We start from the raw sequence: 132,445 nt of genomic DNA on the forward strand, positions 1-132,445 counted from the left end.
GAGTGAAGAGGAAGTAGCTGAGAGCTGATTTCCCAGCATTTAGTTGACCACACCCCTCTTGCCAGAGGAGAAAAAAGAATAGAATGTTTGGGACACAGCTGTCATTGTTAGTATTCTGTGAGACCTTGATCCCAAAGTGGGGGACCCTCTCATGCATTACAGTCACTTTCATGTGTTTTTATTCTTCTTTAATCTGAAAGTTCCTCAGTCTTTCTTTATATTTCATAAGCTTGAGTAGAGGTAATTTATTTTGGAGCATCCCTCAATTTGAGTTTATTGATGTTTCCTGGTAACAAGATTCAAGTTTTGCATTTTAAGAAGGAATATTTCATAACTGACACTATGTTTCTTTAATGTATCACATTAGGAAATGCCTGGTGTCAGTTTGTGCCATAATTGCTCATTTTAACTGATCCTTTGGATAAAGTGGTGTTTGCTAGGTTTCTTTACCATGAAGTTACAATTTTATCATTCATTATTTAATAAGTATCTTGGAGGGAGATACTTTGAAACAATTTAAATTTCCTGCTGCACATCAAACTTTCACCAACTAATTTTAGCATACACTGATGCTTCTTGCCTGAGTCAATCAGTACTGTGGTAATTGCAAAGTGAGAAGTTGGCTTTTGACTTATTGTTAATTTTGCAGTGTTGGGAATGAAACCCAGAGCCTGTGCATCTCGGCAGGCAATATACCACTGAGCTACATCTGTAGCCATGCAAAAATGAGAATTTGGAAGTATATTATTACATTATTACAAGGGAATGGACATGTTTAAGTTCTGAATTGAGACTATTTCAGAAACTTAAAAATCAGACTTTAATTATCTACAAATGAGCAGGTAGATTATAGGATTTGCTTTAGATTTTATGCCTAAGAACAGGATTGATTGGAGAAAAGACAGTTGTTTTTCCAATGATAACTTATGAGTTCTAACTATTCAGTAGTCTATAGCTAATATGATATAATAATAGCACCTATCCCAGAGGTTGAGGAGGAAAGTGAGGTAATTCAAGTAAAATGCTAAACATACATTAACTAATTCTCAGTGATGTAGCTAACTACTACTGCTACTATAACAGAGTCAAAAAAATTACCAGCATGAATAAAAGTAAGGGGAGGGGCCTGAGGTTGTAGTTTAGTGGTAGAGCGCTTGCCTAGCATATGTTAGGCACTGGGTTCAATCCTCAGCACCATATAAATAAATAAGTAAGTTATAAAAAATTTTTAAAAAGGGGCTGGGGTTGTAGCTCAGTGATGGAGTGCTGCCTAGCATGCATGAGGCACTGGGTTCGATCCTCAGCACCACATAAAAATAAATGAATAAAATAAAGGTATTGTGTTTATATACAACTAAAAATATTTTTTAAAAAAAATTTAAAAAAGTAAGGGGAGGTATCCCTTAACAATAATAGAATATATGTTTAAAAGCAATTAGAGATTTTAGTTGACTCTAATTTAACAAAACCTATAATATGAATGGTTCTGAAAAGAGAAATGATATTTAGATAAAATCTTGCTTTCAAATCTGGTTGTCTTTTACTTTTAGCAGGAATAAAGACAACTGGAGTGTGTTGAAAAGGCAGTGATCAATTGGGGAGTAGACCAAAAAAATACCCTGCAAAGGGAAAATTAGGATTATTTCTTTGTGTGTTAATTACAAAAAATAGCTGCAAATTTTTTTTCCATGCTGGTGGTTGAATCTAGGACCTCACAGGTGCTTGACAAGTTCTATACCACTAATTTATATCCCCAGTTCCTAGCCACAATTTTTTTTTCTATCTCAGAATGCCTTGCTCTTTGCCTTGTGACTCTGCTGCTCCTCCCAAGAGTTACAGTCTATTTTTCTACCCTCTTTAATCCATTCAAGTCTGTCTGTGGTTTTGACTAATAGACTGTGGCAGTGCTGTCACTGTGGGAGTTATTATTCTGGGTCTTAGAAATCATTGTATCACCTTCTCTTTCCTTCTATCCTGACACTATTGGTAAGAAAGTCCGACTCCTTGGGGATGAGAAACCATGTGGAAAGGGATATCAAAATGACAACCAATATCCACCAGACATGTGAGTGAGGCCATCTTAGACAACTCAGACCCCTTCCATCCCAGTTCAGGGGCCAGATGATTGCAGCTGCAGAGAAGATTCCAAGGGAGAACAGCAGAAAAACCATATAGCTGAGCCTAACCCGAAGTGTTCCAAACTCAACCCTTGGAACTGATAGACCTTGGAAAAAGTCAGACACAGAAGGATTATGAAGAGTGAATGTACCTGAGGGTACAGCCTAAAAGATGGGATTCAGGGCTAAGAGGTGGATGGAATAGGATGTAAGATTTCTTTTCAGTATGTGAAATAGCTTTAAATGGATTTTTCTAAAGATGAAATAAACTTCATTTGAAAGTAGTGAGCTTATAATTTACTGCAGGAGTTCTCCCAGCCTTTGTTTGTTTGTTGTAATAGACTGAATAACCTTTACGTATCAGGGATGATGTAGAATGTCTGGATTAAAGTCTTGGACAGGTTCCTCCACATTTACAATTTTGGGATCCTGAGAGAACTTTTCTGTATATATTTTTTCTGGAAGTACTGAAAATGTTTTCCTTTTCTTTTCACTAGAGTAACAATTTTAACAGTTTTCTCCAAAGTTTACAACAACAAAGATGATTCATTGCAAACATCTGTGTAAGCTATTACCTCTTGCCTTTTGTCCTTTTAGTTAATAAAATTGCAGAGTTTGAACTCTTAAACAACTTCCTCCTCTCCTTCTCCTTCTTCTCTTCTTTTTGGTGCTACTGGGGATTTAACCTGGTGAGACTTTACCAATGAGCTACATTCCCAGGTACCCTCTCCCCCATAAAAAGGATCTTATTTTGGTTTCGCCTCACATTTGGATATTTAAACTATTTAAAACCTGGCATTGTGCCTCATTGGTACACTAGAAATGTCATGAGGTAGAACAGTCTGTGTTTAGACTTGGCCTTAGGCTATAGCTCTTCTCTGGAAGCTATGTCAGGGTTCATTTAGTTGCAAGAAATCAAAGCTATCATCATATTTGTTCCTCTTTTGGTAGTCCATAGTCAAGCCCTTCCTTCCTGGGGAATCCTTCATTAGATGGCAGCTTTGGGGGAAGACTGTCCAGGGTACCCCCTTCCCAGAAGGGAGTTCCTTCCTGCCTGCCATTTGCAGTCAGGGTACTAGCAGGTGATTGAGACTTGACCATTTAACCTCTTCTACCTGGAGTGTTAAGTCTGGAGCAAATGAGGAGCTAATTAAGATTCATAAATACTTCTGCTGAGGTTAGTGGTGATCCATAGCAGTGGTGGAGGTATCCTGGCCAAATTATCCTTGTTAAAAGATATTTGGGGGCTAGGGGGTATAGCTCAGGGGTAAAGTGATTACTTACTATGCAGGAAGCCCTGGTTTGATCCCCAGCATCACAAAAAATCACAATAAAAAAGACAGTTGGACCAGTGGATTTTCTAGAGATGCCTCAATTCCAACTTATCTTTAGTTTTTTAGCCATTCATAGAAACCCCTGATGTTCTCCTTCTCCCTCCCTCCCTCCCTCTATCCATTCCCTTCCTTTCTTTCCTTTCTCCCTCCCTCCCTCCCTCCCTCCCTTCCTTCCTTCCTTCTTTTCTTTTCTTAAGATAATTAGAGTCAGTTTCTGTTGGTTGCAATTAAGGACTCCTACTGATTCCTTCAATCAAGGTGGCTTTAGGCAATACAAATTGATTGTAGGGATGCAGAGCTCTCTCAGGAAGTAGATCTTCCCTGACCACCAGGTCACCAGGTATAACACCCTCCACCCCTGCTTTGCCAGTCTTTGTCCTCTTACCTTACTGTTTTTTTTTTTTTTTTCCTCAGAAGATTTATCATGTTTTGACATAGCATCCATTTGTTATCTCCCTTTAATGGACCATCAACTCCATGAGAGCAGGAACTTTTGATGGCTTATTGCTTTTTTTGTTTTTTAGCACCAGCCTTGTTGAATGAAGAAATGAATCCAAAGGAAGAAACAAAACAAAAGCTCACGAAGGACTGGAAAGCCATCAGGACGTGGGGTAAACTTCTCTCCCAAGGGTCTCTTTCTAGGGCTACATGTTTGTTCATCTCTTCTTTTCTCATCTGCTTTTTTACTCCTATTTACAGACTAGGATGGAGAGGGAGAGATAGAAAGAAATAAATACTTTAAACCAGAGGCTTCCTAACATGGTAACTCCTTAGAATCATAGCAGGATCATTTTTCAAACTTTGATAACTGGACCTTGCTCAAGACTTCCTGAATCAAAATTACCATGAATAAGACTCTGGAATTTCTAGTCTTGAAATCCATATTTAGCTAGCTAGGCACTGAATTGTATATGTTTCTAAGAACTTCTGCTTTAAGCAAATTAAACTTTTCCCAAAATATTGCATGGGGTTGACTTTGTCAACAGATGTTCTTTGAGACCATGGGCATGTGAGCCAGCTCTGGTGTAGGGAGACTGTAGGGAGGAAAAATGAAGTCCTGGATTTTGTGTAGCTGATATCCTGTGGTTGATCTCATACACAGGAAAAGGGAGAGAAATGCCCTGTTTTTATCAATGTGATTTCACAAATGTCTAGAAAACATATTGTAGTGTTATTGAAAGAGAAGAATACTAGACGAGATGTCAAAATGTCTAGTTTCTACTCTTGCTACCTCATGCTATCTTTTTGGCAGGTCATCTTGAAAAACCAGCCTCTGCCTCAGAGCAAAGCCTGTCCAAGGGACATGACCTTTGTCCTTGGAAAGACCCACAGAGCACTCCTAGGCACATTCCCACCCTGCTAAGTGGTTTATCTACAAATAATAGGAAAGATCTGCTGAGCCAGGTGTCCCTGACTCAGTCAGGCTAGTGGAGACCCATAGTAACCCCCTAGCAGCCACCAATCAGCATGAGACAGGGGAAATACCTGGGATGCCAGATGACCCTCCCAGTAATTTATGGTGGTTGATAACGTGTTGGGAAACCATGTAGTGTTCAGCACGAACATCCCTCTTGGCTTAAACCAATTAGTTCAAATGAATCCCCCTCTTGTACTGACCAATCACCCCTACCCAACTTGTTCCCGCCAGTGAATGTGCTAATCATGTTTTAGAGTTGTTATTTGATTTTCCTGTGGTGTGTGATGATTTGCTAAGAGATGCTATGATGTATGTGGGGTCCCTGCCTTCTCCAAAGAATGTATAAAACTGCTGCAAACCCTGGGCTCAGGGCCTTTCAGCATCACCAGTTGCTGTGCATACACGGAGGACCGAGCTAGCTCGCAATAAACACCTCTTTGCTGCTTACATTGATCTTGGGTCTCTGGTGGTATTTTGGGGGTCCTGAATTCGAGCATAACAATCTGACTATTCTGAGCCTTAGTTTCCTTGACAAAAGCCATGATAATAGATTTTTTTCCTGTTTATTTCCCAGGGTATTTTAACAATTAGATGAGAAATACTGTTATGCTCGAATTCAGGACCCCCAAAGACCACCAGAGACCCAAGATTGATGTAAGCAGCAAAGAGGTGTTTATTGCGAGCTAGCTTGGTCATTCGCGCGCGCGCGCGCGCGCGCGCGCACACACACACACACACACACACACACAGCAACTGGTGACGCTGAGAGGCCCCGAGCCCAGGGTTTGTAGCAGTTTTATACATTCTTTGGAGAGGGCAGGGACTTCCCATATATCATAGCAAATCATCACACACCACGGGAAAATCAAATAACAACTCTAAAACATGATTAGCACATTCACTGGGGGGAACAAGTTGGGTAGGGGTGATTGGTCAGTACAAGAGGGGGATTCATTTGAACTGATTGGTTTAAGCCAAGAGGAGTGTACGTGCTAAACTACATGGTTTTCCAACATGTTATCAACCACCATAAACTACTGGGAGGGTCATCTGGCATCCCAGGTATTTCCCTGTCTCATGCTGATTGGTGGCTGCTAGGGGGCTGCTATGGATCCCCACCTAGCCTGACTGAGTCAGGGACACCTGGCACTGCAGATCTCTCCTGTTATTTGTAGATAAACAACTTAGCAGGGTGGGAATGTGCTTAGGAGTGCTCTGTGGGTTTTTCCAAGGACAAAGGCCATGTCCCTTCCTTGGACAGGCTTTGCTCTGAGATAGAGGCTGGTTTTTCAATACAAAAATGTTTTGAAAATTATACAAATGTCAGCCACAATGTTGTTTCTATAGATCCTATAGTTTCTATAAGTTGTATAGATTTTTTTTTTCTTTTTGGGTACTGGGGATTGAACTCAGGGACACTCAACCACTGAGCCACAATCCCAGTGCCGTTTGTATTTTATTTAGAGATAGGGTCTCATGGAATTGCTTAATACCTCACCATTGCTGAGGCTGGCTATGAACTCAGGATCCTCCTGTATCAGCCTCCTAAACTGCTGGGATTACAGGTGTGATTATGAGTTCCCAGTAATCATATTAACAGAAGATTGGTTTCCAAATTTAACAATGTCCTTTTATGATTAAACATCATCTAGCTACCACCTGGTCTTACATTACAAACATTATATAACCTTGAATTTCTACAATACTTTTCACTACCATATCATTGAGTAACATCTTATATTGCTCTTTCATTGATTTCTTTGTTGGGCTTGTTTTCTTAACCTTCTTGTAAAACCACAAAGTGTGGGTCTTTTGTTCTTGCCATGTGTTCTCCAAGGCACCAGGCATAAACCTGGGCTGTTGGTGTTCTAGAAATATTTGATGAACTGATTCAATAGAGGAAATTATTTGTATGATAACTGAGAATGTGTGTTCTATTTGTTATCATCAGCCAAATGAGGAAACTGTGTAGTTAACTGCCTGATTTTTTTTTTTTTTTAAACTTCTTTTCCTCCCTCTCATTTTTTTTTTTTTTTTTTTTTTGTGGAATCAGAGAGATGGCTGACAGGATGTGGGTGGGAATAGATGAATCTGACAAGGACTAGAGTTTTAATGTTGCATCTATCTGTTCTGCTAAAGGACTATCTATTCTGCTAAAGGATTGATCTGAGTTGTGTGTAATGGGGAATGTATTAGGATGCGTGAATTTTGTAGAACACATTTAAGTGGAACAGATGTCATACAAAACTCTTGGGATTATAAGAATTAAATGTAATAAAGTTATAATGCTTAGATAAAAATATTAATACAATTCAGCACCATATTACATTTCTTTCTGTAAATTCTCAGTGTCATCTATCTTGATTGATTAGATCTCATAATCTATTTGAGAAAGTGTAAGTAGAGAGATACTTATGTTAGCTGCTTTGTATTGCTGTGACCAAAATACCTGATAAAAACAAGTTAAAGGAGTTTAACAAGTTTATTTGGGGCTTATGGTTTCAGAGGTCTTAGTCCATAATTTGTTGACTCCATTGCTCTGGGTGAGAGGTGAGGGAGAATATAATGGTGGAAGGGCATGGTGGAGGAAAGGTGCTCAGCTCAAGGCAGCTAGGAAGCAAAGAAAAGAAAGGGAAAGGGGCTGGAGACAAGATAAACCCTTCAGGACATGTTCCTAGTGACTTACTTCCTCCAACTAGTTTCCATCTCCAAGTTGTAGTTCATTCAGCTATCATATATTAATCCTTCAAATGAATTAATCCACTGATGATTTGCCGGGGCCGGGTTTTGTTCACGACTAAAACACTCAGAGGTCACTCCAGGGGAACTGGGCTAACTGGGCTGTGTGAAATAACCACACACAAGAGACAGAAATACCTTTTTCTTTGGGGTTGCTGTCTGTGATGGCTTCTCTGACCTTTGAGGTCTGCAGGAAGAGAGAGAGAGAGAGAGAGAGAGAGAGAGAGAGAGAGAGAGAGAGAGAGAGAGAGAGAGAGAGAGAGAGAGGAGAGAGAGAGAGACTGCCTGTGCTTACCCCTTTTATTGAGGAGAAGCTATTCAAATGAGGCAAGGGGTCAGGTTTCAGGGGGCAGAGTCTAGCTTCAGGATGTCTGCTGTCAGCAGGTTGACTGACATATAGGTAGGCCACACCCAAGGGCACAGTAAGATAAGGGGACACACAAATGGCATTTCCATGGAACATTCTATCCCAAACAGAGCAAGAGGGAATATTACAAAGAAATAGGTGAGCATAGCTCCATCCATGGGGCTCTAGGAAGACATGCCCATGCACGAAGATATGGTCCCTCGAACCCAAGAAGGGTGGGGCAGTCTGCCAAGCGTCTCAGTCACGTGCAAGGTTGGTCTTCCATAATGAGGTCCAAACCCCCATGATCCAATCATTTCCTAAGAGCCCCACCTCTGAACCTTGCTGCATTGGGGATCAAGGTTTCATCACATGAGCTTTTAGGGGACATTCCAGATCCAAACTATAACAAAACCTATAATTTTATAATAAATAAACTGAAACATAACCAGGTAAAATGATTTAATCATTGGGATTTATTAAATAAAATTATTAAAAATTGAATCCATTTTAGAAATTTTCATTATGGTTAGCAGGTTACTTTCATATTCCAAGGTCCCAAAGAAGAGGGAAAAGGCAAGCCCTGTCCTTACCTAGCCTGTTGGACTCTTCCAGATCAAACATTTGGGACCATCATACTGAAAAAAAGAGGTGTCCATGGAGGTCAGGCACCCCTACAGCCGAATGGAAGTTGCTTCCTGGTTTAGGCCTTACCAACAATGGCCTCCATCAGGGTTACTTCACTTCTGACTTGTCTCTCTCTCCTACCATTGTACTCCCTGTAAGCGCATGGCGACCAAATGATGGAGGCAGGAAAGGGGAAGCAAACTTTGGATCAGCAAGCTTTCCTTTATTCTTCAGCGAAGTCAATCAATCAGGCACAGGAGGGCTCATTTTCAGGTATGGGAAATAGACTCCCGGGTTTACAGAAGGAATTTGGGTTAAGTTTACAGTGAGGGTGACTTAATCACTGGGGATGGCGGACATGCAGTTTGGACAGACAGGGACCTGGTTGTGCAGGTTAAAATTTTAACTCAGGAAGGCAGTTGTAAAAAGTTTTAAACTTGTTGTCACTGGGAAAAGCCCACAACTAGGTGTTCACTGCTTATCTCTGAGACCCATTGTTATCTAGAGATTCACTATTTGCTTTTCTCCTTCCAGAACTCATCCGCAATGGGAAAGGGTAAAAGTCCAGGGCCTAGTGTTTCAGTATTTGCCTCCTTCCCTCAGGACCCATTGTGGGTGGGAAGGGGTAAATGTTTGCATTTGGTGGAGCTGCTGGGGATGAACCCAGGAAGGGATGAAAGTTTGTTTTTTTCCTCAGGGCCCATTGTTAATGTTTGGCTAATTTCCCTCCCTCCTCCTGAGCCACACTGTCCCTCCATTTTTTCTTGGGAAGCTATTTTTTTTTTAAGAATTTTAATATTTATTTTTTAGTTTTTCAGCGGACACAATGTCTTTGTTTGTATGTGGTGCTGAGGATCGAACCCGGGCAGCACACATGCCAGGCAAGCATGCTACCTCTTGAGCCACATCCCCAGCCCCCACTGGGAAGCTATTTTGTAGGAGTATTATTTTCCATAACCCTTGACTCCCCATTTCAAACTCAGAAAAGAGTCAAATCTGCTCACAGGAAAGAATCACCGTTTCATTATATATTTAGTGCAGGATTCTTTTCATGGTTTTAGGAAATCTGAGATATTTCAGGCCTGAGCATTATGCTCTGCCTCAGAAATAAGAATGGAACTAGAAACTCCAATTCTACTTCCTTATACCTATTCAGGTTAACTCTTTTCCTCAGAGAGTACACGGTTAAACTTGGGAACGACTATTTCTCTTGTTTGAATATTACTAGTCTTGTCTTTTTAAAGATATCTTTCTTTTTTTTAATAAAGATTTTTTTAAAGATGGACACAATATCTTTATTTATTTTATTTTGTTTTTTATGTGGTGCTGAGGATCGAACCCAGTGCCTCACCCATGCTAGGCAAACACTCTACCACTGAGCCACAACCCTAACCCCCAGCCTTATCTTTTAGGAAGAGATTACCTTCTCCTGTATTATGTTGCTTAGGAAGGTGGCAATTTCCTAGCAGGAGTCTGGTCCTAGTTGGCTGTGGGTTTTCTCTTTGTTTCCAGAAAGCAATACTTTCAACTCTTATTAAATTCATTTGAGCAGCTAATTACATTTTTTAAAAATTCTAGGTCTTTCTTTGACAGATGAGTGGGAGGAGTTTGGCAATGCATCTCCCTATTAAGAAAATGGTTTCTAAGTTGGAAAGTGCTATAAAAGATAGAGCAATTATTATTATTTTTTAAATCTCTTGAGACTTCTAAATTGGTTTACTCTTTATCTACTAAGATGTATGTGACAGGAAGTCTTGAACTGAACCCTTAAAATTGAGGGAAACTCTGTCAGAGAGTTAAATAACACTAAATAGATATAGTGACCAGAAATTCGTGTACTGTGGTCCAGAGATAGATTCATTCACTCACCATGTATTTATCAAGTGCTCTTGCCAGTGTCTGGAAACAGTGGATAGGAAGGCGTTTATGATCTAACATAGAAAATTGGTTTAATATACATAAATATGAAGTAATCAAATACAGAACCACCTCCCATCTTAACACTTCATGACTTCTCAAATTAAGTTCTTTAATTTGTTCTTTAAGGCCCTCCAAGCTCGTGTTTCTCCTACCTTTTTAGTTTTCTCATATAACTCTATAGCAGCATTGTCCAACAGAAATATAAAACAAGCTGGATGTACTAGCACAGGCCTATAATCCTAGGATCTTGGAAGGCTGGGCAGGATGATCACAAGCCTAGGCAATTTAGTGAGCCTTTGTTTCAAAATAAAATAAAAAAGTCTTTGTAATGGAGCATGTCCTGTAATCCCAATGGTTCAGGAGGTTGAGGTAGAAGGATCAACTAGTTCAAAGTCAGTTTAGGCAATTTATCAAAGCACTTAGCAACCCTGTCTCTAAAATATGGGGGGGGGGGTCGGGAAGTGTGGGTAGGAGGGTGTGGTGCTGAGGATGTGGCTCAGTGGCTAAACACCCTGGGTTCAATTCCCAGTACCAAAAAAAAAAAAGTCTGGGAGTGTACCTTGATGGTACTTGCCTACCATGTTCAAGGTTCTGGGTTCAATCCTCATTACCCACCTCCTTTTATATACATATGTATATATATCAATCCACAAATCTGATATTATTTTTGCTTACTATATTTTAAAAAGTAAAAAAATTATGTAAATTAATTTTTAAATTTTTATACTGGAAATTGAATCCAGGGGAGCTTACCACTGAGCCTTATATATCCCCAGCCCTTTTTATTTTTTAATTTGAGACAGGGTCTTGCTAAGTTACTTAGGGCCTTGCTAAATTGCTGAGGCTGGCCTTGAACTTGGGATCCTCCTGTCTTAGCTTCTTGAGTCACTGGAATTATAGGCCTGTGCCATTGCACCTGGCAGATAAATTACTTTTAACAATGTATTTTATTTAACTAATACATAAAAATTGTATCATTTAACATATATATATATATCCAATATTTTAAAACCCTAAGAAAGTCTGGCTGGGCACAAAATAACAGCGCCACCACAAAAGCCTTGTAGATTCAAACAGCAATTCTTTATTCCCGAACTCTCACCGGCACTCTACACGCACGTTCTGGGGAAAATACACACCTCCACTGGGCTCTGCATCCCAAAATACTCTCTGAATCCCGGGAGAACTCAACAGAACTCAAGGAGCAGGCACCTGAGGCAGCAGGATACGCGTGCCTATTCCCAGCAGGATCCACCTTAAACCTGGAACTGCCCTAAACCCAGATTCACCCTAATCCCTGAGCAAGGTCACTTTACATGCAATGTCACTGCAAATGACCTGGGTCCAAGGCAAGCCCATTTCCACAATGGAAAGTCCTCCCTCTAAGCAACATTGGGTAGGCTGACAAGAAAATTGCCATGCGTCATTCCTACTTGGCTATGGCTCTCAGCACTTTTTCATACTAAATATTCAATATTTGGTGTGTATGTTGAGTTTATAGTACAATTCAAGTCACATTAGCTACACTGAAGTTCTCAAGAGTCACATGTGGTTAGTGCTACTGCCCCATTCAGATGCAAGTATTTTTTCTCTACATGTAGCAGATACCACATTCTACTGAGGCTGTTTGTATATTTATTATCTCCATATCCTCTACCATACAGGTTTATCTCATGATTTACCTACTTTAGTGTCTTTAATGTGATAAAATGATAATAATCACACCTCCTGAGGACTTGTCCAAGCTCTGTGAACCACTGGTGTTTACTGCTGAACTACATCCCCAAGCCTTTTTTTTTTTTTAAATTTTGAGACAGGATCTTGTTAAGTTGCCTAGGCTGTCCTTGAACTTGTGATCCTCCTGCCTTAGCCTCTTTTTCTTTAATATTTATTTTTTAGTTTTAGGTGGACAAATATCTTTATTTTATTTTTCTGAAGTGCTGAGGATCGAACCCAGTGCTTCATGCATGCTAGGCAAACACCCTACCACTGAGCCACAACCTCCGCCCAGCGCCCAGCCTTTATTTATTTATTTATTTTTAAATTTTTTTTGTGTGTGTTAGCACAAACACATTTATTTACTAACCAAAGGGATGATCTTAGTTAAACCAACACTTTGAAATAGTTGCATGTAAAATGTTTGTGATAGATAATTAAACACAGTAATGAAAAAAAAAAGGCAGTCTGGAGATTGGCTCATTGAACTGAGCTTCTTCATTCTTTCAGCTAATTCCTGTCCAAAGTGATAATGGAATTTTTATTCTACTTTGTCATAGACTCGAGTACAGGTAACATTATTCATGACACACTCCACCACTAACCACTAACTTCCCATCTTTCAATTTTCTTGTTATTGTGCTTTCCTTCCCATCCCATTCCTGATGCTGAACCAATGCATCATCAACAAAGCTGCAGACCATCTGAGTTTTTCTGCCATCAGCTGTAGTTTCTTCAAACTTCTCTCCCAGGGTACAAGAAAACTGTGTTGTTTTCAAAGTGCTTTCAGTTTTTATGTTGAGCTTCTGGCCGTCAAGGGTGATGATACAATCTGATTTGGCCATTGCACCCATTTTCCTCATAGTCAGTCCCACTCCTAGTTCTTTCATGTAGTCATCAAAGCCTTTGCTGTCCACCAGGCGCCATCTTCCTTCCAGCTGCTGAACAGTGGCCATGGTGGGCGCGGGCGGGCTGGTGTACCCGGCGAGGGGAGCTGCTGGGAGGCGGATAGCGTGCTCTATTTATTTATTTTTAAACTGGGTGGAATATGAACCATTTTTAAAAGTATTTATTTATTTTTATATGGTACTATGGATAGAACCCAGTGCCTTACACATGCTGGGGAAGTACTCTGCCACTGAGTGATAGCTCTAGCTTTGCCTCAACCTCTTGAGTCCCTGGAATTATAGGTGTGTACCACCACACCCAGCTGCTCTTTTATTTTTAAATTGGCAAACATGTGGAAAATGTATAAACAATAAATATACTATAGTCTAACAAATTATACAGTTTACAACTGTGTAACTACCACCTATACCAAGAAATAGAGAGTTGTAGACTATCTGCCGGTCTCTTCCCAATCTCAACTCCCTCCCCTTAGGGCTTCCAGAGGTAGTCATTACTTACCCTTTTATGGTAACCAATTCCTTGCTTTTTTAAATATTTTAACACATAAGTATGCATTCTTTTTTTTTCTTTTTTGAAAATTATAAAATGGAATTACACAGTATATATTATCTGGTATATAATTTTTTTAACATTATGTTTTCAGAATTCATCTATATGTAGTTTGTTCCTTTTCCTAAATTGCTCTATTAATTTGCTCTTCCTGTAGCAAAGTATGAGAATTCCCAATGTTTTCTGCTCCTGGTCAACATTTGCAATTGTTAGCCATTTTTATTTTGGCCATTCTGGTGGGTGATGTAGCATTCTCTCATTATGGTTTAAATTTTCCTGTTTTTAGATGAAGTTGACTTTGTTTTGTGTGTGTTTACTGATTATTTGGATTTATTCCTTAGTGAAGAGTCTGTTGAAATATTTTTCTTATAATTGCATTTCTTTATATATTCTGAATAAAAGTTCTTTCTTGGTTATACATATTGTAAACTTATTCAACTCTGAGGCTTGGCTTTTTACTCTTTTAATGGTGTAATTTAATTTGATGAAAGCAAGTCTTTTATTTTATTTCAATTTAGTTGTCAATGGACCTTTACTTTATTTATTGATATGTGGTGCTGAGAATCAAACCCGGTGCCTCACACATGCTAAGCAAGTGCTCTGCCATTGAGCCACCACCCCAGCTCTGAAAGCAAGTCTTAGTGTAAGCAAATTTATTCATTTTTTTTCTATCACAGTGCTTTTTGAATTAGCTTAAAAAAACTGTCCCCTACTTTTGAAGTTATAGATACATGCTTCCATGTTATCTTTAAAAACAATAAAAACAACAATCAATAAAAAAATGAAAATTAAAAAAAATAAAAACAATTAAAACTTTATTGTTTTTGCCTTCCAAATTTATGTCTACTATCTACCTGGAATTGATTTTTGTGTATAATGAAGAGTCCAATTTCATTTCTTTCCCATGTAGAACTATTTTTCTCAGAACAATTAGTTATTGAAAACTGTCCTTTAGGTATTGCTCTCCATTGCCACCAAGACAACATAAATCAATTCCTATTTATGGGTGAGACTTTCATGGCTCTTTATTCTGTCCCATTGGTATGTTCTGTTCCACTGATATATATATATATTTCAATGTAGTATATCTCAATATATCAAGCCTATGGAGTTGCTGGGATTACAGCTGAGTGCCATAGTGCCCAGACTCTGACAGGAAATTTTAAATTACTTTGCCAAGTTTTTCTGTCTCATACACAGACAAATCTATTGATACAGCCTGGACTAACCCTGAATATATAGATACAATTGGAGAGACTTTGACATCTTTAAGTATTGAATTTTCCAACCTATGAACATGGTACAGCTCTGATTTATTTAGGTCTTCTTCAGTGCCTTTCACTGTTTTCTTCATACAGATTTTGTATCTTATTCAAACGTCCTTGATATTTGTTGGAGTTACTCTAAATGATATTATTTTTTCCCTGGCATACAGAAATAATATTGATTTTTAAAAAAGTCTGATTTTGTGTGATATTCAACTAAGGCCATGTTCTTGCTAGGCTAAAGCTTTACCACTGACCCCAAGACCCCAATTTTAAAAATCTATTAATTTTGTTAAACTCTTATTAATCATAATAAAATTTTGTTTTGAGGGGTTGGGGTGGGTGGAAGAATTCAATCCAGGGTGTTTTTATCACTGAGCTACACCTCCAGTTCTTTTTATTTTTTGAGACAGGGCCTCGCTAAATTGCTGATGCTGCTCTGGAATTTTAACAATCCTCCTGCTTCAGCCTCCTGAGTCGCTGGGATTACAGGTTTGTAATCTGTAATTAATTGTACTAATTTATCTGATATTCTTTTTGGCTTGTCATATACATAATTCTATCCGTCAAAAGAGTAATTTTGTTTCCTCCTATTTGATCTTTAGTCCTCTTATTTTTCTTGCGAGGCTAAAGACCTTCGGTAGCGATAATGGGCACACTGGCACACTTTAAACACTAGTAAGCCTCAAGTCAACAGCTTCTCGAGGGAGGGTTGGTGGGCTAACGGAAGGTCTGGAGACGGGGGCGCCCTCCTTTCTGCGCCTGCAGCGGGTTGGGGCGCCCATATGCCTCTCGCAAGCTCCTTTTCCAATCCCAAGAAGCCAGCCGCACCTCTCTGGTTGCCGCGCAACCGCGTCACCCTGACCCGGAGCAGCTGCAGGGCTGCTAGGAGCACGTGCCATAGTCCCTAGGGCAGGGACTACGTTCCCCATAATGCCGCGCGTAAGGGGCGGCGGGCCCGGGGAGTCGGGGAAGGATCGGGCTGGGAGGCGGAGCGGAAGCGGAGTGCGAGGGGCGAGAGGAGTACTATCTGCTCACGCCGGGAGCCCACCTCGTCCTGACTCCAAACCCCGGCCTTTCTCCATCCCGACGTGGAGGCTGTTCCTCCACTGCGGGACGCAGCTGACGCCCGCTAATCGGCTTTGGCTGCGCCCCTCCGGCTCGGGAGCCCAGTGGCGGCGGTGACCGTGACGAGAAGCCCACGAGCAAGGTAATGAGGAGGGGCGACACAGAAGCGCGGGGAGGTGGCGGCTCCGCGGACCCGCCCGGGCCGCCCCTCCCCCGCCGCGCCCCCGGCAGGGATCCCGCCCCCCGGGGCCTCTGCCGCCGCTACGGCTTCGGGACGGGCCGGCAGCCCCTGCCGCGGCCGGGAAGGCTCTTTGTCCCTTTCTTCCTTCGGCCGCGACCCTGCCCCCGGGATGTCACCGCCGCGACCCCGTGGGCCCGGGGCGGAGGAGCGAGCGTGGCTCTGGCTGCGTGAGCGGAGCGGGGCGGGCTCAGTCCCGAGCTGCAGCGATGGGGAGCCCGGCGGCCGCCGCTCTCACTTCTTGTTCTGTTTTTGACAGCTCAGTTCTGTTCTACTTTGGGAAAGAGAGAGGAAGTCAGATGCCCTTTTTAAACTCGCTCTTCAAAACTCATCTCCTGGGTTACTGGTAAGGATGAACTTAAACGGCTGTGATATTGTGGAGCGTGACGCGAGAGCCTAGACCAGGGTTCGAACCCTGATTGTCTCGCTCTGACTTTGTGATCTTGGTTCATTAGAAGGTTCTAAGCCTGAGTTTTCTCACCTAGCAGTCGGAGATAATATTAGGATAGGATATGCCTATTATGCCAATAGTTCTTCATTTGATGAAAAGAGCCTTTGAATGCGATACTTGAAATAGCTACGACTGAAGTGGCCTATGGACTTGTGAGTTTTGTGCTTTATTTTGTTTAATCATTAGCATCCTGGATTGTGTTTTTCACTTTATTTTTTGTTCACCTTAAACCTAAGCAAAAAAAAAAAAAATCCTTGGAAATATGCCGTCTTCTTAATTTCCGTTGTTTTAAAATGGCTGAGAATGTTCTTAGGAAATTGATGACTCTGCTTTTCTGGGGATCAGCTGTAGAGATTCTGTACAAGGACTTATTCACCTCCTCATCCTCCCCAGCTGCGTCCTGTGGGGATCCTTAGAGGAGGTTAAATGTCTGTTTTGTCAGAGTCAGCATCTAGGTGTTCTGCAAACCTGCGGGGGGGGGGGGTGCCCATAGGGGACTTTGCCAGTTTTACCCTCTTGTCAACTTTTTTGTACCTTCCTCTACACTTTCTCACTGGGTTCGTAATTTTAGCTCCCTTTGGAATTGTATTTCTAAGCTGTAGTTTTTGTTCTTAAGACACAATGAATGTGATATATTTGATAAGCAATGACTTGGAAAATTTCATGTTAGTCCCACTTCAGTTTTGATTGTTCTTGCACTCTTTTCGACTTAATTTCTACTGAAATTGATGGTGAGTTTTTCAAGGAAATACTTGTGGTCCTTAAATTGAATCTTATTTTTCATTTAAATGCCTGCTATGTATTACTCTGAGTTCAGACACTATTTTGCAATATGTGAGATAACGTGTCTTGAGTAAATGCTGTTTTTACATATAGAATTGTAAGGGGTTGGGGAAAGGCAGTGGTCTAGATGAATTGTCTGTAAGTCTTTAGTGACAGGTGATTTAAAAAATATTTTTAATTATCAGTGGACCTTTATTTTATTTATTTGCGGTGCTGAGAATTGAACCCAGTGCCTCACACATGCTCTACCACTGAGCCACAACACCAGCCCTATGAGAGGTTTTTTTTTTTTAAAGCAATTTATATGAGAGGAGAGAAATTTAATGAAGGTGTTTTATACAGGTAACTAGAGCGTCAGAGTAAGTAAGTGGAAAACTTATTTAAACTGTGGAAGAAGGCATATGGACATAAAGATTTCTGGTTCATTTTAATGTTTGTCAAAAATACTCATTTTGAGGAAAATGTTTCTGTATTGGTGTTATTTAGTGCAGTGTAGGATGGAGAGTACAGACAGAAATAGGAGACCTTGGTTCTTGTCATAGCTCTGTCTCTATCTTTGTAACTGTAGGAAACTGTGTGGTCCTCCATTCTTTATCTCTAATATACTGAATTGATGTGATTTCAAAGACTTATAGCTTAGGTTTTCATTGCTAAGGGTTTTTAAAGGTTCTTTTTAACATGAAAAAAATTGATATAGCTGGCATAGTCTGAAATCTCAGCTATTTGGGAGGCTGAGGCGGGAGGATCACAATTCAAGGTCAAGGCTAGCCCCTGAATTTTAGGAAGACTATGTCTCTAAATAAAAAGGGCTGGGGATGGGATGTGGCTCAGTAGCAGAGTGCCCCCAAGGTTAATCTCCAGTTAAAAAAAAAAAATGCCAGAAATCAGAATCTACCAGTCAGCTCCTCCCTCTCTCTCATGAGCTGCATGTTTTTCTCTGTATCCCCATACCCACCCCCAGTACTGGATATTGAACCTAGAGAAGCTCTACCACTGAGCTACATCCCAAGTCCTTTTCATTTTTTAATTTTGAAACAGGGTCTCTCTAAATTAACAAGGCTAGCCTCTAATTTGTAGCCTCCTGCCGCAACCTCCCAATAACTGGGATTACATGATGTATTTTAGATGAGACCTTTACCATATTACAGAATTAAGTAGTTTTCCTTTTGTTATAAAATTTTCTATTTCTATTCCTGTATTGCTTTACCCTTTTTCCTCTATTTTTCTAATTTTCAGTACTATTGTCTTCTCCCTTTCCCAAAGATGCCATCTAAAGGTGATCTGATATCTTCATATTTGTATTTCTGTATCTTAGCAGGAATAGTGCAGTTTCTCTAAAGGCAGTGCGTTTTTATTTTTTGTTGTTTTTTTTTTTTTTTTGGTAGTTGTGTTTGGAGAGCATGCCTTTATTTTATTTTATTTATTTATTTATTTATTTTTAAAGAGAGAGTGAGAGAGAGGGAGAGAGAGAATTTTAATATTTATTTTTTAGTTATCGGCGGACACAACATCTTTGTTTGTATGTGGTGCTGAGGACACAACATCTTTGTTTGTATGTGGTGCTGAGGATGGAACCCAGCCGCACGCATGCCAGGTGAGCGTGCTACCGCTTGAGCCACATCCCCAGCCCGCCTTTATTTTATTTATTTTTATGTGATGCTAAGAATCGAACCCAGTGCCTCACACGTGCTAGGCAAGCGCTCTGCCACTGAGCTACAGCCCCAGCTCCAAGGCAGTGCATTTTGTTATTTATTTTTACTTCTTATTTTTGGGGATTGAAACAAGTAACTGAACCCTCAGGCCCAAGGCAGTGCATTTTTAAATCTTAGACTTAATCATGGAGTGCATGGCCCTGTCTGTACATCGTTAAAATATTTTCCCCTAGGTATTAGCTCCAGGCAATATTTTGTAGAGAAACTATTTCAGGAATGGACTTTTCCCCAGAAATGACATTCTAGGGTCAGGTCTGCTGAGGGATCATTTCTGAGTCTTTTTTGGAAAGATCTATCTGCACCTCTGAGCTCTGTTGAACATACAATGTCTTTTTGTAATAAACATATGCTTCTCTGGCTGTAAATTCCTTTGAAGATTAATAAGCAGTGATTCTCATAGCACCTTTGACTGAGTGAAAGCTGCTCTGCTCAATGGTTGCTGCTATTGTTGTTAATAGTTACTTTTAGCTATAAGTCATAACACTACAAAAATTAGAGCACTGAATAAGTGCAAAGATGGGATTTGAATGAGAGTTTTTAAGGTAGGATTAACCATCTGTTAATGTTTTTAATGTCATTGCAATGTTTGCATAAAAATGCATGGAAGTACTTCATGACAAGCAGTGTGAAATGAAGTGTTTTGAAAAGCTTTTTAACTGCAATTCACAGCAAGAGATCTTTTAAATTCAATACTTCATAAGTTTATAACTGTGCACATGTGTATCTGGGTATGTAAAAATAAATTTTTAGAAAAATTTTACAAAAATTGTAGTAGTGTGTACAGTGTACTCTGGTGGTTTCTATTTTATAACTTTAAAAAAAATTTTTAAAGTGCTAGTTGCAAATTGTTAAGGTGATTTTTGTTCCCTCCTTTTGAAAAACAATGGAGTAGGCCTGGAGATGTAGCTCAGTGATGTACCAGAGACCCTGGGTTTGATCCCTACCATCAAAAAAAAAAAAAAAAAAAGAAAAGAAAAAAGAGGGCTAGGGTTGTGGCTCAGCAGTAGAATGCTCGATTAGCACGTGCAGGGACCCAGGATTTGATAATCAGCACCACATAGAAATAAATAAGTAAAAGGTATTGTGTCCAACTACAACTAAAAAATAAAATATTAAAAAAAAGGAAAGAAACATTGGGGTCCTGGGTTTAGAGTTTGGATGCCTAATCTCTCCTCTTTTTTTTTTGGCATTGGATAATTATTAATCCTTTTTTTATTTCACTTTCCTTATATTTTTAAAAAATATTTATTTCTTAGTTGTAATTGGACACAATACCCTTATTTTATTTATCTTTTATGTGATGCTGAGGATCGAATCCAGGGCCTCGCACATGCCAAGTGAGTGCTCTATCACTGCTCCACAACCCTAGCCTACTTTCCTTATCTTTATAAGGAAGGTTTTCTGGTTTAAGTATTTGATGATTCTTTGTCTTTACTTTTCTCTACCAGTGGAGTTGGACTAATGTATTTATCTTTAGGTTTCTGGCCAGACAGAAGCCACTGAAAAATTGCCTAAATGTCTGGTTGTTTACATGGTGTACTATTTGGCAAGTGGCATAATAGAACTCTGAATACTATTTTTCCTCAAAAATCTTGTAAATTGGAGTGGAAACATTGGGGCTTGTAATAAACATGAAAATATAACACTTTTATGTTAACAAAGAATATTTTAGAGTTTGAGAAACTGTCCTTAAAATGCTTAGTATGTTAACATGCCCACAGATTGCTGCTCAGGCTTCGTTCCATGTCTCACCTTGCCACCACTGCCTCTTTCAATTAATTAAAACACCAAGAAGAATCTGTTTTTCTTTTTTTTTTTCTCTCTCTCTCTTTTTAGCTGTAGATAGACCTTTATTTATTTATATGTGGTACTGAGAATTGACCCAGTGCCTCACACATGCTAGGCAAGCACTCTGCCACTGAGCCACAATCCCAGCCTAAGAATCTGTTTGTTTGTTTGTTTGTTTGTTTGTTTTTTAATGTAAAGGCCACCACATCAGATCATTACTGTTCCTTGTATATTACCAGACAGTGAAACTGCTAGTCTCATAAGAAAGGGAAACTCAAGGCTTTATTTGCTTGTGGTTTCCTTCTGTTCACTTTGGATGATTTCTCTAGACCAGACTATTCCAGGCTAGGGATTGGGAGTTCTTTGATTCTTATTTGTTTGTACCAAAGACGATAGGAATAAGGAATTTAATGCCTGCTCCCAAGATTCTGGTCAGAAAAGGTTTTAGTTGGAAGGAAATTGGAACCACATTTTGTACTGCCTCAGATCAAATATTATATGCTTAGAAGGCCTTTCTTGACCCCATACCTTATATAGACTTCCCCAGACTCATCAGCTAGTTTAAAGTTTCTTCACAACAATTTATTATAAGTTCAAATTAGCTTGTTTCTTTTTACTTATTAGTTGTCCCACTCCTACTAAAGCTCAGTATCTAGGAGAATGGAGTTCTACCTTATTTCACCTTTTCACTTATCCAGTTCCCAGCACATAGTAGGTACTTTAATAAGTATTTTGAATAAATGGATAAACAAATGAATGAATAAAACAAGTTCTTTTATGGTTTAAACAAAACTCTTGTGTAGTGAGGCCTAGGCCGTTATGCATTTTCCTCCAAAGTCTTTTTTATGGAAATAAAAAGAATAGTGTGTTTTTACTGATCCTGGTGAAGTTCTCTATCTCTAGAAGATTTTTTATTTATTTTTGTGTTACTTTATACTTTTTCAATTCTAGTTTTTTTGCCTGTGTGAAAAATAATATAAAACTTACTTCTAAATCCTTTTGTAGGTACTTTGTAATACATTGATTTATGTGAATAAAATGTATTTGAAACTTTAATGGCTAACTTTTGGGTAAATTAATGAATAGTCTAAGTTATACATCTTCAGGATTTTAGGATCACTGCCCTAAACTGCCTTTATTATTTTTTAGTTCTGGTCTTTTAAAGCAAAAAAGAACAAAGCTTCATTTAGTATTGCAATTCATTCAGTTTTTAAACACAGCCTTGCTAGCAGATGTAAAGGAGTCAGTGTGGTGAAGAATTGAGACAGTGAGTTAAACCTATGTTCTGGACCTGTATACTTTCTGTCACTGGGTTAGTCAGCTTTTTGTTGCTGGTCAAAATACTCAACAGGAACAACTTAGAGGAGGGCAAGTTTGTTTTGGCTCACAGTTCCAGAGGTTTGGTTCATGGTTGGCTGAGTCCATTGCTGTGGGCCCAAGGTGAGGCAGAACATCATGGTGGAAGGATGTGGTGGAGGAGCACTGCTCCATACATGGCAGCCTAGAAGCCGAGAGCCATTGAACCAGGGGGAAGGACCACAGGAGAGATGAACCTTTTCAGGCCATGTTCCCAATGACCCTCCTCTTACAGCCATGCCCCACCTACTTACAATAACCACCCAGTTATTCTGCTTCAACTAGGATGGACTGATTAGGTTAGAGCTCTCAATCCAGGTATTTCACTTCCAGACATTTCTGCATTAGCACAGAAACTTTTGGGGGACACCTCATATCCAAATCATATTAGCTGCTAACTGGTTATTTCATTTTAGGCAAGATACTTCACATATTTGTACTTCACTTTCTTCACCTGATATTTGAGGGGATTACATTGATTTCCTCTTGGATACTTCCAGCTCAGAAATGGATAATTGAAGATACTTTAATTTTACCTCCAAATTTTCGTCCTTTGTTGCTGTGTTCCCAAAAGAAATTGCAGTGAGGTCACATTGCTACTTGGGTTAAACTCAGGGACATATTTTAAATAAAGTAAGGTGTTTTTTAGTGATTACTGATAATTCATTAGGCTCTCTGGGAGATGTGGCAGCAGTCTAAGGCCTTTTTTTTTCTTTCTTTCTCAGAATTGAACCCAGGACCTTGTGCATGCCATGCAAGACATCTACCACTGAGCTACACCCTCAGACTTTCACCCGTCCCCCCCCATCCCAATTTTGAATCAGGTCTCAGTAAATTGCTGAGACTGGCCTAGAATTTGTAATCTTTATGCCTCAACTCCTCCAGTAGCTGGGATTATAGATGTGTGCCACTGTACTTACTTTAAGGCATGTAATTCTCTTAAGGAGGTGGGATTTAATCAAGGAGAAAAAGGCTGAGGCACATGAATAGCAATATGATGTATAAAATTGATGAGCACAAAATGTGGGTTAGAAGAAAGTTAGTGTGGGCCAAAATAAAGATTTGAGGTTTTAAAATCCTATAGCAGAGTTGAGCATGGTGGCACATTCCTGTAATCCCAGGTTTTGGGAGCCTGAGGCAGGAGGATCTTGAGTTCAAAGCCAGCCTCAGCAATGACAAGGTACTAAGCAACTTAGTGAGACCCTGTCTCTAAATAAAATACAAAATAGGGCTGGGGATGTGGCTCAGTGGTTGAGTGCCCCTGAGTTCCATTCCAGGAACCCCTCCCTGCTCTCCCCCCCCAAAAAAAAATTCTTTAGCAGAGGCTCTATTGAAGCAAGTACTTTCATATAGTCTTTTTGGGCTGTTTGAAAGATGAACTGTTCTGATCAACAATATGCTATTATGTCATGTTTTAGGACTAGATAATTCTTTAGTAACTTAATGAAGCATTTCTGTCATCCACAAATTATGAGTAGAAACAGCCCATGAATGCTAATCAGGAATGTTAAAAGCTTTTCCTATATTTCCTCAAGTTGCTCAGGTGATCAAGAATTAGCATTGTTGCATAAGTGTCTGATGCTAATAATAAGGGTTAATATTTATCGAGTAATGAGATATCATTTAATCTTTATCAACATTAGGTAGGCACTATTGTCCTTATTACAGAAGTGAGGAAATCAGGGCTTTGGGATATAAAGTATAGGGCAAAAGTTCAGTGGTAGACTGCTTGCCTGGCATGTATGAAGCCATGGGTTTCATCCCCAGCACTGAAAAAAGAACTTAAAGATAGAATATGAAATTTCATATGAAGAATATTTAAAAAGGACCTTGTGGCAGGAGGTGGAACAGAAATGAGAATGCTGTTTCTAAAGAGCTGACATTTGAGTCAAGTATTAAAGAATGAAAAGGAACAAACCACAGGAAGAGCATTCTAATCTGGGGAATGGCAATTGTAGATAGCCAAGGGTCTGAGAGAATTTAGTGCTTGTCTCCTATGGCAACAGCACAGTGAAGGAAGTGGTACAAGATTGAGACAGAGAGAAATGGGTGGAAGTTAGGTTATAGGACCTTGTGGACCTTTCTGTGGAGTCTGAATGTTATATTAGGATCAGTGGTAAACTATTGAAGGTTTTTTTTTTTTTTTTTTTTTTTTTTTTTTAGAGAGAGAATTTTTAATATTTATTTTTCAGTTTTTGTATGTGGTGCTGAGAATCGAACCCGGGCTGTACGCATGCCAGGCGAGTGCGCTACCACTTGAGCCACATCCCCAGCCCCCTTGAAGGGTTTTTAAACAGGGGAATGATACATTTGTGTGTGCGTGTGTGTGTGTGTGTGTGTGTGTGTGTGTGCACGCGCGCAGTAAAAAATATATAACAAAAATTTACCATTTGAACCATTTATAAATGACACAGTCACAGTGATGTTACTAATGCTCATTGTTGTGCAACCATCACTACCATCCATTTCTAGAACATTTTCATCTTCCCAAATTGAAATTGTACCTATTAAATCATAATTCTCCCTTCTGTTTCATTGGCCCCTGACAACTACCATTCTACTTTCTGTCTTTATAAATTTGCTCTTCTAGATCTTTTATATGAATAGAATAATAAAATAGCTGTCCTTTTGTGTCTGGCTTATTTAACTTTGCATAATATCTTTAAGGTTCAGTCATGTTGTAGCATGGTTCAGAGCATCTTTTCTTTTTATGGTTGAATAATATTCCATTGTGTATCTATGCCACATTTTGTTTATCCATTTATCTATGATGAATATTTGGGTTGTTTCCACCTTTTGGCTATCATGAGTAGTGCGGCAGAGAGCATTGATGTACAAATATCACTTTAGTCCCTCTTTTCAGTTCTTATGTATATGTACATTTTTTTTTTTTTAAGTACTGGGGATTAAACCCAGGGGTTGTCTACCACTGAGCCATACCCTCAGCTACCCCTACCCCACCCCCTTTTTTTCTTTTTCAGATTTTGAGACAAGTTCTTACTAAGTTGTTCAGGCTGCCTTCAAACTTGTATTCCTCCTGCCTCAGCTTTCTAAATAGATGGAATTAAAGGGGTATGCCACCCACCATTCCCATCTAGACACTTCATTTTCCTTTTACCTTTTTTTTGTATAAGTTTAATTTTATTTTTTTTAAGAGAGAGAGAGAGAGAGAATTTTTTTTTAATTTTAATTTTAATTTTTATTTTTTTAAAGAGAGAGTGAGAGAGGAGAGAGAGAGAGAGAGAATTTTTAATATTTATTTTTTAGTTCTCTGCAGACACAACATCTTTGTTGGTATGTGGTGCTGAGGATCGAACCCGGGCCGCACGCATGCCAGGCGAGCGCGCTACCGCTTGAGCCACATCCCCAGCCCGAGAGAGAGAATTTTAATATTTATTTTTTAGGTTTTTTTTTGGCGGAAACAACATTTGTTTGTTTGTGGTGCTGAGGATCGAACCTGGGCCGCACACATGCCAGGCAAGGTGCTACCACTTGAGCCACATCCCCAGCCCAAAGTTTAATTTTAAATGTGTTTCTTCTCCTTAATCTTTCTTCCTTTGTGCCATATTGACTTCATACCTTTTATAATTCCTGCAATTAGAAATCCTAAAAATATTCAGCAGTTTATCTTAGGTCAAAATAATAATGATGGTAAAAGTGATGATTTTATCTTACTTTAAAAGGTCTCTTGGGCTAGGATTGTGGCATAGTGGTAGAACACTCAGCACAGGCAGGACCTAGGTTCGATCCTCAGCACCAAGCACCACATAAAAATAAAGGCATTGTGTTGTGTCCATCTACACCAAAAAAAAAAAAAAAGAGCTCTCTAGTTGCCTGGGCGAATTTGATGTGTTTTTGTTGTTGTTTTGTTTTTTTGTTTTTAAGTCATCAGTAAAAAATTGATACAGAGGCCTACAAGTTAAAGTTAAAAAGTTTTTAGATTGTAGACCATTTTGGTGGAGGAGGGCTCTATTACAAAGAGTATGCTAGTTGCTAGCCTAAGCCCCCAGTAACAGTGTTGCCCTTTCAGATTTTAATTAGTGGTTCTTTCATGATCTAGTGGTTGTCAGGGGGTAGGATCAGTACTTAAAACATGAAGAAAAGTGGTGAGATTCAGAGTGCAATTTCCTCTGTCATTTGCAATTTTGAAAATTGCACAGAAAGAAGAGATTGCATCTTCCCCTTTCTTTATTTTTCTTTCCTGAAGATTAAAGCTAAGACTATTTCCCTTTTTAATCACTAATGTAAAAGTACACTAGTAAATTATGTTCAGTCACTAAAGATTTTAAACTTCTTGCCTCCTCCTCTCCTACTGTGTGAAACCATAGACATAGTTCTCAGAGAACAGAACAGTGTATTCATATTGATTCTGGGAATTAAAGTAGTACCAATGGCAATTACTCTCTTTTCTTTACTTGCATGCTTATCTCATCCACCTTGAAAGTAATAACTTGGGTTCCAGAAAAGATCACCTCTTTTCTATCTCACCACTTTAAAAGGTTGTTGTGGGTAGGTCCGAGTAACAGGATTCCTGTGTCACACTGTTGAACTGAATTATAGATTTGAATTTAGACACCCTTCCTGCAGCTGTCATTGTTGCTTTATAAGAAGTTTGAGTTTTGGACAGTGGTTCTCTAACTTTGCTGCATAGACTCCAGTGTTCTTTAAAAAACTCTGATGCCTGGCTTCCATCTCCAGGTAGATTAATTTAGTTGGTACTGTGTGGGACTTCGCACTAGGATTTAAAACACACACACACACAAACAAACAAACAAAAAAACACAACTCTAGGTGATTTTAATATGAAGCATTCCCTTGGAAGAGACAGAAATGTATCCTTTTAGAAATCTTACTGGGGGCTGGGGATGTGGCTCAAGTGGTAGCGCGCTCGCCTGGCATGCGTGCTGCCTGGGTTCAATTCTCAGCACCACATACAAACAAAGATGTTGTGTCCGCCGATAACTAAAAAATAAATATTAAAATTCTTTCTCTCTCTCCCTCTCTTACTCTCTCTTAAAAAAAAAAAAAAAGAGGGCTGGGGATGTGGCTCAAGTGGTAGCGCGCTCGCCTGGCATGCGTGCGGCCCGGGTTCGATCCTCAGCACCACATACCAACAAAGATGTTGTGTCCGCCGAGAACTAAAAAATAAACATTAAAAATTCTCTCTCTCTCTCTCTCCTCTCTCACTCTCTCTTAAAAAAAAAAAAAAAAAAGAAATCTTACCTCTGTTAGTTTGATAAAATAGTTTTCAGGCAGCCTTGGGTTGCTTTAGGGAATGCATAGGGTCCTTTGAGCTGCTCAGCTCTTTGTCAGGTATAAATGGGCTCCCAGCCACCTTTTTATTTTTAGCCCCATTTTTGTGGTGAGGATAGAACCCACCACTCCCATATGATAAGCAAGGCTCTACCCCTGAGCTACAGCCCTAGCTCTCAGGCCATCTTTTCACTTGGAGACAGCTCCATGATATTCTGTCTTCCTTGGTAGTCTTTTTGGAATTCCCTAATGTGAGTGAGATTAAGTGCTCCCAACTTCTCAGATCTTTGCTAGTCCCAAAGACAAAACCTTTTCTTTTTTTTTTTTTTTTTAAAGAGAGAGTGAGAGAAGGGAGAGAGAGAGAGAGAGAGAGAGAGAATTTTTAATGTTTTATTTTTTAGTTCTCGTCGGACACAACATCTTTGTTGGTATGTGGTGCTGAGGATCGAACCCGGGCCGCACGCATGCCAGACGAGCGCGCTACCGCTTGAGCCACATCCCCAGCCCCAAGACAAAACCTTTTCATGTTTAATATTTTACTTTTCACTGTAAAAATTATATAATAAACATTAGCAAGTTGCAAAACATTAAATTCCTTACCATGATAGTCCCTGTAAAAATTCCTGACTTTCCCTGAGATGAGCATCTGCACTGCTTTCATTTTGTTCAGGGCAGTGCTGAGCATTCACAGTCCATACAGAGTCCAGGCTGCTAAAGCCTTTCAATCATGAAAGCCTCATTTCTAAGTGTGATTGTACAGTGATATAGAGCAATAAGGATCTCTTTATCTAAAGTATGCAACTGAGATCTTTGGCCCCTTCTATTGAGAATCAGTAAGTTCAAACTAGTTCCCAGAGACTTGTTCCTTGGGACTTATTCTTTTGTGGTCATAAGTTCATCAGTTGTTCCTCTGCCCTGTCTAGTACCTATGTTTGTTGTTGGTTCTACTATTTACTCTTTAAGACAGTACACAGTGGTTAGAAGCTTGACATTCTTAAGTTTGTTCCCACTTGGAAAGTTTTACCTATTATAGGTGAGGCTCCCTGGGTTTGACTATCCTTTTCCCTACTGCATCTCCAAACGTGGCTTACCGAATCTCCTTTTATCTTCCCAATGCTATTGTAGTCTTGGTATTTTCTACTTTAATGAGTCTTTGGAAAACCTATGAGTTCTAATGGGGCTAGACTTTCTATAAAGGAAAGAACAAACTCTGAATGGATATATAGATTCTAAACTTTTGGACCTTTAGTTTTTACCAAGTTAAGGCAACTAAAGTCAGTTATCCCCGACAAAAATCTTAGGCAGGTTAATCTCTGTAAGCCTTAATTTGATCATCTTTAAGGGGAGAATAATAATACATACTTCAAGATATATAGGAGGGATATATTGAAGGAAGAATAATGTTAATATGTAAAACATTTATTTAATTTTGCTAATAAAACAGTTTAATAATCCAATGTTGATTTAATAGTATTATTTTTATAAGATATAAAGGAATTTATTCTGTGCATGGTAGCTAAAGAAATAAGTAGAAGAAACTTTGAAAAGGACTTAATTCCTAATTTTTAATGTAGTTTTTATTTGACTACAGCAATTATTATTATACTAATGGTATATCATGTTGTAGTGAGGTTTGGCAGGATGGTATACTTCAACAAAAAACAGATGGCTGTTGTTCAAACCTTGGAGCCCCAGAGTTTAGTAAAGATATATCAGAGACTATCTGGGGGGTGGCCTGGTGGACTGAGTGGGAGTTTTCTGAGCAGGACAGGTGAATCATCAGGGCAGAGAATTCCCATCTTATACATGCTTTAGCACACATCTAATAGTGAAGTTCTTATTGTTTTTAGGCTGGAAATTGAACCCAGGGTTACTCTACCACTAAGCCACATCCCTAGCCCTTTAAATTTTTATTTTTATTTTTATTTATTTTTTTAATTTTGAGACAGGGTCTTGCTAAGTTGCCAGGTAACTCTGAGTTACCTAGGTTGGCCTCCAATTTGTAATCTTCCTGCCTTATATATTCAAATTGATGGGATTATAGTGTGCCACTGTGCCCAACTGAGAAGTTTTGACTGTGTGTGTGTATGTATATACATATATATATATATATTTTGATATTTTGTATACATTTTAAAATACCTTATTTTTAAAAAGTTTGAAATCATGTGCTCTAGGAAGCAAATTTCCAGAGTAGAACTGTAGTATCCCTGATCTCCAGTCTATGTGCTGCTCAGTAAATATTTTCTGAATGAAAGTGATGGAATACTCTGTAAAGTTACCTTTATAATGCATAGTGTTCATTTTTAGTCTTATCCTCAAACTAGGTTTTATTCAATTATGTGATCATTCCCTAGTAAGCAGATTAAAATTGGGATGTTTTGTTACAGGAAGTTAAAAAGTTTTTAAAGATTATTTTTAGTTAGCTGTGAAATATCCTTGTGAAATGCACTCCAGCCATTTGGTGTAATCAAATCTTTTCTTCACTGGACACTTTGGTGATACATATATGTCATTATTCTCCAGGTCTTTCTAGATTTAATGATGGTTACAATCTTTCTCTAAAAAAAAAAAAAAAAAAAAAAGTTGAAGTATAGTACATAGCGTGTAGATCAATTGCCTGGGTTCAATTTCTAGCAACACACACAATATACACACATACGCACACACAGTTGATATATAATATTCTAATTTTTTCCTTAAATTATACAAATACATACATAAATGCATACCTTTGTCATTTAAATTGTGGAATTGTAAGGGCGCAGCCGGAGGATCTCAAGTTCAAGGCCAGGCTGGGAAATTAGCAAAACCCTTAAAAAGGACTGTGGATGTAGCTTAGTGGTAGAGTGCTTACCTAGTATGTGCAAGGCCCTGGGTTCAATCTCCAGTACTGCACCATAAATAAAATATAAAATAAATTGTAAGCCAGGAAATATGGGAAAATATTCTAACTTGTTTTAGCATTTGCCACACCTTTTTTTTGGGGGGGGGTACTGGGGGTTGAACTCAGGGGCACTCAACCACTAAGCCACATCCTCAGCCCTATTTTGTATTTTATTTAGAGACAGGGTCACACTGAGTTGCTTAGCGCCTTGCTTTTGCTGAGGCTGGCTTTGAACTCGTGATTCTCCTTCCTCAGACTCCCTCAGCTGGGATTATAGGCGTGTGCCACCGTGCCTGGCCTGTCATACTTTTATAAGATATAAACTAAGAAATCATAACTTATTTTTCATCTTAGGTTGGATACTTCCTAGGGTTATCTCCTTCCCATTAGTTATATCTGCTAGTGACATTTTTAAATGTTAGCACACTTATGGAAATTCTTGTTAGACAGGCATTTTGATTTTAAATTTCTTTTATCTTATTTCTAATTTTTATTTGGCATTTACTTGTGTTTTTTTTTTAAATTTATTACTTTTAAAAATAACGAGAAATAGCCTTTAGGTATTAGTTTTTGAACAGATTTAGATCTCTTATAAGTCTTACTGTATGTCCTTGGTTTTAGTTAGAAATGAGAAGAAACCATTCAAAGATTTTTTGTAATCATTGGTTGCATTTTTTCGGATATTTTCAATGAATTGATATTTATTTTTATTTAAATTTTGATAAGATATAAAATGAGACTGATGAAAGACCACAAATCTTACTTAGTAGGGAGAAAGTTGTCAAGGAAAAAGATATTCTTCCAGATCAAAACTAGAGCATCTCTTTATCATTGTTTATTTTGTTGCTGATACAGACTAAGACTAATTGTCTTTTTTTCTTCTCAGTTTTACAGAGTTAATATAAGAGTGGAGGCAACTTTGCTGAAGATGAAGATTATACCATATTAGAAGAGTTTTTTTCTTTCAAAAGTCTTGATTGTTTGGAGGCTTATCTCCAGTTACTGCTTTTAAATCAAGTCTGTTTGCTTCATCAGAAATGTTTTTTACAATCTCAAGAAAAAATATGTCTCAGAAATTGAGTTTACTGTTGCTTGTATTTGGACTCATTTGGGGATTGATGTTATTACATTATACTTTTCAACAACCAAGACATCAAAGCAGTGTCAAGTTACGTGAACAAATACTAGATTTAAGCAAAAGATACGTTAAAGCTCTAGCAGAGGAAAATAAGAACACAGTGGATGTTGAGAATGGTGCTTCTATGGCAGGATATGGTAAGATAACCACAGAATATTTCTGGTTTTCTCTATCCCCATTTAAAGATAGTCATGGAAATAGAACTTATTATTTCATGTATAAGTCTTTTTAAAAAAATTTATTTATTTATTTATTTATTTATTTATTTATTTATTTATTTATGTATGTATTTTTATATGGTGCTGAGGATCAAACCCAGTGCCTCGCATGGTAGGCAAGCACTCTACTACTGAGCCCCAGCTCCTGTCCCCATGTATAAGTCCTTACAAAGTAACTGTTTTTTGACTGTTTATTAAAATTGTTTTCAGATGTACTGAAAAGTAGAGATATATTCACCCAGATTTGATAGTTATTAACAGTTTGCAACATTTGTTTTGAAAAATATTAAAAGTACATTATAGGGCTGGGCCATAGCTTAGTAGTTGAACACTTGCCTTGCATGTGTGAGGGTCTGGGTTCAGTCCTTAGCACCACATAAAAATATACAAAAAATACATTATAGAAATTGTGACATTTAACCACTAGGTTTGTACCTCTTTAAAAATATATATGTGGGGCTGGGGATGTGGCTCAAGCGGTAGCGTGCTTGCCTGGCATGCGTGCGGCCCAGGTACGATCCTCAGCACCACATACCAACAAACATGTTGTGTCCGCCGAAAACTAAAAAATAAATATTAAAATTCTCTCTCTCTCTCTCTCTCTCTCTCTCTCTCTCTCTCTCCTCTCTCACTCTCTCAAAAAAAATATATATATGTGTAAAAATGTTTGTTTGTATATGTAAATGTATATATTATTTATTTTTTGCCATACTTGAGATCGAACCCAAGGACTCTATACCACTGAACTACATCCCTAGCCATTTTTTTATATTGAGACAGGGATTCATCAGGTTGTACAGGTTGGCCCAGAACTTGTGATACTGCTAGCTCAGGATCCCGAGTAACTGGGATTATAGGTGTGTGCCACCCCCAGGTTTTATTTATGTGTGTGTGACATACATATATATATGTATTTTTAAAATCACCTATTTAAATTATTTTGAATGTCCCAATTTTTATATAAATCATCAGTTGTGTAGAGTTTAAAGTTTATTCATCCCTAAGACACAGGATTTACATTGTTTATTGCCTGGGTTTGTTGTTTACTATCCTGGATTTGTGCTATATTTAAAGCTCCTTATGCATGCCATGTTCTCTTTCTATGGGGTCAGGGGTGCTAGTGGGGAGGAGAAGAAAGAGAAGAATAGAGAGCAAACAGAATGGTTCTGATACACTATGTATGTACATGAGTTTGTGGACATTTTCAGTGTTTAATTATAAGTTACACTGGCATGTATTTCAAGAATCAAAATGTGAAAAAAAAAAAGAATCAAAATGTGTTGATTCTTATAATGAAAAAGGGCAGTTTTTCCCATTCTCAGCAGTCCTCAGATTTCCTCTTCCTTGAAGCCACCCATTAAATTTTTTTTCATTTATTTGGGGACCACCTCTATATCCAAATAACATGATGTATGAACCACTTCTTGATTTTTTCAGTTATAGGCATTGTTAACTTTCTACCATATAGGGTGAAGATTTAGCTTTCTTTTTCATCCCAAAATACATTCTACCCATCCCAAGGTTGCCTTCCCTGACACATGTCTTTTTCCTCCTGATATTTTACCTTCATAATTTTGGTTAGAATAATACTCACTGTTTGCACTATGACTATTAGTGATATTCATTACTGAGCCATGTGGTAGATTATCATATGTTTCCTTTCATGTAAAACTTAATTTTCTTCCTAGAAGTAATAATTACAGGTTTTTGTTTCTTTGCCTATTTTTATATTCCATCTCCCCGGAGTTACTTAAATCTCTTCCTGATGTATTCTGACTCATTAGGTATTCCATTACTTTCTTTATTTTGAAGGAATCTTTCCTGGCCAGGTATGGTGATACATACCTGTAGTCCCAGGTACTCAGGAGGCAGACAGAGCAGGATTGCAGATTTGAGGCCAGTTTGGTAACTGAGACCCTGTCTCAGAATAAAAAAAAAAGGGTTGGGGATATAATTCAGTGGCATTGTAGCCCCTAATTCAATCTCCAATACTGCCAAAACAAGAGAAGTCTTTCCTGGAGTTTTCTGATCAGCTCAGCTCTGGTCTGAACTGCTTGCTCTCTAGGCTTGAAGCATGAATTGTTCTAAGATCTCACTTGGTCATCATTCTGTATATTCTCTTTACTCCTCTCTTAATGTTGTATCCCCTATTTTCTAGAATTCTATAGGGTCTTCCTGATTTTAGGTTATCCCCTTTCTTGAGAAAGGTACAAGGGAGATAAAGTTTTGAGTTCCTTGTATATCTGGGAAGGTCTTTCCCCCCTGCAACCTTCATGCTTAATTGAAAATTTGGCTGGGTATAGAATACTAGGCTGAAAATAATTTTCCTTAAGATTATAAAGACTATTCTGTTTTGTGTTTTTCCATCCCATCTTCCATTTTTAAGAATTGAATCCTGTTCTTATTCTTCAGCCTTTATATATGACTTATTTTTTGAAGCTTACATTTTTAAAAAATATTTTTAATTGTAGATGGATGAAATACCTTTATTTTGTTTATTTTTTTTGTGATGCTGAGGATTGAGCCCAGTGCTTCACATGTGCTAGGCAAGCACTCTACCAATGAGCTACAACTCCAGCCCTGTAGCTTACTTTTTTGAAAGTAAGGTTTTTGTTGCATACTGTTCTGAAATTTCTCAATTATCTGTCTGGATGTGGGTATCTTTGTATATATCTTGGGACCTCAGTTTATATTTTAAAATCTGCAATTTATGTCATTTAATTCCAAGATATTTCTTAAATTATTTATTTGATTTAAAAAAAATATTCTAGAATTCTGTTATTTAGCATTTGGGCTCCCTGAACTTGTCCTCTAATTTTCCGTTTTTATTTTTGGTGCTGTACTTGGAATTTAACCCAGGGATGCTCTAGAACTGAGCTCTATCATCCAAGCCCCTTTTAATTTCTATTTTACTTTATTGTTTTGAAGGTGACTAGGATTGAACCCAGGGCCTTACACATGCTAGATAAATGTTCTGCCATTGAGTTACATCCCCAGCACCTTTATTCTTTTTCTTCTATTTATCCGTTTGCTTTATTTATTTTTATGTGTTTTTTTCGCACCTGAGATTGAACCCAGGGGTGTTTAGCCACTGGTGACATCCCCATCCCTTTTTTATATTTTATTTAGAGACGGGGTCTTTCGAGTTGCTGAGGTTGGCTTTGAATTGGTGGTCCTCCTGCCTCAGCCTCCCAAGCTCTGGGATTACAGACATGCATGACTGCGCAGCCCTTTTGCTTTATTTTTGAGAGATTTATTTTCTAGATCTTCATGGAGCTTTATTTTCAATTTCTAAGAGCTCTTTTTTTTTTTTCCCCCTCTCTGAGATTATTAGTGGCAGCTTTTCTGGAGTGCTTTTGTGTTTCTTCCAAATGTCTGATGATCCCTTTGACAATAATTAATCCTTTAAGTCCCAAGTGTTCAATTCTGTTAGTGTTTCAGCAAAATTGACACAGGTGCATTAACATAGGTTATAAGTCATAATCTAGAGTTTATATTTTATGTTAATGTTATAATTTTTAATAATAAAATTATATGGTTGTGTAGTGTTTACATATTTTTTGAGGTTTAAAATTTTTTTTATTTGTTATAATTAGTTATACCATTGTATATATTTATTTAGTAAGGTTTTGCAGTTTTTTTTTTTTTGTGTGTGTGTGTGTGTGTGTGCATGTGTGTGTGTGTGTTGCTGGGAATTGAACCTAGGGCTTCCTGCATGCTAGGCAAGCACTCTACCACTGAGTTACATCCCCAGCCCTATTTAAATTTTTATAGGTGTTCCATTTCTGGGACAATGGGACAAAATCGATTAAGAATGGGATATTAAAAAGTTGATGGAAATACTGAATTGTTGGGTGGTATTCACTTTAAGATAATCTGGAGGGAATATTTCTTTAGTTATAGCTTTAATATTTTTTTTTTAAATATTTATTTATTAGTTATTGGCGGACACAACATCTTTGTTTGTATGTGGTGCTGGAGGATCGAACCCGGGCCGCACGCATGCCAGGCGAGCTCGCTACCGCTTGAGCCACATCCCCAGCCCCAAGTTATAGCTTTAATATTTAAATGACTTCTGATACCAACTACCTGGAGTTAGCCAAATTTCACAGGTTAAGGGCACAGTCCTCTATATAACTGCCCTCACTTTAGAAACCAGCCACAAGGCTGAATATCCCCAAGTCACCCTTACTCCTGACCATCTCACTACAAATTCAGGCTTTACGGTTCCCTCATGTTTGATAGTTTGAAAGAACCACTCACAGAACTCAATTAAGTTACTGTGCTGCTTATAACAGTGTTATTATGCAAAAGGATACAAACCAAACCAGCCAAAGGGAGATACACATGGGACAAGGTTTGGGAGGACTCCAGATACAGTTTCTATTGACTTATCTTCATGGAGTCAGTACACATAACCCACCTGGCACATCAAGGCATATTAGGGTGTAATAACATGCATACTATTATTCAAATATGGTGGCGCACATCTGTAATCCCAGGCCCCTGAAAAACTGAGGCAGGAGGATTGCAAGTTCTAGGCCAGTCTTGGCAACTTAAGTGAGACCCTGTCTCAAAAAATAGAGGGCTGGGATATAGTTCACTGGTGGAATGTTCCTGTGTCAGTCTCCATCCTGGAAAAATTGCAGAAATATTACTGACTAGGGAAGCTTGCTCAAACTTACAGGTGCAAGGTTTTTATTGGGGTTTTGTTGTATAGGTATGATTGATTGAATCATTGGTCACGTGGGTGAATTCAGTCTCTAACATTTCTTCGTTCCTGGAGGTCATCTGAAATCCCCAATCCTTTAATCACAACCTTGATTTTTCTTGGATGGTCAGCCACCATCCTGAGTTATCTTATTAGATAATTATTATCTTATTTGTAGATATTAATACAGAAGATCTAGGGCCTATTTTGAGTCATCTCCTCAATGTAAACTAACAGAATGTGTCCCAGCGGCCTACCTTGACTAACAAAGACGTTCATCATTTAGGAAATTGCAAGTACTTGATGGCTACCTCCCAGGAACCAGAGACAAAGACAAACTAAATTCTTTATTATATAATACTGTAGTCCACCCTTTTCCATGGTTTCACTCTATATAGTTTTAGTTACATGTGGACACAGTTCAAAAATATTAAATGGAAAATTTCAGAAATACATCTTAAGTTTTAAGTTGCATATCATTCTGAGTAGCATGATGAAATCTCATGCCATCCCATTCCATTCCTCCCAGGATGTGAATCATCCTTTTGTCCAGTGTATCTACTTTGTGTATACTACCTTCCTGTTAGTGTAGCCATCTTGGTTATCATTTCAACTGTTGCATTAACACTGTGCTGCTTCTGTTCAAGTAATCTTTATCCTACTTTTTGTGGTTTTTTTTGCTGTGTGAATGTGCCATGCTGGGGATGAAACCCAGGACTTGTATTTCCTAGGCAAGTGCTCTGCCACTGCGCTACATCCCCAGACCCTTATTGGCCTCCTTATTCTTTTTTGTTAATGACTTCAAAGTACAAGATTAGTGATGATGGCAATTCAGATTTGCCAAAGAGAAGCCATAAAGTGCTTCCTTTTAGTGAAAAGGTGAAAGATACAGATTTAAGAAAAAAAAAATGGTATGCTGAGATTGCTAAGATATATGGTAAGTCATTAAACTTTTGCTGTGCTTAATTTTTAAATTAAACTTTATTGTATGTATAGGAAAATGCATCATATATCTAGTGTTCAGTAGTATCTGTGGTTTTTCAGGTATCCACTGGGGATTTTGGGATGTATTCCCTGAGAATAAGAGTGGGGCTATGTAAATTTTTTAAAATTTGGGATTATATCTAATACAAGTATATTTTAGTCCTTCCTATTCAGCTAATCAGAAATCCTAGAAAAGTACTCTCATCTCTTGTTGGGGAATATAGGCCTATAAGTGCTCTAGGATCTGAGTGGAGAAAAAAAGGCAGAATGAAGAAGGTTGGTTCAGCACTCACTATGTAGCTGTCCATTTACTCCCCCAGTTTTCACTTGGCACCCAGTGAAACTCAACTGCCTCACCCAATGTGAAAATACATCTCACATCTTCTTCACTGGGGTAGGTTTTGGAGTAATGTAGAAAATTTAGGAACATCAAATTGCTTCATAAACAGATTTTCACACAGTCCTTGCATAAAATTCCTGGGCATTTTGGGGATGGGATTCTGTGGGGAAAATTGGATTGCTTCTTGGCTTTTCCTACTTCTTGTTTTAAATTCATCCATTTTAGGTAAGCAGTTTAGTATGTGAATGAGGTATTGGGAATTAGCATAGGTTAAATGCCTTGTGTTTAGTGTATCATCTTTACCTGGAAATGTACTGGACATTCTCTATATTTACTTCTTTCCTTTATGATGATTTTCTTGATGTAACGAGTGTTGGTTTTGTGTATGCTTTTGAGAATCAAATTTAAGGCTGGCTCATTGGTAAAGTGCTTGCCTAGCATTTGTGAGGTTCTAGGTTCAATCCTCAGTACCACAGGCAAAGAAAGAAAGGAAGGAAGGAGGGAAGGAAGAAGGAAATGAAGGAATGTAGGTAGGTCTTGTGTCCATCTATAACTAAAAATATATTTTAAAAAATCAAATTTAGGTGATTAGAGATGAAGATGGGTGTAAACTGAGATGGAGGTCCTTGTCACATATATAGATACAGACATTATATTGTGTTGCATTCTGTTTAGTTCAAGGAAATGGTTAGAAACAATGAAGAAGCAGATTCTTACAGGAGAAATATTTGAAAGACAATTCCTTCTATTTGAGCACAATAATAGTGATATTTTAAAAACCAGCCATCTGTAGCTGGGGGAGGTAGAAAAAGCCTATAATCTCAGTGACTCAGGAGGCTGAGGAGGAGGATAGCAAGTTCAAGGCCAGCCTCAGCAACTTAGAGAGACTCTCAGCAATTTATTGAGACCTTGTCTCAAAAATAAAACAACCCTGGGTTCAATCCTCAGAATCACACACATGCAAAAAAGCAAAAACAAAACCAAATCTTCCTCCCACAAACCAACTATCTATGCTGTGCAATCCAGCCACTTATAATGGCTAGATACCTTTATGGAGAAAAAAAATAAATTACCAAAAAGCAAAGAGATAGGACCACTGCTCGGATTTTTTTTTGTTTGTTTTATTGAGTGCTAAAAATTTTCTCATCCCCTTCTACTATTATATACCACTACTCTCCTGCTCCTTTCTGATATCTATTATTTATTCATTTTTTAAAATTTATGGTAAAATACTTAAAACATTTGTCATTTAATTTGTGTGTGTGTGTGTGTGTGTGTGTACATGTGTATGTATATGGTTATAGGGATTGAACCCAGAATGCTCTACCACTAAACTGTATTCCCAGCCCTTATTATTTTTAATTTTGAGACAGGGTCTCACTAAGTTGCTGAGGATGACCTCGAACTAGTGATCCTCCTCCTTCAGCCTCCTGAGCACTTGGGATTATAGGTATGCAACACTGAGCCTGGTGACATTGAACCATTTTTAAGTTCATTGGAATTAATTATATTCACAATGTTATGCAGCCATCACGATGCTATTCTAAAATTTGCACTACTCCAAACAAGGAACTCTAATTATTATTAAGCAATAATTTTTTTTTTTTTTTTTGGCATCCCTGGATGGACCCAAACAGTAAAAAGTTTTATCCCCTCCCTTCCTCTGGCCCTTGATAATCTGTATTTTCTAACTCTCTGGAATTGCCTGTTTTGAATATACCATATAAGTGGAATCATAAAATATTTGACCTTTTGTGTCTGGCTAATTTCACTTTGCATAACATCTCCTAGGTTTATTCATGTTGTAACATAGATCAGAACATCATTTTTTTATGACTGAATAATATTCCTTTGTGTTTATTTTTGCACCAGGGATTGCATTCAGGGGCACTCAACCACTGAGCCACATCCCCAGCCTTATTTTGATTTTTATTTAGAGACAGGGTCTTACTACTGAGTTGCTTGGCACCTCATTTTTGCTGAGGCTGGTTTTAAACTGGCAATCCTCATGCCTCAGCCTCCCTAGCCACAGGGATTACAGGTGTGTGCCATTGTTCTAGTTAATTTACCACATTTTGTTTATCCATTCATCTGTTGTTGGACCTTGAGTTGTTTCTACCTTTTGGCTATGGTGAATAAAGCCGCAATGAACATTGGTATACAACATTTCTTTTGAGTCCTTGCTTTCGATTTATGGGGATTTCTACCTAGGAGTGGAATTCCTGGGTCATGTGCTAATTTTTTATTTTTAACTTTTCGAGTAACTGATAAACTGTACCCACAGTTTATATTCCCACTAATAATATGTGAGAATTACAATTTCCCTGCATCCTCCTTCTTCATTGATGAGATCCATCCTAGTAGAAGTGGTATCTCATTGTGGTTTTGATTTGCATTTTCCTAATAGGTGTTGGGTGTCTTGTCTTATCTTGTTAACCATCCATATCTTCTTTGGAGAAATGTCTGTTCAGTCTCTTGTTCATTTTGTTTGTTTGTTTGTTTTTTTGAAAGTATAATTTTACTTCATTTTTTTCTCCCAGAGGATAGTTTTTCTTCAGTTCTTGAAGACTCAGCTTCTTACATGGGCTTTGTTGGCGGTTGTGGGGCAATACCTGTAGGTCTATATCTGGGTGAGGTGTTCTATCCTTCTGGGCTTCATGAGATCCATGATTCTTGACCACCTGGCTACAAGTGGCACAACTCAGCACTGCTCACGTAGTAATATAGCTTCACGTGCAGTTTGGGAAGCATATAGGCATTGAGGACACTGAAGGCATGTCCTGATATCTGCAACATATGCTATGTTTCAAACTTCTTAATGGCTTTTGTTCTTGGACACAGAATCTAGTGCAGTTCATGCTACTGAATTGTCTATACTTGGCTGTGGCATTTTTTGACACAACCTTGTTCCTTTTGGCTTTTGGTCATCTTGCAAGTGACAACCCAAGACCTTTGCTCATATTTTAAATTGGGTTATCTTTTGTTCTTAAGTTGCAGAATATATTTATATATTCTGGATAGTAGATCTTTTTAAAAATATCTTTGTTTTACTTTTATTTATTTTATGTGGTGCTGAGGATCAAACCCAGTGCCCCACGCATGCAAGGCAAGCACTCAACAATTAAGCTATAACCTCAGCCCTGGATAGTAGATCTTTATCAGATATATGGTTTACAGATATTTTCTCCCATTCTGTTCATTGTCTTTTTGCTTTCTTTTTTTCTTTTTTTAATTTTTTTTTTAGAGAGAGAGAGAGAGAAAATTTTTAAAAATATTTATTTTTTTGGCGTATACAATATCTTTGTTTTGTTTGTGATGCTGAGGATCCAACCCTGGCCGCATGCATGCCAGGCGAGTGCACTACCGCTTGAGCTACATTCCCAGCCCGTCTTTTTGCTTTCTTGATAATGCCCTTTGATGTCCCAAAGTTTTAGATTTTGATGAAATCTGGTTTATAGTTTTAAGTCTTTATGAAATCTGATTTATCTCTTTTTTTCATTTGTGGCTTTTTGTTTGTTTGTTTCAGTACTGGAGGTGAACCCAGGGCCTTAGCATATGCTAGGCAAGCACTCTACTACTGAGCTATATCCCCAGCCTTTGGCTCAGGCGTTTTCTCTCTTTGTAACAGAGCCATCTGCAAATATCTGCTCTATTACCCTAGAAAAGTGAGAGATACCCTCATAGTTACACCTTGGACACTCCTTTTGGAAACTCTGTATGTGATGCTGTGGATTAAAATAATCAGGCTTTCTCTAGGAGTGGTATGAATGCATTCTTTCAGTATATTTCTCTCATATCTCTAATAACTGTTCACCCTTTCTCTTAAACTATAAAAACACAAATATCAGGTACTGTATCAATGTTTAATATGGTTTATTCTGATTTTTCCTCCTAGCGGATCTGAAAAGAACAATTGCCGTCCTTTTGGATGATATTTTGCAACGCTTAGTGAAGCTGGAAAACAAAGTCGACTACATGGTTGTGAATGGCTCTGCCACCAACACAACCAATGGTACTAGTGGGAATTTGGTGCCCGTAACCACAAATAAAAGGATAAACGCATCAGGCAGCATTAGATAGCAGTTGAAGATCACCCTGTTGTGCTACGTCCACCGTGGATTATATCCTATTGCAGAAAACCTTTTGAATTGCTGGCTAGGACAAAAGAATCCTTTTAAAAAGCTCCATGTGTTTTCAAGGAGTGTGCTGGATTCATGGAACTCTTAATTCTGTATATAAAAATTTAAAATGTTATTAGTTTGTTATCAGACAAGTCTCTTCATTGCTGTAATATATCCTTAAAGGGAATTTGATAACATGGTTAATGTAGTATTAAGCAGGTAGGTGATCTTGTATAAATCTTTTGAGTTTGAGGTGAAGCTGAAGCAAAAACACTAAAGACATATTTGTTTGTATAAAATATTTATTTACGTATGTAACTTGTTTTTTTCAGACAAGTGGAGAATATTGTTATTGATTCATTCTGTCACTTGTTCTCAGTAGATGTAACTGTTTGACTAAGGCTATTAGAAAACATGTTTTACTTCCAGGACTATATTTTGTTACTAAGATATGAGCAGAGAAAGGAAGTATAATGTTGAAATGTTTTGAAATCATGACCCAAAGAATGTCTTCATTTGCACTATCCTTCAAAATAACTGAAGGTTAATTATTGTATATTTTTAAAAATTACATTTGTAAGAGTATAATATTGAAATGGGTAGCAGTCACTGTCCATAAGCTATTCTTAACATTGAGGGCAACTTAATAACAACATTAAAATAGTATTCTTTAATCACATACTTAAAATTTTCTTATATATATTCTAAAGAGTAAGAGATATTTTTATGATGAAATTAAAAGTAACTAAAGTATTCATGATTTTTCACATACATGAGTGTTGCTTTAAAAGTTCAATCCCTTAGCTGGGTGCAGTGTCCCATGACTGCAGTCCCAGCTGCTTAGGAGGCTGAGGCTGGAGGATCAAGAGTACAAGGCTGGCCTGGGCAACATAGTAAGAACCTGTCTAAACAAACAACAAATGAAACAAACAGCATTTGACCCCTTGAGTATTTATATGACCAGGATGCATATTATTTCCATGTTTGGGTGAGTTTGCTTTTGTTATGTTGGTGGGGAGGAAGATACTCTTGAGGACTTTAATCAGATATGTATAATGAAGGTGTTTGTGCTACATAACACTGCTTAGAAAATGTTAATATTACTTGATGTTATATAAGAGTATCATGCTTTATGAAACCTTTTTGATTAGGTTTTCATTTAATATAAGACCACTTAAAATAATTAAGAACAGTTAAGATATATTTAAATTATAAAATTGGCTATCCTTTCAGATACTGAATACAGCACAAGAAATACCAATCTAGGGTAATTTTAGTGTAGAAAGAAGTACACCTTTATTTAAATTTCCCTTGTAGCAAATCTAATTGCTATATGGTACCCTATATGTCATAGTATTTATTACTCTAAATACCTGCTGAAGTGCAGCTAGCTTCTAGATTGAATTTAGTTTTAGGTATTGTATTCATTATAATATGCTACCACAAATAGTAGCAATAATTATAATATTTTTGTTTGAATATGTGTGAGAAGATATTATTTCATGAAAGATGATTTCCATATTGTCTTTTCTGAACCTTTATGTGAAGAAACTAATTATATACAATTGCCAGGTGAAGTGTGGAATAATTGGTCTCTCTGATGAGATGTGGACATTTTTGTTTCTTTTTTTTGTTTTCAGGGATGAAATAAAATATATTATTTGTATTTACAAAGTGTTATACATTTTTAAAGTAGTGGTTATTCACTTAATAAATGGTAAATAAATAAGGAATTTTCATATAACTTTGGGTTTTGTTTCAATAACACTGGATAACTTTTCAAAAGAGAAAAATTTTAGGTTATCTAGTGCCTCTCATTCAATGCTTGGATGGACACCTGGGAATAAGTCTGGATTGAGATTTAGTGTGGATTCTAAGTTTGTACCCTTACGTTGAAATTTACTGTTGATTTTTTATGAATTTTTTTATTTGTCTATGGACCTTTATTTTTTATTTTTTAAATTTATTTATAGGTGGTGCTGAGAATCGAACCCAGTGCCTCACACATGCTAGGCAAGCACTCCACCGCTGCCACAAGCCCACCCTTACTGTTGATTTTTTAAGAGTCAATTCTTCATTGGGGGGGGGGGCAGTGGCGCATACCTTGCAATCCCAGTGGCTTCAGAGACTGAGGAAAGAGGATCCTGAGTTCAGAGCCAGCCTTAGCAATTTAGTGAGGCCCTAAGCAATTCAAAGAGACCCTGTCTCTAAATAAAATGTAAAGAAGGGCTGGGGATGTGGCTCCATGGTTAAGCACCTCTGGATTCAATCCTCAGTACCAAAAAAAAAAAAAAAAAGGTTTCATAATTATATTTTCAGTTAATTTTAGTTAATTGTGCCAAGCTGGTCACTGTTTAGATACCCATGGTTCCATGGAACTTCGATTCCAAGAAGCATCAGAGAAAACCAAATAGTTAATATACTGTTTAATGTTGGATATATCAGAGCTCTGAAGAAAGTAAAAAGGATAAGAAAAGAAGGGGACAGGAATGCTATTTTAGGAAGATGGTCAGAGATGCCTTCCCTTCCATTGTAACATTTGCGTTAATACACCTGAATTGTGTTTGGGAGGGAACTATGAAAATATCTGGGGTGAGTGAGAGTCACAGACAAATGACTATGACTGAGGCAAAACCATGATTGATATGGTCCAAGAAGAAAAAAATCTGCAGAAATGAGCAGGAACAAGAGAGGTGGTTGGCCAGAAAGACTCGGGGCAATTTAGAGTTGAGTTTAAAGTTCAGTTGAGAACTCCAGATTTTAAGTGGAAATGGTAAGTCAGTAGAGAATGTGGCCATTCAGATATCAAAGTAACAGTTATTGTTCTTTTGCAGTGCTGGGGATTGAACCCTGGGCCTTACATATGCTAGGCATGTGTTCTACCACTGAGCGACATCCCCAGCCCAGAGATTGACATTTGTATACTAAAATGTCAACAGTATGTATCCCTGGGCAGAAAGATTTCAGATGTTCTTCCCATTTTGCTTCTCTGATTTTTTTTTTAATTTATTCTCAAGCATTGAGCCCCTACCATTCTCCTAACCAATAGTTCTTAACAAAGTTGATCTTTTTTGTACAATATATAAATTCCTTTCCAATTCAGTAAGTATAATGGTTAATCTGTTGTTTGGCTGTATCACATATATCTTTCACTCAATTTTTAAGCATTTTGGTTGCAAATAAAATATTTAGCTCTTTGTGTGGGGGCACCTCTAAAGTCTGACCACTTTGCATATGTTATTTAAGATGCTGGAGGGTAACAATAAAGTGTGACAAATGACCCATTTTGGGGAGACAAACTGGCAAAATGTTACCACTTGAATGGAAAAGTAAGGGCAAGGCTGGCATGGTGACACTTATAATCCTAGCATTTTAGGAGGCTGAGGCAGGAGGTGTGTAAATTCAAGAATAACTTTGGCACTGTAGGTAGATCCTGTTACAAAATAAATGAATAAATAAAAAGGCCTGGGGATATAGCTCAGTGATAGAGCACCCCAGGAACAACTCCCAATAGTGCCCCCAAAAAAGCATAGAATATCTAAAATAGGTGACAGGTGACTATTCTCAGACTTTGTTTTAGATCATGAGGAACAGGTCAGAAGGATTTTGCAGCATAAGAAGATAGAATGTTCAGTGGCTTATCTATAATTAGGTTAAAGAGTGAGGAAGGGAGCGGGTAGTGGTTAGATTTAAACAGATCAATTTTGTCATTTCATAGCTTGGGTTTTTTTTTTTTTTTTTTTTTTGGTGCTGGGTGTTGAACTGACGGCCTTGCATATGCTAAATACGTGCTGTTTTACAGCTTTTAAAAAATATTTTAAAATATAGTTTAGTGGTTAATGGACCTTTATTTTATTTATTGGTATGTGGTGCTGAGAATTGAACCCCGTGTCTCTTACATACTAGGCAAGTACTCTTCCACTGAGCTACAACCCCAGCCCGGCTACAAAGATTATTTAAATTTTAATGGATTTTTTTTTTTAGATTTTTATCAGTTTCTGTATCTTTCAAATATACGTTGAGTGAGTTTAAGACAATAAGTCTGATGTAGGTCAAGTGTAACTTCACAGTGCTTTTTTAATATGTGTTAGCAGCATTATTCATTTTAATGAATCACTGTTTTATTGTTTTTTAATTTTTTATCTTAACTCTGTGTTGTTGTTGTTTTATTTTGTAGTATTGAGTATATGAACCCAGGGATGCTCTACTACTGAGCTATGTCCCCAGCCCTTTTTATTTTTTATTTTGAGAGTGGGTCTAATTTATTTAGGCTGGCCTTAAACTCATGATCCTCCTGCTTCAGCCTTCTGAGTAACTGGGATTACAGATGTGTATCACCATGCCTGGCTCTAGTGCTTCATTTTATCTACCCGCCCCTTTTCTTTAATATCTACAAATTTTTTAGGCAATGAAATGAGCTATGGCTTTGAGGACTCTGTTGGAGGTGAGAGGATTGTTGATATGAAGGCTTGGGGAAAAAAAGGAAACATTATGAATCATTGGTGTGAGAATTACACAAAGCATTAGGTTATATTCAATTTTGAGACATTTTTGTTTGCCTTCAAATGACATTTAATGAGTATTTGAAACTACTGTGATACATGGGAATTGAACATTCCCTAAAGGCTTGTGTATTGAAGGCTTGGTCCCCAATACAGCAATAGTCAGAGGTGGGGTGTTGGGATGGGATTGGATCATGAGGATTCTGACCTCATCATGGATTAGTCCATTGACAGATGAATAATTTGATGGCATTATTGGCAGCTGGTAGAGACCTTAGGAGATGGGGCCTATTGGGGAAGTGATTCCTAATTGGGAAATTAAACCGTTTAATTTTTTCTATGAAGAAAAATATTGAAATGATATAGAAAATAAATACTATGTAGAAGTTGATTATTTTAAAATACCTTAGGTTTTAGAGTTGAGGTTGGGTTTTAAACTTTCGTGCTGTAATGGTATGACTTCGGGAGAATGTGTATTTTCTAATTCAGAACTTCCAGATCCAAAGCACTGATAATGCCTATCCTATGTGACTCCATGGGGTTTTTGAAAAATTAAGCATGATATGTCTAAAACCCTTTGAGATCTTAAGAAGAGAATATGTGAAAGAAGATTATCTCAATTTTCTAACGTAAGGCTTTGCTGAAAGAACATGTTCAATACATACTTGTTAATTTAACATGAAAAAAGGAGTCTGAGCAGTAGCATATATGACACAATAGAAAGATGTTTCTTAGTACCATAATTCTCAGACTGTATCACCACACAATCTGTATTTTATAACCATAAGTATCACACAGTATACTGTTTGAAATAATGAGCTATACTTTTTTGGTACCAAGGATTGAACCCAGAGTCAGGCTTGCTATTTTGTAACAACTCACTCTCTCAGGGTCCCATGAGAACTACTTTAATCTAATGAGGGCAACACTCCCAATGGTCTAATCACCTACCACTAGGTTCTACCTCTTAAGGATTCCACCACCTCTGTGCTGCCACACCAAGGCCAAGCTTCCAAAACAGGAACCCTCAGAGGGCATACTCAAACCATAGCAACCGTGACTTTTCTGATTTGTTTATCTCCCTATACCCTGAGATCCTAGTATAATACTTAATATGCAATAGGTAGACGGTAATATTTGTAAGATGAATGGCTATAGGTTATAGAAATAAGTTCAGTGTAGATCTATGTTCAGTGTTGACTACATCTGCAATAAGATTCAGTTTCCCTAAATGTATAAAGACTAAAGTTTGCTAAAGTAAAATAAAATAACTCTTCTTGTGGTTTATATATGAAGTATCCCCCCCCCCAAGCTTCATTGTGAGATAAAACAAGAATGTTTAGAGGTGAAATGATTAGGTTATGAGAGCCTTAACATAATGAGTCGGTTAATCCACTGATTTGGCTTAACTGGGCAGTAGCTATAGGCAGGTAGAGTATGAATGGAGGAAGTAGTCACTGGAGGCATGCCTTCAGGGTTTGTATTTTGTCCCTGGTTAGTGGAGCTCTGTTTTCTGGCTGTTATGTCCTGAGCTGCTTTCCTCAACCACACCAGTTTGCCTTAGATGTTTTGCCTCACCTGAGGCCCAGTACAATGAGGTTGGCCATCTCAGCACTGAGACCTCTGAAACCATAAGCCAAAATGGACTCTTTCTCCTCTATATTGTTCTTAGGTATTTTGGTGACACAGATGCAAAAGCTGACCAAAACCACCCCATACTAGTCAACTTTTATATATTTGTGTGATTAGTAAAATGAGAGACACTTATGAGAAATTCAAGAAAGTAAATTAAAATACAGACCAAGACTCATTTTAAGAATCAGCAATTTCTTTTATCTAATAAAATCTCAATTCTCAAAGGAATTTTGCAAATTCTTTTGTTGTTCTATCATTTGTATTGTATTGATAGTAATCCAGTTAATTGGGCCATGGTAAGGAGCTTAGAAATGTTTAGGATACACTAAAATTTTTGTTGTGTGGGTAATTACAACAAAACATGATCTGTTTATGAAATAAGTTTTGAAAGCAGTCATTAGTCTTTTTTTTTTTAGATAACTAAATGTATGAATCAAGAAAAGTATCCCCCCCAAAAAAAGAAGGGAAAAGAGATCATTTTAAACTTATTGTCTTAATTTTAAAATGTAAGATAACTAAAACATACTAATGAAATAAAATCAAGGAGATCTTTTCCTCATATGAATGTATTTATTTTTCTATTGTAAAGCAGGGTTACCTTCAAAAATAAAATGACACCAACATGGTATAAGACAATTTGGACCATGAAATTTCAATAGACAATATTGATAAATCAGGGTTAACACTGCATTAAAGACCATTAACTAATACTCATTTAACAAACTTTTAATAAAGTATATTATATGTCAACATTGTAGCAATACCCAAGGTTATACAAGTATAGTTTAAAAAAATTTTTTAATTGTAGATGGACACAATCCCTTCATTTTATTTTATTTATTTTTATGCAGTAAGGACCTAACCCAGTAACTCACCTGGTAGGCAAGTGCTCTACCATTGAGTCACACTCCCAGCACCAATACAATTATACTTTTATTGTAGCTGTCCTTTACTGAGAGCTAATTAAATGTGGAGCAAGTGCTTTAAAGGAATTATCTCAGTTCATTCTCATGGGAGAGATGCTTTTATTATTTTCAACAAACAATTGGGGACAGAAGCTTTCCAGAGTTCTGCTTTCAAAAAATTCCCCTGGAGGGATGAGAAGAATAATAAACATAAAGTACTAAGTGCTCCAGTGGAGAGTGCCTAAGAAGAACTGCCTTTAGCTGGTGGCAGGAAGGAAAGTCTTCCAGAGGATAAGATGCCTGCCTTGGATTTAAAAGAGGAGTTTGCAGGGTAGAGAAGATTGGAAAATATTGCTAGCATCTCAGAAGAGTGGAAAAATCTGCTAGCATCTCAGAAGACTCATATGACATGAGTTGAAGATTAGTGAGACTTTTTCTATAAGTATTTTTTTCATCACATAACACACATTGCATAGTTCCTTGTTTAAATAAAGATCTGGCTTGGGCCAGGAGGGAACAACTGTTTGAGTTGTCATGAAGTGGGGGAGGGGGCTGGAGTGCTGCAGGGATTGTAGGACCAGCGTATTGGCTAGAACTTTGTTAGTCATTTATCTGTTGAACACTTTTTGGCCTTAACAAGTCTATAGAATGTATAAATGTCTGGGAGACTTCATACTTATTAGATTATGGCTGAGTTATTACACTTTGGTTAATAAACACTAGACAGGAAGTCAAGAGTGGGAATGGGACCTGCCTGAACAGAGGGATGGCTTCAAAATGGGGCAAAGGGCACTAATAAGGGAGAGGGGCACCCAAACAAGTTGTCTACATAATATTTTACTTTTTGGACCTGAAAAATGTAAGAAAGTACTTTCTAAATCAAGCATTGTGGTTCATTATTTTCTTATTATTTGCGTATTCTGTCAGCATCCAAACTCCCATTATTATTGATATCCTGATCTCCCATGAGGCAAACAAATGAATTAAGGGCGTCACATGAATTTTTTGTGGTATGGTTTCCAGTACACAAAAACATTTCTTTAAAAAAAAAAAAAAAAAAAAAAACTTTATTTTACTTATTTTTATGTGGTGCTGAGGATCGAACCCAGGGCCTTGCCTGTGCTAGGCAAGCACTCTACCGCTGAGCCACAACCCCAGCCCCAAAACATTATGATTCTACTCTACATGTGTCTATTAAGTGTATAAGAGCATGTCTTAAAAAAGTGTATACTTGAATTCAAAAAACTTTATTGCTAAAATAATGTTAACAGTCACCTGAACCTTCAGACAGGGGTAATCTTTTTGTTGGTTGTTTTGATGTTGATGGCTGTTGACTCATCAGGTTGGCAGTTCCTCAAAGCTGGGGTGACTGTAGCAATTCTTTCTTTCCTTTTTTTTTTTTTACATTTGCTGCAGTGGTCAACTCTTCCTGTCATAGAAGATTTCTCTGTAGCATGCAATACTATTTCATAGCATTTTATCCACGATAGAGGTTCTTTTGCATTTGAAAACAATTATCTTAAACCCTGTCACCACTTTATCAGCTAAGTTTTGTAATATTCTCCATCCTTTCTTGTCATTTCGACAGTATTTACAGCATCTTCACCAGGAGTACTTTCCATCTCAAGAAACCACCTTCTTTGCCCATTCATGAGAAGCAACTCCTCATCTATTACAATTCATCATGAGATTGCAGGAATTCTGTGACATCTCTACATTCTACATCTAATTCTAGTTCTCTTACTGTTTTTACCATATCTGCAGTTACTTCCTCCACTGACATCTAGAGCCACTGCATATCAACCATGAGGGTTGGAACCAACTTCTTCCAAACTCCTGTTACTATTGATATTCTGATCTCCCATGAGGCATTAATGTTCTTATAGTGTTAAAAGACAAAATTACAACAAATCTAGATTTGCACATCGTTAATTGGCTTCATTTGTAATTCTAGAATCAGGGAACAGTCTGGACCAAAAATAGTTCAGAATGACCTCTTCTACAAATGGTTGAGGTTATATTTATAACCAGAGAATGGAAGTGATGTACAGAAAATGAAAGCAAGGCACAGAAATAGCTCAGCTGATTATAGCTCACATTTGTCTTATTTGAACATGGTTTGAACACTTTGCCACTTATGATATGCTGAGATTCAGCTACTTGTAAGAGTAGGTTACAGTCTGTTCATGTATCAAATTAGGTTATATTTCATTATGTACAGAAAAATCTTCAATTCTTTTGGTTAAAAATGTAGGGAGACAGCTTAAGCTAAACTTAACAATGGCATTTAGAATGGTGGAACCTTTCCAGAAGTCTTCAATTTACTTTGCCCAGCTCCATCAAATAAATCACTATCTATAGTAGCTATAGTTTTTCTAATGTGTTTCTAAAATAGTAAGTCTTGAAAGTTCAAATGACTTCTTGCTTCATGGGTGGAAAAATGGATATCACGAAATCAACATTGATTTCATTTTTTTTCATAATTTCATTCTCTATTAATCTCTGTCAGAGCATTGGGGTTACCAGGTGCACTGTCAATGACAGAAATATTTTATTTTATTTTTTTAAAAGATGAGCTTTATTGAATGTGAATGATATCTTTTTTTTAAATTATTTTTTTAAAATATTTATTTTTTAGTTTTTCGGCGGACACAACATCTTTGTATATGGTGCTGAGGATCGAACCCAGGCCGCACGCATGCCAGGTGAGCGCGCTACCACTTGAGCCACATCCCCAGCCCCGACAGAAATATTTTAAATGAAATATTTTTTTTTTCCTCTGACCAATAGGTTTCAGCAGTGAGCAGCAAAAAGTAAACTATGCAGTTACCAAGGCTTTGTTGTTCCATTTGTACAGTGTTGGCAGAGAAGATTTAGTATAATTCTTAATGGCCTTAGGATTTTTGGAATGATAAGTAATCACTGCCTTCAATTTAAAGACACTAGCTACATTAGCCCCTCATAACTGGGTCAGTCTGTCCTCTGAAGCTTTGAAGCCAGGCATTGACTACTCTCCAGCTAACAGTCCTAGACACATCTTCATCTAGTACAAGTCTATTGTGTCTGCATTGAAGATCTCTTCTTTAGTGTAATAATCTTCTTTAATTATTTCTGCTAGAACTTCTGGATGACTTGCTGCAGCATCTACATCAGCACTTCTTTCTTTCCTTTGCAGTTTTATGTTATAAAGATGGCTTCTTTCCTTAAGCCTCATGAACCAACCTCTCCAGCTGCAGACTTTTCGTCTGCAGTTTTTTCACCTCTCAGCCTTCCCTGAATTGAAGAGAGTCAGGGTTTTGTTCTGAGTAGGGATTTGGTATAAAATAAGTTTGTGACTGATTTGACTTTTCATGCAGAACACTAAAGTTTTCTTCACAAAATCTTTTGTCCTGTCGCATCTTTCTACTAAGCCTAAACATTTCTAGCTTTGGATTTATTTATTTATTTATTTATAATGTTTTCTTAGTTGGCAACAAACCTTTATTTTCCTTATTTATAAGAGAATCAAACCCAGCATCGCACATATGCTAGGCAAGTGCTCTACCACTGAGCTATGTATGTCCCCAGCCCTCTAGCTCTGGATTTATTTATTTATTTATTTTTGTTTTTAAAAGAGAGAGGAGGGGGGAGAGAGAGAGAGAGAATTTATTTTAGTTATTGGCAGACACAACATCTTTGTTGGTATGTGGTGCTGAGGATCGAACCCGGGCCGCACGCATGCCAGGCAAGCACGCTACCGCTTGAGCCACATCCCCAGCCCTCTAGCTCTGGATTTAAAGTGAGAGGTGTGAACTCTTTCTTTCATTTGAACACTTAGAGGCCACTGTCAGGTCATTACTTTGCTTATGTTTGATGTTGCTGTACCTTAGGGAATAGGGAGGCCTGAGGAAGTAAAAACAGATTGGGGACTGGCAGGTAGGCAGAACAGTCAGAACACAGAAACTTTTATTGGTCAAGTTCAATGTTTTAGAATTGGGTTTTTTTGCAGAGTAGTATAGAATTTGCCTAGCCTGGACAAGACCATGGGTTGGAACCTTGGCACCACAAAACCAAAAACAAAACAAAGTTTATTGTTTTATATGCTGTAGTTCGGTGCTCTTAAAACTATTATAATAGTAATATCAAATATCATGGATTATAGAACATAACAGTTTATTGTTTTATATGCTGTAGTTCGGTGCTCTTAAAACTATTATAATAGTAATATCAAATATCATGGATTACAGAACATAACAGATACAATAATAATAAAAAATTTTGAAATATCATGAGAAATACCAAAATGTGACAGACACATCAAGTTAGCACATGCTGTTGGAAAACTAGCTGTGATAAACTGATTTGATGTTGGGTTGCCACAGACCTTCAATTTGTGAAAACAAAACAAAAAAAACAATGATTTCTGAAAAGCACAATAAAGAGTATTATGCCTTTAATTTACAAAGGGTACTAGAGTAGATCCCAGGGAGCTTCAGAGTTTAAGTGCTCCTCCCTCCTGAGTAGTGGATTTCCTACCCCTTTGGCATGGTAATTCAAATTCAGGCAAATTTAGTGGAAGTATTTCCAAAGGTTAAAAAAATTTGGGGCTGGGATTGTGGCTCAGTGGTAGAGCACTTGCCTAGTATATGTGAAGCACTAGGTTTGATTCTCAGCACTACATAAAAATAAATATATAAAAATTCTCATCAACAACTAATGAAGGTGTGTGTGTGTGTGTGTGTGTGTGTGTGTGTGTGTGTGTGTGTGTGTGTGTATAAATAACAACAATAACAAAGGAAAAAAAACTTGGGGTTTGGGATGTAGTTCACTGGCAGAAGCTTCTCTACCATGTTCCATGCCCTGGGTTCCATTTCCAACATCAAAAATGTAAAACAAATCAAAACCCAACAAAACAACAACAAAAACCCTGAAAAACAAACCATCAAAAGCTTAACTAAATTATTTTCCTTTAAACTTATTATGTACTTTTTTTGAGGACCATGTTTTCTTGTCAAACTAGACTCAAATACCCATGACTATGTTATATCAATTTTTTAGAAATTTTATTATTTTTTGTGGTCCTGAGGTTGGAAACCAGGGCCTCCTGCTTGCCCAACACATGCTCTACCACTGAATAATACCTTCAGTCCCCTTATTAGTGTTAAAAGCCAATTTTGAAAACACTACCATTGTGGTGAGGCCAGCTTCAAACACACCAGGACCTTCTGGAAATCACTTGTTTCCAAGACTTGGATTAAGTGAAAAGAGCTATTTCCCATGAATCCATGATATACAAGGCATTGTGCTCCCTTGTTACTCACAAGGACCCTGGCCAGAAGGGAGCGGTGACGGGAATCGTCTTTGGCCGGCTGCAAACTGCCCCCACGCGGCCAGGGCCATGCTGCAGCACAGGGGCTCACGTGCCTGTGCACTCGGGGCCAGGTAGCAGCGCTCGCCTCCTGCGCGGTCACTGCGCCCGCCCGCGGGGATCTTTGGGCTGGGCCAGTCCTCCGGGCTGTCGCTGCTGCTCGGCTGAGTGCTGGCGCGCGCAGGGCGAGCTCGGGGCGATTGGCGCAGGCGTCTTTAGCCTCCCCGCGGCCATGGAGCGGCTGAGGTTGTCCCCCGGCGGCGCCGCGGCGGTGGACGAGTACCTGGAGTACCGCAGGTGAGGCCGCTCGGGGCTCACGTCCCGCCCCTCCGCCGGGCGAGAACGCCGGGGCTTGCTGGGTCTCCCTCGCCGAGGGGGACTGGTGGCGCTGGCCGAGACCTGCCTGCCGGCGAGCGCTGGGGATCGGGGAATCTCTTCCCAGGCTGTTGAGGGAGGCCTAGATTAACTTCACATCTCGTCTTGCTGAAATTAAATATGCTGACCCGGAGTTCCAGGCAGCAATCGGGGTCTGCCGCGGGCGTTTTGCGTCCCCTTCCAAGAGGGATGCTAACTATATTCGTGCAGAGCCCCGTGGTTTCCCCCACTCCTACGTGGCCCCTGGAGAATCCAACACTGAGCACACTCAGTTAGCAGACCCCGAGCTCGCACGTTATTCCAGTGTTAGGGCAAGTCGTGAACTTGGAACGTGCTCCCAACCCCGAGGTGCTCCTTTGGACAAAAACACCCCAACGGGTGTGGTTTTCATGGCTTTGGAGTCTTGTATCCCAAACAGGAAACAGCCTCTGCTTTGGCTTGAGGATGTGATTCACTGTCAAGGCTCTGACAAAGGCTGAGGCACTTGGATGGAAGGATTTTAACCCTCCTCCGCCCCTCCCCCATCTTCTAACAAAAAATGTTGACAGTTGGAAAACAGAGGAATGGGGAATACCGAGAGGACTGGCAGAAGGATGAGAAGTTGAAGGGTAGAGCTGTGTATGTACTGATGATAGGTGACACAATCCTGGCTGGGCTTGGGAGACCTAAGCAGAAGGCGACTCTCCCTAAAGCTGGTTACTGTAAAGGTCAGGTGAGGGTGTGGGTAGCTCAACAGTGACTGGGGATGGGTCCAGGGCAGATGGGTTCTCTGGCGGATGGGTTTCTCAGCTGACTGCTAGTTTAGAAGTGACTGAAAATTCTGAGCTGGAATCGTGAAATTGTGGAGGGAACTTGATGGATCAGTCCCCATGTCCTCTTAGGTGGGTCTGGGCAGGTTATAGAAACTACACTCAGCCCTTACCCAGGGCAGAACCGGCTCCTGTAACCTTCGTGTTTTTGTGCTTTTTCCCTGGGGGCAAGTTGCTGAGCCCTGGTGTTGACTGATGTTAGAAATACAGAAGGGCATGCCTCCAAAGAAAATCTCCAGCAAGCACACTGGGAGCAGGGAGGGCAGTCCACCTGCTTTTATCCCTAAGGCTGTGCTTGTCCTGATAGGAGGAGCCTGGGGTTATAATCTACGTGATTGGCCAATTTTACAATTAGCGTGGGCAAAGGGAAGGACTGTAGGTAAAATGGACTTTACCTCCCCCAAAGGCTAAGGAGTGTGTTTTGAAAACGGACCACTGAACTTTCTATTTCTCACAACTGAGAACTTAGATATTTAGATGTAATGATTGTGGGCCTCCGCTTGTCCCTTGCCCAGAAAGTGCTAAGGGAAGGCCTGTGGATATTATTTTTGCAAGCATAAATAGCACCTACATTTCCCTTTAATAAAAAGGGATTATCAGATCCCTTGTTTAACATCAGGATTTGAGAAAGGCCAGGAAAACCGGACTTGGGTGCTTAGATATGAAAGAGGATCTGTGAGAAGGGTCAAAAAGATGAGTGTCCATCAGAAATGAAATTTTCTTCCTCAGTTTTCCTTGATTTGGTCATACCTAAGTGTTTTCGGGGGAGGCAGATGGGAGGGGAAGTGTAGAGTCCTTGCTGAAGTGCCTGAAGCTGAGAACTGTAATATAGATATGACCAGGGAGCTTGCTGGAAAAGAGAATCTCAGGCCCACCCCAGATCTAAGAATTTGAATCTGCATTTGAAGGAAACCTCCTGGGATCTGGAAATACAATAAAATTTGAGAGGCACTGGTTTAAATTTTGAAAAACAATCTCTTCCTTAAAAGATCTACACTTGGTCATGGGAATCCTATAGCAAGTTCCAGGTCAGCCTAGACAATTTTGTGAGACCTGTCTCAAAATTTTAAAAAAGGCCCAGGAATGTAGCTCAGATTTAGGATGCTTGTTTAACATGTGTGAGGTCATGATTTCAATCTCCAACCCTGGGGAAAAAAACATGGTTTATTTTAAGATCTTTCTGTGGGCCGGGGTTGTGGCTCAGTGCTAGAGGGCTTGCCAAGCATGCGTGAAGCACTGGGTTCAATCTCCGACCATATAAAATAAACAAAATAAAGGTATTGTATCCATCTAGTAATAAAAGTGTAAATAAATAGATAGATAGATAGATAGATACCTTTCTGTTCTCTGTAGGTATTCTTCTTTAATGTAATAATAATGTGTAATTATCCTCAGTTTTCCTTGGAAGAAAATGTCCTTTGGACAGAGGTGTGGTTGCATGCCAGCAATCTCAGCAAATTGCCAGGCTGAGGCAGGAAGATCTACAGGTCCTGGGTGGCCTGTGCAATTTAGAGAGAAGATGTCTCAAATTAAAATATGAAAAAGGTTGTGGATGTAGCTCAGTGGCAGAGTACCTCTGGGCTCTGCCAAAACAAACAACAACAAAAAGAATAACAAAAAAAAAAAAGTTTTTTTTTTCTATTGTATATCTCAATTGCTTAAATAAGGAAGAAGGTTGAAGGATTTCACAATTTTTTTTTAATTTTCTACCTCAACTAACAGTTTCAAGTTCAGAAAAATGTATGTATTCCATAAAAAAGTTATGGTGCGTTTTACAAATGACACTTTTTATGATTTTTAGAAGTTAGGGGGCATTTTCATGGAGAAATGTCTTCCTCTTTGAAGACCTTTGTTTAGTTGTACCTTCTTTTCCTCCAGAAATTGTGATGGCTTGATTTTTCCCATAAAATTTTGGAATCTGAAATTAAGCAATGAAACACCTAATTGTCCAATACCCAGGTGTCGGTATGAGCCTGTGCAAATCCAAGCATGTTTTTAGAGCCTACATAAATTTAAACTCCTGGCCAGGGCTTAGGTTCAGGTATGGAATTAGTCATTTGGCTTCTTCATTGATTTGTTGTTGTTGGTACTATTTTTTTAAAAGATAAAAACATTAGATTTTCAGCAGCTTAGGCTCTCGATTTTAGTGAGAAGAACGAACCTGACTCAGAATTAACAGGAGAAACTGAGATAAATATAAAGTAATATTCCATTGATATGCCTTAATCAGTAAAGGCAGATGGTGTAAAATCATTGACTTTTAATTTGTAATCCTTTGTTATCAGGGAATAGTAGGAGAGAAAAGATTTCTTCAGTCATCACTAGGTTCATGGCTGAGATACCTATGATAAAAGACAGATTAACAAGAGAAAAGCTTGCCAATTTATTTCAGTTTATATGACATGGAGCCTTCAGAAGTGAAGACCCAAAGAAACAGGAGATCTTGTGCGTTTTTATGCTTAGGTTTGATAAAGAGTGGATAGTCCTGGAGAAGTATGACCAAAGGACAAAAGGGTGTGTCCTAATGGTACAAATTGGGGAGCATTTAGTAAGGCCTATTTGTTCATATTCTTCTCCCTGTCATAGTATCTCCTCCAGCATGTGCTTTTCCTCCAGGTATGGGGAGAGGACCTCTGGAATGACTGATGTATGACCTACTGCAGGGAAGAAGAGCACAGGGAAGGTGAGAGTGGCCTTCCTGCTTCTGCTGCTTCCTCAAATGCCAAGGAGTCATGTTTTGGGGTAGCATGGCTGAATGCCATCAGAAGCAAAAGTTTTATTATCATTGTTTGTAATGGGGCTTTTAACAGGTGTCTAAAACAAAAGAAAACAAACAAACAAAAAACCTCAAAGCAGCCTTTCCTTTAACTATACAAGTATAGTTTTAGAGTTTAGTATGTGTAACCTGGAACATTCTCAAGGGTAATAAGACCAATATTTTCTGTTGTAGAATTGTTGGTGAGGACGATGGAGGGAAACTTTTTACTCCTGAAGAATATGAAGAATACAAAAAGAAAGTTTTACCTATGCGCTTACAGAACAGGTTATTTGTGAGCTGGCGATCACCAACAGGAATGGATTGTAAACTCGTTGGCCCGGAGACACTGTGTTTTTGTACACATAGGTAACATAGTTCATTGCTATTTTCTCATGACTAGAAAATAAGAACAATAGCAAAACATATTCTCCTTCCATAAGTAATAATGTGATGATTAAGTAACATTTAAAAATAGGCTTTGGGATGGGGCTGTAAATCAGTGGCAGAGTGCTTGCCTCACAAGTGTGAGGCACTGGGTTCGATCCTTAGCACCACATAAAAGTAAACAAATAAAGGAACCCAGTCTATCTACAACTAAAAAAAAAAAAAAAAAAAAAAAAACACTTAAAAAATAGGCCTTTACATAAAACAGTAGAAATACCTAAAAGTTTTAAGTTGTCATTAAATTTTTTTGGTTCTATTCTTTTAGACTCCTAGACTATTGCCTTAAGCACCTCTGTTTTCTTGGTGAACAAGATATTGCCGCTCCTGTGACTCTGCTGTGGATCTTTCAGTTTGGTTAGGAAGCAGTGTCCACCTATCCCATGCTACCCTTTGATAAACGACCATTCCTCCTCAAATTTACTAATCACCCTTCCCATCTTAAAGAACAGCTGTGTTGATACTCTTCTTTAAGAACCTTTCTTTAAAAATAAAAACATAAGCATACATTGCTTTTGATTACAAATGGTCATGTTCCAAGAAAGTCACAGGGGCAAAGGAGGTTAGGGGGCTCCAGTCCTTAATGCAGGCTGCCTGGGTCTGAGGTTTGCATTTCTCTGTGAACATGCTCTACTTCAGATTTTTGCTACTGTCTCACAGTTGTAAAGATCAAAATGATCAAACTGCTTCACAGAAAGACCACTGAACCTATTATGTGTTTTCAGGCAACAACTTTGATTTTTTGTTCTGAGGAAACCACTGAAGGATAAATTCCTTGTTTTGATAGAAATTCCTGGGGCTTATTTTTGAGAGACTTTTTGTGTAGTTGCTGTTTACAGTTGCACTTTGCCAGAGGTTGTTTTAGGCAGTTGCTAGGATGAGTAATGTGCATATGGATTGACTTTAAGCTTATCTAACAATCTCAGTTAAAAACATTGTGATGGATGGAGGAGAGGCATGTGTTGCCATCTTTTATAACTAAAGAGGGGTTCGGTAATTTTATGATAGTTTCATAATTCTTAAAAGATTTCATGCTGCTTATAGAAAAGAAGATTCAATGAAACAAAGAGCCTAAACCTGAAAGTTGATTTAAAAAAATAAAAAATAAACTAGAAATCATGTGAGGAACCATTTGTATACCAGAAATATGTAAATAAATTTATTATCAAAATAAAGAGTTTATTTGATGAAAAAAAAGATTTCAGGCTAGTTTCTTGTCTATATAAGAATATTATATAGATATATCTATATAGCATTTGTAGAGCATGGATTTGACCCTTAAAAACCCAGCCAAATTTAATGGAGAAACTTGTAGTACTGAGTTTTCTACTCAAACTATTTTTTTCCCCTTGTTATGGAAGTGAGACATTGTCATTAAGGAAAATGAGGAGGAATATAGAAAAGTAGAATACACACCACCCAACAGCCAGTTGTTGTTATACTACTAACTTTATCTATGTAATTTTTTCCTTGCATAGTTCATTTAGTTGTTGGTTTTGTATGTGTATAAAATATTAAGCTCTTTTTTTTTTTTATTTTTTATTTTTTTTTTTTAAAGAGAGAGTGAGAGAGGAGAGACAGAGAGAGAGAGAGAGAATTTTTAATATTTATTTTTTAGTTCTTGGAGGACACAACATCTTTGTTGGTATGTGGTGCTGAGGATCAAACCCGGGCCGCACCCATGCCAGGCGAGCGCGCTACCGCTGAGCCACATCTCCAGCCCCTTAAGCTCTTTTTTAATGACAGAATCACAGAATCACATTTCTACATTATTATTACTAATCTCAGACAAGATTTTTAATACCTGCGAGATACTCCAGCTAACCCAGTGGTGTTCATCATGTGTTCACTGAGCTCTGAGCAAGACTCAAGGGTGCACCAGCTGGAAGGGCAGGTTAGGAGAAGGGAAGGGGGACTTCAATTCCTGCTTTCGTCTATTTTACATACAGTGTTATGATTCGGTGAAAGATTTAATTTGAAGAAAGGGTTTAAAAAGTTTGAAAACTATCCTCTAGTCATTTGCTTATCTATTCCCATATATGTGTGAATATGCATATGTACACGTGTACACATATGGTATATATTTGCTATTATAGATACTATTGTTAATATTGTCTTTATGCACAATGCTTTTTCTTTATGTGTAATTATTTTCTTAGGGTATATTTTCCAAAATGAACTTTCTGGGTGAAAGGATGGCTTTATTAAATTTCTTGAAACATTGTTAAATGCAATTGGTTCTTCTTTAACGCTTTCCACAGCCACTCTACGTAATTGTAAATTACATAATTATAAACTACATGTAATTTTTTAAAATGTACCTCTTTTTTCAAAGTGAAAAGTAGTTTGTCATAGTTTAACCTACATTTCCTAGATCCTTATTAAAAATAAGACAAATTTAATATTATTTTACTAAGTAGCTCCTTCTGAGAAGGAGTAAAAAAAATTACTAACAATCTTTTAACAGAATTTTAGCTTTTAAAATATCTGAGGTTTACTTTGAAATAAAAGTTAAAATTATATTAAAATAAGTTGCAATAGTAATACATATGGAGCCTACTTCAATTTTAAAAATCAAACCATGAAAATAATTTAAGTAGTGCATTTGATCAAAACCATTTTTTAAAAATATTTATTTCTTTTAGTTGTAGTTGGACACAGTATCTTTGTTTATTTATTTATTTGTTTGTTTGTTTTTGTGTGGTGCTGAAGATGGAACCCAGGGCTTTGCAGGTCTACCGCTGAGCCACATCCCCAGCCCCTCAAAAGCATTTTTATAAAGAACCTTTTTGACACTCTCAGGTTATGCATACATATCAAAGGATCTGCATTGATGAGCAAGTATTTTATGTATCTTGGTATTGCTATGAAACTTCTTATATAACTTAAAATAAAAATCTAAAAGTATGAAGATTCCCTCTGACCAAAGCTGACAAATACTGCATACAGGGGAGTTTGTTTTCCTTATTAACAAGAATAGCAAAACCAAACAAAACAGAATTGTATTTGCATATGACAGAATAGAGATTGTAACTTTTGGCAATACCCGATTGTGTTTATATGTCTTCCCTTTCTTTTTTCAGGTATAAGCAACATAAAACTGACTTTGAAACAATTCCACAGCAGCGCCCCATTGATCTGCCTTGCCGAGTGACTGGCTGCCAGTGCAGGGCTTACCTTTTTGTGCCTTTGAATGGCACACAGCCCATTCGCTGCAGGTGCAAGCACTTTGCTGATCAACACAGCCCTGCACCTGGTTTTACATGCAATGCATGTAAGTTACACTATTATACATAGCCACAGGTCGGTTGAATTTCTCTATTGAATATATTGAATGTGTCTTTGTACCAGTTTAATCAGGTACAGAGCCAATATTAAAGAGCTAAGCAGACTGGAATAGAGCACAGGAGGGAGGGTGTCTATGTGGGGCTGAAGTGGCTTTGGTTAAAAGAGAGGTGGATGAGGATAAGGAACTCAAGGAGGACCCTCATTAACTCACACATATTATCCAAATTATTCATGGCCCTGGATTATTCCTTATGATCATCCTATTTTATAAGAGTTTCACCCATGAAATTACATTATATGTGGATTTACTTACCCAAAATATATATTTAATTTACTTACACAAAATATCTTTATTATAGGACACAGTGGGGCACACATCTAGTCCCAGGGGCTGGGGAGGCTGAGGCAGGAGGATCTTGAGTTCAAAGCCAGCCTCAGCAATGGCGAGGCGCTGAACAACTCAGGGAGACCCTGTCTCTAAATAAAATACAAAATTGGGCTGGGGATGTGGCTCAGTGGTTAAGTGTCCCTGAATTCAATCCCCAATACTCATCCCCCACAATAAAATATCTTTATTAATGATCCAACCCTGACAAAAACAACTCTTCCTATTCTTCTTTTCAACAAAAGCCTAAGAGAGGAGGAGTCAAATGGGCATTCACATCACATCAGTTCATTCAGTAAATAAATCAGAGCACCTACTCTGTCCTAGGCACTATCATTCCAGGCACTGAAATATAGTGGTAGGCATGAGCATGACCTTCCTCACTTGCAGACACAATTCAGCCTCTTGGTATTTTGGTCTCTTGATATCTGCAATTATCTCTTCATTTTGAATTCTATCTTATCTTGAATTGAAAAAAAAAACAACTAAGCAAAATTTAATGTATAGATACATAGAGTTATTGGCATGCTTAGTAATCATGAACTCTAACCTCATAAATTAATGGGAATATATTTTAGAGAATTACAAGACACAATCCATAGGGCTGGGGATGTGGCTCAGTGGTTGAGTGCACCTGAATTCAATCCCTGTTATAAAACAAAAATTTGGTGGAGGGGGGGCTGATATGATACTCAAAATTTTTCAGATTGGGGAGTAGTCTATGCAAATATTCCAAAATCCAAAGAAGTCTAAAATCTGAAATATTTCCAGGCCCAAAAACTTTTGATAAGGGAAACTTAACCTCTAAAACATTTTAATTGAAAGGAGCAGGAATGAACATGTTTCAAAGACTTCATATAAGTGTTGGATAAAGCAGATTTATGTGTCATGGCTCTCTCTATTTTTGAGAGGTGTGAGCTGGTAATGATTCTGCTAATGATATATTCTGGCTTCCATTCCAATATGGCTTGTTTTTTTTTTAATATAAAAACTTTATTTAGATATAATGCGCATCTTTAAGACATACAATTTAATGATTTTAAATATATTCATCAAAGTGAATCTTGGGCAGGTAACAGCATAATACATTTTAGAACATTTTCATTACCTTAATAAGAAACTCCATATTTGTTAGTAGTCATTCCTTATTCCTATCTCTCTCCACCCCTTTGCAACCACCAGTTTACTTTCTATATCTATGGATTTGCCTATACTGGACATTTCATGTAAGTTAAATCATAGGATATGTGGTCTTTTGTGACTGACTTCTTGGACCTGGCATAATATTTTCATGACTCCTTGGTGTTGTAGCATTCATCAGTACTATCCTTTGGATCTTTTTTGGGTTTATGGGTTGGTTTTTCTGTATGGCTTTTATCGGAGTTGATCTGTAGGGTATTCTACATGATTTCAACCTGGACCTGTCCACTGGGCTGTCCCCATCATATGTGCATTTCCTATACTGCATTCTTTAACTTCCTTTCTTTAGTCCCAACTGGTTTTGCAAAAAAATCTTTTTCCTTCTATGTACCTTATGTACCCACTTACCACATCACCATCTTTCAGAAGTAAGAGCTATGGCCTGCAGGGAAGTTAGGGGCACTGGGATAAAGGGTCAGAGGATCTAGATTCAGCCATCTTTGGCCAAACCATATCCTTTGGGTGGACAGTACAGTCCCTGAACTTTAAACATGTAACATCTTTTCCGTCTTTATTCAGGTTCCAAGTGTTCAGGATTCCATAGCTCTTTCACATGTGCTTGTGGTCAGCCTGCATATGCCCATGACACAGTCGTGGAAACAAAGCAAGAAAGAATGGCTCAGGGAAAACCAGTGGGACAGGATGTTCCTTATGCAGCAATGGGAGGATTAACTGGTTTCAGCTCACTGGCAGAAGGCTACATGCGATTAGATGACAGTGGGATCGGTAAGTGATGACAGATGAATTGTGATCTTGTCATGAGTTTTATGGTGCTAACAGTAGTGAAGTCTTTGTTGAGCAATTTATGTTCATCATGTTTATTTTTTAAGAAAATATTCCCTCAGTTGATTGTTAATCTTTAGAAGATTTCATTGCCAGTATGTGATACATTGTCATTATAGAAAATTTAGGGGGAAAAAAAAAACAAGGAAAAAGATCACTTCTACTTCAGTACCTGTACGTATCCCATTCATATCCCCATTGTTTGTGATAGCCAAATAATGTTTATTTTGTTTGACATGATACGGTTTACTTGTTACCCTATTTTGTCCTGTTTTTAGCATTATAATCATCTCATTTTGGAAAACTGTAGGCCTCTGCACATGTGTGTATCTGTACCTTTGCCTGCATACATGTAATCACATCTATATAAAATTTGTCCATACATGTATGTACCCCCATATATCTTCTGTGTACATGTAAGTCTAACTAATATAGGGAAAGGTTTAATAGGATGTATTCTAAACTCTTGAAGGTAGCTGTAAACTTAAGAGAGTTGAGGGAGATTTTGGAGGTGAATATGTTCCCTGTCTACATTAAACACTTCTATGTGGGAATTTTATTTTCTTTTTACAACAAAGATGTATTTTATTTTTTCATTAAAATTATGTAAACATACATGAATACTTTCTCGTAAAACTTCAAACAATAGAAATGAAATATAAAGTCCCATTGTACACACTTTTCGTTACACCACTTTCTTTCTCTTACGCCACTTTCTTTCCCAGAGAGTAATTTGCTGTCATTAACTAACTTAATTTTCTCTTAAGCATACATTTTTACAGTTTACCTCTTTTTCTTAGAAAAATTTTGAAGGCCTATTATGTCAGGAAACATGAATTTATTTTCATTCTTTTTCATTGCTACACAGTATTCCACACTGGAGTTTATCAGTTTAGCTATTTCCTTGTTCATAGCATTTAAGTTTCCATCTTTTTTGCCATTACACACAATCTTGTCCAGAAAAATACTTGAACTTGCTTCCTTGTGTCCTTTTATGACTTTGACTTTAAGGTAGCTATAGGGAAGTACAATTGCTGGGGTGAAGTGTGTGCTCATGTGAATTTTTAATATATGCCGAATCCAAGTTGTCTTCCCCAAATGCAAAAACTGCTCTTTTTTCCCTAAATATTTATTTTTTAGTTATAGGTGGACACAATATCTTTATTTTATTATTATTATTTTATTTTTTTTTTAAAGAGAGAGTGAGAGAGAGGGGGACAGAGAGAGAGAGAGAGAATTTTTTAATATTTATTTATTTTTTCTTAGTTCTCGGCGGATACAACATCTTCGTTTGTATGTGGTGCTGAGGATCGAACCCAGGCCGAACACACGCTAGGCGAGCGCACTACCTCTTGAGCCACATCCCCAGCCCCTTTATTTTATTATTATGTGGTGCTGTGGATCAAACCCAGTGCCTCATGCATGCTATGCCAGTGCTCTACTTCTGAGTTATAATCCCAGTCCCAGAACTTGTTTTCTTTCTTGGATTTTTTTTTACTTATAGTTGGACACAATATCTTTATTTTATTTATTTTTATGTGGGGCCAAAAATTGAACCCTGCATCTCACCCATGCTAGACAAGTGCTCTACCACTGAGCCACAACCCCAGCCCCTAGAACTTGTTTTGTTTTGTTTTTTTTGGTGCTGGGTATTGAACCCAGGGCCTTGTGCATGCAAGGCAAGCACTCTACTAACTGAACAATATCCGCAGCCCAGAACTTGTTTTTAATTCCTCTCGTGGTGATTCATCTTACCTACTTTCTCACATTTGAGCTCATCATTGATATTACTAAACTTAATTTTTTGCCAGTCTGTTGTGTGAAATTGTTTATTGTTTCAATTTGCTTTCTCTAGTTATTAGTGAGATGAGGATCTTTTCATATTTATTAGCTGTTTTACTCTCTATGAATTGTCTGTTCATATTTTTTGCTTGTAGTTGGACACAATATCTTTATTTTATTTATTTTTATATTTATTTATTTTATATTTTTGCTTGTTATTGTCTTTTATCTTTTCTCATTGACTTATGCAAACTCTTCTTTATATATTCTGAAAACTAATCCTTTCTTTCTTTCTGTATTTTCCCCCAATCTGTCACTTGTTTTTAATCTTTTCTTTTTCAGTGTTGGGGATCAAACCTAGGGCCTTGCACATTCCAGGCAAATGCTATACCACGAAGCTATATCCCTAAGTCCATCTTTTAATCTTAGGGGAAAAAAGTCATAGTTTTAAATTTTGGACAGGCCTTCCCTATTCAAATTTATTCTTACTCTAATTTTAGAAACATACTCTTCTTCATTTTACCTTAATATGCAATTACATTTTTAGCTTTTCCAGGCATCTGGAATTGTTGTCCTTTTTGTGAAACTATGAGGTAGTTATGTCTAACTTCAGGTTTTGTCCAAATTGGTGGACAGTTATCCAACACCATTCTTTGTCAAATAATAGGAAACTTTTTCACAGTCTATCACACTTGTTATTTTGTATTGCTGGCCTGTTTGTCTGTCCTGTGCCAATATTATGTATACAAAATTTTGATGGCTTCATGGTGTTTTGATATTTGTTCTTCCTCCTGTTTATGTTCATTTTCTAAGATTGTCTTGATATGTTTATGCATTTTTCTACTCTAGGTAGTTTAGACATCTAACTTGTTAAATTCCGTAAATAAAGTAGAATTTGCAGTTTTAATAGGTACATGATTGTAATAGGCTCATGTATCAGCTACAGAGAATCCAAATACAAGTACGAAGATAATGATGATGGTGGAGGCTTTGTGCCAGGGGTTATTCCAACCGTTTCATGTGTATTTCCTCATTTAATCCTCCCAACAACTCCATGGGTTAGAGTAGTCTTATTTTACACACTGGGAGACTTAGCACAGAGAAGTAAACAACTTCCCTTTGTTTTTTTTTAATATGAGAGTTTTATGGTTATACATAGGAGTTGGGTTCATCTGGATATATTCATGCATGCGTGGAAACTGATTTCAGTTCCTAATCTCCCTGTTCCCTTGCCCTTTTCCCTCCTGTCCCACCCCCTTCTCCTTCCTCTACTCTCCCAGACTTCCTTTCTCTTGCCTATTAGTGTTTGATTGCTTCTTTAGGTAATCTTATTCTTCCCTCCCCCTTTCCTTTCTTTTACTCTAGCTTCCACCTATAAGAGAAAACATTCGACCTTTGAGTTTCTGAGTTTGGCTAATTTCACTTAGCATGATACTCTTCATTCCATCCATTTACAAGCAAATGCCATAATTTTAATTCTTTTAATGATGTTTAGGACTCCACTGTGTGTGGAGTGTATAATACAACCATATAGTAAGTGTGGGATATACACCTCAATTTCTTAAGCCATTCATCTATTGAGAAGTAAGCAACTTCATAGAAGTTAGCTTGATCTGGGTTCTTCAGCTAATGTTTGGTTTCGACCTACAGAACGCTATGGCCTCCATAGTTGGCCTCAATATTTCTGTACAATTTACCATATTGTTTTTGTTAATACAACCATATAGTAAGTAAATTAATTAATTTATGGCTTAATTTTATTACTTCAGAATTTTTCTGAGTCATTCTTTCCTTTTAATTTTTACTGAATATAGCATCTTTTGTTAAATTATAAAAATATGAAAAAGAGCATACTACAGGGACACAGCCACATCAATGTTTATAGCAGCACAATTCACAATAGCTAGAATGTGGAACCAACCTAGATGCCCTTCAATAGATGAATGGATTTAAAAATGTGGCATTTATACACAATGGAATATTACTCAGCACTAAAAAATAACAAGATCATGGCATTTGCAGGGAAATGGATGGCATTAGAGCGGATTATGCTAAGTGAAGTTAGCCAATCCCTAAAAAACAAATGCCGAATGTCTTCTCTGATATAAGAGGGGTGACTCAAAATGGGATAGGGAGGAAGAGCATGAGAAGAAGCCTACCACTAAATAGGGAAGAGAGGTAAGAGGGAAAAAGAGGGAGAAGGGGAATTGCACGGAAGATGGAAGGAGAACCTCATTGTTATACAGAATACATATATGATGTTGCGATGAGAAAAAGAAAAAAAAGTGTGTCACATTAGATTGGATAGAAAGAAAGGATGGGAGGGGAGGGGAGGAGTAGGGGGGATACGAAGGGCAGCAGAATAGAATAGAAAATATGATTGATGTATGTACATTCCATGTATGTATTATATGTCAAAATACATTCTGCTGCATGTATGACTAAAAAAAATAAAAATAAATCCTATGGTTAAAAAAAGAAATTATAAAAATATGAATTATCATTTTAATTGAAATCACATAGAATGTGTAGATTGAGGTAGAAATAATTGATATTTTTGAAATGTTGTCACTTATCTTCTGTGAAACTACGTGGGATTCTGAAATTGTTTTTCTAGAAGTCCTGCACAATTCTTAATTAAGTTTATTTCTAGTTATTTAATCTCTTTTTCAAATAGCTGTCCTGGGTTGGAGCTATAGCTCAGTGGTAGAGCAGTTGCTAGCACATGTGAGGCTCTGGGTTTGATCCAAAGCACCACATAAAAATCAATAAAAATAGGGCTGGAGTTGTGGCTCAGTGGTAGAGCTCTCATCCCGCATATGTGAAGACCTGGGTTTGATCCCCAGCACCACATAAAAATAAATAAATAAAGGTGATAATAAGAGAAAAAATCAATAAAAATAAAGATATTGTGTCTCTCTATATAACTAAAAAATAAACTAAAAGCGGTATCATGCATGTTTTTTCCTCCTTTGTTTTCTGTTTGTTTATAAAAAAGCAAATGTTTTCTGCTATTTTTATTATCAGTCTTATTACTTAATGTTAGAGTTATTAAACATATTTTTACTATATTTTGCAAATAATGGTATTTTTGCCTCTTTCCAATATTTATGAACCTTCTTACTTTGATTAATTTAATGGCTACTACTTTCAGAAAAATGCCAAACAACAGTGATAGTAGCTGGCATCGTTGCCTTTTTCTGATTTCTAGTATTTTATAACCCAAGTATCTTCATAGTATTCAGAAAGAAAAATCTCTCCTCTTGGCCCCTGAGGGAATAGAGGGAGAAGGTACAGAGAGGTGATATTGAGGAGAGGAGATATATGCTTCCATACTTTGTTTTTGTCTTACAGTCAAGTTGGGGGGAGCCCAGGGGCAGAGGGACCCTGTAGCCATGTAGGCCCCTAAATCGAGGTGACCTCTGGCTCGGATGCAGTTCCTTTATGGTACACAAGGACCATCATTCCTAGCTCTCAGGGAATGCTTGTCAGGTAGCTCAAATGTGAGATAATGGCAGTGCCGTGACATCTGTCACAGGGGGACAATGTGGCCCCTGGGCCAGAACTGAAGATGGGTCGTAAGAGCCAAGGGATTCCATAGAAGAAGTGGCAAGCTTTGAGGGAGTCTGTACTTCTAGTGAGAGCCAGTATGAGGCCACCAGGTCCTATCAAGCTGAGGAACCAAATGAGAAGATAGGCCATCCTTGAGCATCTGAGAGCAGTAGCACATGCATCAACCAGAGGACAGCACTAGGGCCTGAATGGACCTGAACCTCCCCTCCCACTCCTATATTCTCATGTGCCACATGAGAGGGTGGCTGGGGACAGGAAGGGGGCCAAGAATTGGAAGGGCTGAACAATTTTCTATACTGTTCACATTACAAGATAGGACTAACTTTAAAACCATTTAGGGCTGAAAGTTTCTTTCCTTCCCTGTGCCCATATGTGGGGACAGGGCTGTGGGGAAGTGGTAGTTTTGGAGGAAGTGCACATTTTCCCTGTACTTTTCCTTTTGGTCCTGAAGTCCTGGCACTAAGCACCAAGTCCAGGCACTAAGGTCTTTGTAATTTGTGGTTTGGGAATGGTGGATATTTTCTTATGTCATTGGAGAAGGAGCTTTCTTCTTTTTTATACTTTTTTGGATTTTTTTTTCTTTTTTTTTTTTTATTGTTGGTCAATCAATGGATTTTTTTTTTAAGATCAGGAAAAGATTAAAAATACATTTAGTCTATCCTTGTCAACCACAGATTTCTGGTTGTAACCATATTAGCGTTTAGTGATTTGCTGACATAGGCACACTAGTGGACAATATTTATTCATATAAAAAATATTTTGAAGAAAGGGGTTGAGAACTGCAAAAATACTTTTTTTACACCAATTTCCTTTATGTCACAGATAAAAATTGAAATAAAAATTCCTGTGGGTTTTTTTTTTTTTTAATGGGATTTTGTGTTGTCCAGACTGGTCTTGAACTTCTGGGCTCAAGTGATCCTCCCACCTCAGCCTCCTGAGTTGCTGGGATTATAGGCATGCATCACTGTACCCAGCTAACAGTTTCTTTTTTGTAGAAAGGAGTTTTCTGCTGGGCATGGTGGCACATGCCTGTAATCTCAATGACTTTGAAGGCTGAGGTAGGAGGATGACAATTTCATGGTCAGCCTAGGCAATTCAGAGAGACTCTCTCAAAACAAAACAAAACAAAACAAAACAAAAAGTTTGCCAATGAGTCTTCTTAGATTCTAATTTACTTCACATTAGACATAGTAACTTGTGTGTATCCCTGTAAGTACAGATTTTCATTCTGCATGTATTTTGTTCTCAGGTGCACCTTCAGTTGAATTTTTAAATTCTCCAGTTACTGCCATGGACCACGCGTTTCTAAAAGCATTGCAAGGACCATCTACTTCTTCTCCAGAAACACTAACAAATGGTAATGAATTAGAGTGAGAAATATTTTTGGACATAGTAAGAATACTGAGCTTTGGTTTCCTTCCTAAGCTTCTCTTCTTTCTACTATTACATAACACAATTTGACCTCAAAGTTAGCCTTTTGTTTTACTCTTCTTTTATATTGGCACACACTGCAAGAAAGCAAGCAACTTCATTTTTTTATTGGGTAAAAATAGATAAATCTGAGAATAACAAGGAATCTGATAATAATAATATAAATTAAAATTTAGAACTTTTTCTGGTTCTATGGCCCTGGTGTTTGAATCAGAGTGCCCTCTATTGGACTGATTACCTCCATCCTTTGGATTCTCCCCAAGGGGATGTAATCTAGTGATAACCATGGGTTAGGAGGATTTTGCCATTCATACATTAAGAGCAAATAAATTCATTTTAAACAGCTAGTATTCCATATTTCATTTATTTAAAAGAGAATGAAAACACTGAAGATAGAAATCAAAAGGCTTTTTGGTTTTTGTTTTGTTGCTGGTGTGGATCCTACCTAGGGCTCCATGCATGCTGGGCAAGTACTCTGGAAATTGTATGGTATATTTTAGGTTTTAATATTTTAAAATGAGAACTTTCTTTGATTTTATTTGTATCTTCATACACCCTGACATTCTCCACAAGAGATTCTAATGCTGCTTATAAAATCAACACTCAATGAAGCAATAATTAAATGTAAAAATTGAACAACAACAACAAAAAAACACAATCGTGGCCGATTTCAAGATTGATACAATTGCTGCATTAAGCCTCAGTTTAGACTGAGTGTAATGGCAGCCACGGCATGGGGCAGGTGAGATTGATTAAGTTCTCTTAACTTATTTGAAAGGAGAAGGCACAAGTTTCCCAGTGCCGATGCCGATGCATGGCATACCAACACTAAATTTTAAAGAAGTTTGTATAGTGATCTTCAATGATGCAGTGGCCAAGGACATCCAAAAAGAGCTTTTGAGGGCTACTTTTCAGCAAGTACAGACTCTGCATGCTAGTTTTCTGTAGTCGCCTCTGGTAAGAGTGATCATGTACCATTAAAATGCAAGTCTGGGAAAGGGAGTCTGCAAGGACATAGTTTAAATGGCCCAACCTGATCCAGGATTAGACTCAGAGTTTCCAGAGGTGTGGATTTTCCTTTCATTCTGTAAGCTTTCTCAACAAAGCTTTTGTGAGGATAGTTGAGATATGGTTGCACCCTGTGGAAATTTACTGGGGTTAGATGCTTTTATGGTTGCTGGTTGAGGGTGAATTTATATACTTTAGAAACCAGAAGAACAGATGTCTAAGTTGCTATTTTGTTTTGGAAATGAAAGCACCCAATGAAGACATTCATTTGTACTGAAGGTGAACTTTTCTCCATAGGCTTTTAGAGGATCTACAAAGAAAAGTGGATTCTCCTTACTGAAGCAGATTTAAATTTCTTTTAGCCTACAAATTAGAACTTCATTAATTTTACAAAATAAATACTATGAAAGATGGCTAAAATTCAAAGCGGATAGTATCATCATTGTGGTTGCCTATACAAGGCTTCAGTAAAGCCTCAGTAATGCAGACAGCAATGCATTACATCATGCATTTATCATACTTTTGTATTATATTATCCTTCATGTACAAAGCACAGCATAGATTTCTAGTTGTAATGTCAAAAGTTGGACATAGCTAAGTGTACTCATATGGAATAGCTACATTGTGTTAATACAGCCAGTTGAATATTTGAGAGAATGTTTGCTGCTATTGGTTTACTTCTGTCTTGTGATGCCATTCTTTCTTAAAAAGAATTAGGTCTTGGGACTTCTTGGGCCATTTCTCATTCAGAAAATAAAACATCACCTAGCAGGAAGAAATATTTCATTGTATTTTTTTCAATTCTGGGGGAATATATGTCATAAATATGTCATTACTTAGTTTTTTTCCATGTCAGTAGGTACAAGTAGTCAAGATTCTTCCCTAAGGAGACCTGATGAGGATGACATGGCTTTCTTTGAAAGGCGATATCAGGAAAGGGTAGGTTTTTAAGGAAATTCACTGGTACTAAGCATTTAGTTATCACAAATATACTATAGAATGATTATACATTGAATGTGGAATATCATAAAAAATAATTTGCAAAGTCTTTACTTATAGTTGGTGTTAGGCCTGGAGGTTTACATAGAATTATTCAGAAAGAAGCAGGACTAATGAATAATGTGATATATTCTATGATTGATTTATAGAGGTCATAAACATTGATTAAATATACAAATAAAATAACAATATCAACTGTCAGCATATTTGTAAATTATATGGACTCCCCTCTGCCCTGCTGCTGGGAATTGAGCCCGGGGCCTCACTCATGCGAGGCAAGTTTTGTACCATTGAGCTATAACCCCATGCCCATGTGTATCTGGAATTTGTGTTTTCTTAAAGTACCAGATCGAAACAAATGGGGAGAGTCCTGATCAGTGGTCAAGGCTTAACTGGACAGTAGAAATTTTTTGAGATGGAACTATCTGTGCTATAGCCATTCACCATAAGTGCTTCTGTGAGTCTAAATTTAAATGACTTTAAATTTGAAATGAATTACTTCAGTCACACTACCCACATTTCAAGTGCTTAGAAGCCACATGTGGCTTGCAGCTGCCTTTTTTTGTAGCCCCATTGAGGTTAGGGCCTATAATGAAACTGATCTTCATTCTTGGAACACACATATTCACAGATATTAAACATTTCTATCTTTGCTGAAAATTCTTTTGGAAAGCTCTGGCTTAAGGTTGTCTTAGTTTGTTGGGACTGCTGAAACAAAATTCCTAAACTGTGTGGTTTGTATTTGACAGTTTTATTTCTCAGTTTTGGAGGTTGGGTGTCTTAGATCTAGGTGTGCAATTTCAGTGTCTGGTGAGGGCTGCCGTGTGCAATTTCAGTGTCTGGTGAGGGCTGCCTTCTGGTCCACAGATGGCATCTTCTCATTATGCCCTCACGTGGTAGACAAGGCAAGGCAGCTCTCTGGGGCCTCCTTCACAGGGCGCTAGTCCCATGCACAAGGTGCCAGCTCTCATAACCTAATCCTTGCCTGTAGGTCCCACCTCCTAAATTTCAGCATATAAATTGGGGGTGGAGGTCAGAAACTTTTAGACCATAATAAAGAGGTAGTAGGAGGACATCAGGGAGGGAGATAAAATGTCCAGAGTGATTTTAAAAAAATGCTTTTTTTTTGCAGCCTCATTGAGGGTAGGGCTTATAATGAAATTGATCTTCACTTTTGGAACACACACATTCACAGATTGATTTTAATATTCTGGGTTCTAGAAGTCTATGTCCTCCAGAGGCCTGGGTAGTGTGACAGTGTTGAAGACATGCCAGTGTATTTGTTTGTGGGAAGATAATGAAAGGAGTTCTTATTTATGAATGCTTTAAAGGATATTCCAGGCCCATCCAGAGAGCAGTAAACCTGGAATGTCTGGATTTATGAGATATAGTTCATAACTCCTCAGCCTGTGTGATTTATGGCTTTATGAGACAACTTATAACCTGTCTAGCCTGTATGATTAATGGTGTTCAAATCTAAGAAACCCCAACAGGAATGATTTCCTCTGAGTTGACATGTATCTCACACATCAGTAGTCCCTGTCTTTTTACTCCAGAACTGTTGAGAGGAAAGGGACCATTAGCAACCTGTATCTCTTGGTTTAGGATCCCTCTCAAGAGCAGTGCTGTGTGGGTATCTGGGTTTTTGCTTCTATCCTTTGCCAATCACTGGTAACATTTGGTGTGGGAAGAATCTTATGATAATAGTAAGTTGGTTTGGACAGTTGAAGCCTTGGTGGTAACATGGTTTAGCAGCTACTTTTGGAGGTTATTGAAAAGTTGCTTCTTTTATATATCAGGTCAAATTATTTTCTTCTGCTGTGATGATGCTTGTTCTCTTTTCCCCAAGAAAGGAGAATTTTAGTAAGGAAACAAGTATGAAAGATCTGCTAGTTGCCAGGTACTTTATGCAGGAATTAATTTTTTAAACATTTTTTTAATAACTTTATCTTATTTATTTATATGTGGTGCTGAGGATCCAACCTAGTGCTTTACCAGTACTAGGCAAGCACTCTACCCCTGAGCTACATCCCCAGCCCCAGGAAATAAATATTAAAAGAAAGGGAAAGTAGCAGAAGGAGATACTTGGGACTCTAGATGGATGTATTAAGTATTATTTTAAGTGAGTAAACTGCTTTTGTTTGTTGTTTTGCATGTGTGCTGCATTAAAAAAAAAAAAGAGTTAATATAATTGGGTATGATGGAATACACCTGTAATCCCAGCCACTCAGGAGCCTGAGACAGGAAGATTGGAAATTCCAGGTCAGCCTCAGCAACTGAGTGAGCCTTGTTTCAAAATAAAAAAATAAGAAGGCCTGGAGATGTGGCTCAGTGGTAAAGTGACACTGGGTTCAATTTCCAGTAGTCGTTCCTACCAAGTGTTACTGCAAATCTCACATTTGGCTTTAAATGAGAGGAGACAGGGGAGCAGCAATTGTTGAGTACTTATTGATCAATTATATTGATCTATATAATCTTACTTATGCCTTCACAACAACCTTGAGACGTAGCTATTACTATGACTTTTTTAAAAAAACAAATGAGAAACTATTGGTTAAATTTCTTGCCCAAATCTTTGATAAAGAGATAGAATTCAAATGCTCTTCTTTCGCCTCCAAAACCTCTAATCTTTGCCTTAGAGTAGGGTGTCCTTCGGAGGTCCTTCAGATGACCTGTTGACTGATAACAGTGTGTGACAGTGACATGAATGCAAGGTTCCTGAATGAGATTGGTTTCACAGAGGAGAGAGAAAATAATGAGGGAGAAGTACAGGTTAGATTTATTACATTTATTATTGGGAATTTGTTGCTTTGATTTGATGGGATTGGATAGACTGGTTTTACCAGGTCCCTCCTGGTTTCTTCACACTCTCTCTCCCAGGTTGGAAGCTAGGAAGCCCTGTCTCCACCTGCCATGCTGTTTATTTTCTGTCCCCTTCTCTTGTCTATGAAAATTGAGGTGTGTGAATATGAGTGGGGGTAAGAAGCAGGTGGGGTTGTGTTCTGCTTTGTGTTCTTTAATCCCATGGGAAGGGTTTACATGTGTCTGAAATGTGAGAAGGCTGCCACTTTGGGAATGTATGGGGCTGCTTTGCTTGAACTCCAGTGGAGGAGGACAAGGCCTTTGGGAAGAACACTGTGGGAATATAGACACCAGAATTACAGGGAAGCATCCTTAAAGGAGTCCAGGTGTCAGAGACAGTCTGGCTGGCTTAGGTGCATTCTGTAACTGTAGGCAATGTGCACAGGCTGGATGTATAGTTAGGCTTTTAAGTATTAAAAAAATTTCTTTACTAGCAGTTCAAATTAATTGATCCTCTCTTCTAAAGCAATGTTTATTTATATATTATTTTTATTAAAATGCTTCTGTAAAGTTAAAATCACAGCACTTAAAAACAGGCAATCATGTCTCTTTAAGGATCGGATTTGGGCTTTAGTATATGGCAGCTTATAAACTGAGTGGCATGGTTGTGATAAATAAGGCCTGAATCCAAATGAGGTATATGCAGTCTTTTGTTCCTTAGAATGGTCTACTACTTAGTAAATAAATGAATGTTTTAAATTTACAGGTAAAAATGGAAAAGGCAGCTAAGATGAAAGGAAAATCTCCATTGCCATCAACTACAAAACCTTCGTGAAGGCTGTTGGACAGCTTAAAACCATCATGCAAATATATCTTTCTGCTCATTTAAATGTAATAATAGAGTTTATCTTCTCTCAAATTATTTACTTTTTAATTATGTAAATATGTCTTTTTGGATGTTTTGTTCACTTATTGAAAGGAGAAATTGTCTTATATTATTTTGATAAAAATAAATGATTTACTGCTTTGTATATGCTTTTTCTCTGTCTTGGGTAGGGAAGTTAGGTTATTCTCATAGAAGTCAAAGTGAAAATACAGTAAATATTTTTAGTCTATTATAATTTAACTTTTCCAGCCTATTTAACAAATTAAAGACATTATCAATGTTTGTCAACAAACATGTCACTTTCTCATTCAAAATTGAAAGTTAAAATTATTAATTTTTTAAAAGTTTTGGAAGGTCTATTTATTTTTTTAAATAAAAAACTGCACTTTAGAATTATGCAAAAATTTTTTAGAGATATCCACTGATTTTTTTTACACTGGTAACTAACTCTGCTATATAAAGAAAGAGAAAGCAAGAGCACAAAGTACACAGAGGGCTGATTCTGTAGATGGCAAGATCACTGAGGGTCCAACTGCATGTTCTGGGGCCAGGCCAGAAAGTCATACCAGACAGGAGAGAAGCAAGGAGCAAAGTCTTACGTATGCAGTTGACACCCTGGGTTTGTGTCAACTAAAAGGAGACTTGGGAAATTGTAGGCACCCTCTTTCTCCACAGAAAACTTAACTGAGTTTTTCCAGAAATCTTCACCATGGCTGATTTTAGGACTGCCAATAAAAGAGTTCAATGAGATAAACTTCCTATTTTCCTGTTGCCCTAATTTACCTGGCCTCTTTCCTAGAAGAAATCAGCACTCCAGGTGCTGGACACCCACTTTACTAATTTTTCACAAACATATATCTAGTATAGTAGTTTGCAGAAATGTGTAAACAAGGCCTCTGGTCTTGAGCTGGAGCTTCATAGAGATGTCTATTAAGATAAGAGAAGTTAACAATTAGGCTCAGTGGTAACAGCTGGCAGGGGGAGGAAAGAAAGGGGAGAAGAAGCTCTCCCCTTCTCAGGTGTTGTCTTTGAAGGGTTAACTTGCCCAAAACAGTGAAAAAAAAAAAAAAAAAAAGCTGCTTTTATGTGGACTTCTGCAGACTGTGAACTTCTGAGCCCCTCCCATTATATGCTGGGTATAAAATTCTGAAACTACCTGTACTCAGGGTTCAGGGGATTGATTGATTACAGCAAAAGCTGTGCCGTCTGAACCTGGCTGCCGCCAAGGAAAACTGTTTCCTGCTATCTTCGGTGCCTTGCCTTGTCTGTCCCTACAACAAAATGGAGCCTTGGTTTGTGGCTAGAATTGGTATTTTGGGATGCTGAGTTACATTTATGGCAATGGGAGCTAGGAGCAATACCAAGGTACTTAGATGGATCCAGGTTCCATCATTATCTGTGTGTCTCTGGGCACTGCACATAGCATTCTATACCTCTTTCCTTTTGAGATGAGATGATGATAACTGGTATCTCCAAATATTCTGGAGGTTTGTGTGTGTGTGTGCATGCTCTTGCACTCCACTTTTCAAATTTATTGTAGGGAAAAATTACTTTTCTACACACAGTTTTATGTTTCCACTTTGTAAAACCCAGACAACTTCAACAGAGGTCAGAATTATAAACAGTCCTTATCAGGACTAGAAATTCCCAAAGTTCAAAAAGTAGGAAATTGTAGGATGTGAGGAAGTGTAAGGAGAGCAGGAGCTGAGCAGCCAGCTATTCAAGCGGGGCTAAGCTCATCCTTTTAGCCATGCACACAGCTGCATTTAGATTCTATAGCAGGAGGGGCTTATTTTTCTTGAAACTATCTTCTAGAGGATACTAATATAACACTGAAAAGCACACTTTGGTTTGGAATGAGTCATCAACCTACTTTTTTTTTTTTTTTTTTCATCAACCTACTTAATGAGAATCAAAATGCCTAGTGGAGACAACTTCATCACATATCATCATAGAATAAAATTAATCTGAAAAATTAATGTTGTACACATTGTTGTTTTTCCAAACTGAAGGGGAAAGATGTGGAATGAACTCAGTGTGAACAGACCAATCTCATTTTTGCCTGAACTCCAAATGTTCTCAACAGCCTAACTATTGTAATAAGGAAGAAATAGTGTATAGTCTTCAGACTGTATCCATAGGACTGGGGTTTTCCGCAATAAGTGGTTTTATTTTAATTTGCCATAAACAAAATTGCAATCAGGAAAAATCAAAACCTAAACACTTTTTCTGACTCTTTGTTCTTATAGAGTGTATCAAGTTTTGTAAAAGAGAGTCTCTGCAGCAATTAACTTTCAGTGCCATAGAACCACTTTCTACATACCCATTTTTTTTTTTTTTTTTTAATGAGCAGGTTATCTTTGTTTTAGGAGATATGGCCCAGCATTCATTGTTGGTTAAGACCTGGGCACATGACACAATTGCAGGCAATGAGATAGAAGGAAAATTTGCTGGGTCCTTTGGAAGATTGCTTGGCTCTTGCAAGGATATGAAGCAGTGACTGTAGAAATAAAGAGTGAGACCAGACCCACTTTACCCCCTGCGAGAGAGACTTTGGCCAGGTCTCCATTTATCATGAGGCTTCCATAAAACCTTTCTCTAAGCTGTTCATGATGGTGGTGCCTGTAGTGACAGCTCCAGGGGAGGCTGAGCTGGAGGATCAGTAGAGCCCAGAAGTTCAAGTCCAGCCTGGGCAACATAGAGAGATGCCAACTTTCAAAAAGGGAAAAATACCAATCAGTGGACCACAATGGTGATTTGGGTCCTTTGAAATCCATTTTAGTGCAGATCCTTGGTTAGAAATTCTGAGCATTCCTCTTTATTCACTCTGTAGTTACTGTTAAGGGATAGTAAATGACTACCCCTGTGAGAAAGGATCAGGGGCCCCTCCCTTCTATTCTGGGCTTTCAACTTGAACCACCTTAGATCTGGAAACTAGATGAGGAACTGTGATTTTTCCTTCCCATGATTGATGTCAGTCTGCTGCTTGTCAATTCTTAGGTTCTTCTTTTCTATCTTTTTTTTTTTTTTTTTTTTTTTAGTTGTAGATGGACAGAATGTCTTCATTTATTTTATTTGTATGTGCTGGTGAGGATCAAACCCAGTTGCTCACATGTGCTAGGCAAGAGCTGTACCACTGAGCTACAACCTCAGCCCTATCAGGTTCTTTATGAGAGGGGAGGGGCAGTAATAAAAATCAAATACCTTTTTTTTTTTGTATCAGGGATTGAACTCAGGGGCTTTCAAACACTGAGCCCCAGCCCCAACCGCATTTTGTATTTAATTTAGACACAGGGACTCGCTGAGTTACTTAGTGCCTCGCTGAGGCACTTGTTGCTGAGGCTAGCTTTGAACTTGAGATCCTCCCAGCCAAATCAAACATCTTCAACCAAGGTACTTCTGTCTCGCCCCCTGGAACATAATGAACATCAACTTGTTCAGACTCATGTCTTGGTGGTCATTAAGTTAATTATCAATCAATAGGCTCATTTGATTAGAAGAGGCACAGATAATCTCCTTATTTGAGGTCAACTAATTGGGAACTGATTGGGAACCTTAATTATATCTGTAAAATCCTTAACAGGAGTACCTAGATTACTGTTTGAACAACTGGGAAAAGATGTGTGCACCTAGGTCAGGTGAAACTTGGAAACATTTTAATTTCACCTCGCACACTTCCTACTGTTTGGGAGTAGAAACAATGTGCTCATCAGAACTAGATGAACCTGTGTTTACCATACGGCAAGTGAATTCAAAGCTCATTTATTAGTAAGCACTGTGCTACAGTGTGGAATCGGAGGCAGGGGTGGTGTGAAGGTGGAGGCCATGCCATGGACAAATGTGAATAGTATGAGTGGCACAAGCTGTCCAGTGGAGGCCCAGAAGCCAAGGGAGAAAGGGGTAGGAGCAGAGTCCAGGATATCCAAAACCCCAGCCTGAGAGGAGGCACCAGGCAGGAACCTGCCTATATGCTGGGAGCACCCCCAGGTCTGGCTTCCTAAAGCAGGACTAAGTAAGACACAGCTAATGCCCAGAGACTCCTCAGGGTGACTGGATTTTCGCTTCCACCTTTCATATAGACCAACCCTTAGTATTGCAAGTAGAATTCATATTCATGATGAGGGCATCACCTGGGGCTTTACACAGGCATTTTTGCTCCTTCAATTTGAATCCCTTTCTAGGTAACCTCTCATTTCCCCGCCCAGCATTACGTCACTGGGGCTGGGCGGGATCCTAGGATAGAAAAGCAGAGCTGCTGGCTGAGGCAGTCTTCCCTAAACCAAGAGCTCTGGCCTCCTCTCGCTCCGAAGAGGCCTTCACCTCAGCTCCTTCACCAGCTTTGGGCATCATGCGTGAAATCGTGCTCATCCAGGCAGGCCAATGCGGCAACCAGATCGGCGCCAAGGTGGGCACGTCGCTGGGGAGTGGACCCTGCGTGACACAGGCCAGGGCAAAGGGTCCCAAGGATAAGAGTGGACTGAGGGGGGCGGGGTCTAGCGTGCGTGGCTACCAGGTGTGCCAGGGCGGCACATGAATATGGTGATGGAGCTAGGTGTGCCTTGAATCAGTGACCTTTAAATTACCTAGGGACACATCCATCCTTTGTGGGCACACTTTTCCTCATGATGGCCACTTTCTTCCTCTGCCACTCAGATGCCCTCCCAACACCATGCCTACCCTCCCTCACTCATTCCTTGTCAGGGTTAGGATCCAGAGGCCAACATGTACATGACTGGCAGTGATCTGTACACTTCAAAGCTGCCTGAGGTTTGTGCAAGGAGTGGGGCCACTTGATCCTTGGTCCTGCTAGAACCCATCCTGGGACCCATCCATCAGCAGGGATTTAGGGACATTCCTGGAGGGAAAGCCCCACTGTGCCCACTGCTTCCTACAAGAGGATCTTGGTCGCCCACCCCCTTCTCTCCCAATGTGCTTCCAGCCCATCAATCTGGGACCATATATGGCTTGTGCCCTGCAGACTTCCAAGCCCCTAGGAAGCAATTGATATGGGAAATAGACCAGCTTTCTGGTCTTAGACTGACACTCCTAACTCTCTGACTACTATTCCAAGGCCATTCTAGTGACAGGATGTTGGGCCATGGAGTTTTTTTTTTTTTTTTTTTTTTCCATTTCAGTTTTGGGAGGTCATCAGTGATGAACATGGCATTGACCCCACAGGCAGTTATCATGGAGATGGTGACTTACAGCTGGACAGAATCAATGTGTACTACAATGAAGCATCTGGTGAGTATATGCATATTAAATTTGCTTCCCATACTATGGCAGTGGAAAAGTCCTAGGTGCATAGAAATGACAAAGGAATGCATTTTTGCACATTCATATAAAATGCCAACCTCAAAAAACAGATTTCATAGTTCCTTAATAGTCCTTTTTTATTTAACGCAACTAAGCATGCACAGCATTTTTTTTCTTTTCCCTTTTTCATTCCTTTGTCTCAAATGTTGGAATCTTCTGTAATGAATTCTTCTGTGAGAACTACATAGAATTATGACCCTATCCATGTTTCTTTACCAAGCACAAGTATAAATGAGCTTTTGTTCCTGCAGGCAATAAATATGTTCCTAGGGCCATCCTAGTGGACCTGGAGCCAGGAACGGTAGACTCGGTGAGATCGGGACCATTTGGCCAGATATTCAGGCCAGACAACTTTGTGTTTGGTACGTCCTCATGGTGATTCACCTTCTTCCTGCCAGCCACACATTTCACAGTTCTCAGTGTTCTGTGCCCAGGTGAGACTATGTCCACAGATGGCCCCAGTCCTGGCCTAACCCCTTGCAGGGGGGCGGGGAGATATCTCTGGTCACTCTGGACAGCTCAGGATTTCATGTCAGCCTCTTTTACAGCAACCCCTGAAGGGAAAGACTCAAGAGCAAGAAGAGCTTCTAATGAGGCTTAATAGGCTACAGGTCACTTGATGGGACCAGGGAAAACAGTGAACCAAATTAAAGTAATGAAGGCCAAAAGCACAGCCTGTGACCAAGATTCAGACAACTGCCTAGAGTCCCTCTTTCCCTCTGATCACACTGTGCCTTCCTCTTGCCTCATCGTACTGCATGAGAGCATTGAACAATGTTCCCCTAATTGCAGAGGCAGCTGAATTTTGTTAAACATTTTCTCTTCCTCAACTTGTTTTTTTTTTCCACCTTAGGATGATCCCCAGCATTTTTGAGGTTCACTGATAACATTCAGTCTTGCAGACAGTCTTAGGTAACCAAAGCATATCTAAAAGGTTTTGTAAGACTAGTCCCACCTTCTCCACAGTGAAAATGACAGCATCCAGAATCCTTGTCCCTTTGTGTCTCATATTCTCTTTCCTGTGGTAGGCCAGAGTGGTGCAGGGAATAACTGGGCCAAGGGCCACTACACAGAGGGAGCCGAGCTGGTGGACTCTATGATGGATGTGGTGAGAAAGGAGGCGGAGAGCTGTGACTGTCTGCAGGGCTTCCAACTGACCCACTCGCTGGGGGGCGGCACTGGCTCGGGCATGGGCACCCTGCTCATCAGCAAGATCCGGGAGGAGTACCCAGACCGCATCATGAACACCTTCAGCGTCGTGCCTTCACCTAAGGTGTCAGACACGGTGGTGGAGCCCTATAATGCCACCCTGTCTCTCCACCAGCTGCTGGAAAACACGGATGAAACCTTTTGCATCGACAACGAGGCCCTGTACGACATCTGTTTCCGCACCCTAAAGCTGACCACCCCCACATATGGTGACCTCAACCACCTGGTGTCAGCCACCATGAGCGGGGTCACCACGTGCCTGCGCTTCCCGGGCCAGCTGAACGCAGACCTGCGCAAGCTGGCCGTGAACATGGTGCCCTTCCCACGCCTGCACTTCTTCATGCCTGGCTTCGCGCCCCTGACCAGCAGAGGCAGCATGCAGTACCGCGCCCTGACGGTGCCCGAGCTCACCCAGCAGATGTTCGACGCCAAGAACATGATGGCCGCGTGTGACCCCCGCCACGGCCGCTACCTGGCAGTGGCTGCCATCTTCCGAGGTCGCATGTCCATGAGGGAGGTGGACGAGCAGATGCTCAACATGCAGAACAAGAACAGCAGCTACTTCGTGGACTGGATCCCCCACAACGTGAAGACGGCCGTGTGTGACATCCCACCGCGGGGCCTCAAGATGTCAGCCACCTTCATTGGCAACAACACAGCCATCCAGGAGCTCTTCAAGCGCATCTCTGAGCAGTTCACTGCCATGTTCCGGCGCAAGGCCTTCCTGCACTGGTACACAGGTGAGGGCATGGACGAGATGGAGTTCACTGAGGCTGAGAGCAACATGAATGACCTGGTGGCCGAGTACCAGCAGTACCAGGATGCCACTGCTGAGGAACAGGGAGAGTTCGACGAGGATGAAGAGGAAGAGGTCGAGGAGGCTTAGGAACTTCTCAACCTCCTCCGTCAACTTGTTGTCCACCAGCTCCTCTATGATTGTCAACTAAGCTGCTCAGGTGTGTCTGTCCAAGTGCACTGTACTGATAATATCTGTACTCTTAATTCAGGGCTCCATACTCTCCCAATTTTCCTTCTTGCTGTTCTCAAAGTTTCAGGATTTTCTTTTTCATCAGGATAGGTTTTCTGCCTCAATGCTTTTGAGCAGTATTCCTGTTCCTTTAGTAAAGAGATGAAACTTTTTTTTTTAATCTTCTCTTTCCCAAAGTATTCAAATAAAGATATTCTCAAAAGCAATCTGGGAATGATGGTGTTCCAGAATCTTTGTGAATTTGTAGAATCTAGGCCTTTTAGGTAAGGACTTCTCTTTCTCTGAATCCTTTTGAACAATGTGTTGAATACAAAGAAAATCCAGTGCTGCTTTACCTGTCAGATAAAAAGTATACTCTAAATTGGAGGTGTTCTAAAAGAGCAGGCAGGGACACAACAGAGTTCTGCCTAAAATGTATTTGAAAAACCACAGCAGGAATTTAAGAGAATGATGGACGCTAACAATTCAACATTTTTTTAAAAAATTATGTCTTTCTACCTATTGAAAGCAGCCTCCGGTTTTAATATTCTGATGGATTAGGATCCCATTTGGAGAGAGAAAAAAGCTGGGAAGGCAGGTGAACTGAGGTATGGGGTAAGGAAGGGAGTTTCTGAGACTCTAGGATATGGTGGGAATAGGCAGCAATACAATCAGCCCTGTGCTAAGGAACCACTAAGACATGAAAGTCCTTACGGGTGGCTTCATTGTAGGAAGTGTTTTGCTAACTTGCAGAATTCAAGTGTAAGTTGTTTGCCTTCTGGCATCAGATGAAACTTTTTAAATAAAAGGTACATTAGAGCCTGGGGTTGTGGCTAAGTGGTAGAGCACTTGCCTAACATCATATAAGTAAGTAAAGGTATTGTGTCCATCTACAACAAAAGATAATTTTCAAAATATCTTTAAAAAACAACTATAATGACATATCTTGGAAAACCCTTCCCCTCCCCAACATTTCAAGAAAATCTAACTGCCATGTTTTTCCCCACAACTTGCTCCTAGGGAGACATTTTTATATTCATGGAAAGTTTATACTGCTACCTTACATGAGGGTGAAGCCTGCTAGAGGTTCTGATCACTCCATAGGTTGGTGGAAGGGGGATCAATTAACAGTGGCACACACTGTATTTGGAACTATACTAGGAACAATTTGGAAAACTGAAAGCAGGTGAGGTGATTTGGTGGATACTTCTTTTGGTGTTTTTTTGTTTTGTTTTGTTTTTGGTACTGGGGATTGAACTCAGGGGCCACAATCCCAGCCCTATTTTGTATTCTATTTAGAGACAGGGTTTCACTGAGTTGCTAAGTGCCTCACCATCACTGAGGCTAGCTTTGAACTTGTGGTCCTCCTATCTTGGCCTCCTGAGCCACTGGAATGACAGGAGTGCACCACAGATCCCTGCTTGGTGGATACTTTAAAAGAAAAAAGAAGCCAGCTAGGCTGGGAAAGTAGGAGGAGCACTTGCCTAGCACTTGCCCAGAGGAAAATCTTGTAACTGTCAGTTTTTCCTCCCAAGATCATGCAAAACTGCTAACCCAAAACACTCTGATTTTCATGGGGGGGGGGTGGGGAGGACCTGTTTTACAGTTTAGCTATTGTGAATTGTACTGCTATAAACATTGATGTGGTTGTGTCCCTGTAGTATGCTGTTTTTAATTCATTTGAGTGTAGAGCGAGGAGAGGGATAGGTGGGTCAAATGGTGGTCAAGTTTCCCAAGGAATCTCCATACTGCTTTCTATATTGGCTGCACCAATTTGCAGACCCACCAGCAATGTATGAGTGTATCTTTTCTCCCACATCCTCTCCAACACTTATTATTGTTTGTATTCTTAATAGCTGCCATTTTGACTGGAGTGAGATGATATCTTAGAGTGGTTTTGATTTGCAATTCTCTAGTTGCTAGATATGTTGAACATTTTTCATGTATTTGTTGATTGATTGTATATCTTCTTCTGAGAAGTGTCTGTTTAGGTCCTTGGCCCATTTATTGATTGGGTTATTTGTTTGTTTGTTTTTTTTTTTTTTTTTGGTGCTTAGCTTTTTGAGTTCTTTATATACTCTAGAGATTAGTGCTCTCTATCTGTGTGAGGGGTAAAAATTTGCCCACAAGATGTAGGCTGTCTGTTCACCTCACAGATCGCCTTTTGCTGGGAAGAAACCTTTTAGTTTGAATCTATCCCATTTATTGATTCTTGGTTTTAATTCTTGCACTATAGGAATCCTATTAAGGAAATTGGGGCCTAATCCCAAATGATGAAGATTAGGGCCTAATTTTTCTTCTATTAGATGCAGACTCTCTGGTTTAATTCTTAGGTCCTTGATCCACTTTGAATTGAGAATTGTGCATGGTGAGAGATAGGGGTTTAATTTCATTTTGCTGCATATGGATTTCCAGTAACATTGGTTGAAGAGGCTATCTTTCCTCCAATGTATGTTTTTCGCACCTTTGTACCCTTCAGTAGATGAATGGATAAAAAAAAAAATGTGGCATATTGTGGTGAGCCGTTTCTGTGAACTGTGGCCGCCATTACAAGATGGCGCTGGTTTCCCCTGTAGTCTGTGACAAACAACTCCTTATCAGAATGAGTTGGCACGCTGTGACTTGGCACCCTATGAGAAAAGTCCACGTGGCAGTTGTGCATTGGGGCTTTATCTGCTTTATTAAGGCTGGGGCACACGGGAGTAGTAGTAGTGGCAGTAGGAGTAGCAGTAGAAGTAGTATAGGAGTAGCAGTAGAAGCTAAAAGACATGTCAATACAAAGGCCTGAATAAACTGCTGAAAGAAGAAAAAGTATCAAGGACCTGAATAAAACTGCTGAAAGAAGATTCCTGAGTTGCGTCTTCCTTGCGGGCAAGGGGTCGAGACAGCATATATACACAATGGAATTTTACTCAGCAATAAAAGAGAATAAAATCATGGCATTTGCAGGTAAATGGATGATACTGGAGACGATAATGCTAAGTGAAGTTAGCCAATCCCAAAAAAACAAATGTTTTCTCTGATATAAGGAGGCTGATTCGTAATGGGGTAGGGAGATGGAGCATGGGAGGAATAGACGAACTCTAGATAAGGCAGAGGGGTGGGAGGGGAAGGGGGGGAGCAGAGGCTTAGCAAGGATGGTGGAATGTGATGGACATCATTATCCAAAGTACATGTATGAAGACACGAATTGGTGTCAACATACTTTATATAGAACCAGAGATATGAAAAATTGTGCTGTATATGTGTAATAAGAATTATAATGCAAAAAAAAAAAGAAAGAAAGAAAACCCATTTATCCCATTTTAGAAAGCTTTAAAAGGTGGTAATGGGTGAGCTGCAAGCTCCTTCCAGCTGCTAAAGCTGGTAGAGGACATGCCCAAGCTTTACACAACCAAGCATTTGGGGATGGGGGTGGACATCTCAAGGAGAAGTTCCTTTTCTCAAATGCAGTCATGGCTAAAGCATTAGAAATAAAAGCGAGGTAGCTTGAGTGGACTGCTTCTGCTGGGCACCCTGGATTGTTGCTTTCACCTGGTGTGTGGAGGACAAAGCCTTCTCCAATGTGCTGGAATCCTAGGACTCTGGCTGGAGGAGCCTTCAGACTGAAGTGAAAGCTTTCTTTCCATAGCAGCTACAAGTAAACCAGAAGTTCCATCAATGGGTTAAATGTATGTGTTCTATGGAGCAGGACATGGCTGGTCTCACCAGGATGATCTATCCTGGCAGGTTCTATCATCTCCCTAAGCCACTGTCCTTCATCTGCAAAATGGGGGCAATCATAGTTTCTTTCCCATGGTTTTATTCCGGGGACAATGAGAGGATGCATGGAAGGTGCACAGCATAGTGTATCTGTAGGCACATAGCACTTGAGTGTCACCTCTGCTATTGCACCTTAGAAAAGTCCTTATGATGATCAGCTCTTTGATTATATATTCTAACTTATGAAAGTCTTTATGAAGGTTCTGCTTGCTTGCAGCATACTGAAGAACTGCTCTGACTCGAGAGCAGAATTGATTTACCCTTGTTGACTGAGACAAAACCTCCAATTGGTAGATTTTTTTCCCCAAAGAAAGAGTTTGCAAAATGTGAATAAGATTTGCCTAGAAAGGGTCAGACTCCACTCTTTTGGAGTCTTTACCAAAGACTTGCCTTTGTTAGCACTGCATAATTCTGTTTGAAGTTCATCCTAAGCAAAGTCTTGTGCTGACTGCTTTCTTTTCAGAGAATGCAATTAAAGTAGCTCCTTGGAACAGTAGGATAGCCAACAGAGGGAAAAGTCACCAGGGCATTAGGAATGGGCAGGGCAAACTCACTGCCCCCCAGGCAGGAAGAGGACTAGAAGTGGAAGCTCCAAGAGTCATCCTTCCCTCAATGTCTACCTCCAAGTAACCTGGCTTACCTATTCTTCACATAAGTGAGAAAGGTCAAGGTTTCTTTTCCTAGGTCCATTCATGTCACTCCAACTAGTGTACAGCTCACATTGGCCTGCCCTAATAGGCAAGGTCTATCTTAGCACTGGTGGCCAGACTTGAAGAGCCAAAGAAGCTGCAGGAGAGGCCATTACCACCCTTCTGAAACCCAGAAAATGGACAAGGTCTAGTCCAGTAACACTCCTCACTGCCAGTCTGGCAACACATCCTCCAGTAAATCCACCAAAGTCCCAGTCCCCTGTGGAAAGGAGCATGCCCCCATCAGCCCTTCCCTGCTGTGATGGTTAACTTTGTGTCCATTTGAATGGACCTCATAGTTCCCAAATATTGGATCCAATACTGTTCTGTGTCTGAATGTGTTTGGGGGTGATGACAGCATTTGAATCCATAGAGATTTCCTTCCCTAATGTGAGTGGGCCTTGTCCAATCTGTTGAAGGCCAGAATGGAATAACAAGGCTGAATAAGAGAGAATTCCTTCTGCCTGATGGCCTTCAACCTATCCACTTTTGTCAGCCTTGGAACTTGGCCTAAAACATGGGCTCTTATTAGGTTTTGAGCTTGCCAGCTCCAGAATCCACTATAGAATTGCCTCTTCTGATTCTCTGTCCTTTGAACTCAGACTAGAGCCACCCAATTGGCTCTGCTGGATCTCTAGGTCGATGATTCACGGTGTAAAAATTGGGATCTGTCAGCTTTCCTAACTGTATGAGCCAATTCCTCCTAATCTGTCCCTCTCTTTCCTCATACACACATCCCCTACTGGTTCTGGTTCCCTGGAAAACAGACTCCAATACCTCTGCTAATAATGGTTCTGAAAGCTGGTAGAGAGAGCAACCTGCCCCTGATGTCATGCCAACAATTCATTAATGTCTCCTGTCACCTGCACCCACACCAGCCTTCCATCCAAAACAACAGCAGCAACAACAACAAAAACCCCAGCAGTTACTGTGTGACTGTGTGTTGTGCTCTTTTTTGTCTTCAATGTACCAATGCCTCCTCATTAAAACCTCATAAATAGTCCGATTTAGGTGGAGGGCTCGGTGGGCAGCAGTGGTGGCCTTAGGGAGGCCGCCACGCCAAGACTGGGGACAGGGGACCAGTTTGCGTGTGCGCCAGGCACAGCAACAGCCTAAACGGCCCCCCCCGGGGGGCGGGGCAAGATGCCCCAGGGCCAGGATGCCCGGGGGCGGGCCTCTTCCGGATTGGGCGGGGCCGCGGGGCTGGGTCGCCCACCGTCCGGGGCAGGAAGCCTCGGCCGCCTCAAGGCGGCGCCACCTGGCGGCCCTTGAAGAGGCTCCCCCGGGGAACCCCGCCTGAGGGAGGTCATGGCAGCGGCGAGAATGAGGGAAGCCGCAGAGGACGGATTAGCGGAAGGAGGAGGGCGAGGAGGAGATCCAGGAGCACGGCCGGGCCGGAGCGTTGGCTCCCCAGGTGGGAGCGGCAGTGCCAGGCCCAGGCAGAGCAGGACCAGCAGCTGTCCCCTGAGCTGTAGGAGGCGGCGGCCGCCGCGAAGCCTGAGCACAAGCTGCACCAGCTGTGGCACCTCTTCCAGGACTTAGCCACCGCAGTGGCCCAGCTCTACAAAGACCCCGTGTGTCAGCAGCCAGCACTTTCTGTGTGCTCCCTTTCAAAACGCAACTGCAGCCGACACCAACCTCTACCAAAAAAGCGTGGAGACCCATCAGCCAAGTTTTGATTTTGGAGTTCAGATTGCTATCAGCGAGGCAATGAGGGTGCGCTGGCTTGGGATGAAAAACGCAGAAGAACCAGATTTCATCAGCTTCCTGGGTGGAAAGTTACCTCCAACACCAAACTCTAGAGCTCCCCAAGACTGACTGGAGTGTCCCCAAACTGAGTTACTTCAAAGGAAACTTCTCATCTGGAGAGATGGATTTGTAACCCTTCCTGGAGGCAGGAGCTCAGCATATTTCTGTAGAAAATTAGTGAAGAGTGTGCCTGTGGGCCCATTTTCACGTTTAGGTTTAGATCCAGATAGATTTTTTTTTTCCTATTAGAGTCAACACTTGCTCTAGAAATGTTGAAATAAAATGTAAGAATATTGAAATAAAATGTAAGAACTTAACTGCAATTTTTGACTGTTAGATAGCCTATCCTAAAAATATTTTTATAAAGTTTGAGCTTACTGGGGTTACAATAACAATTTTTTTTTCAACACTGAGTAGAGTTTGTTGCTTTACACTTTCATGTTGTACTTGTTTTCTTACACTCTTGAGTCACGGGAAGTTCTTATGTCTTAGAACTCTGTTATGGTTATAGTTGCTTGGAAAGCCTGCTCCATGACAATTAAGTACAACAGGTAATTGTTGGGTTAGTTCTCATGGGAACTGGGAACTGCCTTTGACACCCTTCATTATCTAGTGTGCTGTCCAGAATGAGAGTTGATGAGCCAAGTGAGAGGGTAGATGGAAGAGTCATCGATGTTCCTTCTGCCTGTTGTCCCTCAGGTCCTCCTTGCTTTATAGTCAGGATCACCAGAGATGCAGCTAGTGGACAGGTCCATTACCACCTCCCCAGCCAGATGTGTCATCAAAAGACATTCTCAGTTAAGGAGCTTAGTGTTCTTGGAGAAGCCAGGGCAATGCTGTCAGTGATAAGTCTGTTGCTCTCTGCTCTTTAATGCAGACTTCTGTATAGAACTGTAGACTTAGCACCTGTACTATCGCATGTCAAAATTGATGCTAAAACCCAGCAACAAAATAAGAAGACTTGGTTGAAATCAAGATGAAAACCTGGATCACAAACAGAGACTAAGCAGGTAGAGGTAACTAGTGAGTTAGATAATGAGTCCTGTTAAAAGGTAACATTTCTGGACCATAGAAACTTTGTTTCTAAAACAAAGTTAACCTGCACACAAAAAGAATGGGAAATGTAGAAAGTGCTTCTATAGCACTGGAAGTTAATTCCTGCAGAGACTCTTTGACAAAACTTGATTCTTTTCTATGCTCTTAATCAGAACAAAGAGTCAGAAAAAGTGTTTAGCTTTTGACTTTTCCTGCTTGCAAGTTTGTTTATGGCAAGTTAAAATAAAAACCACTTATTGCAGAAAAACCCATGTTGTATGGATGTAGTCTTGAGACTATATACTTATTACAATAGTTAGTCTGTTGAGACCTGTCGCGGGCCAGCCATGGACTATATGTGAACTATGAGCATGAGTACATGAGTGGACTGGACTGATGTTGCCTGTTTGGGCTGTGCACATATGTGTCCTTTTCACTTGCTCTGCCTATGATCCCCACACAGCACCTAAGACTGGTGTGGCCTTCCAAGATGTCAGTCAATCTGCTGACAAGATATCAGGAAGCTAGACTTAACCCCTTGAAAGCTGACCAAGCTTATTGGGGTGGAAATTACTGAAGTGTCTTCCCCACAATAAAAAGGGACTTTAGAATGTCCTCCTCCTCTTTTGTCTACCTCCCAGTGGGAGCTGGAGCAGAGGAGCCATCACTGAGGAATCCCAAGAAAATGGTATTTTCTCTATCTCGGTGTGGTTATTTCTGCCAAATTCACCTGGAGTGGCCCTGAGTGACTTATTCGCATGTGGTGGAAGAGAATATTTGGAGTTCAGGCAAAAATTAGATTGGTCTGTTCACACTGAGTTCATTTCACATCTTTCCCCTTCAGTTTGGAAAAACAACAACGTGTGCATAGTTTGTTTAGATTAATTTTATTGTATGATGATATGTGATGTAGTTGTCTCCACTAGGCATTCTGATTCTCATTAAGTGGATTGATGACTCATTCTATGCTAAGGAATGCTTTTTGGTATTATACTAGTATCCTCTAGAAGATAGTTTCAAGAAAAATAAGCCCCTCTTGCTATAGAATCTAAATGCATTCGAGTGCATGGCAAAAAGGATGAGCTTAGCTCCCCTTGAATAGCTAGCTAGGAAGTTTATCTCATTGAACTCTTTTATTGACAGTCCTAAAACCAGCATGGTGAAGATTTCTGGAGAAACCCAGTTAAGATTTTCTGTGGAGAAAGGGGGTGCCACTACAATTTCCCAAGTCTCCTTTTAGTTGACACAAACCCAAGGTGTCAACTGCATACATAGACTCTGCTTCTTGGTTCTCTCCTGTCTGGTATGACTTTCTGGCCTGGCCCTAGAACATGCAGTTGGACCCTCAGTGATCTTGCCATCTACAGAATCAGCCCTCTGTGTACTTTGTGCCCTTGCTTTCTCTTTCTTTATATACACAGATAGTTAGTTACCAGTGTAAAAAAAACCAGTGGATAACTCTAGAAAATTATTCCATAATTATAAAATGCAGTTTTTTATTTAAAAATATAAATCGACCTTCCAAAACTTGTAAAAGAAAAAATTAATGATTTTAACTTACAATTTTGAATGAGAAAGTGACATGTTTGTTAAAAAACATTGATAACATCTTTAATTTGTTAAATAGGCTGGAAAAGTTAAATTATAATAGACTAAAAATTTAATTTATAATAGACTAAAAATAAATATTTTCAGAGTTTGACTTCTATGAGAATATCCTAACTTCTCTACCTGAGAGAAAAAGCATATACAAAGTAGTAAATCATTATTTTAATCAAAATAATATAAGACAATTTCTCCTTTCAATAAATGAACAAAACATCCAAAAAGACATATTTACATAATTAAAAAGTAAATAATTTGAGAGAAGATAAAGTCTATTATTACATTTAAATGAGCAGAAAGACATATTTGCATGATGGTTTTAAGCTGTCCAACAGCCTTCACGAAGGTTTTGTAGTTGATGGCAATGGAGATTTTCCTTTCATCTTAGCTGCCTTTTCCATTTTTACCTGTAAATTTAAAACATTCATTTATTTACTAAGTAGTAGACCATTCTAAGGAACAAAAGACTGCACATACCTCATTTGGATTCAGGCCTTATTTATCACAACCATGCCACTCAGTTTATAAGCTGCCATATACTAAAGCCAAAATCCGATCCTTAAAGAGACATGATTGCCTGTTTTTAAGTGCTGTGATTTTAACTTTACAGAAGCATTTTAATAAAAATAATATATAAATAAACATTGCTTTAGAAGAGAGGATCAATTAATTTGAACTGCTAGTAAAGAAATTTTTTTATTTTTTTATTTTTATTTTTTTATTATTTTTTTTGTTGGTTGTTCACAACATTACAAAGCTCATGACATATCATATTTCATACATTAGATTGAAGTGGGTTATGAACTCCCAATTTTACCCCAAATGCAGATTGCAGAATCACGTCGGTTACACATCCACAATTTTACATAATGCCCAATTAGTAATTGTTGTATTCTGCTACTTTTCCTATCCCCTACTATCCCCCCTCCCCTCCCCTCCCATCTTCTCTCTCTACCCCATCTATTGTAATTCATTTCTCTCCTTGTTAATTTTCCCATTCCCCTCACAACCTCTTATATGTAATATTGTATAGCAATGAGGGTCTCCCTTCATTTCCATGCAATTTCCCTTTTCTCTCCCTTTCCCTCCCATCTCATGTCTCTGTTTAATGTTAATCTTTTCTTCCTGCTCTTCCTCCCTGCTCTGTTCATAGTTGCTCTCATTATATCAAAGAAGACATTTGGTATTTGTTTTTTAGGGATTGACTAGCTTCACTAAGCATAATCTGCTCTAGTGCCATCCATTTCCCTGCAAATTCTATGATTTTGTCATTTTTTATTGCTGCATAGTACTCCATTGTGTATAGATGCCACATTTTTTTTATCCATTCATCTATTGAAGGGCATCTGGGTTGGTTCCACAGTCTAGCTATTGTGAATTGTGCTGCTATGAACATCGATGTAGCAGCATCCCTGTAGCATGCTCTTTTAAGGTCTTCAGGGAATAGTCCGAGAAGGGCAATAGCAGGGTCAAATGGTGGTTCCATTCCCAGCTTTCCCAGGAATCTCCAAACTGCTTTCCAAATTGGCCGCACCAATTTGCAGTCCCACCAGCAATGTACAAGAGTACCCTTTTCTCCACATCCTCGCCAGCACTTGTTGTTGTTTGACTTCATAGTGGCTGCCAATCTTACTGGAGTGAGATGGTATCTTAGGGTGGTTTTGATTTGCATTTCTCTGACTGCTAGAGATGGTGAGCATTTTTTCATGTACTTGTTGATTGATTGTATATCCTCCTCTGAGAAGTGTCTGTTCAGGTCCTTGGCCCATTTGTTGATTGGGTTATTTGCTATCTTATTGTCTAATTTTTTGAGTTCTTTGTATACTCTGGATATTAGGGCTCTATCTGAAGTGTGAGGAGTAAAAATTTGTTCCCAGGATGTAGGCTCCCTATTTACCTCTCTTATTGTTTCTCTTGCTGAGAAAAAACTTTTTAGTTTAAGTAAATCCCATTTGTTGATTCTTGTTATTAACTCTTGTGCTATGGGTGTCCTATTAAGGAATTTGGAGCCCGACCCCACAATATGTAAATCATAGCCAACTTTTTCTTCTATCAGGCAAAGAGTCTCTGATTTGATATCAAGCTCCTTGATCCATTTTGAGTTAACTTTTGTGCATGGCGAGAGAAAGGGATTCAGTTTCATTTTGTTGCATATGGATTTCCAGTTTTCCCAACACCATTTGTTGAAGATGCTATCCTTCCTCCATTGCATGCTTTTAGCCCCTTTATCAAATATAAGATAGTTGTAACTTTGTGGATTAGTCTCTGTGTCCTCTATTCTATACCATTGGTCCACCCGCCTGTTTTGGTACCAGTACCATGCTGTTTTGGTCACTATTGCTCTGTAATATAGTTTGGAATCTGGTATCGATATACTGCCTGATTCACACTTCCTGCTTAGAATTGCTTTTGCTATTCTGGGTCTTTTATTTTTCCATATGAATTTCATGATTGCTTTATCTATTTCTTCAAGAAATGCCTTTGGGATTTTGATTGGCATTGCATTAAACCTATAGAGAACTTTTGGTAATATCGCCATTTTGATAATGTTAGTTCGGCCTATCCATGAACAGGGTATATTTTTCCATTTTCTAAGGTCTTCTTCTACTTCTCTCTTTAGGGTTCTGTAGTTTTCATTGTATAAATCTTTCACCTCTTTTGTTAAGTTGATTCCCAAGTATTTAATTTTTTTTAAGGATATTGTGAATGGAGTGCTTTTCCTCATTTCCGTTTGTTTCAGAAGTTTTGTCGCTAAGAAATTTTTTTAATACTTAAAAGCCTAACTATACATCCAGCCTGTGCACATTGCCTACAGTTACAGAATGCACCTAAGCCAGCCAGACTGTCTCTGACACCTGGACTCCTTTAAGGATGCTCCCCTGTAATTCTGGTGTCTATATTCCCACAATGTTCTTCCCAAAGGCCTTGTCCTCCTCCACTGGAGTTCAAGCAAAGCAGCCCCAAACATTCCCAAAGTGGCAGCCTTCTCACATTTCAGACACATGTAAACCCTTCCCATGGGATTAAAGAACACAAAGCAGAACACAAGCCCACCTGCTTCCTACCCCCACTCATATTCACACACCTCAATTTTCATAGACAAGAGAAGGGGACAGAAAATAAACGGCATGGCAGGTGGAGACAGGGCTTCCTAGCTTCCAACCTGGGAGAGATAGTGTGAAGAAACCAGGAGGGACCTGGTAAAACCAGTCTATCTAATCCCATCAAATCAAAGCAACAAATTCCCAATAATAAAAGTAATAAATGTAACCTGTACTTCTCCCTCATTATTTTCTCTCTCCTCTGTGAAACCAATCTCATTCAGGAACCTTGCATTCATGTCACTGTCACACACTGTTATCAGTCATCAGGTCATCTGAAGGACCTCCGAAGGACACCCTACTCTAAGGCAAAGATTAGAGGTTTTGGAGGCGAAAGAAGAGCATTTGAATTCTATCTCTTTATCAAAGATTTGGGCAAGAAATTTAACCAATAGTTTCTCATTTGTTTTTTTAAAAAAGTCATAGTAATAGCTACGTCTCAAGGTTGTTGTGAAGGCATAAGTAAGATTATATAGATCAATATAATTGATCAATAAGTACTCAACAATTGCTGCTCCCCTGTCTCCTCTCATTTAAAGCCAAATGTGAGATTTGCAGTAACACTTGGTAGGAACGACTACTGGAAATTGAACCCAGTGTCACTTTACCACTGAGCCACATCCCCAGGCCTTCTTATTTTTTTATTTTGAAACAAGGCTCACTCAGTTGCTGAGGCTGACCTGGAATTTCCAATCTTCCTGTCTCAGGCTCCTGAGTGGCTGGGATTACAGGTGTATTCCATCATACCCAATTATATTAACTCTTTTTTTTTTTAAATGCAGCACACATGCAAAACAACAAACAAAAGCAGTTTACTCACTTAAAATAATACTTAATACATCCATCTAGAGTCCCAAGTATCTCCTTCTGCTACTTTCCCTTTCTTTTAATATTTATTTCCTGGGGCTGGGGATGTAGCTCAGGGGTAGAGTGCTTGCCTAGTACTGGTAAAGCACTAGGTTGGATCCTCAGCACCACATATAAATAAATAAGATAAAGTTATTTAAAAAATGTTTAAAAAATTAATTCCTGCATAAAGTACCTGGCAACTAGCAGATCTTTCATACTTGTTTCCTTACTAAAATTCTACTTTCTTGGGGAAAAGAGAACAAGCATCATCACAGCAGAAGAAAATAATCTGACCTGATATATAAAAGAAGCAACTTTTCAATAACCTCCAAAAGTAGCTGCTAAACCATGTTACCACCAAGGCTTCAACTGTCCAAACCAACTTACTATTATCATAAGATTCTTCCCACACCAAATGTTACCAGTGATTGGCAAAGGATAGAAGCAAAAACCCAGATACCCACACAGCACTGCTCTTGAGAGGGATCCTAAACCAAGAGATACAGGTTGCTAATGGTCCCTTTCCTCTCAACAGTTCTGGAGGAAAAGACAGGGACTACTGTTGTGTGAGATACATGTCAACTCAGAGGAAATCATTCCTGTTGGGGTTTCTTAGATTTGAACACCATTAATCATACAGGCTAGACAGGTTATAAGTTGTCTCATAAAGCCATAAATCACACAGGCTGAGGAGTTATGAACTATATCTCATAAATCCAGACATTCCAGGTTTACTGCTCTCTGGATGGGCCTGGAATATCCTTTAAAGCATTCATAAATAAGAACTCCTTTCATTATCTTCCCACAAACAAATACACTGGCATGTCTTCAACACTGTCACACTACCCAGGCCTCTGGAGGACATAGACTTCTAGAACCCAGAACAATTAAAATCAATCTGTGAATGTGTGTGTTCCAAAAGTGAAGATCAATTTCATTATAAGCCCTACCCTCAATGAGGCTGCAAAAAAAAAGCATTTTTTTAAAATCACTCTGGACATTTTATCTCCCTCCCTGATGTCCTCCTACTACCTCTTTTCTCTTTATTATGGTCTAAAAGTTTCTGACTTCCACCCCCAATTTATATGCTGAAATTTAGGAGGTGGGACCTACAGGCAAGGATTAGGTTATGAGAGCTGGCACCTTGTGCATGTGACTAGCGCCCTGTGAAGGAGGCCCCAGAGAGCTGCCTTTCCTTGTCTACCACGTGAGGGCATAATGAGAAGATGCCATCTGTGGACCAGAAGGCAGCCCTCACCAGACACTGAAATTGCACACGGCAGCCCTCACCAGACACTGAAATTGCATACCTAGATCTAAGACACCCAACCTCCAAAACTGAGAAATAAAATTGTCAAATACAAACCACACAGTTTAGGAATTTTGTTTCAGCAGTCCCAACAAACTGAGACAACCTTAAGCCAGAGCTTTCCAAAAGAATTTTCAGCAAAGATAGAAATGTTTAATATCTGTGAATATGTGTGTTCCAAGAATGAAGATCAGTTTCATTATAGGCCCTAACCTCAATGGAGCTACAAAAAAAAGGCAGCCGCAAGCCACATGTGGCTTCTAAGCACTTGAAATGTGGGTAGTGTGACTGAAGTAATTCATTTCAAATTTAAAGTCATTTAAATTTAGACTCATGGAGGCACTTATGGTGAATGGCTATAGCACAGATAGTTCCATCTCGAAAAATTTCTACTGTCCAGTTAAGCCTTAACCACTGATCAGGACTCTCTCCATTTGTTTCGATCTGGTACTTTAAGAAAACACAAATTCCAGATACACATGGGCATGGGGTTATAGCTCAATGGTACAAAACTTGCCTCGCATGAGTGAGGCCCTGGGCTCAATTCCCAGCAGCAGGGCAGAGGGGAGTCCATATAATTTACAAATATGCTGACAGTTGATATTGTTATTTTATTTGTATATTTAATCAATGTTTATGACCTCTATAAATCAATCATAGAATATATCACATTATTCATTAGTCCTGCTTCTTTCTGAATAATTCTACGTAAACCTCCAGGCCTAACACCAACTATAAGTAAAGACTTTGCAAATTATTTTTTATGATATTCCACATTCAATGTATAATCATTCTATAGTATATTTGTGATAACTAAATGCTTAATATCAGTGAATTTCCTTAAAAACCTACCCTTTCCTGATATCGCCTTTCAAAGAAAGCCATGTCATCCTCATCAGGTCTTCTTAAGGAAGAATCTTGACTACTTGTACCTACTGACATGGAAAAAAACTAAGGAATGACATATTTATGACATATATTCCCCCAAAGTTGAAAAAAATACAATGAAATATTTCTTCCTGCTAGGTGATGTTTTATTTTCTGAATGAGAAATGGCCCAAGAAGTCCCAAGACCTAATTCTTTTTAAGAAAGAATGGCATCACAAGACAGAAGTAAACCAATAGCGGCAAACATTCTCTCAAATATTCAACTGGCTGTATAAACACAACGTAGCTATTCCATATGAGTACACTTAGCTATGTCCAACTTTTGACATTACAACTAGAAATCCAAGCTGTGCTTTGTACATGAAGGATAATATAATACAAAAGTATGATAAATGCATGATGTAATGCATTGCTGTCTGCATTACTGAGGCTTTACTGAAGCCTTGTATAGGCAACCACAATGATGATACTTTGAATTTTAGCCATCTTTCATAGTATTTATTTTGTAAAATTAATGAAGTTCTAATTTGTAGGCTAAAAGAAATTTAAATCTGCTTCAGTAAGGAGAATCCAGTTTTCTTTGTAGATCCTCTAAAAGCCTATGGAGAAAAGTTCACCTTCAGTACAAATGAATGTCTTCATTGGGTGCTTTCATTTCCAAAACAAAATAGCAACTTAGACATCTGTTCTTCTGGTTTCTAAAGTACATAAATTCACCCTCAACCAGCAACCATAAAAGCATCTAAACCCAGTAAATTTCCACAGGGTGCAACCATATCTCAACTATCCTCACAAAAGCTTTGTTGAGAAAGCTTACAGAATGAAAGGAAAATCCACACCTCTGGAAACTCTGAGTCTAATCCTGGATCAGGTTGGGCCATTTAAACTATGTCCTTGCAGACTCCCTTTCCCAGACTTGCATTTTAGTGTACATGGATCACTCTTATCAGAGGCGACTACAGAAAACTAGCATGCAGAGTCTGTACTTGCTGAAAAGTAGCCCTCGAAAGCTCTTTTTGGATGTCCTTGGCCACTGCATCATTGAAGATCACTATACAAACTTCTTTAAAATTTAGTGTTGGTATGCCATGCATCGGCATTGGCACTGGGAAACTTGTGCTTTCTCCTTTCCAATAAGTTAAAAGAACTTAATCGACCTCACCTGCCCCATGCAGTGGCTGCCATTACACTCAATCTAAACTGAGGCTTAATGCAGCAATTATATCAATCTTGAAATCGGCCACGATTGTGGTTTTTTTTGTTATTGTTGTTCAATTTTTACATTCAATTATTGCTTCATTGAGTGTTGATTTTACAAGCAGCATTAGAATCTCTTGTGGAGAATGTCAGGGTATATGAAGATACAAATAAAATCAAAGAAAGTTCTCACTTTAAAATATTAAAACCTAAAATATACCATACAATTTCCAGAGCACTTGCCCAGCCTGCATGGAGCCCTAGGTAGGATCCACACCAGCAACAAAACAAAAACCAAAAAGCCTTTTGATTTCTATCTTCAGTGTTTTCATTCTCTTTTTAAATAAATGAAATATGGAATACTAGCTGTTTAAAATGAATTTATTTGCTCTTAATGTATGAATGGCAAAATCCTCCTAACCCATGGTTATCACTAGATTATATCCCCTTGGGGAGAATCCAAAGGATGGAGGTAATCAGTCCAATAGAGGGCACTCTGATTCAAACACCAGGGCCATAGAACCAGAAAAAGTTCTAAATTTTAATTTATATTATTATTATCAGATTCCTTGTTATTCTCAGATTTATCTATTTTTACCCAATAAAAAAATGAAGTTGCTTGCTTTCTTGCAGTGTGTGCCAATATAAAAGAAGAGTAAAACAAAAGGCTAACTTTGAGGTCAAATTGTGTTATGTAATAGTAGAAAGAAGAGAAGCTTAGGAAGGAAACCAAAGCTCAGTATTCTTACTATGTCCAAAAATATTTCTCACTCTAATTCATTACCATTTGTTAGTGTTTCTGGAGAAGAAGTAGATGGTCCTTGCAATGCTTTTAGAAACGCGTGGTCCATGGCAGTAACTGGAGAATTTAAAAATTCAACTGAAGGTGCACCTGAGAACAAAATACATGCAGAATGAAAATCTGTACTTACAGGGATACACACAAGTTGTTATGTCTAATGTGAAGTAAATTAGAATCTAAGAAGACTCATTGGCAACCTTTTTGTTTTGTTCTGTTTTGTTTTGTTTTGAGAGAGTCTCTCTGAGTTGCCTAGGCTGACCATGAAATTGTCATCCTCCTACCTCAGCCTTCAAAGTCATTGAGATTACAGGCATGTGCCACCATGCCAAGCAGAAAACTCCTTTCTACAAAAAAGAAAATGTTAGCTGGGTACAGTGATGCATGCCTATAATCCCAGCAACTCAGGAGGCTGAGGTGGGAGGATCACTTGAGCCCAGAAGTTCAAGACCAGTCTGGACAACACAAAATCCCATTAAAAAAAAAAAAAACCCACAGGAATTTTTATTTCAATTTTTATCTGTAACATAAAGGAAATTGGTGTAAAAAAAGTATTTTTGCAGTTCTCAACCCCTTTCTTCAAAATATTTTTTATATGAATAAATATTGTCAACTAGTGTGCCTATGTCAGCAAATCACTAAACGCTAATATGGTTACAACCAGAAATCTGTGGTTGACAAGGATAGACTAAATGTATTTTTAATCTTTTCCTGATCTTAAAAAAAAAAATCCATTGATTGACCAACAATAAAAAAAAAAAAAGAAAAAAAAATCCAAAAAAGTATAAAAAAGAAGAAAGCTCCTTCTCCAATGACATAAGGAAATATCCACCGTTCCCAAACCACAAATTACAAAGACCTTAGTGCCTGGACTTGGTGCTTAGTGCCAGGACTTCTGGACCAAAAGGAAAAGTACAGAGAAAATGTGCACTTCCTCCAAAACTACCACTTCCCCACAGCCCTGTCCCCACATATGGGCACAGGGAAGGAAAGAAACTTGCAGCCCTAAATGTTTTTAAAGTTAGTCCTATCTTGTAATGTGAACAGTATAGAAAATTGTTCAGCCCTTCCAATTCTTGGCCCCCTTCCTGTCCCCAGCCACCCTCTTATGTGGCACATGAGAATATAGGAGTGGGAGGGGAGGTTCAGGTCCATTCAGGCCCTAGTGCTGTCCTCTGGTTGATGCATGTGCTACTGCTCTCAGATGCTCAAGGATGGCCTATCTTCTCATTTGGTTCCTCAGCTTGATAGGACCTGGTGGCCTCATACTGGCTCTCACTAGAAGTACAGACTCCCTCAAAGCTTGCCACTTCTTCTATGGAATCCCCTGGCTCTTACGACCCATCTTCAGTTCTGGACCAGGGGCCACCTTGTCCCCCTATGACAGATGTCACGGCACTGCCATTATCTCACATTTGAGCTACCTGACAAGCATTCCCTGAGAGCTAGGAATGATGGTCCTTGTGTACCATAAAGGAACTGCATCCCAGCCAGAGGTCACCTCGATTTAGGGGCCTACATGGCTACAGGGTCCCTCTGCCCCTGGGCTCCCCCCAACTTGACTGTAAGACAAAAACAAAGTATGGAAGCATATATCTCCTCTCCTCAGTATCACCTCTCTGTACCTTCTCCCTCTATTCCCTCAGGGGCCAAGAGGAGAGATTTTTCTTTCTGAATACTATGAAGATACTTGGGTGATAAAATACTAGAAATCAGAAAAAGGCAACGATGCCAGCTACTATCACTGTTGTTTGGCATTTTTCTGAAAGTAGTAGCCATTAAATTAATCAAAGTAAGAAGGTTCATAAATATTGGAAAGAGGCAAAAATACCATTATTTGCAAAATATAGTAAAAATATGTTTAATAACTCTAACATTAAGTAATAAGACTGATAATAAAAATAGCAGAAAACATTTGCTTTTTTATAAACAAACAGAAAACAAAGGAGGAAAAAACATGCATGATACCGCTTTTAGTTTATTTTTTAGTTATATAGAGAGACACAATATCTTTATTTTTATTGATTTTTTCTCTTATTATCACCTTTATTTATTTATTTTTATGTGGTGCTGGGGATCAAACCCAGGTCTTCACATATGCGGGATGAGAGCTCTACCACTGAGCCACAACTCCAGCCCTATTTTTATTGATTTTTATGTGGTGCTTTGGATCAAACCCAGAGCCTCACATGTGCTAGCAACTGCTCTACCACTGAGCTATAGCTCCAACCCAGGACAGCTATTTGAAAAAGAGATTAAATAACTAGAAATAAACTTAATTAAGAATTGTGCAGGACTTCTAGAAAAACAATTTCAGAATCCCACGTAGTTTCACAGAAGATAAGTGACAACATTTCAAAAATATCAATTATTTCTACCTCAATCTACACATTCTATGTGATTTCAATTAAAATGATAATTCATATTTTTATAATTTCTTTTTTTAACCATAGGATTTATTTTTATTTTTTTTAGTCATACATGCAGCAGAATGTATTTTGACATATAATACATACATGGAATGTACATACATCAATCATATTGTCTATTCTATTCTGCTGCCCTTCGTATCCCCCCTACTCCTCCCCTCCCCTCCCATCCTTTCTTTCTATCCAATCTAATGTGACACACTTTTTTTTCTTTTTCTCATCGCAACATCATGTATGTATTCTGTATAACAATGAGGTTCTCCTTCCATCTTCCGTGCAATTCCCCTTCTCCCTCTTTTTCCCTCTGACCTCTCTTCCCTATTTAGTGGTAGGCTTCTTCTCATGCTCTTCCTCCCTATCCCATTTTGAGTCACCCCTCTTATATCAGAGAAGACATTCGGCATTTGTTTTTTAGGGATTGGCTAACTTCACTTAGCATAATCCCCTCTAATGCCATCCATTTCCCTGCAAATGCCATGATCTTGTTATTTTTTAGTGCTGAGTAATATTCCATTGTGTATAAATGCCACATTTTTAAATCCATTCATCTATTGAAGGGCATCTAGGTTGGTTCCACATTCTAGCTATTGTGAATTGTGCTGCTATAAACATTGATGTGGCTGTGTCCCTGTAGTATGCTCTTTTTCATATTTTTATAATTTAACAAAAGATGCTATATTCAGTAAAAATTAAAAGGAAAGAATGACTCAGAAAAATTCTGAAGTAATAAAATTAAGCCATAAATTAATTAATTTACTTACTATATGGTTGTATTAACAAAAACAATATGGTAAATTGTACAGAAATATTGAGGCCAACTATGGAGGCCATAGCGTTCTGTAGGTCGAAACCAAACATTAGCTGAAGAACCCAGATCAAGTTAACTTCTATGAAGTTGCTTACTTCTCAATAGATGAATGGCTTAAGAAATTGAGGTGTATATCCCACACTTACTATATGGTTGTATTATACACTCCACACACAGTGGAGTCCTAAACATCATTAAAAGAATTAAAATTATGGCATTTGCTTGTAAATGGATGGAATGAAGAGTGTCATGCTAAGTGAAATTAGCCAAACTCAGAAACTCAAAGGTCGAATGTTTTCTCTTATAGGTGGAAGCTAGAGTAAAAGAAAGGAAAGGGGGAGGGAAGAATAAGATTACCTAAAGAAGCAATCAAACACTAATAGGCAAGAGAAAGGAAGTCTGGGAGAGTAGAGGAAGGAGAAGGGGGTGGGACAGGAGGGAAAAGGGCAAGGGAACAGGGAGATTAGGAACTGAAATCAGTTTCCACGCATGCATGAATATATCCAGATGAACCCAACTCCTATGTATAACCATAAAACTCTCATATTAAAAAAAAACAAAGGGAAGTTGTTTACTTCTCTGTGCTAAGTCTCCCAGTGTGTAAAATAAGACTACTCTAACCCATGGAGTTGTTGGGAGGATTAAATGAGGAAATACACATGAAACGGTTGGAATAACCCCTGGCACAAAGCCTCCACCATCATCATTATCTTCGTACTTGTATTTGGATTCTCTGTAGCTGATCCATGAGCCTATTACAATCATGTACCTATTAAAACTGCAAATTCTACTTTATTTACCGAATTTAACAAGTTAGATGTCTAAACTACCTAGAGTAGAAAAATGCATAAACATATCAAGACAATCTTAGAAAATGAACATAAACAGGAGGAAGAACAAATATCAAAACACCATGAAGCCATCAAAATTTTGTATACATAATATTGGCACAGGACAGACAAACAGGCCAGCAATACAAAATAACAAGTGTGATAGACTGTGAAAAAGTTTCCTATTATTTGACAAAGAATGGTGTTGGATAACTGTCCACCAATTTGGACAAAACCTGAAGTTAGACATAACTACCTCATAGTTTCACAAAAAGGACAACAATTCCAGATGCCTGGAAAAGCTAAAAATGTAATTGCATATTAAGGTAAAATGAAGAAGAGTATGTTTCTAAAATTAGAGTAAAAAATAAATTTGAATAGGGAAGGCCTGTCCAAAATTTAAAACTATGACTTTTTTCCCCTAAGATTAAAAGATGGACTTAGGGATATAGCTTCGTGGTATAGCATTTGCCTGGAATGTGCAAGGCCCTAGGTTTGATCCCCAACACTGAAAAAGAAAAGAAAAAAAAGAAAAGAAAAAATTAAAAAAAAGTGACAGATTGGGAGAAAATATCTGCAACATACAGAAAGAAAGAAAGGATTAGTTTTCAGAAAAAATAAAGAAGACTTTGCATAAATCAATGAAAAAAGATAAACACAGAAAAACAAGCAAAAATATGAACAGACAATTCACAGAAAGTAAAACAGCCAATATATATGAAAAGATCCTCAACTCACTAATAACAAAGTGAGAAAAAGCAAATTGAAGCAATAAACAATTTCACACAACAGACTGGCAAAAATTAAGTTTAATAATATCAATGATGAGCTCAAATTTTTTTGAGCTCATCATTGATATTATTAAACTTAATAATGAGAAAGTAGGTCAGATGAATCACCATGAGAGGAATTAAAAACAAGTTCTGGGCTGTGGATATACCTTCAGTTGGTAGAGTGCTTGCCTTGCATGCACAAGTTCCTGGGTTCTATCCCCAGCACCAAACAAACAAACAAACAAAACAAAACAAAACAAAAAACAAACAAAGAAAACAAGTTCTGGGGCTGGGGTTGTGGCTCAGAAGTAGTGCACTCGCCTAGCATGCATAAGGCACTGTTTGATCCACAGCACCACATAAAAATAAAATAAAGATATTGTGTCCACCTATAACTAAAAAATAAATATTTAGGGAAAAAAGAGAAGTTTTTGCATTTGGGGAAGACAACTTGCATTCGGCATATATTAAAAATTCACATGAGCACACACTTCACCCCAGCAATTGTACTTCCCTATAGCTACCTTAAAGTCAAAGTCATAAAAGGACACAAGGAAGCAAGTTCAAGTATTTTTCTGGACAAGATTGTTTGTAATGGCAAAAAAGATGGAAACTTAAATGCTATGAACAAGGAAATAGCTAAACTGATAAACTCCAGTGTGGAATACTGTGTAGCAATGAAAAAGAATGAAAATAAATTCATGTTTCCTGACATAATAGGCCTTCAAAATTTTTCTAAGAAAAAGAGGTAAACTGTAAAAATGTATGCTTAAGAGAAAATTAAGTTAGTTAATGACAGCAAATTACTCTCTGGGAAAGAAACTGGAGTAACAAAAAGTGTGTACAATGGGACTTTATATTTTATTTCTATTGCTTGAAGTTTTACAAGAAAGTATACATGTATGTTTACGTAATTTTGAATGAAAAAAATAAAATACATCTTGTAAAAAGAAAATAAAATTCTCACATAGAAGTGTTTAATATAGACAGGGAACATATTCACCTCCCCAATCTCCCTCAACTCTCTTAAGTTTACAGCTCCCTTCAAGAGTTTAGAATACATCCTATTAAACCTTTCCCTGTGTTAGTTAAGACTTATATGTACACAGAAGATATATGGGGGTACATATATGTATGGACAAATTTTATATAGATGTGATTACATGTATGCAGGCAAAGATACATATACACACATGAGCACAGGCCTACAGTTTTCCAAAATGAGATGATTATAATGCCAAAAACAGGACAAAATAGGGTAACAAGTATCATGTCGAACAAAATAAACATTATTTGGCTATCACAAACAATAGGGATATAAATTGGGATACGTGCAGGTACTGAAGTAGAAGTGATCTTTTTCCTTGTTTTTTTCCTAAATTTTCTATAATGACAATGTATCACATAGTGACAATGAAACCTTCTAAAGATTAACAATCAACTGAGGGAATATTTTCTAAAAAAAAACATGATATGAACAAAAATTGCTCAACAAAGACTTCACTACTGTTAGCGCCATACAACTCATGACAAGATCACAATTCATCTGTCATCACTTACCGATCCCACTGTCATCTAATCGCATGTAGCCTTCTGCCAGTGAGCTGAAACCAGTTAATCCTCCCATTGCTGCATAAGGAACATCCTGTCCCACTGGTTTTCCCTGAGCCATTCTTTCTTGCTTTGTTTCCACGACTGTGTCATGGGCATATGCAGGCTGACCACAAGCACACGTGAAAGAGCTATGGAATCCTGAACACTTGGAACCTGAATAAAGACGGAAAAGATGTTACATGTTTAAAGTTCAGGGACTGTACTGTCCACCCAAAGGATATGGTTTGGCCAAAGATGGCTGAATCTAGATCCTCTGACCCTTTATCCCAGTGCCCCTAACTTCCCTGCAGGCCATAGCTCTTACTTGTGAAAGATGGTGATGTGGTAAGTGGGTACATAAGGTACATAGAAGGAAAAAGATTTTTTTGCAAAACCAGTTGGGACTAAAGAAAGGAAGTTAAAGAATGCAGTATGCACATATGATGGGGACAGCCCAGTGGGCAGGTCCAGGTTGAAATCATGTAGAATACCCTACAGATCAACTCCGATAAAAGCCATACAGAAAAACCAACCCATAAACCCAAAAAAGATCCAAAGGATAGTACTGATGAATGCTACAACACCAAGGAGTCATGAAAATATTATGCCAGGTCCAAGAAGTCAGTCACAAAAGACCACATATCCTATGATTTAACTTACATGAAATGTCCAGTATAGGCAAATCCATAGAAATAGAAAGTAGACTGGTGGTTGCCAAGGGGTGGAGAGAGATAGGAATAAGGAATGACTACTAACAAATATGGAGTTTCTTATTAAGGTAATGAAAATGTTCTAAAATGTATTATGCTGTTACCTGCCTAAGATTCACTTTGATGAATATATTTAAAACCATTAAATTGTATGTCTTAAAAATGTGCATTATATCTAAATGAAGTTTTTATATAAAAAAACAAGCCATATTGGAATGGAAGCCAGAACATATCATTAGCAGAATCATTACCAGCTCATACCTCTCAAAAATGTTGCTTTATCCAACACTTACATGAAGTCTTTGAAACATGATCATTCCTGCTTCCTTCAATTAAAATATTTTAGAGGTTAAGTTTCCCTTATCAAAAGTTTTTGGGCTTGGAAATATTTCAGATTTTAGATTTCTTTGGATTTTGGAATATTTGTATAGACTACTGATTGAGCATCCCCAATCTGAAAAATTTTGAGTATCATATCAACCCCCCCATAAAATTTTTTTTGATACCAGGGATTGAATTCAGGGGCACTCAACCACTGAGCCATAACCTAGCCCTATTTTATATTTTGTTTAGAGACAGGTTCTCATGGAGTTGCTTAGCACCTCACTTTTTACTGAGGCTGCTTTTGAACTGGAGATCCTCCTGCTTCAGCTTCCCAAGTCACTGGATACAAGGCATGCCCCACCTGCCTGGCTCAGCTCAAATATCTGATGTGTGAAATTCTTTTTAAAAGTCTCAAAAGGGGCTGGGGTTGTGGCTCAGCGGTAGAGCGCTCGCCTAACACGTGTAAGGCTCTGAGTTTCATCTTCAGCACCACATTAAAATAAATAAATTAATAAAGGTATTGTATCCAAGCACAACTAATATATATATATAAATAATCTGAAAAAAATTTAGTTGAGGCCTGCAGGTATGCAGGTGTAGCTCAGTGGTAGAGTTCTTGCCTAGCATGCACAAGACCCTGGGTTTGATCCCCCAAACAAGAAGAACAAAAGAGCAAGAAGCAGGAGAGAAGAACAAGAAAAATTTAGTTGATTAACTCCCACTTTTTAAATTTTTGAATTAGATTGGATTGTGTCTTGTAATTCTCTAAAATATATTCCCATTAATTTATGAGGTTAGAGTTCATGATTACTAAGCATGCCAATAACCCTATGTATATACATTAAATATTGCTTAGTTTGTTTTTCAATTCAAGATAAGATAAAATTCAAAATGAAGAGATAACTGCAGATACCAAGAGACCAAAATACCAAGAGGCTGAATTGTGTCTGCAAATGAGGAAGGTCATGCTCATGCCTACCACTATATTTCAGTGCCTGGAATGATAGTGCCTAGGACAGAGTAGGTGCTCTGATTTATTTCCTGAATGAACTAATGTGATGTGAATGCCCATTTGACTCCTCCTCTCTTAGGGATTTGTTGAAAAGAAGAATAGGAAGAGTTGTTTCTGTCAGGGTTGGATCATTATTAAAGATATTTTATTGTGGGGGATTAGCATTGGGGATTGAATTCAGGGACACTTAACCACTGAGCAACATCCCCAGCCCCATTTTATATTTTATTTAGAGACAGGTTCTCCCTGAGTTGTTCAGCGCCTCACCATTGCTGAGGCTGGCTTTGAACTCAAGATCCTCCTGCCTCAGCCTCCCCAGCTCCTGGGATTAGAGGTGTGCCCCACTGCGCCCTACTAATAAAGATATTTTGTGTAAGTAAATTAAATATATATTTTGTGTAAGTAAATCCACATATAATGCAATTTCATGGGTGAAACTCTTATAAAATAGGATGATCCTAAGGAATAATCCAGGGCCATGAATAATTTAGATAATATGTGTGAGTTAATGAGGGTCTTCCTTGAGTTCCTTATCCTCATCCACCTCTCTTTTAACCAAAGCCACTTCAGCCCCACATAGACACCCTCCCTCCTGTGCTCTATTCCAGTCTGCTTAGCTCTTTAATATTGGCTCTGTACCTGATTAAACTGGTACAAAGACACATTCAATATTCAATAGAGAAATTCAACCGACCTGTGGCTATGTATAATAGTGTAACTTACATGCATTGCATGTAAAACCAGGTGTAGGGCTGTGTTGATCAGCAAAGTGCTTGCACCTGCAGCGAATGGGCTGCGTGCCATTCAAAGGCACAAAAAGGTAAGCCCTGCACTGGCAGCCAGTCACTCGGCAAGGCAGATCAATGGGGCGCTGCTGTGGAATTGTTTCAAAGTCAGTTTTATGTTGCTTATACCTGAAAAAAGAAAGGGAAGACATACAAACACAATTGGGTACTGCCAAAAGTTACAATCTCTATTCTGTCAGATGCAAATACAATTCTTTTTTGTTTGGTTTTGCTATTCTTGTTAATAAGGAAAACAAACTCCCCTGTATGCAGTATTTGTCAGCTTTGGTCAGAGGGAATCTTCATACTTTTAGATTTTTATTTTAAGTTATATAAGAAGTTTCATAGCAATACCAAGATACATAAAATACTTGCTCATCAATGCAGATCCTTTGATATGTATGCATAACCTGAGAGTGTCAAAAAGGTTCTTTATAAAAATGCTTTTGAGGGGCTGGGGATGTGGCTCAGTGGTAGAGCTGTGAAGCCCTGGGTTCCATCTTCAGCACCACACAAAAACAAACAAACAAATAAATAAACAAACAAAGATACTGTGTCCAACTTCAACTAAAAGAAATAAGTATTTTTAAAAAATGGTTTTGATCAAATGCACTACTTAAATTATTTTCATGGTTTGATTTTTAAAATTGAAGTAGGCTCCATATGTATGTACTATTGCAACTTATTTTAATATAATTTTAACTTTTATTTCAAAGTAAACCTCAGATATTTTAAAAGCTAAAATTCTGTTAAAAGATTGTTAGTAATTTTTTTTTACTCCTTCTCAGAAGGAGCTACTTAGTAAAATAATATTAAATTTGTCTTATTCTTAATAAGGATCTAGGAAATGTAGGTTAAACTATGACAAACTACTTTTCACTTTGAAAAAAGAGGTACATTTTAAAAAATTACATGTAATTTATAATTATGTAATTTACAATTACGTAGAGTGGCTGTGGAAAGCGTTAAAGAAGAACCAATTGCATTTAACAATGCTTCAAGAAATTTAATAAAGCCATCCTTTCACCCAGAAAGTTCATTTTGGAAAATATACCCTAAGAAAATAATTACACATAAAGAAAAAGCATTGTGCATAAAGACAATATTAATAATAGTATCTATAATAGCAAATATATACCATATGTGTACACGTATACATATGCATATTCACACATATATGGGAATAGATAAGCAAATGACTAGAGGATAGTTTTCAAACTTTTTAAACCCTTTCTTCAAATTAAATCTTTCACCGAATCATAACACTGTATGTAAAATAGACGAAAGCAGGAATTGAAGCCCCCCTTCCCTTCCCCTAACCTGCCCTTCCAGCTGGTGCACCCTTGAGTCTTGCTCAGAGCTCAGTGAACACATGATGAACACCACTGGGTTAGGTGGAGTATCTCGCAGGTATTAAAAATCTTGTCTGAGATTAGTATAATAATGTAGAAACATTTCTGTGATTCTGTCATTAAAAAAGAGCTTAATATTTTATACACACACAAAACCAACAACTAAATGAACTATGCAAGGAAAAAATTATATAGATAAAGTTAGTAGTATAACAGCAACTGGCTGTTGGGTGGTGTGTGTTCTACTTTTCTATATTCCTCCTCATTTTCCTTAATGACAATGTCTCACTTCCATAACAAGGGGAAAAAAATAGTTTGAGTAGAAAACTCAGTACTACAAGTTTCTCCATTAAATTTGGCTGGGTTTTTAAGGGTCAAATCCATGCTCTACAAATGCTATATAGATATATCTATATAATATTCTTATATAGATAAGAAACTAGCCTGAAATCTTTTTCATCAAATAAACTCTTTATTTTGATAATAAATTTATTTACATATTTCTGGGATACAAATGGTTCCTCACATGATTTCTAGTTTATTTTTTTTTAAAATCAACTTTCAGGTTTAGGCTCTTTGTTTCATTGAATCTTCTTTTCTATAAGCAGCATGAAATCTTTTAAGAATTATAAAACTATCATAAAATTACCAAACCCCTCTTCAGTTATAAAAGATGACAACACATGCCTCTCCTCCATCCATCACAATGTTTTTAACTGAGATTGTTAGATAAGCTTAAAGTCAATCCGAACACACATTACTCATCCTAGCAACTGCCTAAAACAACCTCTGGCAAAGTGCAACTGTAAACAGCAACTACACAAAAAGTCTCTCAAAAATAAGCCCCAGGAATTTCTATCAAAACAAGGAATTTACCCTTCAGTGGTTTCCTCAGAACAAAAAATCAAAGTTGTTGCCTGAAAACACATAATAGGTTCAGTGGTCTTTCTGTGAAGCAGTTTGATCATTTTGATCTTTACAACTGTGAGACAGTAGCAAAAATCTGAAGTAGAGCATGTTCACAGAGAAATGCAAACCTCAGACCCAGGCAGCCTGCATCAAGGACTGGAGTCCCCTAACCTCCTTTGCCCCTGTGATTTTCTTGGAACATGACCATTTGTAACCAAAAGCAATGTATGCTTATGTTTTTATTTTTAAAGAAAGGTTCTTAAAGAAGAGTATCAACACAGCTGTTCTTTAAGATGGGAAGGGTGATTAGTAAATTTGAGGAGGAATGCTTGTTTATCAAAGGGTAGCATGGGACAGGTGGACACTGCTTCCTAACAAAACTGAAAGATCCACAGGAATATCTTGTTCACCAAGAAAACAGACATGCTTAAGGCAATAGTCTAGGAGTCTAAAAGAATAGAACCAAAAAAAATTTAATGACAACTTAAAACTTTTAGGTATTTCTACTGTTTTATGTAAAGGCCTATTTTTAAGTGTGTTTTTTTTTTTTTTTTTTTTTTTTTTTTTTTTAGTTGTAGATAGACAACATGCCTTTATTTATTTACTTTTATGTGGTGCTAAGGATCGAACCCAGTGCCTCACACTTGTGAGGCAAGCACTCTGCCACTAATTTACAGCCCCATCCCAAAGCCTATTTTTAAATGTTTCTTAATCATCACAGTATTATTTATGGAAGGAGAATATGTTTTGCTATTGTTCTTATTTTCTAGTCATGAGAAAATAGCAATAAACTATGTTACCTATGTGTACAAAAACACAGTGTCTCCGGGCCAACGAGTTTACAATCCATTCCTGTTGGTGATCGCCAGCTCACAAATAACCTGTTCTGTAAGCGCATAGGTAAAACTTTCTTTTTGTATTCTTCATATTCTTCAGGAGTAAAAAGTTTCCCTCCATCGTCCTCACCAACAATTCTACAACAGAAAACATTGGTCTTATAACCCTTGAGTATTTTCTAGGTTACACATACTAAACTCTAATTAAAACTATACTTGTATAGTTAAAGGAAAGGCTGCTTTGAGGTTTTTTTGTTTGTTTTGTTTTGTTTTAGACACCTGTTAAAAGCCCCATTACAAACAATGATAATAAAACTTTTGCTTCTGATGGCGTTCAGCCATGCTACCCCAAAACATGAGTCCTTGGCATTTGAGGAAGCAGCAGAAGCAGGAAGGCCACTCTCACCTTCCCTGTGTTCTTCTTCCCTGCAGTAGGTCATACATCAGTCATTCCAGAGGTCCTCTCCCCATACCTGGAGGAAAAGCACATGCTGGAGGAGATACCATGACAGGGAGAAGAATCTGAACAAATAGGCCTTACTAAGTGCTCCCCAATCTGTACCATTAGGACACACCCTTTTGTCCTTTGGTCATACTTCTCCAGGACTATCCACTCTATCAAACCTAAGCATAAAAACGCACAAGATCTCCTGTTTCTTTGGGTCTTCACTTCTGAAGGCTCCATGTCATATAAACTGAAATAAATTGGCAAGCTTTTCTCTTGTTAATCTGTCTTTTATCATAGGTATCTCAGCCATGAACCTAGTGATGACTGAAGAAATCTTTTCTCTCCTGCTATTCCCTGGTAACAAAGGATTACAAATTAAAAGTCAATGATTTTACACCATTACAAATTAAAAGTCAATGATTTTACACCATCTGCCTTTACTGATTAAGGCATTTCAATGGAAGATTACTATATATTTATCTCAGTTTCTCCTGTTAATTCTGAGTCAGACAGGTTCGTTCTTCTCATTAAACTCGAGAGCCTAAGCTGCTGAAAATCTAATGTTTTTGTCTTTTTAAAGATAGAACCAACAATAACAAATCAATGAAGAAGCCAACCATGACTAATTCCAAACCTGAACCTAAGCCTTGGCCAGGAGTTTAATTTTATGTAGGCTCTAAAAACCTGCTTGGATTTGCACAGGCTCATACTGACACCCGCGTATTGGACAATTAGGTGTTTCATTGCTTAATTTCAGATTCCAAAATATTATGAGAAAAATCAAGCCATCACTATTTTTAAGGGGAAAAAAATTGGTCTTTCTGGAGGAAAAGAAGATACAACTAAACAAAGGTCTTCAAAGAGGAAGACATTTCTCTATGAAAATGCCCTCTAACCTCTAAAAATCATAAAAAGTTTCATTTGTAAAATGCAACATAACTTTTTTTATGCAGTACATACATTTTATCATACTTTGAAACTGTTAGCTGAGTAGAGAATAAAAAAAACAATTCATAAGTTTTGAAATTCTTCAACTTCTTCCTTATTTAAGCAATTGAGATATACTATAAAATATTTTTTTTATTGTTTTTGTTTGTTTTGGCAGAACCCAGAGGGACTCTGCCACTGAGCTACATATCTAGCCCTTTTTATTTTATTTTGAGACAGCCTCTCTCTAAATTGCCCAGGCCACACACAATCTTTACATCCTTCTGCATAAGCCTCCCAATTTGCTGAGATTATTGGCATGTACCAACATCCCTGTCCAAAGGACATTTTCTTTCGAGAAAAACTGAGGGTCATTACACTTTATTATGGCTATCAAGAAAGGAGAACAGAAAGATTTTTTAAAATTTTATTTTAGTAGTAGATGGATACAATACCTTTATTTTGTTTATTTTTATGTGGTGCCCAGATAGAACCCAGTGCCTCATGCATGCTCAGCAAGCCCTCTAGCACTGAGCCACAACCCCCGCCCACAGAAAGATCTTAAAATAAACCATGTTTTTCCTCAGGGTTGGAGATGAAATCATGGTCTCGCCCATGCTAAACAAGCACCCTAAATCTGAGCTACATTCCTGGCCCTTTTTTAAAATTTTGAGACAGGGTCTCACGAAATTGTCTAGGCTGGTCTGGAACTTGCTACAGGAGGATTTCCATGACCAAGTGTAGATCTTTTAAGGAAGAGATTGTTTTTCAAATTTTAAACCAGTGCCTCTCAAATTTTATTGTATTTCCAGATCCCAGGAGGTCTCATTCAAATGCAGATTCAAATTCTTAGATCTGGGGGTGGGCTTGAGATTCTCCTTTTCATCAAGCTCCCTGGTCATATCTATATTACAGTTCTCAGCTTCAGGCACTTTGAGTAGCAAGGACTCTACACTTCCCCTCCCATCTGTCCCCCACCAAAACACGGAGACATGACCAAATCAAGTTAAATTGAGGAAGAAAAGTTCATTTCTGATGGACACTCATCTTTTTGACCCTTCTCTCAGATTCCCTTTCATATCTAGGCACCCAAGTCCGGTTTTCCTGGCCTTTCTCAAATCCTGATGTTAAACAAGGGATCTGATAATCCCCTTTAAAGAGAAATGTTGAGTGCTCTTTATGCTTGCAAAAATAATTTCCCACAGGCCTGCCTCTAGCACTTTCTGGGCAAAGGACAAGCGGAGGCCCACAATCCAAACAACTAAATACCTAAGTTGTGAGAAACAGAAAGTTCGGTGGTCCATTTTCAAAACTTACTCTTTTGCCCTTTTGAGATGTAAGATCCAACTGTAGCCATTTTACCTACAGTCCTTCCCTTTGCCCACGCTAATTGTAAAATTAGCCAATCACGTAGATTATAACCCCAGGCTCCTCCTATCAGGACAAGCACAGCCTTAGGGATAAAAGCAGGTGGACTGCCCTTGCCGCTCCCAGCGTGCTTGCTGGAGATTTTCTTTGGAGGCATGCCCTTCTGTATTTCTAATATCAGTCAACACCAGGGCTCAGCAACTTGCTCCCAGGGAAAAAGCACAAAAACACGAAGGTTACAGGAGCAGGTTCTGCCCTGGGTAAGGGCTGAGTGTAGTTTCTATAACCTGCCTTACCCAGACGAACCTAAGAGGACATCGGGAATGACCCATCAAGTTCCCTCCACAATCTCACGATTCCAGCTCAGAATTTTCAGTCACTTCTAAACTAGCAGTCAGCTGAGAAACCCATCCGCCAGAGAACCCATCTGCCCTGGACCCATCCCCAGTCGATGTTGTGCTCCCCACACCCTCGCCTGACCTTTACAGTAACCAGCTTTAGGGAGAGTCGCCTTCTGCTTAGGTCTCCCAAGCCCAGCCAGGATTGTGTCACCTATCATCGGTACATACACAGCTCTCCCCTTCAACTTCTCATCCTTCTGCCAGTCCTCTCGGTATTCCCCATTCCTCTGTTTTCCAACTGTCAACATTTTTTGTTAGAAGATGGGGGAGGGGCGGAGGAGGGTTAAAATCCTTCCATCCAAGTGCCTCAGCCTTTGTCAGAGCCTTGACAGTGAATCACATCCTCAAGCCAAAGCAGAGGCTGTTTCCTGTTTGGGATACAAGACTCCAAAGCCATGAAAACCACACCTGTTGGGGTGTTTTTGTCCAAAGGAGCACCTCGGGGTTGGGAGCACGTTCCAAGTTCACGACTTGCCCTAACACTGGAATAACGTGCGAGCTCGGGGTCTGCTAACTGAGTGTGCTCAGTGTGGGATTCTCCAGGGGCCACGTAGGAGTGGGGGAAACCACGGGGCTCTGCACGAATATAGTTAGCATCCCTCTTGGAAGGGGACGCAAAACGCCCGCGGCAGACCCCGATTGCTGCCTGGAACTCCGGGTCAGCATATTTAATTTCAGCAAGACGAGATGTGAAGTTAATCTAGGCCTCCCTCAACAGCCTGGGAAGAGATTCCCCGATCCCCAGCGCTCGCCGGCAGGCAGGTCTCGGCCAGCGCCACCAGTCCCCCTCGGCGAGGGAGACCCAGCAAGCCCCGGCGTTCTCGCCCGGCGGAGGGGCGGGACGTGAGCCCCGAGCGGCCTCACCTGCGGTACTCCAGGTACTCGTCCACCGCCGCGGCGCCGCCGGGGGACAACCTCAGCCGCTCCATGGCCGCGGGGAGGCTAAAGACGCCTGCGCCAATCGCCCCGAGCTCGCCCTGCGCGCGCCAGCACTGAGCCGAGCAGCAGCGACAGCCCGGAGGATTGGCCCAGCCCAAAGATCCCAGCGGGCGGGCGCAGTGACCGCGCAGGAGGCGAGCGCTGCTACCTGGCCCCGAGTGCACCGGCACGTGAGCCCCTGTGCTGCAGCCCGGCCCTGGCCGCGTGGGGGCAGTTTGCAGCCGGCCAAAGAGGATTCCTGTCACCGCTCCCTTCTGGCCAGGGTCCTTGTGAGTAACAAGGGAGCACAATGCCTTGTATATCATGGATTCATGGGAGATAGCTCTTTTCACTTAATCCAAGTCTTGGAAACAAGTGATTTCCAGAAGGTCCTGGTGAGTTTGAAGCTGGCCTCACCACAATAGCAGTGTTTTCAAAACTGGCTTTTAACACTAATAAGGGGACTGAAGGTATTATTCAGTGGTAGAGCATGTGTTGGGCAAGCAGGAGGCCCTGGGTTCCATCTTCAGGACCACAAAAAATAATAATAAAGTTTCTAAAAAATTGATATAACATAGTCATGGGTATTTGAGTCTAGTTTGACAAGAAAACATGGTCCTCAAAAAAGTACACAATAAGTTTAAGGGAAAATAATCTACTTAAGCTTTTGATGATTTATTTTTAAGGGTTTTTGTTGTTGTTGAGAAACCAGCCTCTACATCAAGAGCAAAGCCAGTGCAAGGAAGGGGGCGTGACTCTTGTCCTTGAAAAAACCCAGGGAGCACTCCTAGGCACATACCCACCCTGCTGAGTTGTTTATCTACAAATAACAAGAGAGATCTTCTGTGCCAGGTGTCCCTGACTCAGTTAGGCTAGGTGGAGCCCATAGCAATCCCCTAGCAACCACCAATCAGCATGAAACAGGAAAAATACCTGGGATGCCAAATGACCCTCCCAGTAGTTTATGGTGGTTGATAACATGTTGGGAAACCATGTAGTTCAGCACTACTCCCCTCGTGGTTTAAACCAATCAGTTCAAACGAATCCCCTGTCTTGTACTAACCAATCACCCTTACCCAACTTGTTCCCGTCAGTGAATGTGCTAATCATGTTTTAGAGTTGTTTTATGATTTCCCCTTGGTGTGTGATGATTTGTTAAGAGTTGCTATGATGTATGTGAAGTCCCTGCCTTCCCCCAAAAGTGTATAAAACTGCTGCAAACCCTGGCTCGGGGCCTCTCAGCATCACCAGTTGTTTTGTGCATGTAGGACCGAGCTAGCTCACAATAAACGCCTCTTTGCTGCTTATATCGATCTCAGTCTCTGGTGGTCTTTTGGGGGTCCCGAACTCTAGCATAACATTGTATTGTCAGGTTTTGATTTGTTTTACATTTTGTGGTGCTGGAAATGGGACCCAGGACTGTGGGAGACCAACCTTGCACGTGACTGGGTCACACTCCCCAGCTGGGTGCTGAGGCGCTCAGTCACAGAAATGTGGCAGAGCTTTCCCACCCTTCTTGGGTTCGAGGGTCGGTGTCTAGTGCATGGGTGTGTCTTGCTCTAGCTATGCTCACCTGTTCCTTTGTAAAATAATCCCTTGCCTCGTTTAGGATAGAATCTTCCATGGAAGTGCCTTGTGTGTGTCCCCTTCTTTTACTGTGCCCTTGGGTGTGGCCTACCCAGGTGTCAGTCAACCTGCTGACAGTGGACATCATGAAGATAGACTCAGCCCCCTGAAACCTGACCCCTTGCCTCATTTGAATAGTTTCTCCTGAATAAACGTGGTCAGAGCATGTTCTTGCTCTCTTTCTTCCTTGGGTCCCTTAAGGTCGGATGAGCCATCACAGTGACCCCAAAGAGAAAGGTACTTGTGTCTCTTGTGTGGTAATTTTGCGCAGTCCAGTCAGCTCAGTTCAACTGGAGTGACCCCTGAGTCTTTTAGTCTCGAGATCAGAAACCCAGCACAGGGCCTTGCACATGGTAGAGAAGAGTTCTGCCAGTATTATGCTCAAATTCGGGACCCCCAAAAGACCACCAGAGACCAAGATCAATATAAGCAGCAAAGAGGCTTTTATTCCGAGCTAGCTCCGTCCTCCACACGCACACAGCAACTGGTGACGCTGAGAGGCCCCGAGTCCAGGGTTTGCAGCAGTTTTATACACTCTTTGGGGAAGGCAGGGACTTCATATACACCATAGCATCTCTTAGCAAATCATCACACACCGTGGGAAAATCATAAAACAACTCTAAAATATGATTAGCATATCAAGTGGCCGGAAAGAATCTGGAAAGGATTATTGGTTAGTTCAAGGGGTTGACACACTTAAAATTGATTGGTTTAAACCGTGAGGATGTGGATGTCACAAGGGGGTACGTGCCAAGCTGCAGGGCTTCTAGTTTACATATTTGTCACCACACCTAGGTGGGGGCCATCTGGAATTTCAGATATTTCAATATCTTGGCCTATCTTAGGCAATCACCATCTGAGGCTTTTCCGAGAACTGTTTCCACAGAGCTTTTCTGTGGTATTTTCCTGACTTTAGGACTGCAGTAGGTCAGAGGTTAAATTTCAGAGCAAAATGAGGTCTCATGTAGAATGAAGTTGCTTAGGTCTTTCACCAGTGAACTACATTCCAAGCCCCAAGTTTTTTGTTTTTTAATATTTTTATTAGTTGTTGATGAAAATTTTTATTTTATATATTGATTTGTATGTGGTGCTGAGAATCGAACCTAATGCCTCACATATGCTAGGCAAATGCTCTACCACTGCGCCATAATCCCAGCTCCAAGTTTTTTTAACCTTTGGAAATACTTCCCCTAAATTTGCCTGAATTTGAATTACCATGCCAAAGGGGTAGGAAATCCATTACTACTCAGGAGGGAGGAACACTTAAACTCTGAAGCTCCCCAGGGATCCACTATAGTACCCTCTGTAAATTAAAGGCATAACTCTTTATTGCCCATCACTTTATTGTGCTTTTCAGAAGTCATTGGTTTTCTGGTTTTGTTTTCACAAATTGAAGGTCTGTGGCAACCCAACATCAAATCAGTCTAACACAACCATTTTTCCAATAGCATGTGCTAACTTGATATCTCTGTCACATTTTGGTAATTCTGGTGATATTTCAGAATTTATTATTATTATTGTATCTGTTATGATCTGTGATCCATAATATTTGATATTACCATTGTAATTGTTTTAAGAGAACCGAACTACAGCATACAAAACAATAGACTTTGTTTTGGTTTTGTGGTGCTGAGGTTCCAACAATGGTCCTGTCCAGGGTAGGCAAATTCTATACTACTCAGCCAAAATCCCAATCCTAAAACATTGAACTTGACCAATAAAAGTTTGTGTGTTCTGACTGTTCTGCCTACCTGCCAGTCCCCAATCTGTTTTTACTTCCTCAGGCCTCCCTATTCCCTGAGATACAACATCAAACATAGGCAAAGTAATGACCTGACAATGGCCTCTAAGTGTTCAAGTGAAAGAAAAAGTCTCACACTTCTCACTTTAAATCCAGAGCTAGAGGGCTGGGGACATACATAGCTCAGTGGTAGAGCACTTGCCTAGCATATGTGAGATGCTGGGTTTGATTCTCTTATAAATAAGGAAAATAAAGGTTCATTGCCAACTAAGAAAACATTTTTTAAAAATAAATAAATCCAAAGCTAGAAATGTTTAGGCTTAGTAGAAAGGTGAGACAGGACAAAAGATTTTGTGAAGAAAATTTTAGTGTTCTGCATGAAAAGTCAAATCAGTCACAAACTTATTTTACACCAAATCCCTACTCAGAGCAAAACCCTGACTCTTTTCAATTCAGGGAAGGCTGAGACAGGTGAAGAAACTGCAGAAGAAAAGTCTGCAGCTGGAGAGGTTGGTTCATGAGGCTTAAGGAAAGAAGCCATTTTCATAACATAAAACTGCAAATGAAAGAAAGAAGTGCTGATGTAGATGCTACAGCAAGTCATCCAGAAGTTCTAGCAGAAATAATTGAAGAAGGTTATTACACTAAAGAAGAGATCTTCAATGCAGACACAATAGACTTGTACTAGATGAAGATGTGTCTAGGACTGTTAGCTGGAGAGAAGTCAATGACTGGCTTCAAAGCTTCAGAGGACAGACTGACTCAATTATTAGGAGCTTAATGTAGCTAATGGCTTTAAATTGAAGGCAGTGATTACTTATCATTCCAAAAATCCTAAGGCCATTAAGAATTATACTAAATCTTCTCTGCCGATGCTGTACAAGTGGAACACAAAACCTGGATAACTGCATAGTTTATTGTTTGTTGCTCACTGCTGAGCCTATTGCTCAGAGGAAAAGATATATTTATTTAAAAATATTTCTGTCATTGACAATGTACATTTGGTAGAAGAGGTCATTCTGAACAGTCCAGACTGTTGCCTGATTCTAGAATTACAAATGAAGCCAATTAAGATCTGCAAATCTAGATTTGTTGTAATTTTGTCTTTTTTTTTTAATATTTATTTTTTAGTTGGACACAATATCATCTTTATTTTATTTATTTACTTTTGTGTGGTGCTGAGGTTTGAACCCAGGGCCTCACACATGCTAGGCAAGTGCTCTACCACTGAGCCACAACCTCGGCCCCAAATTTTGTCTTTTAACACCCTGAAAACATTAATATCTCATGGGAAATCTGAATATCAATAGTAATGGGAGTTTGGAAGAAGTTGGTTCCAACCCTCAGGGTTGACATGCAGTGGCTCTAGATGTCAGTGGAGGAAGTAACTGCAGATATGGTAAAAACATTAAGAGAACTAGAAATAGATGTAGAATCTGGAGATGTCACAGAATTCCTGCAATTTCATGATAAATTTTAATGGATAAGGAGTTGCTTCTCATGAATGGGCAAAGAAAGTGGTTTCTTGAGACGGAACCTACTCCTGGTGAAGATGCTGTGAATACTGTCAAAATGACAAGAAAGGATGGAGAATATTACAAAAACTTAGCTGATAAAGTAGGGACAGGGTTTAAGATAATTGGTTTCAAATGCAAAAGAATCTCTACTGTGCATAAAATGCTATGAAATAGTATTGTATGCTACAGGAAATCTTCCATGACAGGAAGAGTTGACCAATGCAGCAAACTTCAAAAAATAAAAAATAAATAAAATAAAAATAAAGAATTGCTACAGTCACCCCAGCTTTAAGGAACCACCACCCTGATGAGTCAACAACCATCAACATCAAAACAACCAGTAGAAAGATTACCCCTGCCTAAAGGTTCAGGTGATTGTTAGCATTATTTTAGCAATAAAGTTTTTTGAATTCAAGTATACACTTTTTAAAGACATGCTCTTATACACTTAATAGACACATGTAGAATAGAAACATAATGTTTTTGTGCACTGGAAACCATCCCCCGCAAAAATTCATGTGACACCCTTTATTGCAGTGCTCACTTGTTTGCAATGGTCTTCAACCATATCCACCATATGTCCAAGGAATGGCTGTTTAAATTAACTAACAGAATAGGCAAATAATAAGAAAATATTGAATGCCTGATTTCAAAAGTACTTTCTTACATTTTTCAGGTCCAAAAAGTAAAATATTATGTAGACAACTTGTTTGGGTGCCCCTCTCCCTTATTAGTGCCCTTTGCCCCATTTTGAAGCCATCCCTCTGTTCAGGCAGGTCCCATTGCCACTCTTGACTTCCTGTCTAGTGTTTATTAACCAAAGTGTAATAACTCAGCCATAACCTAATAAGCTATGAAGTCTCCCAGACATTTATACATTCTATAGACTTGTTAAGGCCAAAAAGTGTTCAACAGATAAATGACTAACAAAGTTCTAGCCAATACGCTGGTCCTACAATCCCTGCAGCACTCCAGCCCCCTCCCCCACTTCATGACAACTCAAACAGTTGTTCCCTCCTGGCCCAAGCCAGATCTTTATTTAAACAAGGAACTATGCAATGTGTGTTATGTGATGAAAAAAATACTTATAGAAAAAGTCTCACTAATCTTCAACTCATGTCATATGAGTCTTCTGAGATGCTAGCAGATTTTTCCACTCTTCTGAGATGCTAGCAATATTTTCCAATCTTCTCTACCCTGCAAACTCCTCTTTTAAATCCAAGGCAGGCATCTTATCCTCTGGAAGACTTTCCTTCCTGCCACCAGCTAAAGGCAGTTCTTCTTAGGCACTCTCCACTGGAGCACTTAGTACTTTATGTTTATTATTCTTCTCATCCCTCCAGGGGAATTTTTTGAAAGCAGAACTCTGGAAAGCTTCTGTCTCCAATTGTATGTTGAAAATAATAAAAGCATCTCTCCCATGAGAATGAACTGAGATAATTCCTTTAAAGCACTTGCTCCACATTTAATTAGCTCTCAGTAAAGGACAGCTACAATAAAAGTATAATTGTATTGGTGCTGGGAGTGTGACTCAATGGTAGAGCACTTGCCTACCATGTGTGAGGCACTGGGTTGGATCCTCACCATTGCATAAAAATAAATAAAATAAAATGAAGGGATTGTGTCCATCTACAGTTTAAAAAAATTTTTTAAAACTGTACTTGTATAACCTTGGGTATTGCTACAATGTTGACATATAATACACTTTATTAAAAGTTTATTAAATGAGTATTAGTTAATGGTCTTTAATACAGTGTTAACCCTGATTTATCAATATTGTCCATTGAAATTTCATGGTCCAAATTGTCGTATATCATGTTGGTGTCATTTTGTTTTTGAAGGTAACCCTGCTTTAAAATACATTCATATGAGGAAAAAAATCTCCTTGATTTTATTTCATTAGTATGTTTTAGTTATCTTACATTTTAAAATTAAAGACAATATGTTAGACCAGGACGCAAGAAAAGACCACTGACTCCAATTAAAATAAAATTAAAGCAAGCTTATTATTTCAACCGGCTGGGCTGCCTCTCCCTCCCAAAATGGCGGGAAGAAGACAGCCCTGCAGCTTTCCTGCAGCCCAGCTTTATAGCCCAGAAAGTTACACAAAGGGGGGTTACAGATAACAGAACTCTGACGAGATTCACACTAATGGTAGTTTACATTCTTTTGCTGGCCCCAACATCAGAATTTATGAGGACCATTAGAGCCTCAGAGAGGGTCGTTGTCTGGCCAGGGAAGGCCAATATTTATGAGGTGTCACTAAAGTTTCAGAGAGGGCTGCTATGTGGTCAGAGAGCCAGGCATGGGTGAGTTCAAGGCACGGGCAGGCATTCTAAGCAGATTCAGAATTTGCAGTAATTTATAGTAAAGCCGAAATTATCTTTTCATGGCTTTGTGGCGAGATGGCTCCCAATTTTAAGAAAAGATCAGGTTGGGTCTATCAAATAAGTTTAAAATTATCCCTTTTCCCTTCTTTTTTTGGGGGATACTTTTCTTGATTCATATATTTAGTTATCTAAAAAAATAATGACTGCTTTCAAAACTTATTTCATAAACAGATTGCTGGTAGCAGGCCTTCCCTGGCCCCTGGGGCCTAGCCCCCAGTTCCTTGTTCTGCATGTCAAAGTGGCCAGCTCACAGGGTGGTGACGCAGGTTTGCAGTTTCCTGTTTATCTGCCTCAGACATATGTGCCTCTTTGGGAACATCTTGACCTGTTCGGAGCCTCCTGATAGGGGACGGTGGCTGTAACCCAAGGACGCAGTTACTACTCTTCCCTCCTCGCTTTTGAGTAATTTCCCGCAGCTGTTAAAAAAGATATATAAGGGGAACAAATTTGGCAATAAAGGCCCACACGCCTCCTCCTGGATGAAGAACCTTGGTGTCCTGTGTATTTCTTAACCTCACCGCCCCTCGCCGGACTCTGCTTCTGTAGCCGGACGCGGCACAGATCATGTTTTGTTGTAATTACCCACACAACAAAAATTTTAGTGTATCCTAAACATTTCTAAGCTCCTTACCATGGCCCAATTAACTGGATTTCCATCAATACAATACAAATTATAGAACAACAAAAGAATTTGCAAAATTCCTTTGAGAATTGAGATTTTATTAGATAAAAGAAATTGCTGATTCTTAAAATGTGTCTTGGTCTGTATTTTAATTTACTTTCTTGAATTTCTCATAAGTGTCTCTCATCTTACTAATCACACAAATATATCAAAATTGACTAGTATGGAGTGGTTTTGGTCAGCTTTTGCATCTGTGTCACCAAAATACCTAACAAGAACAATATAGAGGAGGAAAAGTCCACTTTGGTTTATGGTTTCAGAGGTCTCAGTGCTGAGATGGCCAACCCCATTGTACTGGGCCTCAGGTGAGGCAAAACATCTTGGCAAACTGGTGTGGTTAAGGAAAACAGCTCAGGACATGACAGCCAGAAAACAGAGCTCCACTAACCAGGGACAAAATACAAACCCTGAAGGCATGCCCCCAGTGACCTTCTTCCTTCATTTATATTCTACCTGCTTATAGCTACCGCCCAGTTAAGCCATATCAGTGGATTAACCCACTGATTAGGTTAAGGCTCTCATAACCTAATCATTTCACCTCTAAACATTCTTGTTTTATCACACACATGAGGCTTAAGGGGGAATACCTCATATATAAACCAGAAGAAGAGTTACTTTATTTTACTCTAGCAAATTTTACTCTTATACATTTAGGGAAACTGAATCTTATTGCAGGTGTAGTCAACACTGATTATAGATTTACACTGAACTTATTTCTACAACCTATAACCATTCATCTTATAAATATTACCATCTACCTATTGCATATTAAGTATTATAGTAGGATCTCAGGGTATCGGGAGATAAACAAAACAGAAAAGTCACGGTTGCTATGGTTTGAGTATGCCCTCTGAGGGTTCCTGTTTTGGAAGCTTGGCCTTGGTGTGGCAGCACAGAGGTGGTGGAATCCTTAAGAGGTAGAACCTAGTGGTAGGTGATTAGACCATTGGGAGTGTTGCCCTCATTAGATTAAAGTAGTTCTCATGGGACCCTGAGAGAGTGAGTTGTTACAAAATAGCAAGCCTGACTCCTGCTCCCTGTCTGGCTTCCTTTCTTGCCACCTGATCTCTCCCTCTTGCACACACTCCTGCATGATGCCTTCTACCATGATGGGATATGGATCAAGGAGACACTCATCAAACAGATGGCAGCACTGTGCTCTTGAACTTCCAAAATTTTGAGCTAAATAAATTTGTTTCTTTATAAAGTACTCAGACTCTAGTATTTTGTTATAGCAGTGAGAAATGGACTAATATGGTAATGTGTTATCAAGAAGAAAAAAAAAAACAGATTGAGGGGTTGGGGTTATGGCTCAGTGGTAGAGTGCTTGCCTAGTGTGGGTGAGGTACTGGGTTCGATCCTCAGCATCACATGAAAATTAATAAATAAAAATAAAGGCATTGTGTCCACCTACAACTAAAAAATATTTTTTTAAAAAGCAGATTAAGGGGAATAAAGAGTGAAGATGATGGCTTTATATAAATCAGACCTATCTGACAAGATAGTGGCTTGAGCAGAATTCTAAAGGAAAGAAGAGAATGAACTACAGACACTGAGAAAGAGAACCTGAGGCAGACAATTTAGCAAGTGCAGGGTCCTGAGGCGGAAATATATTTTACTTGAGATTAATGTGGTTGGAATGGTGAGAATAAAGAAGAGAAGAACCATAGGAGATGAGGTCAGAGGGGAAGCAAGATCCATTTCCCACAAAAAGGCAAGATGAGTCATACATGTAATTTTTAATTTTCTATTATTAAAAAAAGTGAAATTTTAATATTTATTTTGCTCTTTATAACCAAGAAATTATCATTTCAACATGTAACCCATATAATAAAATGCAAGATATTTTTTCCTTTTTATTAAATCTTTAAAGTTCAGCGTATATTTTATACTCGTAACACATCTAAATTCAGATTAGCCACATTTCAACTAGTCAATAGCCACATATAGCTAGGAGCCACCATATTCAACGAGGCTGAAACAGAAAACTGTAACGCTTTTGAAGGCTTTGGTTCTGGTTCATTTTTCAAAAATATACAAAACTAAAAAGAACAGTATAATAAACTCAGTGTTGTCATTGCCCAGTTTCAACAATTAGCAATACAAGGCCAATCTTAATTCGTCTATACCTCCACTTACTGTCCCCAAACCAAGATTATTTTGAAGAAACATTGGCAAGTTTTGAACAATCTGCTTTTTCGAGCTCACTCTGACTGACAAGTGGAGAATAGCTTGTGAAGAGGAAGTATGGATGGAAACAGAAAGACCTGCCTCAACAATCCAGGGGAACTGACAGCACTGTAGTTTGTGGTGATGGCAGTGGAGATAGAGACAGTGGATTGGATTTGTTGGTTTCCTGGCATAGTTCAAAGGTAGAAGCTGACGAGATACACTGAGGGATCAGATATGGAAAGTGAAAAAGAATCAAGGTCTGAGTAAAACAATAAAGTTACTATTTACTGAAATAGGGGAGACTTAATAAGTTTAGCTACCTCTAAAATATCCAAGTGGAGATAGTGAATAAAAAGTTGGATACTTAGATCTGCCAGTACAGGCAGGAGATATATATTAGTGTGTAGTCAGAAAACAGGTGGCATTTAAAACTACAGGACAGATGAGTTTATTAGGAAGGGAATGAATGCACATAGGCAAGATAGAAGTCCCTGGGCACTCCTAAATTTAGAGCACAAAAAGGAAGAACCCGGAAGTTGGGCAGAGTAGTGGAAGCCTGTAATCTCAGCAGTTTGGGAAGCTGAGACAGGAGTACTGGGAGTCCACAGCCAGCCTCAGCAACAGTGAGGCACTAAACAACTCAGTTGAGACTCTATCTCTAAATAAAATACAAAATCGGGCTGGGCATGTGGCTCAGAGTTTGAGTGCCCCTGGGTTTGAGCCTTGATACCCATTCTTCACAAAAAGAAGAGGAAGAACCAAGGAAAGGAGGCTGGTTGGCACATACCTGTAATCCAGATACTGTGGAGGTTGAGGCAGGAGGATCGCAGGTCAAGGCCAGCCTGGGAAACTGAGCCACACCCTGTCTTAAAATTTTTAAAAGGGGCTGGAAATGTAGCCAAGAGGTAAGCGCCCTGGTTTCAAACCCCAGTACAATAGGGAGGTTGGGGTGGGGAGCACAACTGAGAAGGATCTCCCAGTAAGGAACACACACACACACACACACACACACACACACACACACACACACGAAAAAGTAATGCCACAGGATAAGAAAAAAGCATTTTAAGAAGGAGATAGTAGGGTTTGGGGTTGTGGCTCAGCAGTAAGAGCCTTTGCCTTGCATGTGTGAGGCACTGGGTTCAATTCTCAGCACCACATAAAAATAACCAAACAAAATTAAGGTGTTCTGTCCATCTACAACTAAAAAAATATATATTAAAAAAAGGAGATAGTAAGGAAAAGCACAGAAATAACTGAAGAAAAAACAATGCCTAGAAGGGAAACAATTGAATAAGATGGAGTATCATTTGCTAAAATCCCATAGAGAAAAGAATTATTCCAACTGACCTTGGAACAAAATATTTTCACTGTACATTTTTTAGTGAGACACTCAAAACCTAAAATAAAGGGCAAACATCTCAAATTATCTAGTTTCATTTCACAGTCTTATTGTTAATAACAATGCTGTTATTTTGAAATCTGCACATTGTAATATAACAAGACACTATGTTAAAGTTGTTAAGACATGATGTTCAGCATAAAAAAGCTCAGTGAAGAAAACAAAACAAATAACCTTAGAATGTGGCTGGAGATGTAGCTCAGTGGTATAGTGCTTGCCATTGTAGTTATAAATCCCAGTATAAAATTGCAATTATTTTGTATCAAAGATTGAACTCAGAGGTGTTTAACCACTGAGCCACATCCCAGCACTTTTTTTTTTGAGAGAGAAAAAATCTTTTTTTTTTTTTTGTAGTTGGACACAACACAACACCTTTATTTTATTTTATTTTTTATGTGGTGCTGAGGATCGAACTTGGGTCCCACTCATGTTAGGAGAGAGCTCTACCGCTGAGCCATAATCCCAGCCCCAGCACGTTTTATGTTTTATTTTGAGACAGGTTCTTCCTGAGATGCTTAGGCCCTCGCTAAGTTGCTGAAGATGGCTTTGAAATCGAGACCCTCCTGCTTCAGGCTACTGAGCTGCTGGGATTTCAGGTGTGTGCCAGCATATCCAGCTAATTTTTAAAAGTTGTATATATTCTACCTCTATCCATGGAGGTCAAGAAATAATGATGATCCAGTTTTAAGGAGAATTCTTTACTGTGATCTTTAAATACCATTTCAGACTAAAAGAACTAAAGACTTTTTAGATGAACAACCAATTCCAGGAAATGTACCAGTCGTTTTGGGACATCTTATTATGACAAAAAAGCTAGGAAGCACTCAAAAACTAATATCGCCAAATTAAAGCCACAATATCACCTCAGACCTGTTACAATGGCTAGTACCAAAAATAAAAAGAGCTGGACCTGGTGGTGTATGTCAGTAATCCAGTTGTTCAAGAGATGGAGGCAGGAGGATCACAAGTTCAAAGCCAGTCTCAGCAATTTAGTGAGGCCCTGAACAATTTAGCAAGATTCTGTCTCAAAAAATAAAAAGGGGCCAATTTCCCAAAACCAAATACCCTATGTTTTCTCTGATTTAAGGAAGCTGATTCATAATAGGGTTGGGGGAAGCAAGGGGGGGATTCCATGAACTCTAGATAGGACAAAGGGGAGGGAGGAGAAGGGAGGGGAAATGGGATAGGAAAGATGGTGGAATGAGATGGACACCATTATCCTAAGTACATGTATGAAGACATGAATGGTGTGACTCTACTTTGTGTACAACCAGAATATGAAAAAGTGTGCTCTATATGTATAATATTAATTGTAATGCATTCTGCTGTCAAGTATGTACAAATTAAAATTAAATAAATAAAAAGGGTTGGGAATGTGATTCAGTGGTTAAGTGCCTGGGTTCAATCTCTGGTATAAAACAAAATGGCAAAACATAGGTAAGTGTTGGTGAGGATGTAGAGAACATGGTACACCTATACATTGTTGGTGAGAATGTAATTTAGTACAACCATATGGAAACATTATGGCGGTGCCTCAAAAAATTACAAATAAAACTACCATAGGATTTTGCAATCCAATACTGGGTATATGAGAAGGAAATGAAATCAGTATGCCAGATACCTGTAGTCTCATGTTCAATGCAGTATTATTCACAATATCCAAGATAAGAAAATAACCTGAGTGATCATCAATGGAAGAATTGGTGGAAATTACTGTACACACAAGGGAGTACCATTCAACTTAAAAAAAGAAGGAAAGCCTGTCTTAGGCAATGACATAGGTAAACCTGGAGGGACATTATGGTAAGTAAAGTAAACTAGGCACAGGAAGAAAATAATGTCTGATCTCACTAGCATGTTGGATCTCAAAAAGTCCAACTCACAGAAGCAGAAAGTAGAATGATGGAGGTATCAGGGCCTGTGCTAAGGGAGAAGGGGTATGGATAGGGCAGGAAAGATACCAAGTTTCTGGTAGAAAAATTGAGTCCTGGAGATCAACTTTATAGCACAGAGACTAATCTTCATAACAATGTATGGAATTCTTGAAAATTGCTTAAATAGTAAGTTTTTTTAATATTTATTTTTTTTTTTAGTTTTTTTTCCAGTGGACACAACATCTTTTATTTTATTTTTATGTGGTGCTGAGGATTGAATCCAGCACCCCGCGCATGCCAGGCGAGCACGCTACCGCTTGAGCCACATCCCTAGCCCAAATAGTAAGTTTTAAATGTTCTCTTTACAAAAAGATGGTAAGTATGTGAGGTGCTATGTTAATTAATGATGTAATTATGCCTCAATGCACATATATCAATATACATATATCAAAACATCGTGTCATATGCCACAAATATGTTTAATCTTTTAATCAGTTAAAATGATTTTTAAAAATTAGGTTGGAGTTGTAGCTCAGTGGTAGGGCACTTGCCTAGCATGTGTAATGCACTGGGTGCAGCCCTCAGCACCACATAAAAATAAATAAATAAAATAAAGATACTGTGTCTATCTACAACAACAACAAAAAAAACAAATTAACACTGCCAATTAGGTGCGGTGGTACATGCTTATAATCCCAGCAACTTGGGAGGCTGAGGTAGGAGGATACAAATTCAAAGCCAGCCTCAACACTTAGTGAGGCCCTGAACAACTCAGCAAGACCCAGCCTCTAAAATAAAAATATAAAAAGGGTTGCAAATGTTGCTTAGTAGCTATTTACCCCTGGGTTCAATCCCCAGTACCAAAAACAAAACTAAACCAAAAAATTAATATTGCCATATCACCAAATGTCACTGGGAAAGGGGTCCAAGGAGGTTCCCAGAGGGAGGGGATCAGAACAACCAGGTTCTTGATGTTCACCAAGAAAAATAATTCAGGACATAGAGGAGTGACAGGCTGACTCTTTTTTTTTTTCTTGTTTAGATTCTGGGGATTGAATCCGGGGTGCTCTGACACTGAGCTTCATCCCATCCTTTTTGTGTGTGTGTGTGTACACATTTAGTTTTATTGTAACAAAGCAACTTGTACACTTTTAACGTTTAAAACTGAGCATCATCTTTCCTTTCCAGTGAAAACAAAAAAGAAAATTAAAAAATAAACAAACAAAATTACAATAGAGAATGTCAAT

General features: G+C 38.8%; 4 protein-coding genes and 2 pseudogenes across 11 annotated transcripts; 4 read left to right on the forward strand and 2 right to left on the reverse strand.

Annotated features, from left to right (window-relative positions):
- Positions 1-12,794: 12,794 nt before the first annotated feature.
- Positions 12,795-13,172, reverse strand: LOC113201212 (fatty acid-binding protein 5 pseudogene; annotated as a pseudogene).
- Positions 13,173-15,928: 2,756 nt separating this feature from the next.
- Ccdc126 (coiled-coil domain containing 126) lies at positions 15,929-43,660 on the forward strand. Its single transcript, XM_026414827.2, has 4 exons — positions 15,929-16,149; positions 16,505-16,591; positions 31,362-31,750; positions 41,762-43,660. Exons 3-4 carry the CDS (start codon positions 31,513-31,515, stop codon positions 41,944-41,946), a joined length of 423 nt encoding a protein of 140 aa, XP_026270612.1. The 5' UTR covers positions 15,929-16,149; positions 16,505-16,591; positions 31,362-31,512; the 3' UTR covers positions 41,947-43,660.
- A 10,948-nt stretch (positions 43,661-54,608) lies between these two features.
- LOC113201211 (protein FAM221A) lies at positions 54,609-76,845 on the forward strand. 3 transcript variants are annotated; one of them, XM_077796738.1, is made up of 7 exons: positions 54,609-54,673; positions 58,511-58,684; positions 61,843-62,033; positions 64,152-64,358; positions 71,020-71,127; positions 73,066-73,148; positions 76,777-76,845. In XM_077796738.1, exons 1-7 carry the CDS (start codon positions 54,609-54,611, stop codon positions 76,843-76,845), a joined length of 897 nt encoding a protein of 298 aa, XP_077652864.1. The 3 variants fall into 3 exon arrangements, with proteins under 3 accessions (XP_077652864.1, XP_077652865.1, XP_077652863.1); XM_077796739.1 differs by having other exon boundaries at positions 73,069-73,148; XM_077796737.1 differs by lacking the exon at positions 54,609-54,673 and having other exon boundaries at positions 58,559-58,684.
- A 4,399-nt stretch (positions 76,846-81,244) lies between these two features.
- Positions 81,245-84,307, forward strand: LOC113178288 (tubulin beta-4B chain). Its single transcript, XM_077796740.1, has 4 exons — positions 81,245-81,301; positions 82,032-82,140; positions 82,464-82,574; positions 83,241-84,307. Exons 1-4 carry the CDS (start codon positions 81,245-81,247, stop codon positions 84,305-84,307), a joined length of 1,344 nt encoding a protein of 447 aa, XP_077652866.1.
- A 5,675-nt stretch (positions 84,308-89,982) lies between these two features.
- Positions 89,983-90,766, forward strand: LOC113178289 (HUWE1-associated protein modifying stress responses pseudogene; annotated as a pseudogene).
- A 2,800-nt stretch (positions 90,767-93,566) lies between these two features.
- Positions 93,567-117,805, reverse strand: LOC144249018 (protein FAM221A-like). Of its 6 annotated transcripts, none has more exons than XM_077796741.1 (7): positions 117,741-117,805; positions 113,697-113,870; positions 110,574-110,764; positions 107,772-107,978; positions 101,357-101,464; positions 99,340-99,419; positions 93,567-93,635 (listed from the first exon to the last, which is right to left on the reverse strand). In XM_077796741.1, the coding sequence occupies exons 1-7, from the start codon at positions 117,803-117,805 to the stop codon at positions 93,567-93,569; spliced, it is 894 nt and encodes a 297-aa protein (XP_077652867.1). The 6 variants fall into 6 exon arrangements, with proteins under 6 accessions (XP_077652867.1, XP_077652869.1, XP_077652868.1 ...); XM_077796743.1 differs by having other exon boundaries at positions 99,340-99,422; XM_077796742.1 differs by having other exon boundaries at positions 99,340-99,424; positions 101,350-101,464.
- Between the last annotated feature and the right edge of the window lie 14,640 nt (positions 117,806-132,445).

The sequence above is a fragment of the Urocitellus parryii genome, chromosome 3 (assembly GCF_045843805.1).
Source record: "Urocitellus parryii isolate mUroPar1 chromosome 3, mUroPar1.hap1, whole genome shotgun sequence".
Taxonomy (NCBI): domain Eukaryota; kingdom Metazoa; phylum Chordata; class Mammalia; order Rodentia; family Sciuridae; genus Urocitellus; species Urocitellus parryii.

Coding starts and splice junctions, on each gene's coding strand:
- LOC113201211 (XM_077796738.1), top strand. CDS start 54,609: ATGGAGCGGCTGAGGTTGTCCCCCGGCGGCGCCGCGGCGGTGGACGAG. Junction 58,685..61,842: donor CTGTGTTTTTGTACACATAG/GTAACATAGTTC, acceptor TTCTTTTTTCAG/GTATAAGCAACATAAAACTG. Junction 71,128..73,065: donor TCCAGAAACACTAACAAATG/GTAATGAATTAG, acceptor TTTCCATGTCAG/TAGGTACAAGTAGTCAAGAT.
- LOC144249018 (XM_077796742.1), bottom strand. CDS start 117,805: ATGGAGCGGCTGAGGTTGTCCCCCGGCGGCGCCGCGGCGGTGGACGAG. Junction 113,871..117,740: donor GAGTACCTGGAGTACCGCAG/GTGAGGCCGCTC, acceptor TTTCTGTTGTAG/AATTGTTGGTGAGGACGATG. Junction 107,979..110,573: donor TGGTTTTACATGCAATGCAT/GTAAGTTACACT, acceptor GTCTTTATTCAG/GTTCCAAGTGTTCAGGATTC.
- Ccdc126 (XM_026414827.2), top strand. CDS start 31,513: ATGTTTTTTACAATCTCAAGAAAAAATATGTCTCAGAAATTGAGTTTA. Junction 31,751..41,761: donor TGCTTCTATGGCAGGATATG/GTAAGATAACCA, acceptor TTTTCCTCCTAG/CGGATCTGAAAAGAACAATT.
- LOC113178288 (XM_077796740.1), top strand. CDS start 81,245: ATGCGTGAAATCGTGCTCATCCAGGCAGGCCAATGCGGCAACCAGATC. Junction 82,141..82,463: donor GTACTACAATGAAGCATCTG/GTGAGTATATGC, acceptor TTGTTCCTGCAG/GCAATAAATATGTTCCTAGG. Junction 82,575..83,240: donor GCCAGACAACTTTGTGTTTG/GTACGTCCTCAT, acceptor TTCCTGTGGTAG/GCCAGAGTGGTGCAGGGAAT.